Source organism: Anolis carolinensis, chromosome 2 (genome assembly GCF_035594765.1).
Source record: "Anolis carolinensis isolate JA03-04 chromosome 2, rAnoCar3.1.pri, whole genome shotgun sequence".
NCBI classification, from domain to species: domain Eukaryota; kingdom Metazoa; phylum Chordata; class Lepidosauria; order Squamata; family Dactyloidae; genus Anolis; species Anolis carolinensis.
The window spans coordinates 174,811,714-174,955,892 of NC_085842.1; the positions used below are offsets into that span (position 1 = coordinate 174,811,714).

The 144,179-nt window shown below is 40.7% G+C and overlaps 5 protein-coding genes across 20 annotated transcripts in view; 2 read left to right on the forward strand and 3 right to left on the reverse strand.

Moving 5' to 3' along the window:
- Positions 1-1,856: 1,856 nt before the first annotated feature.
- On the reverse strand, positions 1,857-87,136 carry pecam1 (platelet and endothelial cell adhesion molecule 1). Of its 4 annotated transcripts, none has more exons than XM_062971133.1 (18): positions 86,971-87,136; positions 86,370-86,430; positions 84,200-84,258; positions 68,682-68,708; positions 60,894-61,187; positions 57,046-57,351; positions 56,279-56,548; positions 53,436-53,684; positions 52,227-52,508; positions 49,355-49,633; positions 48,259-48,366; positions 46,207-46,234; positions 45,107-45,180; positions 43,970-44,023; positions 41,685-41,753; positions 40,043-40,099; positions 18,846-18,868; positions 1,857-3,143 (listed from the first exon to the last, which is right to left on the reverse strand). In XM_062971133.1, the coding sequence occupies exons 3-18, from the start codon at positions 84,240-84,242 to the stop codon at positions 3,114-3,116; spliced, it is 2,193 nt and encodes a 730-aa protein (XP_062827203.1). In that variant the 5' UTR covers positions 84,243-84,258; positions 86,370-86,430; positions 86,971-87,136; the 3' UTR covers positions 1,857-3,113. The 4 variants fall into 4 exon arrangements, with proteins under 4 accessions (XP_062827203.1, XP_062827202.1, XP_062827205.1 ...); XM_062971132.1 differs by lacking the exon at positions 86,971-87,136 and adding an exon at positions 86,700-86,745; XM_062971135.1 differs by lacking the exons at positions 43,970-44,023; positions 86,971-87,136 and adding an exon at positions 86,700-86,745.
- Positions 78,273-103,768, forward strand: milr1 (mast cell immunoglobulin like receptor 1). Of its 11 annotated transcripts, none has more exons than XM_062971136.1 (10): positions 78,273-79,121; positions 83,942-84,288; positions 92,418-92,462; positions 93,683-93,988; positions 95,780-96,100; positions 96,939-97,058; positions 97,476-97,595; positions 98,395-98,466; positions 100,558-100,618; positions 102,856-103,768. In XM_062971136.1, exons 2-9 carry the CDS (start codon positions 84,270-84,272, stop codon positions 100,611-100,613), a joined length of 1,059 nt encoding a protein of 352 aa, XP_062827206.1. In that variant the 5' UTR covers positions 78,273-79,121; positions 83,942-84,269; the 3' UTR covers positions 100,614-100,618; positions 102,856-103,768. The 11 variants fall into 11 exon arrangements, with proteins under 11 accessions (XP_062827206.1, XP_016851240.1, XP_062827207.1 ...); XM_062971137.1 differs by lacking the exon at positions 78,273-79,121 and adding an exon at positions 79,917-81,417; XM_062971139.1 differs by lacking the exon at positions 78,273-79,121 and adding an exon at positions 86,179-86,296 and having other exon boundaries at positions 79,919-84,288.
- Positions 102,985-113,065, reverse strand: polg2 (DNA polymerase gamma 2, accessory subunit). 2 transcript variants are annotated; one of them, XM_003224433.4, is made up of 8 exons: positions 112,496-113,063; positions 109,631-109,751; positions 109,374-109,479; positions 107,372-107,545; positions 105,977-106,117; positions 105,589-105,669; positions 103,862-103,962; positions 102,985-103,178 (listed from the first exon to the last, which is right to left on the reverse strand). In XM_003224433.4, the coding sequence occupies exons 1-8, from the start codon at positions 113,013-113,015 to the stop codon at positions 103,013-103,015; spliced, it is 1,410 nt and encodes a 469-aa protein (XP_003224481.1). In that variant the 5' UTR covers positions 113,016-113,063; the 3' UTR covers positions 102,985-103,012. The 2 variants fall into 2 exon arrangements, with proteins under 2 accessions (XP_003224481.1, XP_008114596.1); XM_008116389.3 differs by lacking the exon at positions 105,589-105,669 and having other exon boundaries at positions 112,496-113,065.
- A 6,663-nt stretch (positions 113,066-119,728) lies between these two features.
- ddx5 (DEAD-box helicase 5) lies at positions 119,729-128,035 on the reverse strand. Its single transcript, XM_003224441.4, has 13 exons — positions 127,866-128,035; positions 125,126-125,291; positions 124,685-124,781; positions 124,454-124,587; positions 124,276-124,341; positions 123,605-123,746; positions 123,333-123,493; positions 123,028-123,200; positions 122,787-122,897; positions 122,199-122,260; positions 122,036-122,095; positions 120,648-120,872; positions 119,729-120,394 (listed from the first exon to the last, which is right to left on the reverse strand). Exons 1-13 carry the CDS (start codon positions 127,895-127,897, stop codon positions 120,021-120,023), a joined length of 1,803 nt encoding a protein of 600 aa, XP_003224489.1. The 5' UTR covers positions 127,898-128,035; the 3' UTR covers positions 119,729-120,020.
- A 5,394-nt stretch (positions 128,036-133,429) lies between these two features.
- The window catches only part of cep95 (centrosomal protein 95), a 42,459-nt gene continuing 31,709 nt past the window's right edge, over positions 133,430-144,179 (forward strand). Inside the window, exons 1-4 of one of the 2 annotated variants that reach the window (XM_008116382.3) lie at positions 133,430-133,574; positions 139,194-139,322; positions 140,712-140,819; positions 142,584-142,697. In XM_008116382.3, the coding sequence (XP_008114589.1) occupies positions 133,553-133,574; positions 139,194-139,322; positions 140,712-140,819; positions 142,584-142,697 (373 nt within the window). In that variant the 5' untranslated portion in view covers positions 133,430-133,552. The remainder of the gene's footprint in view (positions 133,575-139,193; positions 139,323-140,711; positions 140,820-142,583; positions 142,698-144,179) is intronic. The other variant, XM_008116384.3, reaches the window with a different exon arrangement.

The window sequence follows — 144,179 nt, forward strand, 5'->3', positions numbered from 1 at the left end:
GTGTTTTGGACTCCAACTTCCACAATTCCTAACAGCTGGTTTGCCCATGCCTGAGCTAAGGTGACCCCATTTGGGCTCAGGACCCACGGCATAGAAGCAGTACCCTAGATCACTCTGTGAGCAATAATAATAATGGCCGCATCAGCTTCATTCAGCATTACATTAAAACACGAGAGAAGGCACTACATTAAACTTGTAGCCATTATGTCATAAATTATTATTATTATTACTTAATACATTTATATCCCGCCCCTCTCACCCCAAAGGGGACTCAGAGTGGCTTACAAATTAAATTTACATACAATATTATATTATTAGCATAGCACAATACTGGCAATAAATTACTATATTGTACTATATCAATATATTGTAATATAATTATTAATATTACATGTAATATATAATATATAATTAACATTATTATATTGTATTATTAGTATTATATTGTATTACAAAATAATATTATTAATATTATATGCATATACAATATATTATAATATATATTATTGTAAATTATGTTATATATATGTATATAGGTACATATGTATATATGTATGTGTGTACATATACATACACACACACACACACATATATATATATATATATATATATTAGCATAGCATGTTACTGGTGGGAGGGGCCTTCAGCTGGTGCACGGAGACAAGATGGAACTGTCTTTGCTGGCTCTCTTTGCTCTGGCAGCAGAGCGTCTGTTGGAGATGGTGGGAGAGGCCCCTAGCTGGTGCACAGAGACAAGATGGAACTGTAATGTTATCCATCTTATGTTATGTTATCCAAAACTGGGACCCTGAAAAGTGGAGGTTCACAATAAAACTACACATCGTAATTTGTGCCAATCAAAGCAATGTCTGTTGTTTACCAATGCCTATAAAATGTCCATGTCTGGGTACATAAGCCATTTCAGATCTGGGAAAATTTCCCACAGCCTTCCTTGGCCAACTGAAGAATAAAGCAATCTCTGATTTTGCTCTCTATCTTGTGTGTCTTCATTGGAATCAATAGGAGCTTGAGATGCTGGGTGAACCTTGAGATTTTGGACAGCAGTAGTTATGCTTTAATTCCTTCCAGTCATTTCTTGTAACAAAACTGGCATCACTTAAAAAAATGGAAGGCCCTGTCTGTCTAAAAAACAATTTCTAATTAAGTAGTCGCCTATTCTTCCACAATCCAGAGCCTGGAATGTATTAAAAATAGTAACAGTAATACTATAAGTCATAAGGGGGGGGAAAACAGTTTCATAATGACGTGGAACTGCTGAATATGAGAGTGGGGAGATAATTTCCAAAGGTATTCAGGTTCCCTAGGCTGACTGTGTGAGAAAACATTTCTGATATTTCTAAAGTTTATGTTATCACTGCATACCTTAATATCATGTGCTGTTTTATCTACTTCTGTATCATGGGCTGGGTGCTGTAACATAAAATTAGTACAAATGTATTTCACAAAGATAGGCTGTAGGTCATAAAGATAAGAAGAAAATCGCTGAGTAATGCTAATTGCAATGCATAGCTTCCAAATTCTTCAAATAATAAACAATGTCAATCTGTTATTTTAAGAACATTAAAAAGTAATGAATTACTTTTAATTTTTTTTTATTCCAAGCTCTACATTAATATACAACCTAATGCACTTTTTGATATTGTGGTATTAATGGATATGCCCTTAGATGAGAGTCATGGGGCATTAGAGATTGTGTCATTTATTTTCAGTTAAATATGTCTGGTACCTACATTATTATTATTTTCCCCAACTCTCATGCCTGAGTCCAACACCTCTTTATTTTACAAACATATATTATAAGTAAAGGGGAAAAAAAGAAAGAATATCACCACAAATGACATTTGGATAATTTCTTTAATAAAATACTTCGTCGGATTCAGTGTAATAACATCTGGATACGGAAACATGATCAAAATTATCCTATGTACAATTGCCATCAGACATATTTCAAAGTTCCTGCCATGATTTAGTGTTGCTTTTTTAGTTCAAAGGTACGTTTTTAACATTCCAATGCAGCATTTTGATTTTTTATTATTGAACACCCAAAAAGCTCACTGTTTTGGTGTGTCAGAATAAACAGAGTTTGGCAAATGGACATTTATCCTTCTGGTTTGATATGTGTTACGTAACCACAGAGATAACAACAGTTTTCAAAATATTTGCGTATTTAACTGTTTTAACTCTGGTGCATTTGAATGTGTGGTATAGCTGTCATGATGGATGGAAGAGGAGGACATTGGCCTTTCAAAATAGGAATTCTGTCCAAACAAATTTATTTCAATCTCCACATTTCTAGCATTGCACTAACTTGAACTTGAGTTGAGTATGATAGTACTACAATTTAGATGTCAACAGAAAAGAGGCAGGCAAATTTACCAAGCTTCTTGAAGGATATCTTTATTGTGCACCTTATAAAGATGGGTGTGATAACAGATGGGCATATACATAAACACTTTTTCCTGCCTGCCTCAGAGAAGTAGCTTCAGAGCATTCCATGGAGGCCAAAAAAAGTTATATCAAATGTTAATTGTTAATGGCACTTCACATATTAGATTTTTCCTCTATGGAAAAAAATGTTGTGTGTAAAATCTGGGAATAATAAAGAACTGTTATGTATTGCCACCACCAGCATTTCTGTCACCAATCACTTGCCAGGATGCATCCTACAGTCTCCAAGGAACACAAGAGAGTGAGCGGATGTTGTTTCATATTTTGGCTTATCTTTTCTCTTTGGTTGCTTTAAGGATTAGAACAGAAAACAAGAAAGGTGGTAAATCCTTTGGCAGGCTTATTTTTTCTCTGTAAGTGCTTCTAGGATGAAAACAAGAAAGGTGGCAAACCTTTCATTTTTATGTACATATTTTGCTTTGATTAGCGTGACACTAAATAAAATATAGAACAAAAATTGGGAGTGTACATCACTGTGTTGCAATGGCTGGGCAGCACTAATGCTGTGTTTTAGATTCACCCCACAGGGGCTACCCACAACAGCTCAAGCAAAACATGACTTCTGAAAGCACCTAAATGCTGCAGAATGTGTGGAACATGTGGAACATCTTCCTGCTTGTTTCTACTGACGCTTGTCGAATTTTCTAAGTCCCATCCGGAGAACTTTCTATTCTCTGCAAGCAATAAGATTAAAATATTGTAAGATTCCACAGAAAATACTGCAAAAACTCAATTCCACAAAAAAATCACATGCAAATGCAACCATCCACTAAATTTTAAACCTTCCTCCTCAAAACTATTAAAATATGTTTAATAAAAAATAACACTGACGTTCAAAAGTTCCATAAAAAAGTGATGTACAAAAGTGATGCTAAAGGTAACAAAGGTGATGTACAGTCAGCCTTCTGTATCCAGGGATTTTGCATGCACAGATTGTTGATAATATTTTAAAAATCCCCAAAACAAGTCTTGATTTTGTCATTTTATAGCATATAATGGGACCTGGGCATCTATAGATTTAGGTATCAATGGGACGTCCTGGAACTGAACCCCAGTGAATACCAAGAGTCCACTGTAAAAGAACTCATGCTTTGTTCTGTATCAAAGGGAGAGATTTGCAACATGTAGTCAAATATTATTAAGGTACTTTAAAATCTGAATAAAACAAATAAATTTCTATGGGGAAAAATTATGTCCTAGATGCATAGTCTGCTAGGGAAATGGCATACTGCACATTATATGTTAAATATATACATTGGCTGGCAGGACCGGTCCAACAATGGAGGCCGTTTAAGCGGCCGCTTCGGGCGCACGTCAAGGGGGGCGCTGTTGAGGCTCCCTCTCGCACTCCTCGGCCCACTCGCGCATCTCTCGCACTCGTCCCACTCGCGGCCCTCTCGCACTCTGCTCAATCACGCCCCTCTCGCACTCGGCCCACTCACGCCTCTCTCACACTCGGCCCACTCACGCATCTCTCTCACTCGGCCCACTCGCGCCCCTCTCGCACTCGGCCCACTCACGCATCTCTCTCACTCGGCCCACTCACGCCCCTCTCGCACTTGGCCCACTCACGCCTCTCTCGCACTCGGCCCACTCGCACCTCTCTCTCACTCGGCCCACTCGCGCCTCTCTCTCACTCGGCCCACTCACACCCCTCTTGCACTCGGCCCACTCACGCCTCTCTCTCACTCGACCCACTCATGCCCCTCTCGCACTCGGCCCACTCACGCCTCTCTCTCACTCGGCCCACTCGCGCCTCTCTCTCACTCGGCCCACTCACTCCCCTCTCGCACTCGGCCCACTCACGCATCTCTCTCACTCGGCCCACTCACGCCCCTCTCGCACTCGGCCCACTCACGCCTCTCTCGCACTCGGCCCACTCACGCCCCTCTCGCACTCGGCCCACTCACGCATCTCTCTCACTCGGCCCACTCACGCCCCTCTCTCACTCGGCCCACTCGCGCCTCTCTCTCACTCAGCCCACTCGCGCCTCTCTCTCACTCGGCCCACTCGCACCTCTCTCTCACTCGGCCCACTCGCGCCTCTCTCTCACTCGGCCCACTCACACCCCTCTTGCACTCGGCCCACTCACGCATCTCTCTCACTCGGCCCACTCACGCCCCTCTCGCACTCGGCCCACTCACGCATCTCTCTCACTCGGCCCACTCACGCCCCTCTCGCACTCGGCCCCCTCACGCCTCTCTCGCACTCGGCCCACTCACGCCCCTCTCGCACTCGGCCCACTCACGCCTCTCTCGCACTCGGCCCTCTCACCCTTGCAGCCCTCTTGCCCCTGAACAAGACCTGAGGCCAGGCCTCTGGGCCTGCTGCTCCACCTGCACCCTTCCTGGATTCCTCCCGCAACGCCTGGCAGCCCTCCGAGGCTGGAAGGAGCTCTGGCAGGTCGAGCAGGCCAGTGCCCCTGCCATGCACCTCCTTGGGGACCCTCTCAGCCATGAAGACGGGGCAGGTAGGAACCCGTCCCTGTTCCCAGCATTTCGCCAGGCATGTCTCCAGGGCAGGCCTGGGCCAACTTGGCAACTGAGGGGGGAAATGGAGGGGCCTGAGGCTGGGTTGCTGCAGGTTTTTCAGCTGCCTGGCCATGTTCCAGAAGCTGGAACATGTGGGCCTACTCCTAGGATTTATAGTTTCCTAAGGCCCCTTCTTCACAGCCATAGAAGACAGATTATCAAGGCAGATAATCCACATTTTCTGCTTTGAACCAGATTATATGCATCCACACAGCCATATAATCCAGTTCAGAGCAGATAGTCTGGATTTTATATGGCAGGGTATGGGTTCTTCTACATAACCATATAATTGAGATTATGAAGGCAGATAATCCAGGTCATATGCACTGAACCGGATTACATGCATCCATACAGCCATATAATCCAGTTCAGAGCAGATAGTCTGGATTTTATATGGCAGGGTATGGGTTCTTCTACATAACCATATAATTGAGATTATGAAGGCAGATAATCCAGGTCATATGCACTGAACCGGATTACATGCATCCATACAGCCATATAATCCAGTTCAGAGCAGATAGTCTGGATTTTATATGGCAGGGTATGGGTTCTTCTACATAACCATATAATTGAGATTATGAAGGCAGATAATCCAGGTCATATGTACTGAACCGGATTATATGCATCTACACAGCCATATAATCCAGTTCAGAGCAGATAGTCTGGATCTTATATGGCAGGGTATGGGTTCTTCTACATAACCATATAATTCAGATTATCAATGCAGATAATCCACATTATCTGCCTTGAACTGGGTTATCTGAGTCTACACTCCCATATAATCCAGTTCAAAGCAGATAACCTGCATTTTATATGGCAATACAGAAAGGGCCTAAGGGTATATTGTAGTGTATATTGTAGTGGTGTACTTCAGAGGGATGCATATATCTCACCAAAGGGCAGCTGCACTTTGGAATTAATGCAGTTTGACTCCAATTTCATTGCCATGGCTCAATGCTATGAAACCCTGGGAATTGTAGTTTTATAAGGTCTTTAAACCTTCTCTGCCAAATAGTTTAGATGCCTCACCGAACTATAACTCCCAGGATTCCATAGCATTGAGCCGTGGCAGTGAAAGTGGAGTCAAACTATGTTAATTCCACGGTGCCTCACTTCTTCCAATGGAGAAATAAAGATACAAGTGCCAGTTAAGTCCAGTGGATTTCTTTATTCATACCAGGGGTCCCCAAACTTTTTAAACAGGGGGCCAGTTCACGATCCTTCGGACCGTTGGAGGGCCAGACTATAGTTGGCCACCGAGCAATAATAAATAAATATCTAAATAAATAAATAAATAATAACAATAACAATAAAAAAGAGGGTTGGAAGACACCCTTTGGGCCATTGAGTCCAATCCCCTTCTGCTTTGTGCATCGAAAGCACAAACAAAGCACCCCTGACAGATGACCACCCAGCGTCAATGTGAAGAAGAAGAAGAAGAAGAAGAAAGAGGTTTGGAAGAGACCCCTTGGGCCATTTAGTCCAACCCCCTTCTGCCTGTGTGCACCAAAAGCACAAGCAAAGCATCCCTGATAGATGGCCACCCAGCCTCAATAATAATAATAATAATAATAATAATAATAATAATAATAATAGGATTGGAAGAGACCCCTTGGGCCATTTAGTTCAACCCCCTTCTGCCTGTGTGCACCAAAAGCACAAGCAAAGCATCCCTGATAGATGGCCACCCAGCCTTAATAATAATAATAATAATAATAATAATAATAATAATAATAATAATAATAGGATTGGAAGAGACCCCTTGGGCCATTTAGTCCAACTACCTTCTGTCTCTGTGCACCAAAAGCACAAAGCATCCCTGATAGATGGCCACCCAGCCTCAATATTAATAATAATAATAATAATAATAATAATAATAATAATAATAATAATAATAATAATGGTTGTAAGAGAAGAAGAGACCCCTTGGGTTACTTAGCCCAACCCCCTTCTGCCCTTGTGCCGTGGGGCTGGATAAATGGCTTCGATGGGCCGCATCCGGCCCCCGGGCCTTAGTTTGGGGACCCCTGATTCATACCATATGGAGAGGGGCACATTTCTCGCCCTTTTCATGATATTGTTTAAACTTCCACTCTATGTCTAATTTTTGTTTTGTGTAAGGTAAAGGTAAAGGTTTCCCCTGACGTTAAGTCCAGTCATGTCTGACTCTGGGGGTTGGTGCTCATCTCCATTTCTAAGCCAAAGAGCCAGTGTTGTCCGTAGACACCTCCAAGGTCATGTGGCCAGCATGACTGCATGGAGCACCGTTACCTTCCCGCCGGAAGTGGTACCAATTGATCTACTCACATTGGCATGTTTTCGAACTACTAGGTTGGCAAAAGCTGGAGCTAACAGCGGGCGCTCATTTCGCTCCCGGGATTTGAACCTGGGACCTTTCGGTCTGCAAGTTCAGCAGCTCAGTGCTTTAACACACTTCGCTACCGGGGCTCCTTTTTGTTTTGTGTATTTTATGGAAATATGTTTCCATATGTATATTTTACGGAGTGTTTTTAAATTATTATGTGTTCTAGCAATGTTGTCAACCGTCTTGAGCGGGTAAGAAATAAAATTATCATTATCATTATTGAGTTGCTGTGCATTTTCTGGGCTGTCTGGCCATGCTCCAGAAGCATTCTCTCCTGACATTTCACCCACATCTATGGCAGGCATCCTCAGAGGTTGTGAGGTTGAGGCAAGTGTGAATGTTGCAGTTGATTAGCATTGAATGTCCCTCACATATTCATAGCTGGCTGCTTCCTGCCTGAGGGAATCTTTGTTGGGTGGTGTTAGCTGGCCCTGATTGTTTCATGTCTGGAATTCCCCTGTTTTTGAGTGTTCTTTTTTTACTGTCCTGGTTTTATTTATTTATTTATTTATTTATTTCCCATACTTGTGTCCCGCCCTTCTCACCCTGAAGAGGACTCAGGGTAGCCTCACAACTGCCAACAATTCGATATCCGATTGTTTTGGGGGGGCGCCAAAATTCTGTTCGCTTACACTTGAAAATTACCTTGGGCCGGCCCTGTTGGCTGGCATTTAATTCAATATTTACAATGTTGTAAACTGACTTTCTGACATCATAATATTGCAATTCACATTTATGGTTGCGGCACACTTTCCATGACTGTGAATGACCTCAAACTCACCCAAAAAACTAGGCAGATGAACCAACTATAGGAGATCTGAGTCACTAGAGAGTGGAGTGCTGCACAATGATGCATCCAAACCCTGCAGATGTCTTTGTGATGCTTTTTGCATGATGCTTCACTGGTGGAGGAGCCTGATGCATCATTGTTTATCACCTCACCCTCTAATGCCTGTTAATCCCTTTGATTGGTGCGGCTGCTTGTCTTCTTGGTGGATTGTGTGCAACTGGGATACCCGACACAGGAAAGACAATGGAACCCCATCACTGTAGCTACATCTGATAATCCAGCGTTTGCCATAATGTTGCAAAATATGTATCTACAACTAACAAATAACAATATTCTGGTAAAGGACTATATTTTGGATCTAGAATGTTTGTGGCAGCTGTGTTTTCCTGTTCGTACCCGACCATACATTCAAAGGATAGCGGCAGTTTACACAATTAAAACATTTAGAGACCATTGATGGGGAAAATCTAAAAGTGATTCCCAGGATGCAATTACCTAATTCTGTTGTTCCCAAAACTGCATGCAGGATTCATCATTTATCATGTATTGATTAATAATTTTCCCTGATAAAGGCAAACTCATGACATTTTCAACCCCCCATCCACAGCCATCAAGGAGGAAGATAGATATTAACTTCAATGTAATCTCATTTGAGCAGGACTGGCTTCAAAATGTCACACGAGAGGCATATATTCTGTGGATTTATGGTTTCTATATGTCTCGCAGACTCACTGACCTCAAAATATTGCTTATGACATTTAAAACTACTGTATTATTTACTGAAATATCCTATCCCATCTAAGAGACTGAATTACCAGGAACTAAGGAAAGGCATCCACATCCCCTTCTAAGGGTGCATCTCCACTGCAGAATTAATGCAGCTTGGATATGGAACCCTGGAATTTGTAGTTTGATGAGGCACTAGTGCTCTTTGTCAGAGAAGGCAAAGGGCTTTGTAAAACTACAACACTATAGCATGGAACACAGTCGTCCATGTTCTCGTTACATCCAGGATAGACTACTGCAACGCACTCTACGTGGGGTTGCCTTTGAAGACTGTTCAGAAGCTTAAAATAGTCCAACAAGAGGCAGCCAGGTTAATAACTGGGGCGACCACAGGGAGCACAAAACTCCCATGTTACGTCAGCTCCACTGGCTGCCTGTTTGCTACCAGACACAATTCAAAGTGTTGGCTTTGGCCCATAAAGCCCTAAATGGTACCGCCCCTGTTTACCTGTCCAAACGCATCACCCTTTACAAACCACTATGAAGGGGAGGCCCTGCTCTCAGTCCCGCCACCATCACAGATGTGTTTGGCGGGGACAAGAGAGAGGGCCTTCTCAGTGATTGCCCCCAGCTATGGAACTCCCTTCCTGGTGAGATCAGATCAGCCCCCTCCCTCCTGTCCCTCAGAAAGATGGTGAAGACATGGCCGTGGGACCAAGCCTTTAGAGCAGTGCAATGAGGCAATAATAGGAAACCTCCTCTACTGACCAGAGCCAGTGTGGTGTCTTGAGTTGGTTTAAACAGCTGGTTTTAAAGTAGATATAACTGATTTTCAGCTGTTTATTCGTTCGGTCGCTTCTGACTCTTCGTGACCTCATGGACCAGCCCACGCCAGAGCTTCCTGTTGGCAGTCGCCACCCCCAGGTTCTTCAAGATCAAGCCAGTCACTTCAAGGATACCATCCATCCATCTGGCTCTTGGTCAGCCCCTCTTCTTTTTTCCTTCCATTTTCGCCAACATCATTCTCTTCTCCAAGCTTTCCTGTCTTCTCATTATGTGGCCAAAGTACTTAATCTTTGCCTGTAATATCCTTCCCTCCAGTGAGCACCTGACCATTATTTCCTGGAGTATGGACTGGTTTGATCTTCTTGCGGTCCAAGGCACACTCACAATTGTCCTCCAGCACCAGAGTTCAAAAGCGTCTATCTTCCTTCGCTCAGCCTTCCTTATAGTCCAGCTCTTGCATCCATAGGTTACTATGGGGAATACCATTGCTTTAACTATGCAGACCTTCGTTGCCAGTGTGATGCCTCTATTCTTCACACTATTTTATCGAGGTTGGTCATTGCTCTCTTCCCAAGTAGTAAACATCATCTGATTTCCTGGCTGCAGTCTACGTCTGCAGTAATCCTTTAATTTATCCAGAATAAAATCATATCTGAATAGTTGAATTTATTCTAAAATATGGCATCATTTACTCCTTTATTAACTTGCCATTTAAAATATAACATGTGCACGGCATTGATTAAACTTAAGAGACATTCTTATTAGGCCAACTACATGAAAAGGGCAGTTCAAGATGATGGAGGGGAAAGAGTTGAAGAGGGAATAGCAGATGAAGTCAAGTTATACTGCTGGAGCAAGTCAAACACAATACCAAATTAGTCTTTGGCGAAGTAGTTGTCTCATTGTTGAGATATTTCCTTTTAATATGTTTTCAGAAAATGGTAGTAGCTATTAAATAGCACAGAAAGATTGCCAGCTTTGATTCCAGGAAGGAAACCTCCACCTAGTTCCTCTCTGAGTAATTCAGGGCTTGCTTATGATGGTTTCTAGCTTGAGACAGAATTCTGGATAAGGCAAAGAGTCTAATGAGAGTATTTTAGAGAGAAAGATTACAACATGGTGAAGGTGAACACATCCAATATTCTGCCTAAGGCCCACAGAAATCTGAAATGGACCCTCTTCTTGGTAGCTTTCCAATTGCTGTGGATCATCTTCCCCCTGAAAACAGGTCACACCTAAAATCTTAGCATTTCTTTTAAATTAAAGTCACTAAATGCTGTTTTGTGGTACCTTTGCTATGCTTAACTTTTCTGAGCCCGAGAGGCAAATGTTAATCTACAGTGAATTATGATGAGTTACCTACAGTTCTTTCATACAATCAGATCTGTTTACTGTAACAGACCCATTAACCTTCAGTCCCATGCCAACCAGATATAAACAATATGAAGAATTATTTGCTATCCTCAGGAGGATATTGATGTTGACTATCACAAATCCTTCTCTGGAATGTATGCTCTTCATCTTTCAAAGCTTGCTATTTTGAGCCAGACCTTTGTAGCTCTCATTCTTTCACCCCCAGAAAGGACTTGCATGTCTTATTATGTGCAAGTCACTTTTTGTTACCTATTAAAATTATTTTGAGAATGCACCTACATTTCCTGTATATGACTACATGCTGCTTCATTTCCTGTATCAGGGAAAAATGCAAAAAGGCACTAAAAAGAAGACAAAAGCATCACTGGATGACACATTGAACTCTTCAAGCAGTTAAGGACAGACAAGAAGCAAATGGAAAAGGAGTCAGAAGTAGGGTGAAAATCCTGAGTGCAACAAACTGTTCAGTGTCCTATGCGAAAGGACAAAGAAAGTTACCTATAGTAAATAAGCAATGCAGAGAAACAGAAAAAGACAACAAAAAGGTAGAACAAGAAACCTGTTTCACAAGATCTGAAAAAATTCAAAGGAAAGTTTAAACCAAAAGTGGGGGTGTTATACAGCCACCAGGGGAACACAAAACAGGATCAAGAAGAAATAAATATATGATGAAAAAAGTACATACAAAAGAGATGAAAGGATGATAGCTTAATGAACTGACGATTTTAGAAAGTGAAGTGGAACCTGCACTTAGAGCACTAGGAACAAATGAAATAAAGATGGTAGCACTGGGAACCTCAAGGCTGGACTTTTGCAATGTGCTGTACATTGGGCTACCTCTGTGTCAAGTTCAGAAACTCCAGTTGGTTCAAAATACAGCAGCCAGACTAGTTACAGGAACATCTAAGAGTGAGCATATCACCCCTACACTAAAGTCATTGCCAATTAATTTTTGGGGAAAGTACAAAGAATTGGTTTTGGCATTTAAAACCGTACATGGCTTGGGTCCAGTTTATCTACAGGATCACCTTCTCCCACACAATCTGCCTCTTAAGGCACTGAGGAGGGATGCTTACTTCAACCAGCCAGAACCTCACTACCAACTGTCATCCAAAGCATCCTTTCATCTGATGCTGCAGGAAGACTGAAATTACATCTCCAAAGAGATCAGACAACTAAATCAGCTGTCAGAATTTAAAACACAACTGAAGACCTATCTCTTCCAGCAGGCCTACCCAGTCAGTTTTAACTATGACTTTTAAATCACATTCTATATTTATTGTGTTTGAACTTTTGTCTCAGGTATTTTAATATGTGTATATTTTAATATATGTTTTTATGATTGCATTTAACTGTGTTTTAATGTGTGATTTTATAAATGTATTTGACTGTGATGTGCCTCACTTCGAGCCGAAAGAAGAGGCGGGTAATAAATAAAATTATTATTATTATTATTATTACAATTATTATTATTATTATTATTATTATTATTATTATTATTGTTATTATTATTATTATTTACTAATAGAACTGTTTCAAGCTATAGAGACAGAATCCACTCCTTTCTAACTAACAACAAATGCAGAAGACAAAACAATGGCCCTCAGATTAGAAATGCCCAAGAAAGGGAACACTTGGTTAACTTTTATAGTAAATGTATTTTGCAAAACTCTAGATTAGACTCAGAGGAAGGAGGCATGAAAAATTGAGGACAGAACAAAAATTTAAGATATGCAGATAACATCATTCTACTAGCAGAAAATAGCAAAGACTTAAAAAACTATTGGAGAAAGTCAAGGAAGATAGTGCAAAGACAGGTTTAGAGTTGAAGATTAAGAAGACAAAAACAATGAACAGAGATGACTTTAATGTACATGATGCAATCATCAAGAGAGTAAAAAAATCTTCCATATCTTGACTCATAATGCAAACTGCAGTCAAGAAATCAGAAAAAATATTAGAACTTGGAAGGGTAGCTATGAAGGAAGCAGACAAGATCCTGGAGTGTGAAGGTATATTACTGAATATTGGCCATCTTTGCAATTTCTATGTATAATTCTGAAAGTGTGGTGGTGAACAAAACTGATATGAGATTTGCCTCATTTAAAATATGGCTAGAATAGGAAACTGTGAATACCATGTCAAAAATACAAATAAATGGGTTCTAGAGCAAATCAAGGCTAAACTCTTCCTAGAAACCAGGCAGAGTCTTTGTAAATATCATGGGAAGATTACCTCATTCGAAAAGACAATTACAGTAGAGTCTCACTTATTCAAGACTCGCTTATCCAACGTTCTGGATTATCCAATGCATTTTTGTAGTCAATGTTTTCAATACATCGTGATATTTTGGTGCTAAATTCGTAAATACAGTAATTGCTACATAGCATTACTACGTATTGAACTATTTTTTCTGTCAAATTTGTTGTATAACATGATGTTTTGGTGCTTAATTTGTAAAATCATAACCTAATTTGATATTTAATAAGCTTTTCCTTAATCCCTCCTTATTATCCAACATATTCGCTTATCCAACGTTCTGCCGGCCCGTTTATGTTGGATAAGTGAGACTCTACTGTATGTCGGATAAGGTAGAAGATAGTAGAAAAAAAGAAAGATTGCATTCCAGGTAGATAGACTAAATCAAGAAAGTCACTGTTGCCCTGACTCTGCAAGACCTGGGCAGGGTTGCTGATGACAGAGTGATCTGAAGATCTCTAATTTCTCCGTTCACCATAAGGCGAAGCCATGGAATCATAGAACTGGAAGAGACCACACGGGCCATCTAGTCCAACCTCTGCCTTACAGGAAAAGCACAAAGTAACCCTGACAGATGGCCATCCCGCCTCTGTTTAAAAGCCTCTAAGAAAGGAGCTTCCACCAGACTCTGAGGCAGAGAGTTCCACTGCTGAACAGCTCTTATGGTCAGGAAGTTCTTCCTAATGTTCAGATGGAATCTCTTTTCTTGTCTTTTGAATCCATTGCTCTGAGTCCTAGTCTCCAGGACAGCAGGAAACAACCTTGCTCCCTCCTCCATATGACTTCCTTTCAAATATTTATCCATTGCTGTCATGTTCCTCTCATCCTTCTCTTCTTTAGGCTAAACATACCCAGCTCTTTTAGCCACTTCTAATAGGGATTCATGGTCTCCAGACCTTTGATCATTTTAGTTGCCCTCTGGACATTTTCCAGCTTGTCAATATCTCTCTTGAATTGTGGTGCCCAGAACTGGACACAGTGTTATTCCAGGTAAGGTCTGACCAAAGCAGAATAAAGGGGCACCATGACTTCCCTTGCTCTAGACACTATACTTCTTTTGATACAGCCCAAAATCCCTGGTGCATCACATTGTTGGCTCATGTTTAACTTGTTGTCCACCAAGACTCTAATATCTTTTTCATATGTAGTGTTGTTGAGCAAGGTGTCACCCATCCTGTATATTTACATTTCTTTTCTTTCTTTTTTTTTTTTACCTAAGTACAATATCTTACATTTCTCCTTATTAAAATTCAGTTTGGTAGTTTTTGATCAACTCTCTAATTTGTTAAAGTTGTTTTTAATTTTGATCCTGTCTCCTGGAGTATTAGCTCTCCCTCCCAATTTGGTGTTGCCTGCAAACTTGAAGGCAGTTAACAACAACAAAGGCTTGTGGGGTCAATAAAAACTCAAGAGCTAACTGAGATGAATGTGTTGTGAAAAAGAGAAAAACTCTTCTGTTGAAATTGCATCACCTTTACTATCACTATCAGAGATATATGAATATTCATTTTAGATGGCAGCAGTTATCAGTAGTTATTGCCCTTTTTACAATGCAATATAACTCTCCCTCTACCTTTGGGGGACTCTGATCTGCCTGTAAAAGTCTCCCAAACCAGAGTGCCAAAGGCAGGGTCAGGAATCCTACACAGATATGAACTAGTTCACTGAGATAAGATATTGACTGATTGACTAACAGAGCGGTTGACTGGCTGAATGACTTGAAATATTTATATTTTGCCTTTCTATCTGATTATTGAACTTCATAAATTTAAGATTTGCTTGACCGCTGCAATGAGGACAATGTTTTGAACCCTAATAATCTATATAAATGCCAAGATATGCATTTATTTATCTATTCTCTCATTTTTGTATACAACCAATAGATAAGCACTGATAAGCACATGGGCAGTGGACATCTAGTAGCTTCCTCCAACTCAAGAAAAAAGGAGAAACAAACGTGAAATTCAGAAAAAATATATTTCTGAGAAATAAGAATTTTCTCCAGCAGAAGAGCATGGCTGCATTTATTTCACACTTGCCTAAGCCACACTTTCCAGGCACACTCAGACATTAAATCTTCCTGAAATATTTCATTCATAGATAGATTTGATTCATGGATGATGGAGATTAGGAGCTGTCTTTCATATCAAGCAAAGGAAAAAAGCACAGATGAAAATAGAAAAATCTTATTTCTCAGAAATATTTTTTTTCCAAATTTCACCTTTGTTTATCCTTTTTTCTTGAGTTGGAGGAAGCTACTAGATGTCCACTGCCCATGGATGGAAAGGATAGAATATACACAATGCCCAAAGCATGGCCCAATCCACTAGGCCAGTGGTTCTCAACCAGGGGTCCCCAGATGTTATTGGCCTTCAACTTCCAGAAATCCTAACAGCTAGTAAGCTGGCTGGGATTTCTGGGAGTTGTTGGCCAAAACCATCTGGGAAGCCCAGGTTGAGAACCAATGCACTAGCCCATCATGGCAGTGAATTTGGCAGATGACTGTGGGGGCCTCAGGGGCCAATTTAGAGGGCAGTACTGATCTGTACTGTCTAGATAACTGGGCAGCAGGCCTGTAGCGAGGGGGCGGTTTTAGGGGTTCAACCCCCCCCCCCCGAAATTTTTCAGGTTATAAAAAAGACCTGGTTTACTCATGAATTTTAACTGGTTAACCAAATCCCCATGCTAAGTCTATGAGACACAAAACATTAAGAGTCCCTCCAGGCACTATCTCAAGCAGATATTGACAGGTTTGTAGCGGGGAGGGGTGTGTGCTAGGGGTTAACCCCCCCCCCCCCGAAATTTTCAAAACCCCTCCCGAAATTTTTTTCTGGCTACGGCCCTGCTGGGCAGTATACACTCCCTTTATTGGTTCTTTTGATGTTGCACTTTGACAGCTGCAAAGGGAGTGCATAGTCCTCCTTTATAAAATAAAAGATGGTATATGGTAGCAAACATTTGCTCCTCTCAGAAGTGAAGTGCAGCCAGTCCTCTGTATCCAGAGGAAACATGCAAACTATGGATAGCTCTACTCACTGACCCTTTATCCCAGAGCCAATTGAGGGTGGTGAATCCCAGATTGGTCCTGGGAAGGTTTTCACTGAAAGTCCCCCAGTCACTGTAGATATGGCATCCTGACTATTTAGACGTATCGAACCTGCCAGAGGACCACCCTTACCACCCCCTTCCCATTCTCATCACAGTGGTGTCCAATGCTTGTGACATGGCTAGTGACAGTTGCTCATCACCCAGGGGCCAGAATGACGGGGGAGGGGAGAGAAACTGCCCCCTCCTTTCCTCCTCCTTTCTTTGATTGTCCTGGCACTCTAGCCAATGTCATTCCATGCAGGACCGGCCCGAGGAAATTCAAAGGGGTACGCAAAAAAATTTTGCGCCCCCTCCCCTGCGCTGCAGGAGGCGTGGCCAAGACTGGCCCCGCCTCCCGTGCCCTAACCCTGCCTCCCACGCCGGGCGGCCATGCCTCCTGCGGCGCGGGCAGCGTGGGAGGCGGGGCCAGGGTGCGCGGTGCGAGAGGCGGGGCCAGACGTGCGGCAGGAGTTCTTCCAGGCTGCAGCCTGAAAGGACTCCCGCTGCAGCGGGCACGTGCCGTGGGAGGCGTGGCCGGACCCGCCTCCCGCGGGGTGTGCCCTGGTCTGGCTGCACTATGGCGCGCCCTGCGGGAGGCGGGGCCAGACCTGGCCCCGCCTCCGCATCACACGGCCCCGCCTCCGCCAGGTGTGGCCCCGCCTCCCAGGGGCTCAATAGCGCCCCTGGGAAGGTGGCGCCCAACGCGGGGGCGTGGCCAGCGTGCCGTGTTGGGCCGGGCCTGATTCCATGTGACAAAGGATCAACACTAGGCAGGGCCAGCCCGAGAAAATTTTAAATATTACGCGAGGGGGGAAAATTGCGGGCCCCCCTCCGCGCTGCGGGAGGCGTGGCCATGCGCCACGGGAGGCCAGACCTGGCCCCGCCTCCTGCGCCCTGGCCCCATCTCCCGTGCTGCTCGCCCTGACCCCGCCTCTTGCGCTGCGCGAGAGGCGGGGCCAGGGCGTGTGGGGCGAGAGGTGGGGCTCCGCCTCCCGCCCCGCGCGCCCTGTGCCAGGCCAGCCGGCCAACAAGCGGCGGGAGAGTCTCTCCAGGCCACAGCGACCGTGGCCTAGATGGACTCCCGCTGCAGCTTGGCCAGCTGTGGCCAGCTGGGTGAGGGCGAGCAGCGCGGGAAGCGGGGCCAACCCTGGCCCTGCCTCCCGCGCTGCTCGCCTGACCCCGCCTCTCGCACAGCCTGAGAGGCGGGGCCAGGGCGCGCGGGGCGAGAAGCGGGGCTCTGCCTCCCACCCCACACGCCCTGTGCCAGGCCAGCCAGCCAAGAAGCGGCGGGAGAGTCTCTCCAGGCCACAGCGACCGTGGCCTGGACGGACTCCTGCTGCAGCTTGGCCGGCTATGGCCAGCTGGGCGAGGGCAAGCAGCGTGTGAAGCGGGGCCAACCCTGGCCCCGCCTCTCGCCCCGCGCGCCCTGTCCCGGCTGGCCTCCACGGCGCCCCCGGGGACCGTGCGCCCAAGGCGGGCGCTTCAGTGGCCTTCGTGTTGGGCCGGCCTTGACACTAGGCATATCACAACTGGTAGACACTGTGATGATAAGAACAGCCGGAAAACGGAGAGTGCTATTCTGTATCCCTGAGCTGCTCAAGCCTGGGTAATATGGGATAGCCATATATGCAGTTGCAGATGGTTCCAACTCAGGGGTCTTCAAACTTTTTAAGCCGAGAGCCGGTTCACAGTTATTTGGGGGGGGTGGGGGCGGGAGCAGACTATAGTTAAAAAAAAAAACCAAATTAATTCCCATGCACTTTGCACATATCTTATTTGTAGTGCAAAAAAAAGCATGAAAGAACAATACAATATTTCAAATGAATAACAATTTTAACCGATATAAACTTACCAGTATGTAGCCTGCTTTTGGCTGATGAGATAATCAAGTGAATAAGGATTGTTGTTGATGTGTGCCTTCAAGACATTTCAGATTTAAGACAACCCTAAGTCTATAAAGTTTAGGGCAGGGGACAAGTAAACTACCTCGGAGGGCCACATCCAGTCCATGGGCCTTAGTTTGGTGATCCCTGGTTTATAAAGTTCTGGGTTGTTCTGGGTTCTCAGGGAGAATTCAGAGCAACCAACAGCTTCTGTTATCATGATTCAAGGCTACATTAAACTGAATCAGCTCTGTGTATCATTCTGCCATGGAACAAATTCGCCTGTCCTTCAGGATAATGGATCAGTGTAAATGTGCCCTTTGACAGGATTGAAAGCCAACTGCGAGTCAGCTCTGGTTTTAACCCACAAGTCCAATAATTTTTAAAAAATTATACTTTACCATTTCTCTCTTCCATTATTTTTTATGTGAATTATGCATACTATCAAAAGATACATGTTGTACGAACTGAGATTGGCTATAGATGATACAAATTGAGACAAATTAGACACCCCAAATGACTACTTCTAAAACTATGTCCTCACTTTTTATGACTCAAAAGAAATGCATACTTACAGAATGTCTGTTTTCCCCAGCATCTGAAAATTGTAAAGCAAAGTTTAGAAAATTAAACAAATATCAGTAAAATGTTCCATTTAATATGGAAATACATAAGTATATACACATATTCTTTGGACCATAATAAAATGCTGTTGTTGATATACACATATCAGCAGGTATTTGCAAACTCATGTTACTTAAGTTGCCCTTGGAGTATCACAATTATTTTTCATCCTAACACAATTATAGTGCTATGATTCCATTTTAATTACCATGGAATCATGCAATGAAATCATAGAACCTTGAGCAGAGCCGGCCGTAGGTATTTTTCAACTGTAGGCGAACAGAATTTTGGCGCCCCCCCCCCCCCCCCCCAAACCAATCACTGAAAAATAAAAGCGTTTGATAAGTGAAAATGTTGGATAATAAGGAGGGATTAAGGAAAAGCCTATTAAACATCAAATTACATTAAGATTTTACAAATTAAGTACGAAAACATCATGTTTTACAAGAAATCAACAAAAAAAAGCAGTCTCAACTGCGCCCCCGTATGTTTTGCGCCTCAAGCAACCGCTTAATTCGCCTCATTGTTGGACCGGCTCTGACCTTTAGTTAGAAGGGTCCACATGGGCCCTTTAGTCCAAATTCCCTGCCATGCAGAAATGCACACAACTACAAGGACTATCCAACTTCTTTGAAGACCTCCAAAGAAGAAGAGTTCATCACTTTCTGAAGCTACTCTTATGCAACAGGCAAACAGCTCATTTGATGTATATACAGAGCTTATAGTAAAGTTTATAGCAAACTATAAAACCCTCAGAATGCCACTGGAAACAGTCATTCCAGTTTTCTCATGAAATCATAGCACTATTTGTGTAGTGTGAAAAGGCTCAGCATTTCCATTTTCCCAGTCCTAGATTAAACACACTCATTTCAAAACAATATTTTAACAATTGATTGGTATTTCTTTCCCAGCAGTGCAGAGGTGGCATACTATGTGATGTTTTGTGACTTTGGATGAATCTTTGATTAACTACAGAAGTATGGTAATGAGTTAGTTAGGTGGTCTGTCATTTGGATGACCTTTTGAATCACCTTTTGGAACACTCATTCTGGTCAACACCAGAAAAATCTTGCCAAAGCTGAGACAGTGTGACTTGCCTAAGGTCATTGTATTTTTTTACACTGGAGATTCAAAACCTGATCTCCTGGATCGACATGAAAACCAGCTGGAACACTTGAAAAATGCTGATTGACAAAATGATTCACCAGAACACAAATATAACACATGACATTTCTCTAAAGAAGCATTAACTATATGCAAAACCACATCCTTCACCATGTCATATATTAAAAACTGGGGCACATGTGGTCAAGTAATATCAGAGTATGGTTATAATGGACAAAGTTATTAATGAGAAAGAATACACAAGCGAAGAGAGGCTGCAGTGGTTTGCTTTTGCCTGAGCCCACTGGAAAGGGCAATATTCCATCCCCATCACTCTTCTTCCCACGTCTGAGTTAAGTGAGGGCAAAATACCTTTTTTTAATGATCTTTATTGAGTATTTCACAAAGCATACATAGATATACATACATTGTAGGTAAAAAGAAAAAGAAAAACAAAAACAAAAAAAAACAGAAACAATAATAATATCGGGGGATCTCCCCCTTCACCCCAGATTTCCTATTAATTCTACTTCTTACTTATGAAGTTCTCTACCTACAATCACCTCTTGTGAGGTGATAATTATACTCTGGGCTTTAATATACTATAATGTATCACTGGGTAGAATGGGAGAGATTGGAAAAAAAAGAGAAAAAGCGAGAAAAAAGGGGAGGGTGGGGGGCAAGGGGAGTAAAAAAAAAAAAGACAAGAAGAGGAAAGCAGGGAATTGGGAAGGGGATTTAAAAAGACCTCCGGTCCATTCCGCAGGAGACTAATATTTCCTTAGTTCCTTCCTATTATATGATTAGCTCGTTCTTTATCACTCTCCTGTTCATCTCCTTTACCATTTTTATCATTCCCGAAGAAGACTATTCGAAGCTAGTCTGCCATTTGTCCTGGAGATAGCTTATAAGTGGAGACCAGTCCGTCTTATATCTTTTATTCTGCTCTCGCAGCAGGAAAGTCAGAGAGTCCATATCCATATACTCTCTAAGTTTTATGATCCATTCTTCCACCGTCGGAATGTCTTTGGTGCGCCATTTCTGGGCCACGAGAATCCGCGCAGCTACCGTGATATAAAGTAAGATTATGTCCTCATTTCTTCCTAGTTCAAAATCGGTGATGTTTAGCAGATAATATTCTGGTTTAAAGTCAAATTTAATTCTTAATATTTTTTGGGAGTGCTCATGAATTTTTTTCCAGAAACCTTTCACGCCCTTACAGTCCCACCATGCATGAAAAAAAGTCCCTTCTTTATCATCACATTTCCAACATTTCTTATTTTGGTTCTTGTAGTATTTTGCCAATCATGATGAAGTTAAGTACCAATGAAAAAACATTTTATAACAATTTTCCCTCACCATTATCGATCTTGAATATTTTAACTTTACTCTCCATAATTTCTCCCAGTCCTCAAACCTAATAGAATGACCTATGTCTTGTGCCCATTTAATCATATTATCTTTCATCTCTTCCCTTTCCGTGTCCCATTCCAGAAGTTTTTGATATAATACCTTAATCACTTTTTTGTCACATCTCATTACCTTATCCCATAAAGTCTCTTGCATCATGAAATCTTTTTTTCTGTCTTCTACATAACATTCCCATATCTGTCTGTATTGAAACCAAGTTATTTTCTCCTCTATTTTTCTAAGTTCACTTAATGGTTTTATTTCCTTGTTGAATAATGATTACAAAATCTTTGCAAATATAATTTCTAACAGACGGGTTCAAACGGATTTTTTACCTAATAGATATATGAGAGATAATATAAGAACTGTGTTAAATATAGTCGAATATTATGAAAATAATCCACAAAAAGAAGTAGGCCTTCTCTTTTTAGATGCAGAGAAGGCCTTCGACAACACAAGTTGGGAATTTTTGTTAGAACTTATAAGGCACATGGATATGGGATTTCATTTCAAGAACGCTATAAAGACAGTTTATTCAAAACAAAGAGCCAATATCCTAATTAATGGTCAAGAAACAGGAATGTTACAGCTATATAAAGGAACCAGACAGGGGTGCCCCTTGTCCCCTCTTTTGTTTATTCTTGTGTTGGAAGTCTTAATGGAAGAAATTAGAAAAGATGATGAGCTCAAGGGGACAAAAATAAGAAAGGACGAGTTTAAGGTTAAGGCCTTTGCAGATAACGTGGTTTGTATTATGGAGAGCCCCCTCGAAACGGTACAGAAATGGATGGATAAGTTAGAGGAATTTGGGAAGGTGGCAGGATTTAAAATTAATAAACACAAATCCAAAATATTAGCAAAGAATATAATCAAAAGCAGAAGAGACTTGCTACAAGAACAATCCAACCTGGAAGTAACAAAAAAAATAAGATATCTTGGGATACAATTAACAGCATATAACTCCCAACTACTTAGAAATAATTATGAGATGACCTGGAGAGAGATGAGAAAAAAATTATAAAAAAGGAATTTTTTTAATTTATCTTTACTGGGTAGAATCTCATTGATCAAAATGAGCATATTGCCTAAATTATTATTTCTCTTTCAAATGATACCAATTATAAGGACTAATTACTGGTTTAAGGAGTGGAAAAAGGATATATCAAAATTCATATGGGCTGGGAAAAAGGCCAGAATTAGCTTTCAACTGCTAACAGATTCCAATAAAAGAGGAGGTCTATTCCTCCCGAACTTTCAGTTATATTTCGAGGCATGTGCACTAGGTTGGGTGAAGGATTGGGCTACACTAGCTAGAACAAAAGTGCTCAATCTTGAGGGTTTTAACATAAGGAGGGGTTGGCATGCGTACCTATGGTACAATAAAGCAAAAGTAGAAAAATCTTTTACGAATCACTATGTGAGGGCCGCCCTCCTAAAGGTTTGGAGTAAATATAGAGAAAGACTTTACAAAAAAAACACCTCCAGGGGAGGCATATCAAATAAGAGAAATAGCAGGAGATAACTGGTTAACATACAAGCATTTATGGGAAAAAGGGCAGCACTTGGAGTATAAAACCAAAATATGTTTGTATTTGGACTCAGTTTGCAGTAACTGAAGTACACAGAGGACACAGAGGGAACATGGGAGAGAAGGAGGGAAGAGATACGAGCTGGGATATTACAATATTAGAAAGGAAATGAAGTTGATAGATGATTAATTGGGATTATCTCTGCCAGTTTGGGACAGCTGGAAGGTATGGCCAAACATACACCTCCAACACTCTTGCTAGCTGATAAGCAGAGCTGTACAGCAGTGCCACCTTTGTCATTAAAAGCAAAGTTTCTCTTAGCTGGATCTACACTGCCCTATATCCCAGGATCTGAACTGAGATTGTCTGCTTATCCCAGATTATCTGACAGTGTAGACTCATATAATCCAGTTCAAAGCAGATAATCTGGGATCAGATCTTGGGATATAGGGTGGTGTAGATCAAGCCTCAGTTTTTCTGCTTCTCAGGGCCTACACTTCCCCCTCCATTTAAAAAAAAACTGGGTCAGTTAGTTAGATTATTAGAGAATATTTTTCAACACTCCTCTAAGGCTCTCATCATATTGTCTTCTGGAAGCATCCTAGTACGTTTCCAGGACGCTTCCCCAACAGCGCCTGGCGGAGCCCATCATACAACGGAAGGCTACTTCCAGCAGGGCTCCCTACTGGAAGCATCCTTGCAGAGTCCTATTTGCCCGATTGTCCAAGAAATGTCCCCACTGTTCCCCAGCTTCAGGACCTCAATGTGATGAGGTCCTAAGTGTAATTTCCAGGACTTTCTGATTAAAGCTGCAGACAAAAGTGCAATAATGATCGATCTGCCCATTTTATAATAGCCCCATTCTTGAGGTGTTGCCAATGCTATATTGCACTTTGTCCATTTTAACTGTGAAATTACCTTCCCCATTTCGGCCCATTTCGGCACATGTTGCATGTTGCCTGGGTTCTATGAATTAGTCTCCAGTGTTAATACTGTATGTTTTATGTTGATTTTAACGATTGTTTTTACTGTAATTGATGTTTTTATTGGATAACTGTTTTATTGCTGTGTTTCGATATTTGATTGGTTTATCGGGCAAGGCCCCATGTAAGCCGCCCCGAGTCCCTTCGGGGAGATGGGGCGGGGTATAAAAATAAAGTTATAATAATAATAATAATAATAGTAATAATAATAATTTATTTGTTTGACCAATCATATGACCATTTCAAAGTGCAACATAAATAAAAACAAGACAAAAAGGATGGGAGGACAGGCAGCTGACCATCAGTTTGCTGACAAAATCTTATTTTCCTGATTCTTCTTCTTTCAGGAAATGTGCTCTTTTCTTGATAGCTTTCAGGGTAAAGAGGCTGACTCTAATTATGGTGGATCTTTCTTGTCCTTGCAAGAGGACTGTCAGAAGATCATTTCTGTTGGGAGACCTAAAATTAGATAGTAATGGATGTAAATATCTGTGTCGAAGATCGGCATGTGCTGGGCAGTCAATCAAAAAATGTTCGATGTCTTCCACTTTTTGATCTCCCCAGACACAGAATCTCTCATTTCTTGGGATGTTACAGTAGCGACCAGTTTGCATCATAATACCGAGTTGTTCAAACCTGGCCCTGGTGTATATTCTTCTTAAGGGCAACGGAACTGGAATAGTCAGATAGTGTTCTAAATGAGTATTCATTTTGTGGGAGGCTAAAAACTTTGTGGCAGAAGACCTACCTATACTTACTAGGTCCAATTGAGCATAGATATCATGAGTGCGTTGCATGAGCACTTGTTTTGCCCTAGGTCCTAGATCATTTAAAAATTGTAAAGGAAGGCCAGTTTTAGCCATCTCATTGTTTAAGGCCACTACCCATGATGACTTGTGGGCACGCTGGTCTTGATCCTCTAAACATAGGTGTGGAAGCCTACTGGAATTCATCTGATTTACTTTTGACCAGTAATTGAATTGTCTCATTAAAATTTGAGCTTTTACTGGGAGCATTCCTAGCTCTGCCCTTACAGCAGCCATCAGTGTTGTTCTGGAAAGTCCCAGAAGAGTGCAAAGCTGCTTAACTTGGAAGGCTGCGATCTTGGCCAAATTGGTGTGCCCCCAAATTTCGGCCCCAAATATGAGTGTTGGCATTATTTTTTTCTTAAAGACTTCCAGGGCAGGCCTGATTGTGCCTGGGTATCTATGATGGTACAGCTTGTAAATGGAACCTGCTGCTTTTGTTGCTCTTTGTATACTATGAGTAATATGATTAGACCAAGCACCAGATGATGAAAATGTAATACCTAGATATTTGTAGCTATTAGTTTGTTCCAAATGTACACCATTTAGGGTGCAAGTGTACCGCTTCCTGTTTTTTTCCAATTACCATAATTTTGGATGTATCCTTGTTCAAAATGAGGGAATTTAGCTCACAGTACAAATTGAATTTTGCCAGAGATCTTCTCAGTCCCACTGGAGACATTGCCATGATCACCATATCATCAGCATAAAGTAAGATGTTGATAGTTCTGGTCAGAACTTTAGGGCCATGTAGATTGTCAGAGGATAGTGTTTTCACGATATCATTAATATAGAAATTAAAGAGAAAGGGAAAGCGCAATATTAATTTAGACTGTTGATTAATTTAAACTGTTGTTAGACTCTCTACATTCATGTTCTACTAGTATCATCTATGTACACTCAGTTAAGCAAAATTTAGAAATACAGTAGAGTTTCACTTATCCAACATAAACGGGCCGGCAGAACACTGGATAAGCGAATATGTTGGATAATAAGGGGGGATTAAGGAAAAGCCTATTAAACATCAAATTAGATTATGATTTTACAAATTAAGCACCAAAACATCATGTTATACAACAAGTTTGACAGAAAAAGCAGTTCAATACGTAGTAATGCTATGTAGCAATTACTGTATTTACGAATTTAGCACCAAAATATCACGATGTATTGAAAACATTGACAGCAAAAATGCGTTGGATAATCCAGAACGTTGGATAAGTGAGTGTTGGATAAGTGAGACTCTATGTATATATAAAGCCAATGTGACTTATACATCCTTATAAGGCATCTCTCTCAAATTGCAACAACATCTCAAGGCTACGCTCACACAAAGAGCCACATTTCTGTTTTTCTGCACCTATTTCATGAAATAGTACCGGTAAGTCTCAATGGCTACTACTTCTGCTTTGACATAGGATTGCCTTCCAAGATTAAGAGGAAAGGATCTGAATTTGGAATTCCTTTCTCTTAGGTTCTGCTACATAGTAAAATATGGGACTGGCTTGGTTTTTTGGTGGAAAATAGCAGTCAAATACAGTAAGTCGAATTTGACTCAATTCCTTTATCTGGAACAACAGGATCTAGATAAAGTAAAGCTACCCCTTGACCAAAAGCAGTGGTGCTGAAGGCCTTTAGGGGGGAAACACATTTGAAATAAATTATTTAAAGGCACTTTTTGGTATGTTAAGTATTGTGCTACCAGGAAAGAGGAAATTATAAATTTTGTATATTTCCAAAACATCAAGTGGAGGGATGTTTATTAATTACACAGTGGCTAGTGGGGTGGGTGGGGCTGGAAAAATACCAATGGAAAGCTCATGTCTTTATGAGTCTAAATAAAATTCTACAAGGCCAGCAACAAGTCTAATCCAGCTTTTATCTATAACATAGCCTCTAGGCATTTTTAGCCTTTGACAAAATCTCTGTTTAATTTCTAAGTTGTGCTTGAAAAGAAAAACAATAATAATTTCTGCAGTTCCTATGCTTCATTCTGAACTTGGCAAGCTTCAAAACTTTTGAAAACAAGATGTATGTTATAAACATGCTGCATAGAATGGAAATGCAGCTCCCTGGTTTGCATGAAGTGTCCTTGTCTTGCACCTTCAGGAAGAAGCTCCAGGATATACTTACTGCTCCCACAGAGGATGAGTCATTTTTGGGTTTCTCTGAGGATGATGGGTCTGGGAGTGATGAGAATGAGGAGGGCACATTGGACTGGACTAAGGTACAAGAAATAAGGGATATGTGTGCAGAGCCAACTTCTAGTGATAAGTTTGTGGAGTTTTCAGGACAGAAGGACTGGCAAACTGGTGATACATCTGGGTCATGGGGAAACCTAAGTCTTGATAGGAGATGGAGGAGCTGGAGGAATGGTAACCAGGGTTCACGTGTGACAACAGGATCAGCTGTGGGGGATGACGATGGGGTGGAGTCCAGCTCATCTTCGAATAATGATGTGTAAGTTAAAAGTAGGGTCAGAAATGAGGATTCTTTGCAGAAGGCAAAGTGTCGTTATTGCGTAGGTTTGTCACTGCCTGTTTCCTGTTGGGTTTTGGGTCCGGACTCTACAGCTTGGCATTCCTGGTTCCTGTGAAACTTCGACTTGGATTGGCTTATCGTGAGTGTGTCTTCTCCCTTCCTGGACTTTTGGACTGGCGACTTCGGCTCTGTTTGGCGACCTTGGTAACTATGATTGGATTGGCTTATCGTGGATGCAGCTTTCTCCCTTCCTGGCTTTTGGATTGACTCGACTTCGGCTGTCCAACGACTTCGGAAACTACCCTTGGATAGGCTTATCGTGAGTGCGGCTTTCCCCTTTTCCTGGCTTTTGGATTGACTCGACTGCGGCTTGTGTAAACACTTTGGAGACGACGCTGGTTTGGACCTTCTTCAATGGCTATTTTGGAACTTCGACTGGTTTTGGTTACTCCCGGTGTGCAGCGCTGTCTTCAAGGAAGCGCTGTTTGCTTCCAATTTCATTTGACTGCGTTTTAATCCGGGTTATTCATCCGTTTAACCCGGATTATTTTCCGTTCTTCTTTTTGAGCCCAATTTGGGCTAGAACTTTGAGTTTTGGTCAGAGACACTGCAGTCAAGTGTTTCTGAGCCAGTTTTTGAGTTGCAATAAACCTTTTGTTAAACTAAGTATTGTGTGTGTGGCTCTTTAAGGCGCCTGTGTTCCGACAATATAGGTATTCAGAGTTGACAGTCTTATCATATTAAAGTCTTATTATTATCTTAAATTACAGTTTTATATAAATATTTAAAAACATTTAACCTACTGATGCCTCAAAAACATTTAACCTACTGATGCCTCAAATATTAATATCTATTTTATTTTTTAAATTGACACGTAGCTGCTGCATTTCCCACCCTCGTCTTATACTCGAGTCAATAAGTTTTCCCAGTTTTTGTGGTAAAATTAGGTGCTTTGGCTTATATTCGGGTTTGCTTATACTCGAGTATATACAGTAATTTCAAAATGAGTGGAACCTGACTAGTGCATCCTAACAGTTCGGGCTTCAGTTGTAATCAGTTTTGTAACTGCCAAATAAAACAAAGCTATAACAACAAGAATTCAAGGTGGAGGAAAGGGACTAAATTTCAATATTGATTTGAAATAATTAGCTCTCAGTTTATAATGTTACATATCAAATATCTATGAAAATACCCACACTGTATATTTCATTCTAGGTATTGGGTTTCCAACAATTTATTCAACTAGGAAGTCATATTGTAATCACTGTTGTTATTTTCAAAAGAAAGAAGGTAGGCAGTGATACTGGACTGAAAAACAAAATTCTAAAGGCTGTTTAGCAATGAAAAGAAATGTAATATGGCCAAATATTCGTGCAAGTATAAGCTAAGCATATAGACAGGTTAGATAATCCTCAAAACATGGTAAGTGAAGAGGTTCTTGCAAGATTTGAATTTAGAAAGTGTTGGGAATGAGAACAGAATAGGCATGAGGTGTCTCTTCACATGAGAAACAATTCAATGATTTTATAGACTATTCAGTTTATAAAATATCCACTCCAACCCATAAAACTTCAAACATAAGGTGTTTGTAGGTTTTTGTGTGGAAGAGTCTTTGAGCCCAAAGAAGGGGACCCTCAAGGGGTGTAATGTTTTGAAGTCTGGAAGTTGAAGTTGCTAAAGAAGGTTCCCTGTGATACAGAACCATTTCTACCAACTTATTCCAAAGTGTGAAACAAAGCAGAGTTTTCTCATGCCTCTTTCTGCTGAAGAATATTTGTTTTTCCATAACATATTGTGGTCGACCGTGGGATTCTGAGCATTTCCTCTCTCAACAGGCTGTTTCTTAGCAACTGACTCATTTTTCCATGCAGAGCATGTTGATTAGAACGATTTCCAGAGGTGCAGAACCATAGCCTGCTCCACCAAAATCTGCAAAATGTCTTCATAGGTATTCAAAGACGTGACTACCTAATGTCATAAACTTTCTTGGGCCAGAATCCATTTCATCAGATCCACAAATATAATCCTAAACTGACAGGCATGAATGTAGACATGATTGAAGGATGGCTGGAAATTGTAAAGAAAAAAGATGCGAAATCCACAAATATATCCACAACACCTAAAAATAAGCCCTATTCTAGGTTTCGCAACAGAGAATGGCCCCTTTCACAGACCATATTTTCCATCACTACAAAACTAAGTGGCTAATGAAAGAACTCTTTTAGTAGAGTAAAATTAATAGGAAGCGTTGCATCAGGAGAAGGGATTCTCAAGTTGGATGTGGGAGGTTAGGAAATGTGAGAACAACCCATTTCTCACAGCCTTTGGAAAGGAAGGAAATAACATAGTTCTGGTTCTTATGGCTGGGCTAGAAGACGGGGACACACATACACACATGGTCACTAGGCTGAGTAGGTAGTGCAGCTCTATAGTTTTCCACAGATGGGAATATAACCACTTAATCACATGAGTCCTTTGTAGCGTCGTAGGACACCTTTGTCCCAGTTGAGCCATGGAGTCCCATGACACCCATCAGACAATGCAGGCTCACTTTCAGTGGGGCTCTGTGGCTCAACTGTGGTGCAAGTGTCCTACAACGCTGTGCCAGGAACACAGGAGGCTTCCTATGTTTTGTTGAAAACCACAGGGCCAGTGCAGGGGAAGCTGTGTGACGACGCTTCCCCATATGTAATGGGTAAATGTTGCTGTGTGCGAGGTGGGCTGCGGGGAGCCAGGATTGTCCCACTGCCCGGGGGATTCATCACAGATACTGGCAAATTACTCCACAGGACCTCATCCATGTGATGAGGTCCTTAGTCATTCCTCCATATTTGTGGTTTTGATTTTCATGGATTTGACTCTATAGTCAATTTCCTCGGTCGTGCTGGAGGACCTAGTGATTTCTAGAAACACTGAAGTTGTCCATAGAGTTGTGCTGGAAGACCTAAAGATAACTAGAAAGGTGTTCTCTCAGGTTTTAAAAAGCATAATTTCTTTCTCAGGTTTTCACTTTCACCTATGCAGAACAGAGGATTCTAGGAGTTGCATTGTCAAAAATAGCCTTTCCAATTCTAAATTAAACTGACATTGCTTTTTTTACTTGTAATTTATTATTGGCCATTGCATTTTTATCCACCAGCCCTGTTCTGAAATTCTATTGTACAATTCCCTTCCTCCAGAATTTCAGTACCTATTACTGCTCAGACTATTGGCTATTGATGATGCTGTTTTTATGTTATTGTCTTGTTGTAATGTTGTTGATTCTATTGAGATATGTTTTAATCTATGTTTGGTTTTAATTTTTGTTGGATCAAGCTTGTCCCCATGTAAGCCGCCCTGCGTCCCTTCAGGGAGATGGAGGCAGGATATAAAAATAAAGTTACTATTATATTATTATATAATTAATGACTGCTACAATCTTCAGAAATAAAAATGAAGGAGTGCAGTCAGAGACAGAGAGAACAACCAGTTCTCCTGCTCAATTGTTGCTCCCCAAAGACTTAGCTCTGTTGGGAACTGTGTTACTTGGTTGCCCTGGATTTTCTTCCCAAAATATGACAGAATGATGTTAAGAAATGCTTTTTGAGGATGGAGGCTTGAGGTGTTTGAAAAGTGAACTCAAGGAATTTCATCCACCCTGACATTTGTTGCATTTCCCCTTTCACTCCAAAGCAAGCACCATGTCTCTGTGTGGTTGCTTCAGTATCATTACTATAAAAAACTATCTCCATAAACATCAGCATGGTTACATTTCACTAAGTAATGCAATAAAGCCTCCGAAAGTACTTTGCTGTTGTGTGATGCCCAGTTTATCTCTTTGAAACACTTTTCCTGTGTATTAGTCAGGAAAAGCTGATGCAATTAGAACAATACACTGTTATTACAATTCCAAAAATAACTGAAGCCGTAGTTGGATATATGCACCAACGAAAGGGAAAAATGCAACATTAAGGGGGCTTGTTTATTATCAGTCTAATTCAGTCCATACTTTTAATCGAACCTCATTTCAGTGAACTTCCTGCCCTACAACCATATTGATTAAAACATATTTTAAATAACACATGCCCTTTTCAAACTAAATTGGGCTGATGAAAGTAGATAAAAGGGATAAAAAGGTTTCCCCATAGGTTACCAAAAGTGAAAGCTATCCATGTGAAAACCTAATGCAGAAATGCTTGTTTCCTGAGTTATTTTAATACATTTTGCAAAGTAGGAAATGGTCCCCTAGAATTTGCTACACCAAGATGCATTGCTTTGTAGGGCAGACATTTATTCTGGAGACATGCCTATACCCTTTCCTAAAGAAATAATCTCAATAACCTGAACAATTGTGCCATCCTTTTATGACACTGAAGATCTGCTGCCTAATGGTAGGGCCAACACTTCTGACTTTTATCAACCATGTGGGGTACAAAGGAGGAGAAAATTTCAAAAGTTTCCCCCTAATATAACAGACAAAAAATAGAAGTACAGTAGAGTCTCACTTATCCAAGCTAAACGGGCCAGCAGAAGCTTGGATAAGCGAATATCTTGGATAATAAGGAAGGATTAAGGAAAAGCCTATTAAACATCAAATTAGGTTATGATTTTACAAATTAAGCACCAAATCATCATGTTATACAACAAATTTGACAGAAAAAGTAGTTCAATATTCAGTAATGTTATGTTGTAATTACTGTATTTATGAATTTAGCACCAAAATATCACAAAATATTGAAAACATTGACTACAAAAATGGCTTGGATAATCCAGAAGCTTGGATAAGTGAGGCTTGGATAAGTGAGACTCTAATGTATTACTAAAAAGTGCAACATTCAATAAAGCAGGACTAAAAATTAAGTATCAGCAATTAATTTTTTATTGTAAATGTGATTTTAATATGTTTATTGATTTGTTTTTATTGTTGTGTTTTTCATATTGTTTGTATCCACCTGGGCCTGGCCCCATGTAAGGTATAGGTAAAGCTTTTCCCCTGATGTTAAGTCCAGTCGTAACCAACTCTGGGGGTTGGTGCTCATCTCCATTTCTAAGCCGAAGAGCTGGCGTTGTCCGTAGACACCTCCAAGGTCATGTGGCTGGCATGACTGCATGGAGTGACGTTATCTTCCCGCCAGATTGATCTACTCACATTTGCATGTTTTCGAACTGCTAGGTTGGCAGGAGCTGGGGCTAACAGCGGGCGCTCATTCCGCTCCCGGGATTTGAACCTGGCATCTTTTGGTCTGCAAGTTCAGCAGCTCAGCGCTTTAACATACTGTGCCACCAAGGGGCCCCATGTAAGCCACCCTGAATCCCTTCGGGGAGATGGAGGTGGGGTATAAAAATAAAGTTGTTGTTGTTGTTGTTGTTATTATTATTATTATTATTATTATTATTATTATTATTAGATAGTAATAGAAATTGAAGAACAAGATGTCACTGATTATGTTAATAACACAGAGCTGGGATTACATTCTACAAGCCTTTGTAGCCTTTTCTTCCTTTGCACACTATTCTAAAAGTGTATGCTAGCATCTGAAATCAGAATAAATCATTTCCTTTTCATTGCATTCTTACTTAAGCAAAAAAAAAAAGAGGTTTGTAGATGAATGGGACAAGGCATGTTTGGTTCCCATTAAATGGAAGTGAGAGTACTGCAATCTGAGAGGCACTGAAAGGGGAAGGGGAAGAGGAGAAAGAAAAGGAGAACAAAACAAAAAGAAAAACTGAAAGTATTGCTGGGTCAAAAATAGAGAGGTGGTGTCAGGACCCAGGCTGCAGGGCACCAATAACCATACACAGAGGCCAGAATCTATCTAATATCTTTATTGAAGGAGTATATAAAGTTAATAAAAACAAGTGTAGAAAATAGTCCAGAGTTAGACCTTTCAGGAAAGGTCAAAATTAGTCCAAAGAAACAATGTCCAATATGAAATATTAAGGTCCAAAGTTGTAATCCAATAACCGAAACACTCACTTGCCAAGCAAGTGAGGGGAGATGACAAGGTCCTTTAGTCCATGAACTTGAGCAAGGCTAGGAAATAACTTGATACTTGGAACACAAGGCTTGATTCAAGACAACAAGGTAACGAGGAGCAGGAACAAGATCCGTGGAATTACTTGGTAAAATCCGGGAAGCAAAGCGAGGCTGAATCCTGGAAAACAAGGCAAGGTCCGCGAAGGTAAACAAGGCTGGAAACAGGAGCGAAGGCTTGAAATCAGGGACAAGGCTTGAAACAGGAACGAGGCTTGGAAACGGAGCGCGCTGTCCACACACAACTTACTCCAGTAGCTGACGAATTGACTCCGCAAGATGTCTTTGTGGGTAAAACACCTAAATAGGGTCTAGTTTTCCCACCAAAGAGCAGTTCTCTGGGGAACTAGAAACGAAAGCTAATCTCTGAGTCCAGATGCATGACTCCTTAAGGTTTCCCATGGAAAGCAGGCTTAATCAGCTGAATTCTTAGCAGCTATCCTAGCACTCCTACGAGAGGCCGCTTGAACAGCTCTCTGATGTTTACAAAACTCGTGGCGAGAAAACACAGGAGATTTAGGCTCAGGGTTTGTTTGACAGATTTCTGGAAGACAAATCTCTTGCAGGTGCAAGGTTCCCAAATCTGGCTGGGAAGGTTCCAATTCTGACTGAGACGGTGAAAAACCCAAGTTCTCCTCTTCATCTGGGACTACAGTGCCTTGAACGGGACTACATGGCCCATGACTCATCACACTATCCCCCTCCTCAAGCCCCCTCTCAAACCGGGACTCTCTCCCCGAGGCGCGGGGCCGCGGCTTGGCGGGATAGGTCTGATGGAAGCGGCGGGTTAGATCAGGAGCATGGACTGTGGAAGCGTCTTCCCAAGAGCGTTCCTCGGGGCCAAAACCCACCCAGTCAATGAGATATTGTAGGCGACGGCGGTGAAAGCGAGAATCCAAAATGTCCTCAACCTCGAACTCCTCCTCCCCATTCATCAAAACAGGAGGGGGGGCCGGTCGGTCTGTATCAGGACGCACACCATCCGCCGGAAGGAGTAGGGAGCGGTGGAACACCGGATGAATGCGCATTGAGCGCGGAAGTTGGAGTTTGAAAGTCACGGGGTTAAGTTGCGCCACCACTGGATAGGGGCCAATGAAACGGGCATCTAACTTCCGGCAAGGGCGATGGGAGGGCAAAAAGCGAGTGGACAGAAGAACCCGGTCTCCTACCTTGATTTCGGGGCCCGGTTGGCGATGTTTGTCCGCGTGACGTTTATAGTCCTCCTTGGCTTGGTTTAATTGCTGGAGCAAGAGTTGTTGCACCGCTGCGAGTTCCTGCAGCCAGTCCTCTGCTGCGGGAACTTCTGAGGTTTCAATGACAGGGGGAAAGAAACGTGGATGGAAGCCATAGTTTGCAAAGAACGGCGTTTCTTTAGTAGAAGCCTGGACCCCATTGTTGTAGGCAAACTCTGACAGCGATAACAGGGAAGCCCAATTGTCTTGCTGGTAGTTCACATAACAGCGAAGGTATTGTTCTAAAGTGGCATTGGTGCGCTCAGTTTGCCCATCTGTTTGGGGATGATGAGCCGAAGATAAACGAGAGTCTATGCCCAATAGTTTTTGTAGTGCCTTCCAGAAACGAGAGGTGAATTGGGACCCCCGGTCTGTGACCAAACTCTTGGGCAATCCATGCAATCTGAAAACATGTTGGAGGAATAGATCTGCAGTTTCTTTGGCCGTGGGAAGGCCATCACAGGGAATGAAATGGGCTAACTTGGTGAAAAGGTCCACCACCACTAGGATCGTGGTGAATCCACAGGAAGGTGGTAGATCAGTGATAAAATCCGCAGAGATTATTTCCCATGGGCGGGATGGTGTAGGGTGGGGATGCAGGAGCCCTGAGGGCTTTTCTCTTCTTGTCTTGGAGCGCTGGCATACTGGGCAGGTGTTGACATATTTTTCCACATCCTTGCGGATCTTGGGCCACCAGAAATCTCTTAGGATCAAATGCATGGTTTTAAATAGCCCGAAATGCCCTGCTGGCTTGCAGTCATGACACAGACGAAGTGTTTTTTCCCTGCCCGGTCCTGGGGGGATGTAAACATGATTTCTATAGCAAAGTAGCCCATCCTTAAGCGAAAAGGGAAAACGTAGTCCTTGGCGAAGTTGGTCCTGTGCCCAGGCGTCTGCTTGCTGACTAGCCCTGATTTCCTGAGCACAAAGGGGTCCTGGAGTAGGGGAAGTTGATTCCATGGAAGTGGATTTGGTGTTTCCCACTGTGAGCGTGGCAAAGTTTTCGGGTTGTAGCAGCTGGGACTCAAAGGACTCCTTGCGCCCTGCAGCGTATTCCGGTTTTCGTGACAGAGCATCTGCTTGCTTGGTCTGGGCTGGGGTTACATAATGAATTTGAAAGTTAAAACGTTCAAAGAATAAAGCCCAGCGTTGTTGCCTTTGATTTAGCTTGCGGGCAGTTCTTAGATGCTCTAGATTTCGATGATCAGTATGGACTTCAATGGGAAATTTGGCTCCTTCTAGCCAATGTCTCCAAGTTTCAAAGGCTGCCTTTATGGCCAATAGTTCCTTTTCCCAAATGGTGTAATTTCTCTCTGGCGCGGTCAATTGACGGGAATAAAAGGCACAAGGATGAAGATGGTCTCCCACTGGTTGTAGGAGTACAGCCCCAATTGCCACATCGGAGGCATCCGCCTGCACAACGAAAGGGGTTTCAGGATCTGGATGCTGAAGGATTGGCTGGGACGTGAATAATTTCTTTAGTTGCTGGAACCCTTTCTCTGCTTGATCTGTCCAGCGGAAAGGCTGTTTCCCACGGATGCAGCTGGTGATTGGGTCAGACCAGCGGGCAAAATCTGGAATGAACTTGCGGTAATAGTTCGCGAACCCCAAGAATCGTTGCACCTCTTTCTTGTTGGTTGGCGCCCGCCATTCCAATACTGCTGAAACCTTAGCCGGGTCCATGGAGAGCCCTAGTGGTGAGACGCGGTATCCCAGGAAATCTACCTCTTGTAGATCAAAAGCACATTTTTCCAGCTTGGCATAAAGTCCATGATCCCGCAATCGTTGTAACACCATTCTTACGTGGTTCTCATGCTCTGATTGTGATCTAGAAAACACCAAAAAATCGTCCAGGTAGATGATCAAGAACCGATCTAGATAATCCTGAAAGATGTCATTGACAAAATGCTGGAACGTTGCGGGAGCTCCACATAATCCATAATTCATAACTCGGGACTCGAATAATCCGAATTTAGTCTGGAAGGCGGTCTTCCACTCGTCCCCTTCTCTGATGCGAACTAGATTATAAGCCCCCCGAAGATCCAGCTTGGTGTAGACCTTGGCTCCCCGAAGTCGGTCTAGTAGGTCCGAGATCAAGGGCAGGGGATAGCTGTTCCGCTTAGTGATATTGTTCAATGCTCTATAGTCCACCACCAAGCGTAAGTCCCCTGATTTCTTTTTCACAAACATCACTGGGGAAGCGGCTGGGGATTGAGAGGGTCTGATGAATCCCTTGCGAAGGTTTGACTCTATGAACTCCCTGAGAGCTTCTTGCTCCGGTTCAGTCAGGGAGTAGAGATGTCCTCGCGGGATCGGGGCCCCCTCCACCAAGTCAATGGCACAGTCATAAGGTCTATGTGGGGGTAATCTCTCGGCTTCTTTTTCATTGAATACATCCCAATATTCTGAGTACTTCTTGGGCAAGGTGATAATGGGTTCAGTGTCTGTGGCATGGCAGACCTTGGCTACAAGGCAATGGTTTTGGCAATATTTTGAAGCAAACTGCAGTTCTCTGTTGGACCAGGAGATGCTTGGGTCGTGAAGTGTCAGCCATGGAATTCCCAAAATTACAGGGAAATGGGGAACCTCGGTAACAAAGAAGGAAATTTCTTCCATATGTTCCCTTATCCACATTCTGGTGGGTTCCGACCACTGGCTTACGGGACCCGTCTTGAGGGGGCGGCCATCGATGGCTTGCACCACACGGGCATTCTTGAAGTCATGGTATTGTAATCCCAGAGAGTCGGCATACTCTCTATCAATGAAATTGTTTGTAGCTCCTGAGTCTATCATGGCATGGACCATGACTGGCCCCTTTTTAGCTGACCACAAGGTGACCACTAGAAGAAATAGGACTCCGGTTGGCGGCTCTTGAGTGGGTTTTTTGACCGGGTTGGCGAGCCTCTCTACGCCCGGTCGCTGGCTTCCCCCGCCGGCTGTGTGCCAGCCGCCTCAGACGTCTTCATCTCCGTGGAGGACGCCGCCGCCAGACGGGCGGGGGGCTTCCCTTTGGCTGGGCACTCTCTAGCGAAGTGGCCCCCGTTTCCGCAGTACCAACAGAGATTTAGGCGTTGGCGGCGGGCCTTCTCGGCGGCATCTAACCTGGGACGCACGTTGCCCAACTGCATCGGCACCTCCTCGTTCCCCCTGGGGTATGGGGCTGGTGGCGGGGGTCTCCATACTGGACGCGGCTGGACGCTGGTGGGAGCGGGAGGTTTCACCCCAGCTCTACCGCTCTGGCCTCGGACCCATTGTTTTCTGTTGGCAAGCATGACTTCAGCTCGTAAACATTGATCAATGAGTGCTTCAAGAGAATGGGGGGGATCCACTTTGGAAATTTCTTCCAACATCTCGATGTTGAGACCCTCCCGAAATTGTCCTCTGAGGGCTATATCATTCCATCCGGTGCTGTGGGCCAGCACTCGGAACTCGGCTATGTACTGGGACAAGGGTCTGTCCCCCTGAGAGAGGCGCCGGAGTTTATGGCCGGCTGCCTCCAAATTGTCTTCGATTCCCCAAGTCGCCTTAATGTGATCCAAGAAATGTTGCGCTGATCTTAGGTGTGGGGAACCTTGGTCGAACAGCGCCGTCGCCCAGTTGGCCGCTGGCCCGTCTAAAAGGCTATAGATCCACGCCACTTTGATGTCTTCTTGGGGAAACTCGGCATTGCGGGCCTCTAGATAAGCTTGGCATTGGCGACGGAAAACATGAACCTTAGAAGCTTCTCCAGAAAACTTGGTTGGCAATGCCAAGGCTGGGAGACGGATTCCGCGTTCCTTCAATCCCTTTATTTCTCCCTCCTGCGCATTGAGCTTATCACGGATGCGGTCCACTTCCTCCTTGTCGATGGTGTAGCTAAGTGGCTGGCCACCCGGCACGGTTCCGGTAGACATTCTGGCCTAGGTTAATTGGTGCTTAGGGTGGCGGAGTCAAACTGTCAGGACCCAGGCTGCAGGGCACCAATAACCATACACAGAGGCCAGAATCTATCTAATATCTTTATTGAAGGAGTATATAAAGTTAATAAAAACAAGTGTAGAAAATAGTCCAGAGTTAGACCTTTCAGGAAAGGTCAAAATTAGTCCAAAGAAACAATGTCCAATATGAAATATTAAGGTCCAAAGTTGTAATCCAATAACCGAAACACTCACTTGCCAAGCAAGTAAGGGGAGATGACAAGGTCCTTTAGTCCATGAACTTGAGCAAGGCTAGGAAATAACTTGATACTTGGAACACAAGGCTTGATTCAAGACAACAAGGTAACGAGGAGCAGGAACAAGATCCGTGGAATTACTTGGTAAAATCCGGGAAGCAAAGCGAGGCTGAATCCTGGAAAACAAGGCAAGGTCCGCGAAGGTAAACAAGGCTGGAAACAGGAGCGAAGGCTTGAAATCAGGGACAAGGCTTGAAACAGGAACGAGGCTTGGAAACGGAGCGCGCTGTCCACACACAACTTACTCCAGTAGCTGACGAATTGACTCCGCAAGATGTCTTTGTGGGTAAAACACCTAAATAGGGTCTAGTTTTCCCACCAAAGAGCAGTTCTCTGGGGAACTAGAAACGAAAGCTAATCTCTGAGTCCAGATGCATGACTCCTTAAGGTTTCCCATGGAAAGCAGGCTTAATCAGCTGAATTCTTAGCAGCTATCCTAGCACTCCTACGAGAGGCCGCTTGAACAGCTCTCTGATGTTTACAAAACTCGTGGCGAGAAAACACAGGAGATTTAGGCTCAGGGTTTGTTTGACAGATTTCTGGAAGACAAATCTCTTGCAGGTGCAAGGTTCCCAAATCTGGCTGGGAAGGTTCCAATTCTGACTGAGACGGTGAAAAACCCAAGTTCTCCTCTTCATCTGGGACTACAGTGCCTTGAACGGGACTACATGGCCCATGACTCATCACAGGTGGTGACGGTTTTGTAACTACAAATGATTCCAAAACCAAATTAGACGGAAACGATTTACTCAGGATGGGGACTGTAATCACAGCATAGCATGAAGAAAGGATGGAGTGACTTGTTCAGGGAGAATAAAACTAAAACTAATGTACAGATTATTCTTGCCATCTTACAAAGAAATCTCTTTGTGATGTGGGTCTCCCTTCCAGGTCAGTGTGTACATTATCACAGGCTTTGTTATTTCTGTTCCTTTGGTATTAACCTCTATGCCTCCACTCAAAAACAAACCCCCTTAATTTTTTTATCATGTCCAGAAGCAAATTGAGTCACTTCTGGTATGAGATAATCGTCCGTCTTCAAAGACGTTGCCCAAGGAAAGCCCAAATGTGTTACCATCCTGCAGGGGGCTTCTCTCATGCCCTCGCATGAAGCTAGGGCTGACAGACGGGAGCTCAACCAATCTCGCAGATTCAAACCGCCAACCTTTAGGTCAGCAGTTCAGCCAGCACAAGGGTTTAACCTATTGTGCCACCGCGGCTTCTACCCTCTTAATTTCATGTGGTCTTACTATTAGGAAACTGGTTGTTATGAACAAGTTGTTTCTACTTTTGTCTATTTTTAAAGAAAGTATTTACATATAAAAATGTCACATAGTCGATCCTATTATGTGTTAGACCTTTTTAAAGTTAATGACTTACCATTAACAGCTTTTCTGATTTCCGTATAAACTGTCTCATTCTTCGTTGTCACGGGAGCTGGAAAATGTATATAAATGAAATACATTATTTTCCGGTGTAAGACTAGATGGATCATCGTTACCATTCAGACAATCCCTAAAATCACAACAAATAGGATGTTTTTTACCTGTGTGTCTAAGATGAATTTGAGAGAGTTCTAAAAACCTTAAACCTGGTGAGATGAACTGGATTGTGGTCCTCCCTGGTAAAATAATCTGCCTGGCTGAGATGAGTAGGGCACAAAGCTACATAACAATACTTAATAGCAAATTTGTGGGATTTGGGGACCAAAAACAAAGGATTACCCCAGGCAGGAAGAAGCTAGGCTTTGAAGCTGCAAGGCCATTCAATGCTAATCAAGGTAGCCAACTGCAACATTCATACTAGCCTCAGGCAGACAAGAGTTCTTTCTCCTACCCTGGACTTCCCACAGATATATAAACCCCCCTTGCCTAGTTTCCAACAGGCCTCACAACCGCTGAGGATGCCTGCCATAGATGTGGGTGAAACATCGGGAGAGAATGCTTCTAGAACATGCCCATACAGCCCAGAAAACCCACAGCAACCCAAGACCAAAACTGTCTTCTTTAGGCAGCTGATTGAAAAGGGCTGCAAGTGCTGCATTCTTTTAAATTGTATTGTTACTTGTTTTAAATGCCTTTTAGAGTATTTATGTTTAATATGGTTCTCAGTTTAATTGTGTTTTAATGGGGCTTTTAATGTTTTTAATTGTAATCTTTTAAGTATGTAAGCTGAATTGAGTCCAAATCTTGGAAATAATATCGGATGTACATCAATGTAATTATCATTAGCATCACCATCACACCTCATGAAGATTTCCAGAAGTAGCACTTCACCCCAACTTTCTTTTGGCCATTTTTCCCATTAGGGAGAAGGAGCTACATATGTTTTACACACATATGTTTATTCTCTTCCTGCATCTTTCTAATAAGGAACATAGCTGATAGTTAATCACCTGTCAACACATTGCTCAAAGTATTAGGTAGATTTCACTAATAGATCTATATTAAACGTTTATAGCTACCTAAGACATTAATTTTTATGGTTTTATTGTATGAAACTTTGAGATCAATAGTTTTGGTAGGGCACATGGGATTGTCCGCTAGAGAAATATGGCTACTGTAATACAAGGGAGGGCGGAAAGTATTAATTCTGAGAACCTCGTGATCTACAAATCTCAGGACTCTGTAAAATGAAACAACTGACCATTAAAGCAGTATCGAATTGCTGTATCTCTGTAGTACAGATACACTTTTCAATGGTCCCTTAGGGACTTTCACCAAGTAAAACTCATAATGGCGCAATTGTCATTGAGATAAGTAGTTTTAAAAAATTCAACTAAGTTGATAACTTATAAAACAACTGGAATTTTATAATCTAGGCCCCTTCTACACTGCCATATAATGCAGTCTGAACTACATTATATGGTCAGTATAGACTCATATGATGCAGGCTAACTGCATTGAACTAGATTATATGAGTCTACACTGCCATATAATCCAATGCATTATAATGGCAGTGTAAATAGGGCCCTAGTGTTATTCCTGAGATATACAGTCATATAAGTCAGTTGTTTAATTACCTCTGTGAGGATCAGGAATGGAGACATCCACTTCAGTATATTCCACTTCAGCATTCTCAAGGTCAGCTTCTGGCACACAAATAGCAAGAAGATGGACAGTAATATTTCTTTTCCATGATTGCACAAACTTTCTAAGCAACTAAGGCATTTAATAGACAGTGGCGTCACTAGGATTGGTGTCACCCACTGTGGTGTCTCATGGTGTCACCCCCATGGATTTCCTCTCATGCCAGACCATACCACAATATTGTAGCTAAAATACCAAAAAAAATGGACAAAATTAGCAGCAGCAACAAATCAGCAGTACGTGCTTATAGTATTTGTAATAAAACTCCATGATTGAAAGTGTCCTTGTAATTGAGTAATAATCACAGCTTTGAGCAGAGTGCATGTGCATTAGAAGAGTCAAAAAAGTAAATCAGTGTACGGTTTTAGCCATGTAGGTATATTGATATAGGACATATACGCTGGGTTTAGGAATAATGTTTTTGTGGTGATACCTAACTACAAGGATATTATTATTAAAATTAATATTTTCTGCTGAAACATCTGGATTTATTGTGGTTCTTTTCATTGTCTGCTTAAGAAACACAGAGATTGCCAAGACTTAAGAGCCAGATCTCTTATTTCTAGAGCAGTATAAATGTTGGCATATATATATTATTATTGCTGCAGCAGAGATAAACCACCACATGGAGACTGTATCCAGTGGATTCCATGTGATCTTATAATATACACTTTTATTTATTTTTATTCGTTTCATTTCTTTTTGAACTGTCTGAACTATGACCATAGGTAGCTGACAAGATCATTTAAAAAGTACCAAAAATCACAGCAAAACACAATTAAGCAAATTATAATACAAAGACACAGATTAAAACAGTTTTAAAACACTTAAATGAAAATGTTCAGCAATCCATTACAACCATTGTATTAATCAATTGCCAAGGCATGCCTGAAAGGAATTGTACAAATGAGAGACCATCACTGAAAAGATCTTGTTATTTTTGCCTGCTAAACTGACAACTATTTATTGCAGCTCTTGATTTGAAGGTGCAGTCAGTTTTTAAAATAACTAAATTATTTAGGGCTTCGAAGGCTTAAAATGAAACTTGAAAGTGAACAGGAAACCTTTGTGAACAGAACGTTTGATACAGAATAGGTATAAAATATTCTATATGCCAAGCCCCCAACACAGTCCTTGGTATGTGTAGTCTGTACTAGTTGAATCATCTAGACTATCTTTAAGGGTAAACTAAAGTTCTATGAGTAAATGACTGAAACATATCACCTCACGGCAAGCCCATTGGATAAGTATCTTGGTAAAGTATATCCACACAGAGGAGATTTGTTGCAGTAATTGAATATGGATGGAAACAAAACATAAGTAACTGAAGCAAAATTTGTCACATCCAGAGAGAGTTGACACTTCAGCTGGAAAAAGCACCCCTGTTTACTGCAACTCTACTTTCATACTATCAAGCCCAGGAGGAAGCTCAAAATGTAAACTTTGTATTTCAGTGCAGCCTTAACAAGACTTAGGCTGGATTTACACTGCCCTGTATGCCAGGATCTGATCCCAGATTATCTTCTTATCTCATATTATCTGGCAGTGTAAATTCATATAATCCAGTTCAAAACAGATAATCTGGGATCAGATCCTGGAGTATAGGGCATTGTAAATCTGATCCAGCCTAAGGCCCCTTCTACACTACCATATAAAATCCAGATTATCTGTTTTGAACTGGATTATTTGGCAGTGTAGACTCATAATCCAATTCAAAGCAGATAATGTAGATTATCTGATTTTGATAATATGGATTATATGGCAGTGTACAAGGGGCCTTAGATGAACATCCCAATTCTGATCTGTTGTCTTTTCCACCTGCATTTTATAAATTTTATGTTCATCCTCGGTCACTTTCATTTACTTTAAAAAACAAAAACAAAAACAAGAATTCAAACTTTCTAGACACCTGAACGACAAACTTCAGATGTATGTTTCAGTCTACCCAAAGAATTTTAGCTCAGTCCTTTGGATGACTTCCTCCAGTGCCTTCATTTTGATGTTGAAAAACGTAAACAACAGAAGGGAACCTTTCCTTATGTTCTCCACAGCTCATCTTAAAATCCAAGTTTTGCCATACAGTTAATGATATTGTTTACAAAGCATACAAGTAGAATTAAATCATTCTAAGTTGGAAAAACCAATTTATCTATTTTAATACCACAATCTCTTAATCTCTTGAAAAGGGAGGAATAGGAATGAATATATAAAATGTCACCTTTATTCTCATCTTTTGAGTTTATGTGATTTTTTTCATCATCGTCATTATAACCTGGTCCCAAAAGGGAAAAAAGGAAAACAATGGAAACAAGATAAATTAATTAAAGGATTAACAGCCACATTTGCTTCAAACAGATGAGAATTTGTCTGTTTGGACATTCCACACATATACACACTCCACTTGCCTCATTTCCACCCTTGACATTCCACATATACACCCCAATTGCCTCATTTCCAACAGACCTCTGAACAAGCCTCTGGGTTGCTTGCCACTGATGCAGGTGAAACGTCAGGAGAAAATTCTACTGGAATATAGCCATACATCCTGAAAAACTCACAGCAACCCAGTCACATCTAAAATAGCCCTTTTCCTCTCAAAGTACAATATGTACAATAAGTACAATAAGTACAAATGTGCCCACACATTTGCAGACTTTATATTTCTGGAATCTAAGTTAGTAGGAAAGGCATTAAAAACCTGCATAATCTGCCCCACTCCATCTGGAATACTTTCTCCTTAGACAACCGTTTGTACTCCTACACTAATTCTGTTCTAATTTTTGTATATTCGTATATTTTAAATTCTGTGCTAATGCTTTTATGTGAAGTCGCTTTGAGTCCCCTTTGGGGAGATAAAAAGGGGTAATAATAATAATACAATAATAATAATAATAATAATAATAATAATAATAATAATAATAATAATAGAGTCAAAAACGACGATGGTGATCGGCACATTGGGTGCCGTGCCAAAAGATCTCAGCCGGCATTTGGAAACAATAGACATTGACAAAATCACAATCTGCCAACTGCAAAAGGCCACCCCTACTGGGATCTGCACGCATCATCCAAAAATACATCACACAGTCCTAGACACTGATTTTGTGATACGAAATCCAGCATGTCTATCTTGTTTGCTGTGTCATAATAAAATAATAATATTCAGTATGTTATCCATATCTGTGAAAGCCTATGTTTGAAAAGCCAAATACAACATTCTTTAGATATATCAATTTTAAACATTCATTCAGATCAGGTCTGCATAATATCTTGATTCAAAGACAGAGTTGTTAAGATTCTATTTTTTTTTTAGTGACACAGTCATAAGAACAGAAAGTAATCAACAATAAATTACCATAACAGAATTCCCTTTCATAATTCTGTCCGGATGTGAGCTTCTCACCCACTGAGTTGGTTGCTGGCATGGAACTAAAAAGCAAACAAATCCAAGAATAGAGTTAGGAGAAGGCACTGATACATCATCAGTTCAAGTTCATATCTATACAATTCTATCATATTTCTAACCATAGAGATATATTTTCGATGTGACACTGAAGATATGTGATCTAAAGTATCAGTGAGGCCACTTCTACACGTCCATATAATCCAGAGTATCAAAGCAGATAATCCACATTATCTGCTTTGAACTGGATTATTCAAGTATACACTGCCAGATAATCCAGTTCAAAACAGATAATCTGGAATTAATATGGCATTGTACTAGGGGCCTTTCTCAGAGGAGATATGCCTTCTTCTAAAACCAAGAGAATATGATTTGTTTAAGGTCACCCAGTAAGTACCTTGATTTTAAATCTGCTGTCCCAGAATCCTAGTCCAAATCATTACCCCATACTGCTTATGTTACTTCTGAATGCAATGCAATTTACTGGCAATTTTACCTACAAATCCGCCTTCTCTCGGGTCTTTTGCAAGCATTAAATAGACTGGCTAGACCCAAGTGTCTAAGCTAATTTTGAAGTTATGAATACATATTTTTCATATTTAGGCTCAATACAACCTCCAAATGGTCTCATAAAACACAATAAAAACAAAAGCAAAATACTAAAAAAACGAACTAATTTATTTACTCAGATTCTTAAAATCCAGCCAGTTTGCTTTGATCACTAAAAAGGTTCAGATTCACTCAAATGGTAGTTTGCAACCAAAGTCTGATGGACACAAGACAAATGATGAAGCTAGTTGTTGGAAGTATTCATTAGATGTATAAGAAACTTGACCATATTTCAATGTCAAAAACGTGCTTTTCCTAGACTTATCTAATATTTGTAGTTTAATATCAATGTATCTTTTGAGGGTTAGCAGAAATTTCTCAAATCTTCTCAGTATGAAATCTGTGTCAATTAGCTGTTGAATCTACTTGTGCAGGTAAATGACACTTTATTTTATCGTATTTGTTGAAAATATCTTACAGTTAAAAGTGAGAATCCAACCTACCTAGCCAGCTCCAAAGAACTCCCTTTGGCTGGACAAAAGAAAAAAATATATAAAAGTAAGTTACTTCACTATACTTCAGACATAGAAAGATAACTTGGGTTAATAAAATGAACAAGTAAGAATATTTCCCCATTACAACCTGATGTAGGCATTCACTTACTCTTCTCAATACATGACTGGTAAAGTGCCTGGTCAATCTTTATGACTCAAAAGGATAGAATCATAGAGTTGGAAGAGATCTCATGCACCATCCATTCCAACCCCCTGCCAAGAAGCAAGAAATTCACATTCAAAGTACCCCTGACAGATGGCCATCCAGCCTCTGCTTAAAAGCCTCCAAAGAAGGAACCTCCACCACACTCCGAGGCAGAGAGTTCCACAGCTAAACAGCTCTCACAGTTAGGAAGTTCAGGTGGAATCTCCTTTCCTGGAGTCTGAAGCCATTGTTCCACGTCCTAGTCTCCAGGGCAGCAGAAAACAAGCTTGCTCCCTCCTCCCTATGACTTCCCTCACATATTATACATGGCTATCATGTCTCCTCTCAGCCTTCTCTTCTTCAAACTAAACATGCCCAGCTCTTTAAGCCGCTCCTCATAGGGCTTGTTCTCCAGACCCTTGATCATTTTAGCCACCTCTGGACATATTCCAGCTTGTCAAGGTCTCCCTTCAATTGCCCAGAATTGGACACAGTATTCCAAGTGTGGTCTGACCAAGGCAAAACAGAGGGGTAGCATGACTTCCCTGGATCTAGACACTATACTCCTACTGATGCAGGCCAAAATCCCATTGGCTTTTTTAGCTGCCGCGTCACATTGTTGGCTCATATTTATTTTGTTGTTTACAAGGACTCCAAGATCCTTTTCACACATACTGCTGTCGAGCCAGGCGTCCCCCATTCTGTATATTTGCATTTCATTTTTTCTGCCTAAGTGGAGTATCTTGCATTTGTCCCCATTAAATTTCATTTTGTTAGTTTTGGCCCATCTCTCTAATCTGTTAAGATCGTTTTGAATTCTGCTCCTGTCTTCTGGAGTATTGGCTACCTCTCCCAATTCGGTGTTGTCTGCAAACTTGATGATCATGCCTTCTAACCCTTCATCTAAGTCATTAATAAAGATGTTGACTATGGAGTGAACGCTGTTGTAAATAAACAAAGTGGGTCATGTCTAATACAGAGAAGCTACATGACAAACTCTGGATTCAAACTATGGTATTTCTCTCCCGCAGTGGCCAAATGCTAAGCATTTGTTTGTGGTTGCTGCCAAATAGTTTGTACCAAAACTAGGTTTAAAAGGTTCAGAAATGAGTTCATATTACAACGGCAGTTTTATTTTTTCAAAACCTATTTGTTTATGTTCACAATAGAAAGTAATTTATAATATCATCCAAACTGATAAAGAGGATGAAAGACCAGCTGAGCCTACACTAGGTAGACTGAACTTGTATCGATTCTAAACCTTTCTCACACTAAGGATGTTGCAAATAACTTAGGGACACAGCTCATGAAAAATACTCATTGTTTTCTTCTGTCGCAAATGACTCAAAAGATGTTGGTTAATACTGTTTTTAAAAAATGCAATTAAAAAATAAGAAAACAACAAGATTGCTTGCCCTCTTGTCTAACTATGTCACAGGGCATAAGGAGAGGGTATAAGTTCATTTAATTAATTTATTTATTTACAACATTTCTACCCCGCCCTTGCTCCCAAATAGAAAACGTGAATCAATTTGACATATTTGTTCAGAATCACATACTTTTATGCAAATATTGTGGTCCCTATTTACATAGATGCAACATACTACTGGTGGAGAAAACTACTGTGTTAGCAGATCTCCACTGCCTCCTAGCATTGTGTCAAAGCAGTAGTGCTGATCTAACTGGAACAATTGTGAAGCACAACAATTGCATAAGGAAAGACATATTTTGGGTACTCTCCTGCATATAGCCTAGAATTGGACTAATGTAGTTTATGTAATAGCCTGCTTTTCTATGTGACATAGAAAGTTCAATCCCAATAATCAGACAATAGAAAATTAAAGAAAATATTTTACCCTTTGCTTTCTTAGAACAGTACCACAAGACAGCTGCAATGGCAATCCCAAGAAAAATCAGTATAGCAAATGCTACGATGAGCCCTTTCTTCCATGAAGCCAGAACAACTAAAATAGGAGAAAAATATGCCATGATTTAGGCATGATATAACTCCAGTTTCAGCCACTGCAATACTAATCTTCATTGAAATATATATTGATCTCTTTATATGTTCATGGATTACAAATCCACATAGCATGAAGGAATTGCACATACATTAAGAACACCCAAAGATCACCACTATTCCTAGATTTCATGGATGACACATGAAATCTGTATTTCCCATTCCATTCTGATTCTGCTTTCACTTTGGACCTCATCACACTAGAACATGGATCCACTTTAAATCCACTTTAGGGAGGGGCTTTAAACTATGCCAGACAAGTCCTGGGCCTTACCAAACTACAAACCCCAGAATTCTACAGGCGGCAGAAACCAGATTTAAAGTGGATTCATGCTCAAGTGTGATGAGGCACTTTATCATGATATCTATCTACTAAATAGGGTAGAGATACACCCTTGATGTGCAATGAAAAGCCATTTCCTTTTAAGAAAAAAAGAAAGCATTTCTTTCCTCCCATTATTGTCCATAATACTCATTTGGCTTATTTCCCAGTATACCTCCATCCATAGCAAATTGGTTTTCAGGGTGATCATCCCTTAAAACTACATATAGTCGACCCACTGAATCTAAGGATTCTGTATCCATGGATTCAACCATCCATGGCTGGAAATTTGGGGTTCTTAAAAATCCAAACAGCAAAGCTTAATTTTGCCATTTTATACGAGGAGATCATTTTACTATGCCTCTGTATATAATGGGACTTCAGTGTCCATAGGTTTTGGTATCCAGGGGCCCACTGCATAATACCAGTTGAAATCTCAAATGTTTCCTTCTTCTTTAGACCACAACAGGTAATTTCCCTGACAAATTGCACCTTCTGATCTTAAATGGTTCTCTAAGCATCTCTAAAAACACATCTAAAAACAGCCCCTGAAGACCTTATACGGAAAGATGCACAATTCTTTTTCTTCGTGCTTCCCAGCAGAACTTACCACTGACAACAATCCTCTTGCTCTCTACAGGTGATTGTGCTTGATTGTCAGCTCTGCAAAAGTACCTCCCTGCATCTTGACTTGTGATTCCAGTCCTATGCCAAAGAGCTGTGAGTTTGTTCCGTGTTACCCAATATAAGGGTTTTGTATTATTTTCTAGAAGAAAGCTGAAACTGATAGGAAAAGATCCAAAGTGAACACTGCAAAAAAGTGTAAGATCTTGGCCATCTTCCACATCCCCTTCTGGGAGTTGTTTAATGATCACGCGATCAACTGGAGCTGTGGATTACAGTACAAAAGAAAGGCTTGAGAGACAGTGCAGTGGCAATAGAAAATGTTTATTATATATTGTCAGCTCGCCAGACTTGCTGTGGTTAGGAGTGCGCCCACACAGACACAAAAACACACACAAAAGTGGGAAAATTGCAAATAAAAAACTATTTTTCACCTGAGAGAACACATCCCTTGGAATCTCTATCCTCCAATGCAACTCTCTATAGCCAACTTCTTTAAGAGGGTGGCCACAGATTCATGCTGGAGGACCTACTAGTGCATAGAGAAGGATGTCTTTGGAAATATCTAGGTCAGGCATCTTCAAAATGTGTCCCTCGAACTGTTTGGATCTTCAACTCCCAGAATTCCTGACCATTTAGCAAGCTAGCTAGGGCTTCTGGGAGTTGGAGGCTCAAACAGCCAGAGGGCCACGGTTTGAAGATGCCTGACCTAGGTCCTCCAGTGCATTACTATAAAAAAAGGAGAGAGGGAAAAATGCCCTTCAAACAACAGGGCCATCTCTGAAAACCACATTCCAGCTATAAAAACCAGAGGAATTCTGATGCAGATCTGAAAAAACAAAACTCACAACTCCAAACATTCTATAAAATGAATGGAATGAATGGGTGTGGAGTTTGCAACAAGAAAACCCCAACCGAGAAAAAAAACCCTCATACTTTTCATAACCAACCTGGGGTGAAGCCACACCTGTAATATAATTCAGCACCAGTGGGCAGTATTTCCTCCCTGTTTGGCCTTGTGTTAATGACACACTCAAATTAGCAAAAGATTTCCTCACCCAAAGTCACAATGACCCAAAAGGGCATTTTTAATCCTTCTCCATGTTTTCATTAAATCATATCCATCTGAACCAATAGCTTTTATTGTTTGCCTGCCATTATTATTGCACATCTGCACTCCTACTGGATGGCCCCAAATGATTTTCGGGGTGGGGGAATGAGTACTAAGAATGCACCCCTATACCAAAAACAGCAAACCAAAACAGGAATAATCAAAATCTAAAAATAAATCCATGTAAATGCAGGGGAAATGATACCAGTGCAAGGAGGCTCTGTGACCTATTTAAGAGAGGAAGTGCTATTCCTGGAGTGGCCAGGTGTGCATCTACACCAGACATGGGGAAATTTAGGCCCTCCAGGTGTTTTTGACTTTAACTCCCACAATTTCTAATAGACAATAAGCTGACTAGGATTTCTGGGAATTCAAGTCCAAAGCAGGAGGCAGGAGGGCCAAAGTTTGCCCATGCCTGCTGTAGAATGGCTATTTGACACTTTTAACTGTTGTGGCTCAATGCTAGGGAATCATCGGAGCTGTAGTTTGACAAGGTCTTAACTTTCTCTGCCAAAGATCTCTCCAAACTACAACTTCTAGGACCCCATAGAATCGAGCCATGGTAGTTGAGTGGTTTCAAACTGCATTCATTCTACAGTGTAGATGCATGCCAAAACAGTGGAGGGTCTGAGGGCTGGAAAGACTTCCCAGGAATGGGCATCTACCGTATTTCCCTGGAAATAAGATAGTGTCTTATATTAAATTTTGCTCCCAAAGATGCGCTAGGTCTTATTTTCAGGGGATGTCTTAGTTTTCCATGAAGACGAATTCACATTTATTGTTGAACAAAAACTGAACATTTATTATATACTGTACAGTAGTTGTCATCACAAACCAGCATAACCAGACAAACTGAATCCTATCAAGAATTTCTTGTTACTACCATTATTTCCATGTACAACACTCTATGATATGTACATTTACCCATCCTGCATGCTCTGGTGTTCAGTTCGGCGGGCATGCTTCCAAACAGAAACTTTACTAGGTCTTACTTTCGGGGGAGGCCTTATATTTAGCAATTCAGCAAAACCTCTACTAGGTCTTATTTTCTGGGGATGTCTTATTTTAGGGGAAACAGGGTATGCCCTCAGAGGGGCATTCAACCCACCTCAGATTAAGGGAAGGCTGAACAACTGACAACTCATCTGCAAATAGGCAGTTGTCAACCAAGGGCAGCTAGGTTCACAGCTAACTGGAAAGGGCCAGATTTGCCTTGGTGTTCAAAGTCAGGCTCCAAGAACTGTATTGGAAGTGGGCAAACACAGTGGGTACTGGAGCTAATTTCTACCCCTAGAACAAGCCAGTCTGCATTATTTTAAATGAAACTCATCATGACCAGCTTTCTTTGACATTTTTCTGGGGTTGTGGTAGCATGTACCTTTAAGCACAATCTTCACTCTTGGATTGAGTTAGAAACTGATCATTTGAATGTGACAAATACCTGGAAAAAATAACATTGAAGTGGGTGGGTGGGTGGTGGCTGTGACATAAGCTCTGGAAGCTGGAAAAAAATCTGATGGGTGTGTGTTTGGATGAACCCACGGACTACAACAATTCTTATCCAGGGTTTGAGAGAAAATGGTGACATACACAACAACAATAAGTTTCAGGCACACCTCATATTACACAGATTTGATAGAAAACATCTGGGGACTACATTGATCTAGTGGTAGATTCATACATTTAATCCTTTAAACCCCCAAGCCACTCACTCTCTTTAAACAGTACCCTGACCCCAAACACTTACCTATCACTGTAATGTTTAACCCAGTGCTTTTCTCAGTATGAGAATGACCATTTTGAGCATGGCACGTGTATTCCCCTAGATGCATATCCATTGCTTGGACTTCAAACATGGCTGCTTCACTTTTGGCTACTATAGTCTTGTTCTGAAGAAACACGTTTCCTCTGTAGAGAGTATACGTTATAGGCAGAGTTCCTTGTGAGGAATTGCAGTATAAAGCAAAATTCTTCCTTAGCACTGCTACTTGGTAAGCTGGTTGGAAAAGGACTGGCTGGGAAACTGGAGCTGGAAAGAAACCAAAAAGTGATTCATAACTAACATGATTTAGTGTTGTTTCATTTAAAGCTTTAGAAAGCATACAGTAAGAAGTGAGGGTGTACAAAGTTGACAGGAAATACTCTCTACACTGGAAGATTGCCCATCCAAAATGCAAAGGGGGGCTGGCTGCGATGACACAATAGTGGGTTAAAGATACTCTCAACACACACAAAACCACACTCTTCTCTAGGCTACAACTGTGAAATGGGATGCAGCTCCAAGCACTCCTATCCTGGCTAGTGCTGTTAGGACATGCAATGCCACAACATCTAGAGAAGGTTGGTGTAAGGGTTCAAGACTCCCCAGATTAATGCAGGATACATAGGATCTCTAGATCCTTTTACTGAAAATGGATTCTCAGGCCCCATCTACACTGCCATATAATCCAGTTTCTGAATCCAGATTATCTGCTTTGAATTGGATTATATGGCAGTGTAGATTTATATAATCCAGTTCAAGGCAGATAATCTGGATTCAGAAACTAGATTATATGGCTATGTAGATCCAGCCTCAAGGTTCATCCCCTGGCTCCCTCCCCTGTCTCTCAAGGATTGCTATTAACTGTCAATACAAAATTATCAAGACCATCTTGTTTCTGTCAGTCAACAAAATGGACAATGGTGTCCTGTCCTTTTCTATCCCCATTTAGTACATCTAGTAATGCACCAGCCATACACCTCCCATATGCATGCTCCAGTCATTCAATTTGATCCTCCACAATGGGAGTTTGGCTGTACCATGTAGACGTGTTTCAGACTCTCTCATCACTCCTTTAATCCTTTCCCACTCCCATTTGGTGAAATGTGGGATCAAACACCCACCCACTATATGTGGACAGATATGAACTGAATGTTAATCATTGCTTATGTATCAAAGAAGGCCAGACCCACTTACCATAAACACGTAACAATACTGGGTCACTCTCCTTGACAATCCCCTTCACCTCAGCCCTACAGATGTAGACACCACTGTCAGATACCTGGGCTATACGACTATAGATTCTGGAGTATCCCAATACTATGTTGTTCTTCAGGAGAGTGAAGTTTATTGATGGGTGGCCATCAGCATGACATTGAACTATTAAGAGGCCATGTTCATCCAAGTTTGGTTTGGGAAGAATCAATTTTGGTTTGGAAAACAGTTCTGCAATATATACGGAAGAGAGATACAGACAGTCAAGGCAGATAAAAACTTTCCACATGGTCCATGTATAATGCAACAACAAGAATATCAATCTAATGATGGCAAAGGATCCAGCTATCTTTCAGAAGACCATAGCATTTTTATTGTGATAATAGAGCCAGACTTTTGTATTTGCACATTTTACTTTGGCAGATTTGATCGTTCATGCATTTAATTTTTTTAAAAAAATTCTATGACCTCCAGTGTGCCTCTATGGTCAACTTAATTATAACAATTATGCTGAGGGACCTAGAGATTTCTAGAGAGAACACATCTCTATGAATCTCTGGGTACTCCAGAAGGATCTATTTGAAGCTGACTATAATAGTCATGCCTTATGGAGAAATAAGAGTGCTTACAATGGCGCTCTCTTTGAAAAAATAGCAATGTTATTATTTGCTGTTTTTCACCTTTGCAGAGATCTTGTACTCCTAACCCCAGTGAATATGGAGGGCTGACTATATATAATGGAAAAATTAACAGCCGGGGGGGGGGGGGGGACCTATTCTAGCCTATTCAACCTGTCCTTTCCCACAGCACTGAATGAGTGTTCTGAGCAAGTACCTCAAATAATGATTGAGTTGTGTATGTTTTAGACCTATCATAGTGGATTATTTTAATATTAACCTTGACTGTGGATAAAAAATATCATTATTACTATGACCAATCTTTTAAAATTGTAGCTCTCTATAATGAAAGTACATCTTACAAAACATACATTGGTTTACACTGAAAGTGATTATTTGGGGAACCCAAAGGGACAACTTTAACTAGGGAGAGCTTGGAGTTAGCATACTTCTTTGTCTTTGCAGTTTGTTTCTATAATAAGGAATGCAAATATTAAACCATTCAGCATGGAACAAAACTATTAAAGACAGTCTTTACTAGATAGGGTTGTCAGTGTTAAAGAATCTAATCAGAACATTTTAGATTCAGCTGCTGGAGGAGAGTCATTTAAGTGTTAGAGTACTGTAGCCATCTAAGGCTACATCAGCACTATAGAATTAATGCAGTTTGATACCACTTTCAATGTTATGGAATCATGGGATTTGTAATTTGGTGAAGCATGAGAACTCCTTCACAGAGAACGTCATGATTCCATAGCACTGGGCCATAGCAGTTAAAGTGGTGTCAAACTGCATTCTACAGTGTAGATGCACCCTGTCTTTGAAGCTTGATGTTAGCTCCTGCTGTTAGCCCCAGCTTCTGCCAACCCAGCAGTTTGAAAACATGCAAATGTGAGTAAATCAATAGGTACAGCTCCGGCGGAAAGGTAAAAGCGTTCCATGCAGTCATGCCGGCCACATGACCTTGGAGATGTCTACAGACAACGCCGGCTTTTCGGCTTAGAAATGGAGATGACCACCAATCCCCAGAGTCAGACACGACTAGACTTAATGTCAGGGGAAAATCTTTACCTTTGCCTGTGCAATAGTGTTAAGTGCAAAATCTTGCAATTCTGGAAAAACGTGACCTAGCAAGTTCTCATGGCTTTTTTCTGGGGTTGTATGATTCTCAGTTTCTTCCATTGCTTTGGTTTATTGTTGTGATAACTTTTAATAATGAAAATGGTTTTATTTGTACTGCTAGCCACCAAGTATCTGTCCTTGCGGAGTAATGACGGCAAGAGTAGAATTGAGGAGGAAAACTTTAGACACCCACAAGTAAACATCATAAAGCAATACTATGTACACAGAAAAATCCAACAGTTGTCATCACACCTTAAAGTACATGTCTTTTACCGCTTCTAAGAGCATAAAGATTTCTGGAGTCAATTGCTACCTGGCTCCAAAAACAGACCATTTCTAAAAACTTTAAAAACGGAGTCCCACAGGCAACACCCAGAAATAGTCTTGCATTTTTTGATGGCATCTGTGTAGGAAGTTGCATAAGGTGAGGTCCTAAGCTTCAAGTTTCCCTTGCTTCTAGAACTAGTTCTGAGCTTGAGGAAGAATGGTATAATTGCCCTTGATGGACACCTTTTGGAGTCAATGTTGGCCATGCCTAAAATAAACCAGCCAGCATGACAAGCAACAAGAATAATACATGCAGCAATAAGAACACGTGATAGCAGTACTGAGTGAAATATCATGTAGCTGCAACAAATGAGGTGCCCTTTAATTTTTTCCTGGACCCTTAATTAAATGTCCCAGGTGGGCACTTTCAAAGAAACATTTCTGGACTTACTGCAGTTAGGGAAAATCTTTAATAGTAGCATACATTATTGAATGACTAATTTTTGATGGAAGCATACTATACTCAAGCTGAAAGATGTAGGAAATACCTAGAGAGGAGACCTCTAGGCATTGCAACATCCTCCAGTCCAATTCTATGGCTGTCGTCTGGTAAAAGTATGGCTTAGCATGGCATGGCAGCTCTTGGAGGTCTTAGGAAATGCCTAGAGAACTTTTTTTTTTTCAAATGAGACTGCAGGTACCCATTCTCCAGATATGAGGATCATGCTGTATTACTTCCATCAAATTAATTCAAAAGGAAAAAGAAAAAAAAGTGCCTATCCCACAAATTAGCAGAAGTAAAACAGAGAAAGCTCTTACCAGTCACCACCACATTTGCTACGCTGGTCTTGGACACACTCCCCAGTTCCACTTTGCACGTGTAACTTCCATTGTCTTCCATGGTGGCTATTTTGGAGTATGTCACACTCTCTCTGCCCTTCATGCTGTTAAGGATGGTTCTGTTCTTCTGGATTAGGATCTCTGTTTGTTCTGGACGGCCCAAGATAGTTGTACATTCAATGTCAATTTTATCTCCCTCTGTAATGTTTTGTAGTGGGTGGATAGTTATTTTGGGATTGGAAAATGGTTCTAGAAGAGAAAGAGAATGAAAATAAAACATACAGAAATATATATCATAGGACTTCAAGAATTGTAATCATTCAGTGAATCATGGATGTAGAATTAACATAGATTTTTCTATGAACCTATTTGGACTCAAAGTGCAACTGTGTGTATCTAGGATGAAGGGGACATATGGATCCAACTTGGAACTCAATGTACATTTGCCATTTAGATATTGCTAGATATGGCCTTCAAACTATAAGATTGTTTGGGCAAACAATGTCCAAATGCCGACATAAGAAATCTCTCAAATAAGAATAGAATAAGTGGAAACAAAGGCAACAACAGTCAGATCAATTTGGAAGAGTCTTATAACTGCAATGTACATAAGTAACATTATGATGAAAGTACAGTAGAAGACAGAAGCTATACATTTTAGGAAAAAAAATGCCATGGATGTGAAAACCAATAAATTTAAAAATTAGTGAAATGTCTAGAAATGATTCGAAAGTTAACCAACCTACCGATTACAGTAACTATTGTTCTGTTACTTGGCTCTGACACTTCATTGCCTGTCATTGAACTCATTCTGACAGTACATTCAAATCGCAAAATCTTGTCTCCCACATCAATGGGAAATTCAAACTCAGCAAAGTTTTCATTCACCGGTCCCCGGGTCCTGCTCTTTCTCAATGGGTCTGGAGCCTGACGGGTTTTATAAAATGTGAAATAAAACGGAGGCTTTTCTTCTGGTATTTCACAGCGTAAAGACACTTTCTCTCCTTCCATCACTTCTTCTTGCAGGACAATCAGTTTTGGTTTTGTTATTCCTGTTGGAAAGGAAACCATCCCAGAAATTAACCGGATGTGCAGATTTGAGGGACCAACTAGACTTTTTATAACCATGTTGGAACAACTCTTGGGACTCTGATCTACTTTTGTAAAATATATGATACATCTGTTATAACATATCATATATTTTGTGACTTCTTGTTTAAATAACCACAGGCTCTCCCTTCCTGACTATAGTTGAAATAACACATTTGCAGGTTTGATTTTTGCAATTTAATTATTGGTGGATTTGTTTTAAATGTCCTCTCTAGGAATATCTAGGTCCTCAAGTGCAGCTACATGGTCAACTCACTCAAAAAGAATCCTGTTGGAAGACACCTCTCTAGAAAGAACATTTTTCTAGTTCCTCCAATGCAATTTTACTGTCTGCTTTGGTGGATGTTGACCAAAAGGTCATGCTGGAGGGTTCCTAAGGAGATGTTATCTCACATAAATTTAAAAACTATTCTCCATCATTTTACATTTATGGGAGCCTTTTGCCCCTAACAGCAGTGAATGTGGAGGGTTTATTTTATTCTATTTGAAATCAGTGAAAAGGATGGGGAGAGGCTGTGAGGAGGCAAACATGTGTGAGAGCTTGAAAGCAACTAATGCCTTCAGCACACAAGGAAATATTGGAAGTAAGAAGGCTAATTTTGACCAAGGTTTACAAAAGTTAGTTTATGCCAGAGTTTGAAAGAACATTACATGTAATGCATTATGCCATGCATCACCGAGAATCACCGTCCACTACTATGAATACGACAGTTCCCAAAGTTATGTTGAAACTCAAACACATCCTGCAAAAACTTGTAGTCCTCAACAAGGACTTAGATAGACAGATAAGATAGTTGGCAAGAAAAGCCCTTCACTCATTGGCCTCTCTGCCTGTCTGTCTTCCTTTGTGATGGCATGCCCGAGCCTTTGGGGAAACTATGGTGTCTGGCTTTACTCGGGGGGCTATCTGTATACCTTCTGTTAAGATCAAGACCCTTAACATACAGAGGCACTTTAGGCAAGGTGAAAAGATAACCAAAATGAGTTCACTGAAAACAGAAAGAACAAAGGGCTAACTCCACCCGGGACTATTGTAAGATAGCTTAAAGCAATACATTACGAAAGGAGATTTTGTTGGTTTCAGTCATCTCTCTGGAATTCTTGAAAGTCTTTTGCCTCTGATGAAAGCGATGGATTACAAGCTGATGCTTATAAGCTGTCTTGATCTTCTACTTTGTGAAACGTGGGCTGACCACAAGCTTCTGTTGTCTCTGGGACTGATGGTATATAAATACTGCTAAATTCAGGTGCTAAGGATGCCTGTTTTGGATTGCTGGGCCTAAGATTACCAGGCAATGATCAGGCCTCTAATCACTGGAGCTCTACTGTAGAAAAAGGAGGAGTCTGGCAAGAAAGCTCTGAACAGGTAAATGGCACAGATCAACTAAGGCTGGCATGTAGGAGAATTTTATGCTCCACCCAAAAACTAATGCAAATGGAGGTATCTACACTATTGGGAAAACCTAAACAGAGGAACTGAAGCAAAGCAGAGTAAATGGCAGAGCCAAGACTTCACATTCTTTCTCTCCTCCTATCACCTATTTTATTAGACAAAGGACCTCATTACATTTAAACTTAAAAGCACTTAATCAGTATGCATCCCACATTTTTTTACAACACGAATTTCTTACTGTTTAAAGCAGAGGTCCTCAAACTTTTTAAGTCAAGGGCCGGTTCACAGTCCCTCAGATTGTTGGGGGGGTGGGGTGGGGGGGAGACTATGATGAAATTGTCCAAAATTAGGATTGTTGTTGTTGTGTGTCTTCAAGTCATTTCAAACATAGGTTAACCCTAAGTCTAAAATTTAGGACAGGGGCCATGTAAATTATCTTGGAGGGCCACATCCGGCCCACAGGCCTTAGTTTGAGGACCCCTGGTTTAAAGTAATACGTCTTTACTCATCACACCACAGAAGCTTTACTCCTCCCAATTTATTGTAGTTTCTGCATATGTCACTCCCCTCTCCTACTTTTTAAAGGGTTTTTTTAAACAAAATTGTGCAGATGGAAGTCTCACAAGATTGAAGGCTTCGCTCATCATGTAGTTAGAGACAAATGGTGACAGCTCCCTTCATGACAAGTCTGCAAGGACCACCCACAGACACGACTCCAAAGGAGACATCACAGCACAGGACGGGAATGCTTACTTTTTCACTAATCACACATAAAAGTAATGCATTTCATATGATTTATATTTTACAACACGATATGAAACCCGTGTCTAAATGCTGTTTCTGACACCTTTTGCACACTGTTCCCAATGGGTTGATGGTGACAGGGGACAGATGTTATTTAATGGGACCTGTCGAGATTGGTATGCAAACGAACTCAGAAACAGACTGTCGGTCGATGTGATCAGGTCCCAGTACTTCTCAGGGACAGGCCTCTTTTTTTGAACACATTGCAAACCCCTGAGTCTCACATTGTTTATTCTTCTCCTTTGAGCAGAGAGAAAAGAAGTCTGCTGCTAGTTAGTTACGGTAATATGTTTATTTTAATTGTAAATTGTTTTTAAGGCATCTAATAGTTGCCTATATGTAAAGCCGCCTTGAGTCCCCTTCAGGATTGAGAAAGGCAGAGTATAAATATGGCAAATAAATAAGTAAATTTAGGTCAGAATAACTGTCACATGTATGATGGTAAGCCCCACTGAACACAGTGGGTGCTATACACATAATTGAAATTTGGGTCCAACCCAAGTAGCAAATTATCTGGTGAACAATTAATAGTTTTTATTGAAAAGTTCTTGCTGAGAAAAAAACTTGTAATTGTTGATAGGAACTTGGAAATGTTTTCATAGTACAGGGGGAAGTGTTTTAGGGGTACTTTAAATTAACAAATGAGGGAGAAAGAGCTTTGTTGTCAAGGCTGAAAATCCTGGAATTGAAAATGCAATCAGGCAAGAAACAATAGTGAAGAAAATAAATAAATTGAGCTGATGTTTCATCTGTGTAAAAACAAAAGCAGATGAAGGTACAGTACTAAAGACCAGAAGACCAAAGTGACAATTGCCTGGGACACCAATACACAGCAGGAAAACAAAGGGAAAAAAGAAGGGGGAAAGTAAAAACAAAACTCACATTAATAGTAGGGGAATGTTGTGATTAACATTTCACATATTGAAATGAGAACTTAAAATATCATTACAAAGCACCAATGGATGAAGTTGCATTGTATAAATAACGTATTACATCATACTGCCTATGAGTTATCACACACACACACATACACATATATATAGGTCAAAGACAAAATCAATCAAAAACAGCTTAAAGTATGAAGCAAATGTTTGTTGTTAAACCAAAAGTACATTAGCAGTCCTCACACTGCTTTGCAAAAATACTGTTGTTGCCAATCCATTGCTTTGAAACATCATGCATTGCAGGTAATGTTGTTCTTTTAAGCTCTGGCATAAAAAACAATACTGTTTTATCATTATGACCTATTTCTGACTGGAGATCATCCAGAAAATGAAGAAAGCCTACCTTTCACATTCACAGTCACTGGTTCACTGAACTTTGTCTTCCCCTCTGCTCTCACTGTACAGTAATAGTCTCCTGAATCAGAAAACCGAGCCTTGGAGAGTGTATACTGTGCCCAGGATTGTTCTGAGGTGCCGTTGTACAGAACTTTGCCATTCTTGGAAAATGAAAAGATGTAATTCAGCCTGAAGTGTTCGCTCTTAATGATGTCTGCAGAACAATTGAGAGTAAGCGGTTTCCCATTCGGCACTTCATCAGGAGGATCAGCCCGGAGTGTAACTTTATTGATGGTAAACACTAGAAAGAAAAACAGATCATAGAATCAAAGAATCATAGAGTTGGAAGAGACCTCACGGGCCATCCAGTCCAACCCCCTGCCAAGAAGCAGGAAAATCACATTCAAAGCACCCTCAACAGATGGCCATCCAGACTCTACTTAAAAGCCTCCAAAGAAGGAGCCTCCACCACACTCCAGGGCAGAGAGTTCCACTGCTGAAAAGCTCTCACAGTGAGGAAGTTCTCCCTAATGTTCAGGTGGAATCTCCTTTCCTGTAGTTTGAAGCCATTGTTCCATGTCCTAGTCTCCAGGGTAGCAGAAAACAAGCTTGCTCCCTCCAGAGCAGGTCCAAAGTAATTTTCAAGTATAGACTAACAGAAATTTTGGCGCCCCCCCTCCCCCAAAACCAATCACTGAAAAATGAAAGCATTGGATAAGCAAAAATGTTGGATAATAAGGAGGGATTAAGGAAAAGCCTAAACACTCAGGGGAAATCCAGATAGGAAGCAATCAGGGACATCTAACACCTCCCAAAAAAAGATTCTCCCAGGCAAGAGGAAGCCAGGCCTTGAAGCCACAGGGCCATTAAATGCTAATCAAGCTGATTAATTACAACATCCACACCTGCCTCCCAACAGACAAGATCTCTTTCTCCCACCCTGGACATTATTCCACAGACAAATAAACCCCACTTGCCTTGCTTCCAACAGATGGCAGCGGGCTCTGGAGTACCCAACACGAGCTCTGGAAGGCCCAGCGCGGGCTCCAGAAGGCCCAGCGCAGGCTAGGGAAGGCCCGCCCGGCCCACTGAAAGGTCCGACGCGGGCTTCCGGAGCCTGTGCTGGGCCTTCTGGAGCCCATGTTGGGCCTTCCGGTGGACCGGGCGGCCCAAAGAAGGCCCAAAGAAGGCCTGTAAGGCCCGAAGAAGGAGGCAGGGGTGGCGCCATCCTCCCGGGGGCATCACTGCGCCCCCAGAATGATTGCACCACAGGCGACCGCCTAAATGGCCTCGCTGGCGGACCGCCTCTGGCTCCCTCCTCCCTATGACTTCCCCTCATTTATACATGGCTATCATGTCTCCTCTCAGCCTTCTTTTCTGCAGGCTAAACATGCCCAGCTCTTTAAGCTGCTTCTCATAGAACTTGTTCTCCAGACCCTTAATCATTTTAGTTGCCCGCCTCTGGACACTTTCCAGCTTGTCAACATCTCCCTTCAACTGTGGTGCCCAGAATTGGACACAGTATTCCAGGTGTGGTCTGACCAAGGCAGAATAGAGGGGTAGCATGACTTCCCTGGATCTAGACACTATAGTCCTATTTATGCAGGCCAAAATTCCACTGGACTTTTTTGCCGCCACATCACATTGTAGGCTCATGTTTAACTTGTCCACGAGGACTCCAAGATCTTTTTCATACGTACTGCTGTTGAGCCAGGTGTCCCCCATTCTGTAGGGAGGGGATACTGAGGTTCACAACAGCATAGAGCTCCTGTTCATTCATAGCACTTCATTAATGTCAACCAATTCAAAACACCCATGTTGCTTAATGCAATATATTTTACTTGGTTAAGCAATGAAAGTTACATTCATTGGGGTACAAGTAAAACCATTCCTCCAAATCACAGTACAGCAAAAACAATTCTGGTGTCTAGGTTTTTCAACCTATTCCTGGGGTTACTTGGGACTCTGATTCAGAAAATTGCATTGGATAAATCTCATCAGCTCCAGTTTTTAAGATATGGTTATCATGGTTGTTTATGGGTACAACCAATTCTAAAGAAGGCTTCCCTGGACTCCTCTATATTAAATAACTACTGGCCCATTTCAAATCTCCCTTTTTTGGGCAAGGTTTTGGAGTGGGTGGTGGCTTCTCATCTCCGGGAATTCTTGGATGACACTAATTATCTTGATCCGTTGCTTTAAACGCTAACCAGAATAGCCAGTTGTGAAGAATACTGACAACTGCAGTGCAGTGACCCTTGGGGTACTGCACAATTCCCATCCCTGATTTATCAGATGGCCATACACCTACATTACACGAACTGCTGTAGTTAGCAGTTTGTTTTTGGACACAACCCAAAGGCTCGAAGGCAGGCATGGGCAAACTTCAGCCCTCCGGGTGATTGGACTTCAACTCCCAGAAATCCCAGCCAGCTTACTGGTTGTTAGGAATTGTGGGAGTTGAAGTCCAAAACACCAGGAGAGCCAAAGTTTGCCCATGCCTTAAAGACATCTTGGAGCAAGTCCAGGAATGGTGTCCTTCCTTATCAGCTGGTTTGTGCTCTAGCATTGGATGAATAGGCCCTTTCCATTATCTTGGTTATGAGATGGGATTGGGCAGAAGGAACATTTTTATGGCTGCACTGAAATTGTAGAATTCTTTTTCCCAAGCGAGATCATCAAACAACTTCTAGTTAGTTCAGCCATATAACCAAAACAAGGATACCTTCTTGATAAGGCAGATATTTTATGATGGGTAACTCTGAGAGTTAGCATGGTATCAGAAGTTTGAGTGTTAGACTGGGATACCAGGGTTTTAATCCCCATCTAACCATTGAAACTCACTGGGCAACCTTAAATAAATCTCACTCCTAGGCCTCATCTATATTACCATACAATGCAGTTTGAAACTGCATTATATGGTCAGTGTAAACTCATATATGGCAGTGTAGATAGGGTCTTAGTTAGCCAGAGGAAGGCAATAGCAGACATTGGGCAAGGCCATAGTAAACATCCTCTGAATAAATCTTGTCGATTAAAACCCGCAATACGTTTGAATAAGTCAGTATATAGGTAAAGGTAAAGGTTTTGCCCTGACGTTAAGTCCAGTCATGTCTGACTCTGAGGGTTGGTACTCATCTCCATTTCTAAGCCAAAGAGCTGGCATTGTCCATAGACATCTCCAAGGTCATGTGGCCGGCATGACTGCATGGAGCGCCGTTACTTTCCCGCCGGAGCGGTACCTATTGATCTACTCACATTTGCATGTTTTCGTACTGCTAGGTTGGCAGGAGCTGGGGCTAACAGCGGGCGCTCATTCCGCTCCCGGGATTTTAACCTGGGACCTTTCGGTCCGCAAGTTCAGCAGCTCAGCACTTTAACACACTGTGCCATCAGAGGCCCCAAGTCAGTATATACTGGAAGGGATATAATAACAAACAAGTCTCATCTACTGCAGTGCAGCAATGTGAATTCATATAATCAAGTTCAAAGCAGATAATCTGGATTCAGAAACTGGATTATATGGCAGTGTAGATCCATCCTAAGAGAACAGTCACTGACTGAATTTTGCAATCCTCATTTTCCGCATGTCTCTGTGTTGTGTGTACACATATGTGCACTGTAGCAACCAGCTCTCACCAGATATTCTTAAATTTCCAAATGCCCAACCTACTTCTCAGGAAGTTAGTATAAAGTGGCTGAACAATGTATTATACTGGTAGGGGATGTGTTCCCTATCCAAGGGACTATTTCCATGTTGTGTTCCGCTGGCTGCAGCAGCTGCATGGGAAATCCTGCCCCCAAGAGTCATTTCCCAGAATCGCAGAGGAATGAAGAGATGTTTTTAAACTAGTGTGGTCTGAGCCTTTCTAGCCAGGACAAAAGGACCATAGCTCATTCTCCCTAATAAAGGGAATGACAGAAGTAGTTGGAAAAACTAGATGCTACACTGCACATCCCTTTACCAGAGTACCTGGTATTTTCGCAGTATATAGAGAATTGAAGAACTAGCCAAGTCGGTGTAGAACTGGGATGTATCACTATAGAATTAATGCTGTTTGACACCACTTTAATTGCCATGGTTCAATCTTTAGGAATCATGGAGGTTATCATTTACAAGCTATTTAGCTTTCTCTGCCAAAAAGTGTCAATGGCTCAGCAACCAACAACTCCCATGATTCCTTAGCGCTGAGCAATGGCAGTTCAAATGGTGTCAAACTTCCAAACAGTTCCAGGGAGGAGGCTTTCACTTAGCATCACTGATTTTCTGTCGCTCCACCCTTTGCCACCTCACTTTCCTTGGAAATCATGGGGAGGTGGTGGAGCTTCTTTCACTGCAGTGCTTCCTAGAAGGGCCTGAGAAAACAGGTGCAGTTTCCTGACATTGGGGAATTCCTACCTTCCTTTCTTCTATCAATTCCTCCTTTTTATAAATGAAAGATTCTGACATTGTTACCCAAAGATAACAATGTGTCTCTCCTTGATCAAGAACACCCAGAGGTATTTCAGCTATATTGTTTTGGTGACTCACTGCCATACTGTTTTCCATCAAATGGTGAGAGTTTTTTTTCAAATCATATGAGAAGGCAATGACTAATCAGCTCCTAATCTTGCCAGAAAATGTTGACTATTATTTAGCATCCCTGAAAGGTTTTAAAACTCTGAAATAGAAATGAGCTGCTGCTTTCCTTCTTCTCCCTCACCACATTCCCATAATGCACTGGTATGTTTGGCTCAAAAGGTATGGTAACTTCCCTAAAGCAAGATCATAGTGTAACACTGGCCAACACACATTTTGGGGTTAGCCCTGTTTCTAGGTTTATTTGCTCTGAGTGTCATACCAAAAGCACAGATTTATGAAACAAACTTTGAAGTCCATATCTACGAAACTAGAGCTGATATCGTCTATCCCGTGCAATTTTCTGAGTCAGTGCTCCCAATAATCTAAGAAACAGGCCTGGATTATGCAATTAATCATTTGGTATAATTGTGATCTTCCTTTTCCTATCCTAAGTACTGAAATCTTAACAGTAAAAATTCAGCCTTAAGTGCTTTACAATAAGAGTATGTGTGTGCCTTCAAGTTGCTTTATCAACTAATGGCAACTTCATGAATTTCACAAAGTTTTTTGGGCAAGGAATATTCCAGTTCCTTCCTGTAAAATATAGCCAGCATCATCTCATATTTGTTGGTGAAATCCATCTCTGTTGAATGTGTTGTCGAAGGATTTCATGGCCAGATAATAGGGTTCTTGTATGTTTTCCGGGCTGTATGGCCATGTGGGCGAAACATCAGGAGAGAATACTTCTGGAACATGGCCATACAGCCCAGAAAACGTACAACAACCCCCTCTCTCTTGATGTTTATAGTTTCTTGTATTAGCAGTTTTGTGTACTATCTAGTGGAAGGTCTAAATATCCTAAAGGCACCAAATCCTGGTTGATCTTGTAAGCTAAGCAGACCAGGCTAGTGCTTGAATGTTATTTCATGTACAGTACATGGTATTTATGCCTAATCAAGTTGTACTAGCATCTGAAACATAAAATCCCGCATGCATCTCTCTTTGACCTCAGCAAGAAAACTATAGGGAAGTGAGCACTGGTCCTTTCTTACTCATGCAATTGTTTATCAGGTCTCCCATACTTCCAGATCAGATTTTCCCTGTCCTCTGTTCTCTCACCTCCTCATCCAAACTGTAACAGCACAGTTTAAAATTCACTCCAAAATTCATTTGAGGAAATCATATTTATATAGAAGATGTTAATTTAAAAGATCAAGATCTTAATTCAGGGTGGTTTTGGCTGTGAAAAGAAATCAAATCTGCATAAAAACCTATGTAGTAAAGCAGATTGCTGTGTTGGTGTGCAAAGGGATTTGTAATGTTGCCTCTGGCAGCTGCTGGTATTAAGCAACAACAGCTCCAACTATAAAGATATTGGGGACAGAGGGTTAAATCCAGTCACCAAATGCAACTAGAGCAAACCTGCTAATTCAGTGGTTTTTACAGAAGTAGAAACTGGGACTAACAATTGGATTTAGCACAAAATCCTTGCTTCTATTTTATTTGAGAGACAGGGAAATGAGAAGTTCACCTTGGAGTTAAACCTCATAGGACAGAAGGACAGGAAATATAATTTAATCTGAAGGCTTGGAAGGTAGAGAGGAAATGGTCTGGGGAGGCAGGAAAGATACGAAGGAATGAGTGTGGAAGCAGGACAGCTAAAGGAAGGGGGTGGAGTGGTTAGCATTTTAAGATATGGAACCCACAGAGAGGATAGGTTCTATGCTAGTGGAAAGAGACCAGAGCTTAGAAATTTTTTATCTCCAGCTAAGCTGCATTTTATTGAGCATTTTAGAGACTTTTATACTGTTTAAAGAATTCTGTTTTATGTTTATTATTTATTTATTTCAATTATTTATACCCTGCCCTTCTCACACGAGGGGACTCAGGGCAGCTTACAAGTGGCAGTTGATGCCGTTACACCGTTATAAAATGTTATTGATAGTGTTATTGTTTACAACCGTTATGTGTTTTACTGCAGTTTGTTATTATGTTACAGTATTATGTGTTTTATGGTGTTTTTACTGTATTATATATTTCATTGCACTACCATGTGCTTGTAAGCCATCCCGAGTCCCTTTTGGGAGATGCTGGCTGGATATAAATAAAACTATTATTATTATTATTATTATTATTATTATTATTATTATTATTATTATTATTATTAAAATTACATTTTTCAGACAATAACTCCCAGGATCTCCAGCTTGCATAGCCAGTAGCCTTGCTGGCTGGAGCATTCTGAGGCATCATTCTAAAATGTAAATTTTCTTAGTGTTGGCGTCCTAAAAGGTAAAATTTCTGAGCTATGCAGAAGACAGGGCACAGGCTTAGGGTCATTAGCAGAGCCAGAAAAGTTACTTCTACAAAGTAATGAAATGAAATGGGTCCCCAGTAAGTTTGCAATCTATATAGTTATGCTTTTATGTTGTATTGTTTTATCTGTTGATTGGGCTTGGTCCCCATGTGAACCGCTCCAAGTCCCCTTGGGGAGATAGAAGCAGGTCATAAACAAAGTATTATTATTATTATTATTATTATTATTATTATTATTATTATTATTAAAAAGTAACTCTTTGATTGCCTGTTTCTAAAAAAAACCCACCCTAATATAGCTACTTTTTAGCTAGTTCGAAAAGAGGCAGCAGGAGACACAACTCAGACAAACCATGAGCCGTCAATATTACTTCTCCGCTATTTCTTGGGACCATACCCCAGTAGCTATAATATAACTAAAGGTTATACTGCCCTTGTTGGGGCTAATGAAAAAGGTGGCAGCCAATATCTAACAGTCCACCGATTTTACAAAATCTGTTTGACAGTCACATTTTGCTTTAAAATGAAACCAAAGAATTCTGAAAATATTGGACTTTAAACATCTATTACAAGTTTGGTGGTATCTCAGTATAGTTTCTGAGTACTGAACTAAATATGTAGTGCAACGGAACTATAAATAACACCTACAGCAAGTATGAGGGAAGGGGGATATAGATCAATCATTTTTTAAAAAAATTAATAGTATTGCTGTCTCCCAGAAAAATAAGCATAAGCATAGATCATTCTATTCAACCTGTTAAAAGGTTAACAGAAATGCAACATTTACATTTTTACAATGTGTCAAAGCCTTCCCTTTGTGAATTAATAATTTCTCCCTACCATACCCATCCCACCACCCCAACAAGCCTGAAAGTCTTCAGTTTACAAAGCCACACATTTTAAAAGTTACAAACTCACCACCATCTTGACCTTTCAGCCTGCAACCTAGGGGGGATTAAACAAAACAAAGTCAACATTGTCAAAGGAATCACCATGAGAAAAAATACTTGATGACAATGACGTTTTGTTCAGAACTTACACTGTAAAACGATCAACAGCAAAACACAATACATCTCGTCATTGGAATCAAAGAGTAAAAGTCCACAATGACAAAAAGTTCATTAGCACTGATAGCTCCTCCTGATGATGGACCTTCAACCATGCAGGACTTTCAGTTCCTTTCTCAGAAATGAAAATATTGGCAGCGTGGCTTTGCTGTAGAAGACACAAAGTGGGTATGTTGTTTCAGGAGCCTGTGCTACCGGGTGGCTTGATACTGGTCAAGTAATCATTCCCATTACTGGAAACTGGAAGTGGCAAACAATGAGGATCTATCTGCTGCAAACAGGCAGATTGCTGCTCAGGAAGTTACTAGTCAGTCACTTCCTGAGAGAGTCAGTGGACGCATTTGCTTTGTTCAGTTTCTTAAGGTACATTTGAAAACAAGACGTACCAGTGATACTTTTCCAGTGGTTTGATTCATTGTTTTCAAACCAGCCGTTAGCTGTTACATTTCCAAATAATAATACAATTTTTTTCTGTAATTAACTTGATGTTTTCATAGCGCTCAATGAGATATACTTTTCCTTACTAGATTGTCTGATAGTGAATGAAGCACAGTTGTAGTGTCTCCCCAAGTAAGGCAAAAAACAGTCTTTTCCCTGATTTTATTATTAAAAGTTACTTAATAAGTGTAGAGAGGTCAGAAGCAGCCATTTTTGATGAAAATTCCCATAAATGCATAATTTGAATCTTTTGTTCTTGTAGACAAAAACACCACCACCTTGCTTCCTCTTCTTCTCTCATTTTCTGTCCTAGCCATGATTCAAGATGATTTACAACAATTTAAAATTGCTGTATCATAAAATACATTACTATAAACTTAAAATACACAGAAATTCATTTGAAGTACAGCAAAAGGAGGGATCGCATATAAATCTTGTTGTTTATAAAGTAACAGATTTCTATCAGAATATATGTAGAAATCTACCAGAAAAGATCTCTTAATCTATTGACAATTGGATCTGCATGTGCCCTCCAACATTTCGCAGATGGAAAATGAGGGCGTGTGTGTGGCCAAGCTTTATTTGAGCCTGGTCAAGATTATGGAAGTTACCGAAGGGGAAAAAACACACAAGCTAGTTGCTTCAACAGCAGTTTGCTCTTGCCTGAGCTAATTGAGAAGGACTTGGGTTGCATCGACACTGTAGAAACAATGCAGCTTGACACCACTTGAACTTTTTTTTTTCATGTCAGGAGCAACTGGAGTCGCTTCTGGAGTGAGGGAATTGGCCGTGTGCAAGGACATTGCCCAGGGGATGCCCAGATGTTTTGATGTTTTTACCATCCTTGTGGAAGGCTTCTCTCATGTCCCCGCATGGAGCTGGAGCTGATAGAGGGAGCTCATCCGTGCTCTCCCCGGGTGGGATTTGAACCTGACAGCCTTCAGGTCAGCAACCCAACCTTCAAGTCACAAGGCTTTTATCCCCTAGGCCACCGGAAGCCTAGGGGATAAAATTTGTAGTTTGTTGTGACACCAGTTCTCTTTGGCAGAAAAGGCTAAAGACCTTGTAAAACTATAGCTCCCATGATTCCATAGCATTGAGCCATGGCAGTCTAAGTGGTATCAAACTCCATTAATCCTACAGTGTAGATGTGCTCAAGGATTTGCCACCTCTTCTTCCTCTCACTGAATAAATTGAGCCCAAACTACCCCTGCACTTTTAACTCCTGCCTGAAAACATGGAGAGACACTGCTACCACCAATAGAATCATAGAATCATAGAATAGTAGAGTTGGAAGAGACCTCATGGGCCATCCAGTCCAACCCCCTGCCAAGAAGCAGGAAATCGCATTCAAAGCACCCCAACAGATGGCCATCCAGCATCTGCTTGAAAGGCTCCAAAGAAAGAGCCTCCACCACAGTCCGGGGAGAGAGAAAGTTGCACTGCCGAACAGCTCTCACAGTAAGGAAGTTCTTCCTAATATTCAGGTGGAATCTCCTTTCCTGTAGTTTGAAGCCATTGTTCCGTGTCCTAGTCTCCAGGGCAGCAGAAAACAAGCTTGCTCCCTCCTCCCTATGACTTCCCCTCACATATTTATATATGGCTGTTATGTCTCCTCTCAGCCTTCTCTTCAAAGTAGATAGTAGATACTAATACCCTAGACCATAGCTTCTTAAATGGTTCTCATTTGTAAGGCGGAACTGTTTCCACCCAAGAAAAACATTTGCTAAACAGGCTGATTTTCCTTCTTGTGAAATACAGCTGAAGTATCTTCTGCAGAATCCACTGTAAGCTATGCATGTTGTTGCTAATAGATTTGTGTAAATGTCTAGGTGACATTCAGAAACCTGTTCCTGTTACCAAATTTTTCTGAACCCCAACACTGAACTGAGGGGATCCCATTTGGGATTGGGGCCCACCATTTTTGAAGCAGTGCCCTAGATGATTCAGTGGGATGGCTTAGTATAAGGCAGACTCTAGTGTTCCTTTCTCTCACCATTGTCAGAGCTGACGAAGTCTGATAGAAGTTGGAGTCTAACTCTAACAAGAAAAACCCTAGTTTCCCCAACCCAGCTAGAGAGAGTATCATCTCATGCATACTAGAAAGCAACAAGTGTACTATTTCTAAGAACTCCTGAACATTGGCATCTAGATATATAAGTGCACGGTGCCATACTATAGATAGCAAAGGATGTACACAGAGTAACATCTCATGTGAACGCAGAGCAAAGATGCTGGAGCATGACCCCATTTCTCCAGAGTGATTGTTGCATTCCTATATTCCAGCCCACAGTGCAATATCTATACAGATGCAGCTTTTCATAGACTGAACGGCTGGTGCTATAGCTTGCAGGATCTCACCATGATTCACTCCCTGAAAAACAGAACACTGATATCAAATATCTGGGGGCTTTTTTGTGTTTATTGCTGTGGATCCATATCAGTGAACACCAACGTTTGAGTTCATCAAATGGAGAACAGAGTTTCAAAAACTTTATGCAAGTGACACCTTTTGTTCCACTGCAGCCTTTCCCACACCCACCGTTTGGGCGGGAACCGCAGTGTTTATTTTAGCTGAAGTAATGTTTTCCACAGGCCCTGTCCACAAGGGTCTGCACACTATCATTCTCCAGCCGATCCACAACCTTTTGTGAAGACCAATGACATATACCTATTCCCAAGTGGCACTGACTTGAATGCACAAGCAGAATACAACAAATAACTAATGATAAAAAGCAAATAAAGAGACAGTCAGATCAAAAAGAAATGAAAGATCAAACAAGGAACTGTAGCTCTCTATGTACAAAATTGGCAGTAATAATTCAAAATGTGCTTTATATTCTTTGAATTTTGTTCCTTGCCAACAGGATACACAGAAGGGAAACTAGACAACCCTTCAAATGCTGTCACTTGTCAAATGTACTTCTCCGCTTTTTAAATTCCCTAATGATATGAGTTTACTTTGTATAGAAAAGGGGGGATAAAAACAATATGGGGTTTATTAGGATGAATCAAATGGCCATGCATTTAGATAGAACAGACAGGTGACTGTGGAGGTTGTCTTCAACATTCAGCAACACTGGGCATAATATGTTTTATAAACAACAATTTAAGAACAAAACAAACAACAGCAAACCATTATGTTTAGTGGTCAGCCCTCCACATTCACTGGGATTGGGAGTACAAGACCAAATGAAAGTAGAAAAACCACAGATTAAACTAAATCCATCATTTTATTTTACTTGAGAGAACATCTCTCTAGAAATCCCTAGGTCCTCCAGCACAACTATATGGTCAATAGCTCATGGAGGTGATTATAGAGTCACACTGGAAGATCTGGAGATTGTTAAAAGAGAACATTTTAATTAAATCCTAGAATAATAAAATCCACAAAAGTCAGACTTGCAAATGACACTAGCAGAATAACTCAACTGCCTACCTTAACTGTCAATTACCCCTTTTCCTTAACCCCCCCCCCCAAAAAAAAAACAGCAACAGGACCAGAAAAAAAAATCTATTCCACTGTTTTCTTCTTTGTTTTCCTTTTCTGCACAGTGAGCGCTGGGAAATTGATTTTAGGAAAAATGACTTTTATAAATGACTGTACTTATTTTAATTTCTGTTTTAAAATGACTAACTTTAAAAATGGCACACAGTAGAACATACCCTTAGTCTAGGATTTCCCATGGGCAGGCTGACACATTGAAAAGTGGTTAAAGCATTACAACAGCAACTTGGTGGGAGGAGTGTGGACAGTGGGCATCCATCTCCGATTCGGTACCCTACAACTTTTTCTACACATTTTCAGTGGTTTTATTAATATTTATCCTCATGTCCATTTCTTAGGATTGGTTAGCAGAAAATTGGAAATATGTGCATTCAGGTGGCAAATCCATCAACTCCTCCTCCATTTAATTTTTTTACTAAAAGGGGACATATTTTCTGCATTATGATGCTCCGGAACAATTTAATGTTATCTGCTCTAGTCTAGTACTATCAGAAACTGCATATAAAATGTGCAATAAATCCCAATTTATTGAATGGATATGACCAACTGGAAACAGATCAATTCCCTAACCTTGCAGTTGATTTTTTTAAAAGGGAATTAAGGGAATGTTGGAGAATGATAGAAGTATGATTTGCAAACACAAATATACTTCTTTTATAGTATTCTTTGAAATGGGTGACATTTTAAGCTGTAATGTACATTAATCTTTGGCAGTATAAATTGAGGAAGTGTCACTAGGCCTGGTCTTTGTTCTCATAGCTTTCTGTATTTACATAAAGCCTCTTTTGTTTCTCCTTGGATTGGGAAGTGTCCTTCCCAAGCCTAGAACTTCAGGTGGAGTCTGTGCCATAGTGTTTCTTTTGCGTACATGAGCCTGGTTGTATTGCAGCAGGAAGCAGGAAGGAAACATTCTTCTCTGTAACAAGGTTTAACAACAAGTCACCATTTAACAAGCTGGCCTGGGGAAAAATAACATGGTAGTCATGACAATAAATGACTGGGAAGTAACTTGTAGGCTTGTTAGCATGGTGTTTATGTTCCTTATCCTGCTTTTTAAAATATATTTATCACAAAGCTTTGAAACGCTGGCCAGATGCCATTTGGCTTCTGTAAGGCAGGGTAAATGGGGCAGGAAAAAGGGGGTGCAGGCACACAACACAGACATGCCCCAATGCAAACGGAGCAGAGGCCTAAGGTGAAGTACAATTTGGAAAGGAGAGGTTTGACTCTTTGAGACGGAGGATGTAAATCTCCCACACAATTATAAAGATCAACATGTAGCCTTAGACCAGTCACCACATTTCAGTTGACTGCACACAAGTGGAAGAGGAAACAGAAGAGGAAAAACATATACACATTTGAGCAATTTGGAGAAAGAATGGGTTACAGAAAGTAGAGCTGCATTTATTTGTTAGCTCCATTCAATGGAACCATTGAATCAATGTATCGTTTTTGGTTGATATGCCAACCGCATCCCTTCCTAGAATGGGAAGACCTAAAGAAGTTAGCACATGCACTGATCACCTTGTAGTGATTTGAGCTAGGACCGCAATTAAAAGGGTCTGTGCCTGGTGAGTGTACGCTAAACCAGATCAACCAGGACAGAGAAACATGCTCACCTGGTTGAAAACAAGCCACAGAAGTTTATTATGATTCAGCCAAAAAGGATGCAAGTACAAACAATTTGCTTCAAAGGGTACAAGCATAAACATACAGAGACATGCAGGACATCTTGTACAGTTCTGACAGCTATTCTGACTTCCTCCCCTAATTGGCTGAAAAAGAGACAGGCTAGGATTTGCACCACGATTGGCTGAGGTTTCCCTTGACATCACAGCCTAAAGGATTCCCGTGACAGCAAGAATGGCAGCTGGGAATTTTCAACCAAGGAACAGTGACACCACTTGGGAGGGCACAATCCATGAGGAAACATTGGTGTAGATATGCTGATGACTTTCTGATAAACTCAAGTGTCCAGTTCTGTGTGAGATGAAGGTCCAAGATTCAAAAGCCAAAGGTGTTGTTTCCAGACAAGAACTTGGCTACCAACACTGAGAAGTAAATGGATCTTCATGTACTAAACCCGCCCTTCTGCAGGAGAGTCAGACTCTCAGCCTCAAGTTAAATGGACAAACATCCTGAACTTATTTTGGTGGTAAAGAAGATGATCTATCTACATAAATACAATGGTCCTAATATCCATGTGGCTTGGGAAATGGCTAGAAAGATCTTGGTCATAGCCCCCTTTCCCAAGGGATTATGCAAACTGGGTCATGGAGAGGTGGCTGCCTTCAAGTTACATTTTGATACATATATTAGAAACAGTTTATACCCTTCCTATAAGGAATTGACACAGTACACAGTATATAAAAGATACAAGTTAAACAAAATAATCAAATTGATACACTTTATTAAAAGGTTTAGAATTGATAACGTTTGTAGGATACAGCTACTACTAGGTCCATTCTGGAACTTCTAACACTTCGGAATTTCAGAATTCCAGATCTCCAAAAAAGGTTTTAATTTTTTTAAAAATCATATATTTGCTTGTAGTCTCCTGATAAACTATAAATATTTTTTGGGAGTGGGGGTGGGTATTGATAACAACCTCAAGGATGGGCTCCTAAAATGAGCCTATTTAACACGCCTTACAAATACTGATTTGTTATCCGTGTCTAATTTTATACTTATACACCTGGGATCATATAAAAATTTCTTGGGCCAACAGGGGTTGTGAGTGGAAAAGTCACTCAATTGGTGACTGTCACCCAGAGGTCATTTTCTGCCCTAAATCTGGGAACGATCTACTGGAAGAAATCTGACAGTTTAATCAGCTATTAGAATTTAAGACACAGCTTAAGACCTATCTCTTCTGGCAAGCTTACCTAGTCAATTTTTAAATCTGAATTTTACTTGGTGTTTTATTGATATAAATCAATTTGTGTTTTGTTCTTATGCGTCTCTTAATGTATATGTTTTACTAGTTTATGTTTTTATTTATGTATTTTAACTATGTTATATTCCACCTTAAGCATTGAGAAAAAGTGAGTAAATAAAACTATTGTTATTTGGAATAGTCAGCCCCAAAATGTGTGGGTCTAAATTTCATAGATTTGATTATTCGTGGATTTGATTTTATGTTCTCTCTGGGCCTTTTAGCTCCCCTAGTGTGATTCTATGAACAGCTTCTGCTGGAAATTGACCATAGAGTCATGCTGGAGTACCAAGAAATTCCTAAAAAGATATTTTCTCAGATTAAGAAAATATTGGGCTTTTTTAATTACTTTAACATTTAAAAAACGTTCATGGGAGTCCTGTGTCCCTAATCCCCATAAAAATGGAGTGTCTGGTGTATTTGGGACTCTTCACTACCTGTTTGTCTGGGAAGAAGTCCATAGCGAGAAAACAATTATTTTGCCTTGTTAGGCTTGGCCTGTGTACAACTCTGCGCCCAAGATTATCCAATGCTTTACAGGTCTGTGGAGTAGGTCGCAAAAGTAGAGTTACGAGCAAGCTCTATTCTAAATTATTCCACCCCAAATCATTGTAAAGTCCTAGTTTTGGCTTGTAGATGCCACAGTTACCTCTTGGAGCTGTAAGACTAAAGCCAATGTTTCAGGTTTTCCATTGAGCCAAGGTCACAGTGCAGTCACTGGGAAAATTGCTTCCAGTAGCGCATATGTTTTTCTTTATCTAACTGGCTCCTTTCCAAAATGCTAACCAGACCCTTAGACAAAATATGTTGAGTACAAATTTCTCAGCATTGTGTATAAGTCTGTGCAAAGAAGCCAGGCCCCACACAGTCAATGCCAATCCTTTTCTTGTTTTCCCCTGTGTTATACTTAAATGGAGCCCTGGTGGCAAATTGTGTTAAAGCACTGAGTTGCTGAACTTGCAGACCGAAAGGTCCCAGGTTCAAATCCCGGGAGCAGAGTGAGCGCCCGCTATTAGCTCCAGCTTCTGCCAACCTAGCAGTTCGAAAACATGCCAATGTGAGTAGATCAATAGGTACTGCTCCGGCGGGAAGGTAACCGTGCTCCATGCAATCATGCCGGCCACATGACCTTGGAGGTGTCTACGGACAATGCCAGCTCTTCGGCTTAGAAATGGAGATGAGCACCAACCCCCAGAGTCAGACATGACTGAACTTAATGTCAGGGGAAACCTTTACTTTTACTATACTTAAATGTATGTTGTCATGGAGTGACCCTGGAACCATAGGATTACCTTCTCTGGGTGCATCTACACTGTAGAATGAATGTTGTTTGATGCCTCTTTAAATGCCATGGTTCAATGCTGTAGTACCATGGGAGTTGTAATTTTACAAGGTCTTTAACCTTCTTTGGTGGTACCCCATCAAACTACAAATCCATAGCACTGAACACTGTTAAATTAGCATCAAATGACACTAATTTGACAGTGTAAATGAATCCTCCATTTCAGATCCAGCAAAGTTTAGATACTAGCATATCAAGTGTGTTCTGTTTCAACAGGAAACATTTGAGCTTTTCTTGATTTTTGTGTTTTAAATGGACTGATATCAAGGAGTGACACTTCAAAATGCTTAATTTTTCCTGGATCAAGCCCTAAACCTCTCCTTGTGTATTTCATGTGGGATTATTTAAACAAACATCTTAGGGCTCAAAAGTCACAAGTCAATCTGAAAATCAGTAAGGTCAAGGGCAAGCTTTAAAATAACTGGGCAGGGCAGTTTACATTTGCTGACATTTGTTTGGCAAGGCATGCAACTGGACAACAATGGATTGTTTTCTTTCAAAACGATCCCAGCTAAATACAAGCCACAGTATTCGCCTTTAAATAGTTCATCTAAAATCTTAAAGTTCACTGTAAAATCATGATACTTCCCATGCATTATTTTCTTCTTTTCCTTAAAGAATCCAAGACAAAACTGTACAACCCACTAACAGAATAATCTAGTAACATAGTAGTACAGTAGAGTCTCACTTATCCAACATTCGCTTATCCAACGTTCTGGATTACCCAACGCATTTTTGTAGTCAATGTTTTCAAAACATCGTGATATTTTGGTGCTAAATTCGTAAATACAGTAATTACTACATAGCATTACTGTGTATTGAACTACTTTTCTGTCAAATTTGTTGTATAACATGTTTTGGTGCTTAATTTGTAAAATCATAACCTAATTTGATGTTTAATAGGCTTTTCCTTAATCCCTCCTTATTATCCAACATATTCGCTTATCCAACGTTCTGCCAGCCCGTTTATGTTGGATAAGTGAGACTCTACTGCACCTAGTAACATTTGGTAATATCAATTCAGAAAGAGTTGGGGCATTGCTTCATTTTTAAAAAGACAATTTTAAAGAAGGATTGATGACTTTTGTAAACTCTTTTCAATAATGCAAGATAAAAGTTGAACAACATGTCTTTTCTTCCACTAGATTATAACATTAGCAGATATTTTAAAAAATTCTTTTTGTTGTTATTTTTAATTGTCATTTCCATGCATTATTTGTTTGCTATTATTGTGTGTGTTTGGGATGGATAGATACATAGACACGGGATTGTCACTGAAATTTGATTTAACATATTATAATATTTTATCTGGTTAACTCTTGAGGTTTCATCTAGCTCTATAATTTCACAAGTCTATCTTTTATCTTTCCGCTGGGTAGGAACATAAACAGATAAAAGCAGTATAGAATAGATTTGCATTTCATCTCTGCTCAATCCCAAACCGAACGTCCTATCGCTCAGCCAGTCCTTGACTTGGCTGCTGACTTACTGTCTTTCAGTCACATTAAACATGTACCATAGTCTGAACCACAGCCAATTTCATGACGTGAGGAAGTACTCAAAGGCTTGCCAGAGAACCCTCAAGAGAAACAATGGACAGAGAACGACAACGGATGCCCCTTGTTTCAGAACATAGGAAGTCTAGACTTCATGGCTATGGCTGCAAATTTGTCATAGTTCATCCAAATAGCAAACTTGGATGATGGAACGCTTCTCTGTCTGGAAGAGAAAGAGGCCCATCCCAATATAAAAGTACTGGTTTCCATACACTAGGGGTGACTGTCAGTTTCGTACATATGCAGACTTTTTAGGGGGAGAGATACTGTTAAATAGATGCTTTGAACCTGGACGATGTACAGAATACACTGAGATGGCAGCCGTTGGCGGATGCAGGTGAATGAGAAGAAGATGAACCTGGCTGCTCATGCTTTTGGCAGCTGGGTGCAGTCCATTAAATATAACTAGACTACAACTCCCAGCATCCTGTATCATTGGCTACACTGGTTAGGGATTATGGGAGATGAGATCCAAGGACATTTGGAGGGCCACACTATGCCCCTGCTTTAAAGTAAGTATCTTAGAAGAGGGTTTGGGTTATGGAGAATGTATGTGTGAAGCAATCTTTAATCTTGTACTAGTAAGGCAATATTGTGGGAGAAGGGGAAGGTGTAGCAGTTCCATTTAAGCTTTCTTCTCACCAGATGCTTTCCCATTTAATAAAGATCCAAGATCTTTATTAAAGTCTTGTTTGCTCTATAGGGACATAGATTGTTGCTCTAGTTCTGTATTGCTAACTCTGATGGGTAGTGGATGTAAAGGATCTCAGGTAGAAGTATTTCACATCATCAACCACCTGAGCCTTTCAGCATACCAAGGGGGGGTCTTAGGCCCCATTTACACTGCCATATAATAGTGTTTCATAATGCAATTTAACTGAATTGAACTGCATTTTATGGCAGTTTCGTTCGGACAATTGGGGTTGGGCTAAGTAATAAATCTTTCCCACCTTTTTGTCCTGTGAAACTGCTTCTTCTGAACAAGACTATATTCTTTCGTACAGATTGGAACCCTGAGAGGGAAAACTTAGGCTGGATCTATACTGCCCTATATCCCAGAATATGTAGATTCATATAATCCAGTTCAAGGCAGATAATCTGGGATCGGATCCTGGGATATAGAACAGTGTAGATCTAAAATTGTGATTAAGCACCAATTCCACATACAAATCAGTTATATCTAGGTTACAGTTTCATATTCTCTATTGCTACTTAGGGTGGATCTTCACTGCCATATACAATAATGCAGTTTCAGAATACAGATCAATTGAATTGAAATTGATTACATGCAGTGTAGACTCATATAATCCAACTCAATGCAGTTAATCAGCATTCTGAAACTGCATTATATGTCAGTGTAGATCCAGCCAAAGTCACAATTCTAACATTATTGCCATGCCCACGATTCTTACTTCAATCTATGTTGCCAGGCATCAGCTTCATGGAAAGGAGGAGGACCAATCTCTTGATGAACAAAGCATTAGTTTGTGGGTGTTCTGGCCAAGAGAGGTTACTTAGTTAAATACTTAGTGAAGTATCAGCTAGTACAGTATTTCAGCAAATGTCTGGATCAAAGAAAAATGTTAGGAAATTGAAGCTGGTTTAAGAGGATGATTGAAAACAGACATTTATAAAAAGTGTCAGCTATCTGAGTTCCCCCTTCCTGGAATCATATATAAAGTAAGGTGGCCTTTTGCAGTTGACAGATCATGATTTTGTCAATGTTTATTGTTTTCAAATGCCGACTGAGATCTTTTGGCACAGCACCGAGTGTGCCAATTACCACTGGGACTACCTATACTGGTTTATGCCAGAGCCTGTTCAGTTCGATTTTGAGGTTCTGATAATGGCTGAGTTTTTCTTGTTATTTTTTTGTCAATTTGACTGTCACCTGGTATGGCAACATCAATAATCCAAACTTTTTTCTTTTCCACAATCATAAGATCTGGTCTCATAGAGTCTCAACCAATTCAACATGGTTTGTGGCACCATTTTCAAATCAGGAACAGATTTTTTTTTTCAAATTTTATTACATAGTGTAATGGTTGGTGCTGGCACCTGCATCCTGTTTGGGATCTCATACAAAGGGGTTGCAAATTAAAAATGATCTCCTACAGCCCATGTCTTTAAATTAGGTGGAAGTGTGTGCTTCTTGATGCTCATTGCTGTGTACATAAGATTAAATTTTAACAATGTAAGTCTAATTAGCCTTACTAGAGGAGAGGAGCTCATAACTGAAAGAACCAGGCATTACTCTGCTGCTGCTATGGAGGCCCCATCTACACTTCCAAGTAATCCATTTTGAACTACATTTATAATGGTTAGTGTAGGCTCATATAATTCAAACTGAACTGTGGGTTATATAAGTCTACACTGCCATATAATTCAGTTCAATGCAGCATTCTGAAACTGCATTATGTGGCAGTGTAGACAGGACCTTAAAATGCTGTTGTAGAAGCTCCAGAGTACTCATTCACCTTTAGAAAATGAATAAATATGGTCTTGCTTACTTGTCTTAAAATAATGTATGTGCCATCAAGTTTGCTTCTTGACCTACCATGTTTCCCCGAAAATAAGACAGTGTCTTATATTATTTTTTACTCCCAAAGATGTTCTAGGTCATATTTTCAGGGGATGTCTTATTTTTCCATGAAGAAGAATTCACATTTATTGTTGAACAAAAAAATATATGAACATTTATTATATACTGAACAGTAGTTGTCATCACAAACCAACATAACTAAACCAGACAAACTGTGACTCCTGTCAAGAATTTCTTGTTACTACCATTATTTCCATATACAACTGGTATGTACATTTACCAATCCTGCATGCTATGATGTTTTGTTTGACGGGTGCCGGGCATGCTTCCAAACTAAAGCTTTGCTAGGTCTTATTTTCAGGGGAGGCCTTATATTTAGCAATTCAGCAAAACCTCTTCTACGTCTTATTTTCTGGGGATGTCTTATTTTAGGGGAAACAGGGTATGTCGTCTCTGTGGATTTCATTGGGTTTAATTAGGCAAAGAATACTCAAAGTTCATTTGTGTCAGATCCTTCCCCTGAAATAGAGCCCACAGCACCGGGTATTTGTGCTAGAGGTAGACTGTGAAGCTAATCAGAGCTTAAGGATAGAAAAAGATGCATACATCCTTTGGTGTATGTATGTACATAATGCAATTCTGTTACATTATGCAATGCCACCATCTAGTGGGAAATGGCCAGTCATAACATAGCAATAAGCTGATCTGCTCTTGTTACTTAGGCCAGAAGCAGATACCTGAATGGGAGTCCATGGCCAATTTTCATCCCTTTCTACATTGCCATATGATCCAGATTATCTGCTTTGAACTCAATTATATGAGTCTACACTGCCATATAATCTAGTTCAAAGCAGTTAGTCTAGATTTTACATGGCAGTGTAGAAGAAACCTGCATCTCCAGTCTTCCTCTCAGGCCAAATCCATCTGTCTCATCCCCCAAATCCAGCATCTGGTATTCACTGATGGTCACCCATCAGAATACAAACCTGAGCTGGCTCTGCTTACTTTCTAAGATCAAATAGGACCTTGTGCCTTAAGGCGCATGTGTCAAACTCATGGCCTACAGACCCGATCCAGCTCGCCATGTCATTTTATGTGGCCCTATAACTATAACTCCTGTATTTCTCATCACTAGACCTCCTGACTAGAGCTGATGGGAACTGTGATACAGGAACATCCAGAAGGCTGCATTTTGTTCTGTTTAGTCAGGAGAGCTGGGTCTGAATTTAGATTCAAGGCCTGTGAATATGATGTCTGGATAAAATGCCCTTAACCTTTCCCCTTCCCTCAGCACCACAAGTACTGTTGGGTTCAACCCCCATTATCCCTAGTCCAAAAGGGATGGGTTGTTCAGTAACATCTGGGGACTCACACTGGGTAAAAGCTAAAAGAGCACTGACCACTATGTAGAAAAATTATAGTCTAACCTCTCTTTCCACAGATTCAACAGCCATTTGCATCCATAAGGTTAATGTGGCCCCCTATAAAAATGAGTTTGACAGCCCTGCCCTAGAGTATTTCGGACTTAAAATGCTCTTTTTTGTAAAACTATCACCAGATAAACAGAACAAAAATATATTACGTCCTGCTTGCTGCTTGGATGCTGAAGTCCAGAAGGAAAGTAGTGACCAAAGCTATTGGCAATTATGTCAAATCCATTGAGGGCCATTTTATTAAACATCACAAGCATCTCTTTTTGTTTGAGCTCACTATTCTAGGCAGACAGGATGGATCTGTCAGAATAAGGTCAGGACATGTGGCTTCACTCAATGATTCTTGTTTGCATTTTTACTAGATTGATGGGAGCCAGAAAGGAAAGACCATCTCTTTGAACATACGGCTAGATAAAACTGGTGGGATAGTCACATGATTATCCAATATATTAGAGTTTCTTTAAAGGACCTTGGGTTGAGGATCTAAGCTTGCAAGGTTAGGGGCTAGTGGGGAGGAAGTTTATTGGCAGACAGATAGGTCACTCAATCTATGGGTCAGTTTCCTATGCCCAAGCCAAACATTTCAGCTGTAATACAGGCAATACAGGCTAATTTACCCTGCATAAAGTCTCTGAGGCCCCTTCTACACTGCCTTAGAAATCCAGATTATCTGCCTTGAACTGGATTATATGGCAGTGCATCTAGACTGTAAGGAGCCTCGGTGACGCAGTGGGTTAAACGCTTGTGCCGGCTGGACTACTGATCTGAAGGTTGGGTTGCTGACCTGAAGGTTGCCAGTTCGAATCTGTGAGGTGGCATGAGCTCCCGTCTGTCATCTCTAGCTTGCGGTGACATGAGAGAAGCCTCCCACAGGATGGTAAAACATCAAAACATCCAGGTGCCCCCTGGGCAACATCCTTGCAGACGGCCAATTCTCTCACACCAGAATTACTTGCAGTTTCTCAAGTCACTCCTGACATGAAAAAAAACTGCTGTGGCTCAATGCTATGAAAGCATGGGAGTTGTGGTTTCAGAAGGTATTTAGCCTTTTCTGTTGGTGCCTTGCCAAACTACAAATCCCAGGGCTTCACAGTATTGAGCTATGGCAATTAAAGTGGTGTCAAATTACAGTAATTCTGTGCACCCAGAACCATGAATTTGCTGCTGTTTGCATCTAGATGCTTTAGGGTACAGCTCCCCAAATGTGTAACTATTGGCCATGCAGACTGTGGGTGGTGGGAGCTGTAATCCAAACCATCTAGAACAACATCCTGGCATTGAACTTCGTGATTTATAATACCTCATTCACAATAGTTCTTGCTTGTTTTTTCTCCTGATATTAAAACTCACTCTGCAGAGAAAGCTCATTTCCACCAGATGGCATCCTTACAAGCTCCGAACAGACTTGGTGTATGTCTCCACTGATCAAATGTTAACATCTTCCAATTACATACACTGCTTGACGTTTCTTCACTACCATTGCATATTCAGAGCTGTTAAGTGACTGTTTGGCCCTGATTTAAAGTTCAAAGTCCTCCACAAAAATGCACTGTATAGATGCCAGGAGATTATGCAATTGCATTTGATATTTGAATGACAAAGAAGGTAAACATACCCTCCAGTATTTGACAGATGGGGGTAGAGTGGCCAAGCAACATCAGAAAGTGATCCAAGCTGGCAAGAGAATGAAGAAAAACACACAAGGTAAGACTGACTGCCGCAGTTTGCTTTTGCTGAGCGTACAGAGAAGGGCAAGATTCTGCCCTCTCTTCCCTCTTGCTGAGTGAATTGAATGCAAACTACCATACATTTGCTCTTTGCACTCACTTTTTAGCATGTGGCATAAGCTGAGGACATAGAAAAAAACTGGGTGGAGGAGAGAGAAACCAGGACATTTTAAAAGCAGCTGGAAAAGTGGGATGGCAGAGGATTTACTGGGGACTGTCCCTGCCAAATTGAGACAGTTGAAGGGTATTCAAAGTATTGAATACCAGCGCAGAAGCATCCCTTCCTCCACACTAGCATGTCTTATGGCTGCTCTGTTGCAATAATTATATTACCAAATGAATCACGGATTATTGCAGCAAAATGTGAATACAGTAGAGTCTCACTTATCCAACACTCGCTTATCCAACATTCTGGATTATCCAACACATTTTTGTAGTCAATGTTTTCAATACATCGTGATATTTTGGTGCTAAATTCGTAAATACAGTAATTACTACATAGCATTACTGCATATTGAACTACTTTTTCTGTCAAATTTGTTGTACAACATGATGTTTTGGTGCTTAATTTATAAAATCATAACCTAATTTGATGTTTAATAGGCTTTTCCGTAGTCCCTCCTTATTATCCAACATATTCGCTTATCCAACATTCTGCCTGCCAGTTTATATTGGATAAGTGAGACTCTACTGTATTTCTTTATTTTCTGTGTGGTTGTGAGGTGTCTGACTAAGCACTTCTGAGCAACTTGTTTCCAAATACACTGACAAAGGATTGTGCAATGGAAACTTTCTTACTCTTATATGATTGAGCTTAGAAAAGTGATCCTTAGAAGTACAACCCTCCAAATCCCTCATCAGCGTGTCACTGGCCTGCTGTCTGGGGATGCTGGGAGTTGTACTCTGAAAAGTTACTTTTCCAAACTGCCTGTGTGTTGGATAATGAGTGGCAGTATTGATAAGACATGAAGAAATCTTGGGCATCTTCCTGTGACTAGTTCCACAAAAAGCACACATCTTGCCGTTAACAAGAAACTGTGTGTAAAGCACAGAAAAAGAGAAGCAAGTGTGCATTCCTATTTATGTTACATTTCATATTGTAGTCAGAACAACCATTTCCAAAACAAACAACTTGGGAGTGAATTTCGTTTTGGTTGCTTAATCTGCCATCTTCAGTTAATGGTTGTTTGTCAGGGTATGGAGAACAACAAGGGGCACTACATTTTCAAACATTTGAAAAAAGTTTCTATGTTTTAAAATTCATCGTTAATTTCATTCATGCAAATCACTTTCTGGGGTACAACTACACTTTAGAATTAGTACAGTTTGACATTGCTTTAACTGGCAAGACTCCATGCAATGGAATCATGGGAGTTGTAGTTTTACAAGGTCCTTTAGCCTTCTCTGCCAAAGAGAGCTGGTGCCTCACTAAACAATAGCTCCCATGACTCATAAAGTAAATAAGCTACTGTAACTTTACTTGTAAAAAAAATAAAACATAAAAGTCAATTTCCAGTAAATTTATAGAGATGGCCAGGGAAAGAGCTTGTGTTCCTGGATTATAAATGTCATTTCCCAATTTGTTTTATCATAAGAAATGGGGAAAATATTTGTTGTAATGTTTCACTATTGTCTGATGTTGTTATCTAATATGTTACTTTATTTATTGTTTGTTTATTTGCCTTTTTGGTCACACTTTATGTCATTGAATGTTTTTCGCTGTATGTTGTGAACTGCCCTGAGACCCCATTGGGGAGATAGGGCAGGATAGAATAAAATATATATTATTCTTATTTTTTGTTATTGTTATTACTATTATTATTATAAAAGTTGATTCAAGTGCAATAACTTTGTTTTTGTGGCACAGCCTGTAGTACATTTTGCTGTAGTTTTTCAATGAATATCTCACAGAGTCTCAACCAATTCAACATAGCTTGTGGCAACCACCAAAGCAAAGTTTCTGGAGTATAACAACTCCTTTCAAAGTAAGTACCGCACAATTATTTTATTATTTATTTATTATTATTATTTACTGCATTTATATACTGCGTTTCTCACCTCGTGGGAACTCAAGCGGTTTTCAACATAATAATGGCAAAATTCAATGCCAACCATATATCTGAAAACATAACAAACAGATCAAATCGTAAACAATAAAATAAACATCATCATGTGTACTTGTAGAACTCAAAAATAACAAATTTAGAAATTTAAATATATAAATCAAACATTTAGGACATGTTTACTAATAGATCTAATATTAGTAAACAGTTAAATCATTAAACGTAAAAGGCAGTTTGCGACAAGCCAATTTAACAGGAAATAACACTTTTAAACCAGGAACCTATTTTTTTTCACATTTTGTTAGATAGTGTAATAAATCCATACCGTTTTGTAGAACTAAAGGATCAATAGATGCGAAGGACCATTGAATAGGAATTTATTTCCTGGAGGAATATTAATAACCATTGATGTAAATGAATCAATACTATAACAAAGACCAGTTGCATTTCAACTCTACTTAATTCATTGGGGCCAATATTGAAATCTAGGCCATTTTCCATCTAATTCATCCTGCAAGTCAGAGCCAGAAAATATCTACAAATGCTCACATAATAAGAACAGAAATGCTTCTTGCATTTTATCATCGGTAGCTTACCTACATTCACAGATATTTAGGCAAAAGATTCTGTCTGTTACAAGGCTACAGTGCAACTTCCTTATATTTCTGCATTTGCTGGCAACCTTCTCTCCTTCCTGACACTTTTTCGTTTGAGAGGTGGAAGTCTGAACTCCTGTGTTCCTAATCCTGAATGTCGTCTTTGGAGCAGTGGTTGCCAACCTTTGGGCCTCCAGGTGTTTTGGACTTCAGCTCACACAGTTCCTAACAGCTGGTAAGCTGGCTGGGATTTCTGGGAGCTGAAGTCCAAAACATCTGGAGGCCCAAAAGTTGGGAACCACTGATTTGGAATCTCTTCCCAATTCGGGGAAATCACTTCTCCCACCTTTAAACTCTCTTCACTTGTTGTCTCTCCTCCTCTCCATTGTGCCTTTGCTTCTGTCTCTCATCTTTCTCTTTTATTTGCTTTCAATCAATTTAGAAAATGGTTCTGCTCTGGCCAACAGCCACACTTCCTTGTAGTTATAGCTAGCTAAGTGCCAAGCAAATATTGCTCATGTAAGGTGTCATTACTGGGCAGCATTACTCACCACTGGTTTGATGCGCACAACACAATTACAGTACTGCGTTCCACATTTTAACTGCCATAACAATGTCCCACTGAAATGATACGGACTTCTGGACTGGTGATTGAGGGAGGAGCATGTTGAATCAGCCAGGCATCTGATCAAACTACAAATCCCAGATTTCTACAGGATGTAGCCATGGTACTTAAAGTGGGATCAGAGTGATTGATATACATCCATCCATTTATACATATATACATGTGTGTGTGTTTGTATGCCACAAAAATCTTTAAAAATAGCAAACTAATAACCTTGATACTTAGTTGGGGAATCACTATAATCTCCCTTCACCTCCTCCTTTTTTAAATTAGTTTAATTAGTGTAGGGTGGAATGATTGCAGATGAGGTCCCTGCCCCAATCAAGAAAAAGAAGCTTGCAGCTTGCCACGGGGTTTATGCTTATATTATAAAGGTATGCTTTTAATAATTATTAATTAATTATGATCTCAACAAAATGTTAATCCCAAACAAAGGGGACCCATTAAATTGATGGAAGCATTGACTTACCAGGTTTGCATGGATTTAGTAGATGAACTTGAGTTGGGACTAATCATTGGATGCAGGTGTCAGTAGTCAAAGGTGGTTGGGATGGATTGCAAATAAAAGTACAATACACTACAATGTAGTATCAAAATACAACTGAAAAAGCCCAAACGCAAAGATAGATAGATAGATAGATAGATAGATAGATAGATAGATAGATAGATAGATAGACAGACAGACAGACAGACAGACAGACAGACAGATATTTGAACTGCAACAATAATCTAAAAAATAGCAAACTAGTCATCTTGGCTTTGATTCTCAGCTGAAGAATCACCTCTATCACCCTTCACTTCCTCTTCTCTAATTTAAGTAGTGCAGGATTTCTGTTTTGAGCAAACTGCAGGCATAAAACATGTAACACAGAAGAATTAATGCAATTTAACACCCCCTTTACAGTCACAGTTCAGTGCTGTGAGAATTTTCTCAATTTTTGAGAGCTGTTGTTTGGTGAGGCACTAGCATTCTCTGGCAGAGAAAAGTAAAGTGCTTATAAAACTACAGCTCCCATGATTCCATAGCATTGAGCCATGGCAATTAAAGTGGGTTCAAGCTGCATCAATTCCACCATGTAGGTGCACCCTGAGTCTATTCTCTTTGGAGTAATGCCTCCCCTTCCTATCTAATCTCCCTGGCAGGCCTGTAGCGAGGGGGCGGTTTTAGGGGTCCAACCCCCCCCCCCCCAAATTTTTCAGGTTATAAAAAAACCTGGTTTACTCATGAATTTTAACTGGTTAACCAAATCCCCATGCTAAGTCTATGAGACGCAAAACATTAAGAGTCCCTCCAGGCACTATTTCAAGCAGATATTGACAGGTTTGTAGCAGGGAGAGGTGTGTGCTAGGGGTTCAACACCCCCCCCCCCGAAATTTTCAAAACCCCTCCCGAAATTTTTTTCTGGCTACGGCCCTGCTCTCTGGCAGAGGCGGTTCAACCACCAGGCCAACTAGGCAGTTGCCTGTGGCGCCATCTTGTTGGGGGCGCCATCAAGGCAACTCCTGTCTCTTGCGGCCTGCCTCCGCAAGGTATTGAACTGTTTTTTCTGTTGATTTGTTCTAAAACATGATGTTTTAGTGCTTAATTTGTAAAATCTTAATGTAATTTGATGTTTAATAGGCTTTTCCTTGATCCCTCCTTATTATCAAACATTTTCGCTTATCCAACACTTTTATTTTTCAGTGATTTGGTTTGGGGGGGGGGGGGGCAAAATTCTGTTCGCCTACACTTGAAAAATACCTAGGGCCGGCTCTGCTCCCTGGTGACCACCAACTTGCATTTGAGAAACAGCATCCAAGATTGTCTGATTTAGACAGCAGCAACGAATGGGACCTTTGAGCAAGGCAAAGCAAAACACTGCGATCAAACACAGTGGTGGTCTTTTGAGATCTTTGAAAGGCCAGGGAGGTGAGCTCGATGAGTCAACAAACACTGTCATTCTTCATAGGTTATAACTATACTACAAGAACTGAAGCTACAAATGTGCACATACTTTGATAATAGCACTGTTATGAAAGGGTGATCTGTGTCCTTTATCAGGTGGAAGTACTGTTCTGACTCTCAATTCAAAGCATTTCGCCCATCCACGGGCCTTTACTTTCAGTGATTTCCCTACTCCTATTTTTTGTTTTTGTTGCCATTATCTCAGGGCCTTTCAAAGATCGAAATAGTTTGCAAACCAATGTGTTGTCGAAGGCTTTCATGGCCGGAATCACTGAGTTGCTGTGAGTTTTCCAGGCTGTATGGCCATGTTCCAACAGCATTATCTCCTGACATTTCGCCCACATCTATAGCAGAGATTGTGAGGTCCGTTGGAAACTAGGCAAGTGGGGTTTAGATATCTGTGGAATGTGCAGGGTGGGAGAAAGGACTCTTGTCTGTTTGAGACAAACCACTTTACATCATTCCTGCCATTCTTTAAGTGTTAACCTGCTCAGGCCAAGTAATAGCCAAAAGGCTACCTTGCAGAAAGTTTTTGTCCCCCTTCTGTAATAGGCAAAAGGTCAAAGCAGGATTCACAGCATTGAGCCATGGCAGTAAAAGTGGCATCAAACTACATTCATTCTGCAGTGTAGATGCACCCCCACACAGATGCCAATGGAAGCCCGGGGGGGGGGGGTTATACATAGGTGAGTCCCCCTCCTCGCATGGATATAGAAGCAGAACTAGTTCATTTATTTTAAGTTATGTTTTACTCTGCTTTCCAAAAGGATTTGTAACTGTAGGCTAAGAACGAAGTTGGGGATGATTTGGTGGACATGAGAGATGATGTAAAAGGGGAACAACGAATCACAGAGAAGTTGCTGTGGCTATGCTGACACCATTTGGCAATCATAAATCTAAATAAATGAACTAGTTCTGCTTCTATATCCATAAGAGGATGTATGATCCCCCCCCCAAAAATGTTGTTGGTCAGCCCTAATTAGCATAGCCAACAATGAGTGATGGTGAGAGCAGCACTCCAACAACATGGGAATACAGTATACTGTAGTGTCTCACTTATCCAACATAAACGGGCCGGCAGACTGTTGGATAACCAAAAATGTTGGATAATGAGGGATTAAGGAAAAGCCTATTAAACGTCAAATTACATTATGATTTTACAAATTAAGCACCAAAACATCATGTTTTAAACAAATTGACAGAAAAAAACAGTTCAATACAGGGTAACGTTATGTAGTAGTTACTGTATTTACAAATTTAGCACCAAAACATTGCAATGTATTGAAAACATCGGCTACAAAAATATTGACTACTAAAAGGCAGACTGTGTTGAATAATACAGAACGTTGGATAAGTGAAGGTTGGATAAACGAGACTCTACTGTATGTGATTCCCACATCTGCTGTCCACAGAACTCACATTATCTATGATCACACTTGAAATTTGCTTCCATTGGCATCTGTGTTTGGGTTCATCTTCACTGCAGAATAAATGTAGTTTGATGCCACATTTGTTGCCATGGCTCAATGCTGTGAAATCCTGGGATCTGTGGTTTGGTGGGGCACCAGCATTCTTTAGCAGAGAAGGTTAAAGATCTTGCAAAACTACAACGCACATGATTCCACAGCATTGAGGCATGACTTTTAAAGTGATGTCAAACTGCACTAATTCTATAAGGTAAAGGTAAAGGTTTCCCGTGACGTTAAGTCCAGTCATGTCTGACTCTGGGGGTTGGTGCTCATCTCCATTTCTAAGCAGAAGAACCAGCGTTGTCCGTAGACACCTCCAAGGTCATGTGGCCGGCATGACTGCATGGAGCGCCGTTTCCTTCCTGCCGGAGCGGTACCTATTGATGTACTCACATTGGCATGTTTTCGAACTGCTAGGTTGGCAGAAGCTGGAGCTAACAGCGGCTGCTCACGCCTCTCCCAGGGTTTGAACCTGGGACCTTTTGGTCTGCAAGTTCAGCAGCTCAGTGCTTTAACACACTTTGCCACCAGGGTTTCTATAGAGGATGGCAAAAACAGAAAATTGACCTATTTGTTGCCCATTCCTGCTAAGTGACAGCCTAGTTCAATGATAATCTTACACCTGATATCCCAAGTAAAAGGATACAAAGGTATCAAACATACATCAGAGGATACGTATTGAGGTTTAGATGTTGGGAACCACTGCTATAGGTGAACCCTTGGTCTCTTTTCTCACTGTTGCAAAAGAGGGAAAGGGGTAGAGGAGAAGGAGTAGATCTGATTTCCACAACTAATGTTGAGAGTTGGGTCACTGTTAGAACGCCATGTGCATTGTGCTGTCCTCTGAAGTCTCAGCTACTTCCTCCTTTTGCCTTTCTTCCCCCTTTTCTTACCAGATACCGCCTCCTCTTTCCTGGTTTCACCCATTTTCCAGCTTCCTCCTTCCCCACATTTGTAAAAGAAACTAAAAACTCAAGCTGCAGAATCTGTGCCTTGGGAGGAACAACAGGGTTGCCTGCGTGGCAACGCTCCCTCAAAGTAAAAGTGTTAATCATTTGCACTACGAACTTGCCCAAAGCTCACTTTCCAAGTCTAATCTATGCTATTAGCAGGATGATGACAGCTGAGCATCTGTGCAGGAGAAACATCATACAAATTTCTCAGCAAACATCCGCTACATTTCACTGAGACAGCTTCCCCACATTGGTTATATTGCCTCTCAAGAACGACTTCTTTGGTAGAACACTCCCAGTTTGGCAAGAAACAACTTCCCCATTCTTACTAAGATGCCCAAGTGCCTGAGCATTGTGTGTCTCCTCTTAGCATCTTGTAAGGATTGCTTTTTGTCTTTAACGATTTCTGTCTTTAAAACATTTCCATGTCATTAACTTTTGTTTTCTTCTTTCAGTTCACTCATGTCTACAGAACATGCAGAGTCATGATGGTGAAAAAGGTATGATTCTTCTTTAACGTATACTGCTAAGAGCTGTTCTCTGTTCAGTCTATAGCAAAGAATCTTGGGGTGTATCTACATTGCAGAATTAATGTGGTTTGACACCACTAACTATTATAGCTTAATGCTATAGAATCCTTGGAGTGTAGTTTTACAAGGCTTTACCTGCTGTTAGCCCCAGCTTCAACTCTACTATTCTATGATTCTATGATTCTCTGCCTCACCAAACCACAAATTGCTGGATTCTATAACATTGAGCCATGATAGTTAAAGTGGTATCAAACTGTGCTAATTTTATGGTGAAGATGCAGCCGTAGTGTATAAGAGAACTTTTCAATTTGTCTTTATGTGAGAAATTATGTTGTGTGTATGCCAAGAGAGCAGGACTGTCTTGCCAAACTTGATCTAAAATATTTCGTGAGAAGTAAAGAAAGTTAAGATGGGCATATAAGATAATCTATCTGTATTGAGATTTTAAGAAATTTTTATTTAACTGCTGTTTTTTTAAACACCAGTGGTGCAGCGGGTTAAAGCGCTGAGCTGCTGAGCTTGGTGACCGAAAGGTCAGCAGTTCAAATCCAGGGAGCTGGGTGAGCTCCTGCTGTTAGCCCCAGCTTCTGCCAAACTAGCAGTTTGAAAACATGCAAATGTGAGCAATAGGTACCACTCCAGCGGGAAGGTAACAGCGCTCCATGCAGTCATGCTGGCCATATGACCTTCGAAGCGTCTACAGACAACGCTGGCTCTTCGACTTAGAAATGGAGATGAGCACCAAGCCCCAGAGTCGGACATGACTAGACTTAATGTCAGGGGAAAACCTTTACCTTACATAAGTTGGAAATGTCTTGCCGGCACAATACAACAATACTTCAAGAAAAACATGGATGGGGATCAAATGTTCCTCCAGGTGTTGTTGAACTGCAGCTTCCAGCATTCCTCACCATTTGTTATGGTGGCTAAGACTACTGGAACTTGCGGTCCGGCAGCATCCGGAGAGTCACCTGAATCCCACCATTGGGAGCTTAGTACTGATCATTTCCTTTCTAGTTCTCAAATCTAGTGCTAAGAGTTTGAAAATTCAGACTGAAGTTGTTTGAAAATGAATATTAGATTTCTCTTACAGAAGTGCCTGAAAATTTCACTTCTTGCTCAGAGGCCATAGGTGATGTGACAATCCATGACGCCTCATCAGAAAATGGCATGTTAAATTCTTATTGCAGGTACATCTGAGATTGCCATTTCTTGCTTGAAAGATCTTCAAGATCTAGAAATCTACAGTCCCTTCTCAGAAATCGCCATTGGCAAAAATGTGACACTGGAGTGCAGATCACAGAAGGGTTGCCTGCCAATTAACTACACATTATATTTAAACACAACGAAAATGCAACATACCATCCAAAGAAAGGCTGAAGAAAAGGTTGTGTTTAATATCACTATCAATTCTATCAGTGATGTAGGTGAATATAAATGCAAAGCTCAAAACAATGGATCTAAGTACAGTCCTGGTTTTACCTTCACATTGAGAGGTAGGTATGTTTTCTAGTATGGCAAAAGAAAGAGGATGCATAAGTCATGTATCGATATCTTCATGTGTTTTTTGAGAGAAAAAGGTCTGCCCTTGAGTCAGTAAAATAACCAGCATACTCAGTTCTTCTTTGGGCCTCAGAAATGAATGTATAAAACAAAATACTTTTTAAATAGGTACAACTGCAATCTAGGGAATTTTGCCTCTGGTTAAAAGATACCACAGTCTGTTTTGTGAATGGAAAATAGTTTTGTTCACGCTCTCATAGAGCGAATTAGGCTGCCAAGTAGTGTTATAATCACAGCACAATACCCAACATTTCCCAGGTGAATATTGGGACACATGTGGCCTAGCAAGATTAAACTGTGGTTAAGATGGCAAATGTTATTAATGAGGGGAGGGGGGGGCTGCAGCTAAGGACAATGGAGAGAAATGGGAAGAGTGAAAAACTGTGATGTATTATAAACAGCTAAAAAAACCTGAGATGGCAGTGAAATAACTGGGACAGTTGACGAGCATGTCATAGATATTGATGACATAAAATTGCTCAGAGAGAGGAAGGATTTACTTGAATGAAAACAACAAATGATCTAGCTCTTGAAGACATGGAATCAAGAGGGGATAGAAGGACTTGCTGAAGGCAGCCATCTGAATCCTATTGGTTACTCCCAACTGGAGCAGAGACATTGAAACAATGACTAATGGTAGGTCAACACACATGTAAATGTCTTTAACGCAATGGATCTATTCTAATTGGGATTAAGGGCCCATCTACACTGTAGAATTAATGCAGTTTGACACCATTTTAACTGTCATATCTGAGTGCTATGACATCCTGGGATCTGTAATTTGATGAGAACATTATTATTTGGCAGAGAAGGCTAAACACCTTATGAAACTACAGTTCCCATTATATCATTGCATTGAACCATAGCTGTTGAAGTGCTTCCAAACAGCTATTCTGATTCATGGTGATGCTTCCAAACAGCTATTCTGATTCATGGCTTTCTCAGCAAGATTTGCCTTTGACTTTCTCTGAAGCTGCAAAAGTGTGACTTGTCCAAGGTCACCTAATGGGTTTTTATGGCCCTGCAGGGATTTGAATCCTGGTCTCCAAAATTCAGCACTCAAACCACTATACCATATTGGGTGACATGAATCCCAGTGCAAGTTGAATGTACTCCATGCAGGATGAATCCTAGTAAACCATGGGATTCTAAGAAGGCAGGCATTACTCATAAAATGTCTTGATATCAGTTCTTAAGGAAACCACTTACTTAGTTTCCAACAGACCCCTCAACATCTGAGGATGTCTGCCATAGATGTGGATGAAACGTCAGGAGAGAATGCTTCTGGAACATGGCCATACAGCCCGGAAAACTCACAGCAACCCAGTGATTCCAGCCATGAAAGCCTTCAACAACACATGTTGACTTGCTTAAGATGATTGCCAAATCTGAAGCCTGCTTTGATTTGTTTTGTGAGTGCTAAATATCATGGTCCTGATTACTGTGGCACATTAGCTTTCTCAGGTCAACAATTACCTATGCCTCAATAAAGAATTCCCATCCCATCATTTATTAAGTGCTTGAATGTTCAGGAGACATCCAGAAACAAGAGGAGTGTGAGGATCCTGTGATTCTAAAGCACAGAGAATGGTTAGGGATGGTGGCAATTGTAGTTCAATAACATAAAAGAGAATCCAGATTCTGAGTTAAAGCATAATATTTTCCTGTCTAGAGCTCAGCATAACGCAATTTGATGTAAAGCTAATGGTACACTTCTGTTGCAGATGAGCCCAAGGATGTCCTTTCTTGCTCGGATCCTGTAAACAAAGTTGAAATCTCCAGCCCTGTTTCAGAAATTGTACTAGGTGGGAATGTAACACTAGAGTGCAAATCAGTTGCCAGGTGTCTGCCAATTTACTACTCACTGTTTCTTAATAAAGACAAAGCATTATATAATGCTATCAAGAGCGAAGAAGAAAAGATTGTGTTTAATTTCACTATCACGTCCATCAGTCAACTGGGTGATTACAAGTGCAAAGCTCAAAGCAGGCAGAATGATTCATCCACAAACAAATACAGTCATGCATTCAAATTTGTATTAAAAGGTATATTCATTTTTCTAATTAGAACAAACAGAATTGTGAATTCGGGGTGTTGGGAGATGCTGGTGGCTGGAACATCTCTTTCAGATCAGATATTTGACAGCCTAAAGTGTAACAAGCTAATAGTTCGCCATAGCAGATATTTTAACTTTAAAACCAGGGTCTCAGTTTCTCCAAACATTCAGAGTTTTTGCAAATAGACTAAATGAATATCCTTATTCATTTAAAAAATATAGAGAGACAGGTCCAGATATATCTCTTTAATGATGTGGTGCTAGTTGTTTGGGACTGTAGTTGGTCAGAGCCAGAGTCAACATTTGCAAGATCAAGGATGGGAATTGTGTAGATCTCCTGATTTTGTTGAACTGTGACTCCTATCAACCCATCAGCAAAGTTGTGAGAAATACTGGAAACTGTAGCTCAGCAGCATCTAAAGCAGTGGTTCTCAACCTGTGGGTCCCCAGATATTTTGGCCTCCAACTCCCAGAAATCCTAACAACTGGTAAACTGGCTGGGATTTCTGGGAGTTGTAGGCCAAAACACCTGGGGACCCATAGGTCGAGAACCACTGATCTAAAGGATCATACAATCCCCATCTCTGCGCTGAAGAACATCTGAGGTAGAAAGGCATATAAATGTATTGGGAGTGGGGGACAGAAATGTTGGAAGATTCAGGCAAGAGATCCTAGAGGGCATGTTAGTGGATACGCCTATGAAGAGCAGTGTGGTTTCCTTAGGAGACACCATTGTGTTTTTAAGGTTTATTTGAAAGAGCATCACATTGGATAAGAAATGTATCCCTGTGCACCTAACATGCTTATTAAACCTTTTCTCCTCAAAGCCCCAGAAGAGGAAAAGAACAAATTGATTGTGTACATTATTGCTCCTTTGCTCCTGCTGTTCTTGCTGACGGTGATTGCTGTAGCAATTCCTCTGATTATCCTTCCTTGGTGTAAAGCGAGTAAGCATGGCTTTTATTTATTGTCTCTCCCTACCTCCTTCAAACCCATTTTGCATCCTATGAATTCTGGAAAACACAATGTATTACTTTGAACTTTCTCTTCACTAACATATCCGTTTCTTTCATCAATAGTTAGGATGCATGCATTTTCAGGCCTTGGTCTGAGAAGAACAACAATGTCTCCTCTTTAGTAGGGCTGAAGAAATGTTCACACAGAATTATGGCGCTTGATAATGTCATCACTAATATTCTAACTTCAGTGAAGTGGCATAGCCTATACCACTTCATTAAAGTTAAGCAAACCGAGGAACTCATTCCTCTGTTTAGAGCCAAGAGACAGATCTTTAGAGTGGATAATAAGACACTATTTTCAATGATGAACTTTCCCCATTACGTTTTGTGTTTTGGTTTTTACAGAAAATCAGAAGTCAGCCAGAACATCCACTCATTTCACTCCTGTTGGATACTTCAACTCAGAAACAGCAACTTATGATGCTGTTGGTAAAGTTGGAACAATTTATTCGTTCGTTATAAAATGTGTGTGTATATTTGTTGTTGTGTGCTTTGTAGTCCAGAATCATCCAGTGGGTTTCCATGGTTTAGTGAGAATTTGAACCCTGATCTCCAAAATCGCTCAAACCACTATACTACACTGGATCGTGTGAGAAAGAGTACACACACATAGAGGGAGAAACATGCTTGCAGAACAAATACATGTGTGATATTTTTGAGTTTAAAAAGAGGAAGTATGAAACCTCAAGCCTTATTCTATCATGAATGAAACATTTCTCTTCACATAGCAATAGATATTGGTATTTTAAGACTTGACTGAAACATTATTAAAATGCATCAATGTGGATACAACTTAAAGAAACCAAAAATGTACTTTGTGATCGAAATAGACCTGTCCTGTGAGTAAGCTGAACTGACATCTGCCTTGAATCCTGGTAGATCTTTTGGACAGTTATTGTTTGTCTTCCTGCTCAGTTTCAAAGCTCATCCAAGCTCCATGTCCCATCTGGAGGATATAATAAGGCTGATATTTTAGTCCTACACAACAATATTAACCCCATAAATCAAGGATAGAGGTCTTTAAGTCCTCCAGAGGTTGTTCCACTACACATCCATCCCATCACACAACGGTGAGGAATAATGGTAAATGCAACCCAACAACTTCTGGAGGGACACATGATTCCCAATCCTGATAACAGTGGTCTGGAGTGATAGGATTTGGCAGTTCTGCATTCAGATGCTGTTTCTGTAGTACAACCTAAGGCATTGTTGTTTTTGCAGACTAGAAATACTCTTTATCTTATATTTCTTGTATTCCATATAGCAGATGGAAAAGGAGAGGAGGTTGTGTATTGCAACGTGAAAACTGAAACCATGGAGAGAGAATGCAGAAAAGGTAAATTTTATCGGTGGTGAAGTGTGTTAAAGCACTGAGCTGCTGAACTTGCAGACCGAAAGGTCCCAGGTTCAAATCCCAGGAGCGGAGTGAGCACCCACTGTTGCTCCAGCTTCTGCCAACCTAGCAGTTCGAAAACATGCCAATGTGAGTAGATCAATAGGTACCTCTCTGGCGGGAAGGTAACGGTGCTCCATGCAGTCATGCCGGCCACATGACCTTGGAGGTGTCTATGAACAACACCGGCTCTTCGGTTTAGAAATGGAGATGAGCACCAACCCCCAGAGTCAGACATGACTGGACTTAACGTCAGGGGAAACCTTTACCTTTTATAGAAAATGAAATTTAATATAAACTAAATCAGGGCTTAATTTTTTACCACTTGTGACCCCTTTCCACCCAAGAAATGTTTATGTGAGCCCAGGTATATAGGTATATCAAATAAATATAAAAATCAAACATTTACTGATAATACACCAGCTTTTGAAAGACTTGCTAAACAGGCGGATTTTCCTTTTTGTAGAGTACAGCTGAAACATTTTCTGCAGAAACACCACTGAAAACACCACACGTTGTTGCTAACAGATTTGTGTAAAAGGATGGCAATTGGAAACCTTCATTGTTCCCAAATTTTTAGTGACCCTGACATTGAGCTAATGGGATCCCTTTTGGCTTCAAGAGTCACAGTTTAAGAAATGGTGGACTAAACCTACATTGAATATAAATGTATTTACAAAATGGATTACAGATTGGCTTTTGAAAAGCAAGAGATCCATCACAGTAAAAAATGTAAATATTTAAGTCAGCAACACTAGCCAGTAATCCAACAGATAGTCACACTAAAATTCTGCAGTAAACAGAATTTGTATAATTAAGTGTCATGTACTGTCAGCCTTGTATACATTCAACTATCCTTGCTTGAAAATATTCCAATAAAATAAAATCCAAAAAAACAACTGCCATAGTATAGAAATGATTGTTACTACACTATTGTATATAATGGGATGTGAGCATCCACCGATTTTGGTATCCACAGTGCATCCTGGATCTAAACTCCAGTAGATACAAATGACCCACTTTAGTAAAATGTGTGAATTTTATATTTGTGTGTTGTCCTGAAAAATTCTCTATTGCTGACAGGGCCCCCATGACAGATGGCAAATAAAAACAGATTTGTATGAGTCATTTTAATATGACTCTGTAACACAGAGAACTGAAACTGAAATATATTATCCATTTTCTTTAGAGCATTGTAGATTGAAAACAAACTTTGTAGCTGAAATTCTTGTAGCTTAATCCTAAACATACTGGCCAAGCAATGAGTGCTGTTGTTTTCCAGAGAGGGCTTTTTAAGGACATTGCTTCAATTTTGCTGTTGGATCAGGAGCAAGTTGTCTGCCTGGCAGGACTTGGGTGTATGTTTCTAGGGCAGTAGGGTCAACCTTGTGGCCCTCCAAGTGTTTTGCACTACAGCTCCCAGAATTCCTTGCTATTGGACAGGATGGCTAGGGCTTCTGGGAGTTGGAGGCCCAAACATCTGGAGGGCCACATGCTTGACACCTCTGTTCTAGGAACTCCTGGCCATATTGCACTGTCCCTCACTAAAAACACTTTAAAAGGCCATCAGTGGGGTTATTTATGAGTAGAAACTGTCACCAGAAGTTGGGTGAGAAATATACGTATGTAAAATAGTTCTACACGAAGAATTTGGGATTTTTAAAATGTAGCATAAATATTAATGACACTTTATCCATATTAAGTTATCAATTAAACATGTTTTATAATATGAATCAGTAAGAAGCTCCTGACATTTGACACTGAAGGGAAGCATAAATATAACCAACGCTGCTGTTTGCATCTTTTGGAAGAGTGGAATTTTAAAAAGCTCCTGCCCAAAGCAACAAGGCACAGGATTTTGTTACTAACCAGTCCCAAGCTTGCATTGCTGCATGAATAAAAGTTGCTACTCCAGCAACAATCGTTTTGGAATGAGATTAATATATTATAAGGATTCAGGTGTCATTTGTAGTCTTGTTTTTATGTAGTGCATTCCCGGACTTTCCTATTTACCATGATGTTTCATTGCCCTAGGGACCCTCAAGGAGGATTCTACAGTGAATTATGCTGAAATCGTCATCAGAAGATAAACAAGGTACAATTTCTTGCTCAGGATGTGTGTGCCAAGTTACTTTGTCTTATGGTTCTTCTCATTTTCTTCCTGAATACTATGGAAAGGGCACAAATCTGATATCATTTATTGTCTAGGATTGCATTATTGTCATTGCCTCTTTAAAGGAAACATGTTTTGTATAACCAGCAACTGGGATCTCTGATGTTCAGATCATAGAATCATATAATAACATAATCATAGATTTGAAAGAGACCACATGGGCCATCTAGTCCACAAAGCACCTCCGACAGATGGCCATCCAGCCTCTGTTTAAAAGCCTCCAAGGAAGGAACTTCCACCACACTCCAAGACAAAGAGTTCCATTGCCGAATAGTTCTTATGGTCAGGAAGTTTTTTCCTAATGTTCAGGTGAAATCTCCTTTCCTGTCATTTGAACCCACTTCTCCATTGAGTCCTAGTCTCCAGGGCAGCAGAAAACAAGCTTGCTCCCTCCTCCTCATGACATCCTTTCATATATTTATGCATTGCTATCATGTCTCCGCTCACCCTTCTCTTCTGCAGGCTAAACATGTCCAGCTCTTAAAGCCACTCCCAATAAGGATTCATGGTCTCCGGACCTTTGATAGTTTTAATCGCCCTCCTCTGAACACCTTTCAGCTTGTCAATCTCTTTCTTAAATTGTACTGCCCAGATATCTGACAGTCTGCAAAATAAAACCAAAATGGAGAAATACCCAAAAGAGATGACCAGGCACACATCATTTCAATGCACAAAGTCATTAGGCAAAGGAGCTTCTGCTCACACAAGTGATGGGTCAGATCCCCTTTCCTATTTTTCCTCCTATGAGAGAGCACGTTATGTCAGTGGTTTTATTTCCATTTCTGCGGCTCGCTTAAGATTGTTTGTAGATCTCCAGTTGCCCTTGAGAAACAAAAAATTGCCTCATTTTCAGCCCCATATCCAGCACGACAAGTACAGTGATAGAAAGTCTTGCTGTTATCCTGGAAAGACCTCTGTAGGCAGACATCTCTATCCACCCAGAGAAAACACTGCCATCCTATGGCTCCCTAGAGGTTATTCCACTTGGAAGACTTATAGAATTGGAAGAGACCACAAAGGCCATCAAGTCTAACCCCCTTCCATGCAGAAAAACACAATCAAAGCACCCCAACAAATAGCCAGCCATCCAACCTCTACTTAAAAGTCACCAAAGGAAACTTCACCGTGCTTCAAGGTAATAATAAATAATAACAATACCTTATTTGTATTGCGCTCTATCTCCCCAAGGGGATTCGGGACGGATTCCAATAAACAAAAAACATAGAGGCAAGCATTAATGGCCCACCCAATCCCAAAGCAAACCAACATCAAGTAGAAGCTTATCCCACTGCTGAACAGCTCATACTTGCAGGAAATTCTTCCTAATTTTCAAGTGGAACCCCCCCCCCCCCCCATTTGAATCAATTTCCCTCTCCATAGTAAGCATGGCTTTCACGTCCTCTTTCAGCCTTCTTTTCTGCATTATGAAACCCACAAATCCAGTATCTTCAACACCAGTTTCTAAGATGGTGTGACTTCTTTAGTAGCAAGCTTGTGCTATTTTGTGTAGCATACATGGAGAAACCAAGAAAGTGCATAGGGGTTTATAATTCCATCATTTGTGAAAGCAAACCTGAGAAAATGAATTTTCCCACAAGCTTTTCAAATATAATATCCTGCCTCATCACTAACCTAACCTTATTTATGTAAATATATTGTATTTCAGCTTTCAAATGCCAATTAAATTACATACAGCTGGAGAGTGCCAATTGCTCATGTGATTCTGAGTCATAGGAAACTGGCACACATCATAGTTTCATCACAGTCATTTTTAAACAAAAATCCATGCCCCTGATTTGTTTTTGTTGGTCTTTTTGATGCATGTCTTTAAAGAATTCTAGCTGATATAATTGCTGGTGAAAGAATGTGTCCTATGTGTCTCTATCATAAAGTTCATTTCTGCTATTTGCACTTCCAAAGCCTGTCTCCAACCTGATATATTGATGTCACGTTGGATGAAAACTGCTTTTGAACAACAGCGCACTAATATCTTTCTTATGAAGATAGCAGTAAGTTGTGATGGAATGTAGTTCCTCTTTAAGTTCAATAAGTCCAAACGGGCAGCTTCTGAAAATTATTATAAGATTCCTTTTCCACTTCTGTTCCACATGACATATTGCATTATGGAAAAACCTAAACCTGTTTCCTTTAATTTGCAGAGCTTGTCTCTCCGAACAATCCTTTCGTTGCCTTTTGGAGTGTGCTCCATAATGAAGAGAGCAATATATCAGAAATGAAGCCTTGTAGCTTTCATTGTGCGAAATATCGGAGAAGAATTGTGTTGAAAGGAAGATACAAAATGGTCTTTATTATTGCTCAGACATTTTTAGCTGCTGATATGTACTTGGTTAAGAAGTCCTTTAATCTAGATATATGCATCATTTCTTTCATGGTAGTGTTCCTGTTCCTCAGTTGGACAACACCATTCTCTAGTGTGGCTTCACTGACCAGGATGGTGAAGAGAATACTCATTTCATCGTATCTGCAAGGAAGAAAAAGAAAAATAGCATGGAGCTTCTGCTATGATATCATAGCAGTATCAGATGCATGGATTAAGAAAGTGTACTTCAGAAATCTAATAGCCAACTGTAGTGGTGCTGTGTTAAAAAATTCTGGTCCATTTCTTTCTAGTTTTCTTCATTAACTTTTAGTTTAGGGGCGACAGGGGATGGGGACTATTAAGAAATGAGCTTCTTTTCTGGAAAACAGAGGATGTCTATTTAATAAACCACTGTATTAGGATGCTTTTTAGGACCAATGTTACCACTGCTAACTCCAAATTAGTGTTACATCTGCTGTATTTCTTGGCTAAAAACAGCCAATTCCAACTAGCATACTTGCAGAGCAACAATACAATGATTTGGAGCAGTGGCGGCATATTAATGGGAAATGTGGTGAAGGAATGTGCAAAACTCTTGCCATGTACTACAAATTGTTCTAAAAGTGGATTTTTCCCCCAGAGCAGTCCTGATAATTTTCAGAAGGTGGGTGAGTCAACGCATCAAGCTTACTGTAATGAAGCAAATGTCAGCCAACTATGCACAATAAATTATTTTGATACGTCAAGGTTAATTTGGTGAAAAGGCTGCCTTCCACCTGAAAACTCAGTTAGCTTATGGTTCTTTGCACTCCGTTCTAAATTTAATTGCTCCTCCATCTCCTTACTTTGTATAAAGCTGCTCCAATGTCAACGGCATTGTTTCCAGATATCCAGGCCAAACAGAAATCCCATTTTCTAACAGTTCACTGAACAATCCCTGGCACACCTATGAGAGGACAGTACTGTCAGTTGTTTGAAGCATGAATTGGGAAAGCAAAACTATACTTTTACAGTACATTGACTGCCAGCATCATTTTCTTTCTTTCTTTCTTTCTTTCTTTCTTTCTTTCTTTCTTTCTTTCGTTCGTTCGTTCGTTCGTTTTGTTAGTTACTTCCTTGCTTTTTATCTCGTCTTTCTCCCAACATAGGGAATCAAAGTGGCTAACAACAAATATGGCACAATACAAATTAAAATAGAACAAATGTTTTAAAATATTAATATACAATTTTTAAAAATTAATCCCTTTGTATTATTAAGTATAACAATATTAAAACACATTTTAAAATATTAAAGTGCATTCAAAAACCCATCCAGTTAATGAGAATTAATGAGGAATTACTCCATATAAATAAATATAGAGCTCACTTTTTAAAAAAAAAATCCCCCAACAAACAGAACTAGTAAAAACAGAAAGTCAATGGCAATTGTTTTTTGAAAAACAGAACACTGTTTTTTTAAATGGTAATAATAGATAACACATTGCAAGAACCATGGCTCATTAAAATTAATCAGATACAAACTGGATTAAAGTCTTTAAAAAATGAGCTCAAGACAGAAATAAGCATTGAAGAAACATCCCATGGAGGGAGAAGGGACACTGACAATGTTATATAGATTGGAGGGTTGTTGTATGTCTTTCGGGCTCTGAGGATGTCTGCCATAGATGTGGGCAAAACGTCAGGAGAGGATACTTCTGGAACATGGCCACACAGCCCGAAAGACATACAACCACCCTGTGATCCCGGCCATGAAAGCCTTCGATAACACATTATATAGATTGGTTTCTCTCAAATATATTGTTTTGAGGAAGGAGACTTTGAATGAAATTTTATTTATTATTTTGTACGCTTCCTTTCTTACTTTATTCATTTGCATTCTTCTGTAAGATCATGAGTTTGGATATGTTTCTTCTAATTGTAAGTCCTTCAGTAGAAGCTTATAAAGTAGGCCAAGGACTTTTTGCTCCCAGCAGCCCCCATCTATCACAATGGGGTTCACAGAGAAATTCCCACTGAGGAGCGCCCTACATACAAGATCCAGTGGCATGCACCTACTGATGCTATGGCTTCTACTGCAGAAATCCCTATTCCCAATCCCACATACATTTCACCCAAAACATGCTGCTCAGGGCTGGGAAGCTGGTTTCCAAGCAAAAGGGGCTATAGAGGAAAGAAGGGAAGAGAGTTTTGCACAGTGCTACATGTAGTCCTATACTTCCTGCCATGCAGAATCTTGCGTATCAAACATCCATTTGAGAACTACTAATTTGAACCCCAAACCTTCTAGGAGTATGGTATTGCTCTGTTAAAAAACCACACTGTTATTAACTGTGCACATTTTACCTTGTAATTTTTATTAAAACAAATGTCACAAGTTAGTCTTTTTTTCAGTCAACATAGTATTAAATAGCACTTAGAACTCATTAAATTAGATATACAGTTTACTACCACAGGTTAAGGATGCTCCTTAAAAGAGATGAATCACTTGATCCTCATGTACTAAAGCTGCGGTTACCTGCAGCCCAAAGGCTGCCCTAAAATGCAAATCCAAGTTCTTACTTCTATAGCCCACCTGTCTCAACTCTGTTGTTGGGCCTCTTGCCACATCCAGAGCTACTTTGATGGGTGTCAAAGATGGATGGAGCTTAAGGACCTAGGGTACAACATTTCAAAAATAAAAACAGAAGTTTAAAAACTATTTGTGAATATTTCTAGTACGAGAAAAAGTAATGGCTTGGGTGCAACATGAACTGAACTCTGCTCTGAACAGTCAAATCATTTCTGGGTACCATTTCTAGAAATCCAATACAAGAGGTGCATGCCTGTAAGTGCCTTGAGTCACATAGGAGTGTGTCCAATCCCGGCCCAAACCCCCATGTTATAGTTAGACTACACTCATATATCATCCTTCAATTTCTCATCCACTCCTGACAGATATTAATTTAATGGAAGATGATCACCTTTCTCTGCTGCGTTTTCTTTCGGGTCACAGCATTTTCACCCAACTGGAAGCCATCAAAAAGATAGGCTAACACTCCACTGTCCAAATTGCCACTCACAGACAGGATATGGGGGACCATACTCTTCCTCCCATCTCGACCCTGGTGGAAAGAGATCAAATGTGCATCCAGAAACTTATCACAAGCCAGGGAAATTCAGGTTGCTTTCAACAGGAAAGAAACTGCTTGCTTCCAGGTCCTGGACATACCAAAGAGCCATGAAAACCAAAGGGTAACCTTGAGCAAGTTACACAATCTTGGCCTCAGATGAAGGTAAAAACAAACCACTTCTGAACAAATCTTTGTAAGAAAACCCCATGAGAGGTTCATCTTAGGGTGGCCATAAGTTTGGACAACTGGACATGCTGACTCAATTTGAATTGTTCACAGAAGATTAAATACTTAACAAGTGTTTCTAGAAAAGCTAGAGCATTCAAAGAACAGAGATGGGGGACTGAGAAGTGCCCCTCTCAACTTACTGCCCATCAAACAAAGTAACAACATGAAAATGATCCCTGGTAAATAATTCAACTATTATTTATACTTCTACTTTAGAAATTGTCTTGTTTTATTCATTCTCAAACAGGAAAGTCTCCCTCCATCTGTATGCAATATGAGGCAGTTACATTAATTCTCTGGTATGGGAGGATGCCTGCAAGGTACTGCAATGAGGCCTGTTGTTTGACACTACTGCTCACCTTCTGTTAGTAGATGTCACTGCCTCCATTTTTGAAGTTGCCAAAGTATTTAATGAGGTCTACGTGAAGCAAGTTACGCAACAGATCCTTCAGGTCTATGCTGAAGTGAGAAGGGAAGCAAACTTGGATGCAAAGCAGAGTTCACTTGACAAACACCATAATTCTCAGCATTTAGTCTGACTTCAGATCCTAAGCAGGGCTTAGGTGGTTAGTTCTGGGCTGTGGAACTAAGTGTTTGGGCTGTAGCACAACCACAGTGCAATATACATCCACGCAGTCGATATAAACGATGCAGCTTGGATGATGATTGCAGGATTAGGTGCTATGTTTTTAACAGTTTTTAATTGTATTTATTTTTATTTTAAAGTTTAATGTGTTGTGCATTTGTATGCTTTCATGTTTCAATGTGGCGTTGAATAACTGCCAAAACTGGAAGCCCCTCCGGGGTGAGATAAGAGCGGGGTAGAAATACAGTGAATAAATGAATAAATGTATAGCTGAGATCTCCAGATAGGGCAGGAAAGAATCCTAACTGCAGGCCTAAAAAACTCCACTGCTGTCAGACAGTATCAAGATGGCCTGATATCTTGATATCTGCATTATTTAGGATAAAGCAGATTCCTATCTATATTAGTTAAGTAAATTCACAAAAACTCACATGCAGTTGTGATCCTTTTCCTGGATACATTTTTAACAGCTCATTATCTCCTAAGCTCCGCAGAGTTTCTATCAGTTCCTTTCCCCATGGAAAGCTGTAATACAGATTGCTTCCTCTCCTTCCTTCTTCATCATGATGATGACTACTGCTGAAATTGGAGGGACATATTGCAAACTAAGAAAAAAATGACAGAAGTGATATTGAAAATACAGAACTAAACTGGCCAGATCACAAATATGCAGATTAAGATTTAATATTTACACTAGTGATTCCTAAATTCTAGTCCTTCAGGTGATTTGGACTTCATCTCCCAGAAAGCTCAGCTGGCTTGGCCAACAATTAGGGACTCTGTGAGCTGAAGTCCCAAATACCTGGAAGACCACAGTTTCAGAAACACTGATCTACACAAATGATAAAAGCTTGTCTTTACACTCTGAGAAGGCAATGCATACTCATTCACCAAGAGAAGCACAAACAGAAAAAGACATGCCTGAGTGTAGGCTGCACCTCGAGGCCCAACTAGAGATAACATTAATTCTTCTCTGTGCAGATGGGGAATTTTAGTTCCCCAAAGGGGCGTTTTGTTGCAGAATTATCAAAGAACAAGAACTGCTAGGTAGCATAGCACTGCTTACAACTCTGCAAGTTACAGCACCCCTAGTTTCAGACACTGGCAACTAGAGGTTTCTTTTTTAAAAACGAAAAAATAGCAGTACATCAAAGTCAACGAAATTGATTACATTACTTTTTCTAAAAAAGGAAGGCTGAGAGATACAGAAACATTTTTATTACCACATGTGCCTTCTAACTTTGGATATGTCAGTAGTATGGAATATTTTTGATTCCCTATTCACACATTTTTGTGGGCATGGGGCATTTTTATGCTTTGGAATGCATCAAAATTCATAATGAGATCAAAAAATACTTCAGGTTAAGATACTCTAAAAGTTCACCTTGCTATAATTTCTCCCATTGTGTACAATCAAACTATGGCTTTCTGCACCATAAGATCTAACAACTGAGAAGCTTTATAAGATTAAAACAAATAATGGCAAATCATGCTTTTCATGGCTATTAAACTGTCTCTAAAACCAAATGCTGGGGAAAGCAAATGGGAGGATGATATCACATTTATGTTAAGATTTTGCAAATTGTCACATAACTGGGTTGTTGTATGTCTTTCAGGCTGTGTGGCCATGTTCCAGAAGTATTCTCTCCTGATGTTTCGCCCACATCTATGGCAGGCATCCTCAGAGGTTGTGAGGTATGGATAAACTAAGTAAGGAAAGAATATACATCTATGTAGAGTCCAGGGTGTGGTAAGAGTCCTTTGTCACTGGGAGCCAGCATTAATGTTTCAGTTAATCACCCTAATTAGCATTAGAAATGTTTTGTCTCTTGCCTGGGGGCATCCTTTGTTCAGTCAAGCCCTCAGAGTTTTGGTTCCCAGTGACAAAGGACTCTTGCCACACCCTGGACTCTACACAGATATATATTCTTTCCTTTCCTTACTTAGTTTATCCATACCTCACAAGCTCTGAGGATGCCTGCCATAGATGTGGGCGAAACGTCAGGAGAGAATACTTCTGGAACATGGCCACACAGCCCGAAAGACATACAACAACCCTGTGATCCCGGCCATGAAAGCCTTCTATGTCACATAACTGTTCCAAAAACATTTACTAATTGTGGCTGCATCTTCTGTACTGCTTTGAAAGAATAACCTTCCTGTGACCAACTATGCTCATGGAAGTGCAGTTACCTGAAAGTCATTTTTACTTGCTAATGGGTGATAATTCATTTGCAATTCTAGATTAAAGATGTTGTTGCTTGTATTTCTCTTCTGTTAACTAAATGGCTGCTAATCAAACTACCATTGCATTTTTAAAAACAGATTTCAGAATGAGAACATTTTTTATTTTAAAGTGTTTTTGCATTGCCATCCAACCTTCCTAAAGCAAAACACAACTTGGAATGAAGGTACAATAACCAAAGTCAATACCTTTCTCCACCATTGAAGGCGCTGCCGTAACCAGTAGTCAAGCCACTGTCCAGCAGTTCTGCCAGAGCTGTACCACACCAGGATGGACATCATCCTTTCACCTGTTCTTTACAAAACAAAAAAAGCAAATGACTAGCAAATTATGATTTAAAACACAAGCTCAAGGTATTATTTTTCTACCAAATCATTTTATTTTGTTATTTTTTCAGCTATTTAATACTTTATGAAAAAAGGTGTAGGAATCTATAACATTGTACCTCACATTATTCTCTTTTTCATTTGTTGCTACTGCATGGAAACACGTTCCTATTTGCGCAGCCCCAAAAGGCAGTCTCTTGTTTACCAATTCCAAGCATTCGACATAATGTTCTAGGACACCTAGAAAATATTAAACAGAATAAGTATAGAAAGTATTAAACACAAGACTGAAAAAACAATCCAGGATACAGGCAGTTTTAAGTGTAAAGCTTAGCAGCTACAGTGGGGACTGAAATAACTACATACTTGGCATTTTCCATATAACTATGTGTTTGTACAGAGTATAAAGTCCCAAGTACCATTAAAGGCAGTCCCCAAAATCCAGACAAGATTGGTTCTGTGAGTCTGTTCTTAAACTAAAATTATTTGTAAGTCGAAACAGGTACATTTTGAAATTGTAACTACAGCCAAATTGTGTGTGTGTACATAAGCTTTGGTTGTCACAGGGAGGGTTAACACCCTGTGGTGTTTGTTTTGTTGCCCTTGCCCCTGTTCAGAATATTTCACCTTCCTTTCTGTTCCTGTGAGAATTGGATTTTGAAAATGTTGTTGTGGAAACAAGGATTGGCGAGAAAGCTTCATTAGAACCACTTTTCCCCATGATAATAACTCTTTCAGGAGTGAATTTCCCTTCCTAGGGATAGATTTCTCTCACTTCCTGTTGTCTCATCCCCATTTTTAACTACGAGTTATTTGTAAGTCGGATGTTTGTCATTTGGGGATTGCCCGTATATGTTACTTCTAGATTTTTCAAGATCTGTTGTATCTACATTTTCAAAGAATGTTAACAAAACATCAAATAACGTGTACATCTGTCACAATTCAAGTTCTGAAATACAGAAATAGCCATTCAATCCATAATTCACACATATTAGCCATCCCAGAAACCGTAGCCACAAGCTTCAACTGAAGAAAAAGTACACTTATATTGACTATCCTAAGATGTCAATTAACAGTTCGTATTCCTTGGAAGCCTAGCAGAACACACATACCCAAATTGGTAAAGGTTTCCCCTTGACATTAAGTCTAGTCATGTCCGACTCTGGGGGTTGGTTCTCATCTCCATTTCTAAGCCAGAGCAGGCATTGTCCATAGACACCTCCAATGTTATGCACTATTACCTTCCCTCCAAAGCGGTACCTATTGATCTACTCACATGTGAATGGTTTCAATCTACTAGGTTGACAGAAGCTGTGGGTAATCCCGCTCCTCGGATTTGAACCAGCGAACCTTTCAGTCAGCAAGTTCAGCAGCTCAGCAATTTATCCACATATGTAAACAAGCGTCTAGAACAGTGGGTCCCAACCTGTGGTCCGCTCCAGTCTGCGAACCTCCTTCCTCTTTATTTTATTTCCACTCCTTTCCACAGAGCTGACCATTGCATTGGATAGACCACATCAGTTCTATTTTATGAAATACGGTGTTCTATAGGCAAGCAGATGGTGACTACTGGATGGCATATGTTCTGTATCAGAAACTAGCACTGATGTGGTCTACCCAATGCAATTTTCTGAATCAGCACCCCAGATAACCAAACCAAATCTAAAGTTGACCAAAAACTGATTCATAACCTTTTTGGAACTAATGTTGGAGAGTGGTCCCTGGTCAAGCAGTCCCTGGCCAAAGTGGTCATAGAATCATAGAATCCTCGAGTTGGAAGAGACCTCGTGGGCCATCCAGTCCAACCCCCTGCCAAGATGCAGGAAATCACATTCAAAGCACCCCCGGCAGATGGCCATCCAGCCTCTGCTTAAAAGCCTCAGAAGGAGTCTCTACCACACTCCACTACAGAGTTCCACTGCTTAATGGCTCTCATTCTTCCTGATGTTCAGGTGGAATCTCCATTCCTGTAGTTTAAAGCCATTGTCCCGTATCTTAGTCTCCAGGGCAGCAGAAAACAAGCTTGCTTCCTCCTCTGTATGACTTCCCCTCATATATTTATACACGGCCCTCATGTCTCCTCTCAGCCTTCTCTTCTGCAGGCTAAACATGCCCAGCACTTTAAGCCGCTCCTCATAGGGCTTGTTTTCCAGACCCACTATCATTTTAATCGCCCTCCTTTGGACACATTCCAGCTTGTTAAAATCTCCCTTCAATTGTGGTGCCCAGAATTGGACACAGTATTCCAAGTGTGGTCTGACCAAGGCAGAATAGAGGGGGAGCATGACTTCCCTGGACCTAGACACTATACTATTTATACAGGCCAAAATCCCATTGGATTTTTTTAGCCACCGTATGACATTGTTGACTCATGTTTAACTTGTTGTCCACAAGGCCTCCCAAGATCCTTTTCACACATACTGCTGTCAAGCCAGGCATCGTCCCCCATTCTGTATCTTTGCATTTCATTTTTTCTGCCAAAGTGGAGTATCTTGCATTTTCCCCTGTTGAACTTCATTTTGTTACAGGGTTGTTGTGAGTTTTCCAGGCTGTATTCTCTCCTGACGCCCACATCTATGGTAGGCATACCTCACAACCTCTGAGGATGCCTGCCATAGATGTGGGTGAAACGTCAGGCGAGAATGCTTCTGGAACATGGCCATACAGCCCGGAAAACTCACAACAACCCTGTGATTCTGGGCATGAAAGCCTTCAACAACACATTCATTTTGTTAGTTTCGGCACATCTCTCTAATCTGTTAAGATCGTTTTGATCCCTGGTCAAAAAAAGGTTGTTGAGGTCAGAAGTGCAATTTTACTTAAAACTAAAGAAGACTTTAGGGTTCCTCCTACACTACCACATACATAATTCGCTTCAAAGCAGGAGGCCATTGGCCAAGGCAGTGGAGGCTTCTGGGAAATGAAGTCCAAAACACCCGAGGGAACAAGAGTGTGTGCTTCTTGCTGAGGGAAAGGAGCCCCACCGTGGAGGAGGTCCTCGCGCAGAGTGTCCGAGGCGGCCAGCGTCTTCTGGAGGGCGGGGCCTCCCTCCGCGGCCTGGCGAAGGGCTGCGGGGGCCACCGCTCGGAGGGCCTGGCTTGGAGTCCCCGGCGAAGCGGCGACACTTGGAGGGCGCGAGGCCCTGGCGCCGAGGCCTAGCACGCGCTCCCTGGAGGCGGCTTCCGAGCCCCACCACTGCGCCGCCAGGTTCTGCCTCAGAGCCACCCCGAGGGGCCCGAAGCCGCGGTGGTTTCCCCTCAGGTAAGAACCCCAGGTGGTGGGCCCCTGGTCCTGGTCCCGGAGGAAGTGCCTCCTCCGACACAGGGACAGAAGGGCTTCGGACACCTCCCCGGTACTGCTGCTGCCCTCGCCATCTTCCAGGGAGAGGGCTCGCTTTGGGACCCCACGGAATCCTCCTATTTCTCCTCCTCGGCGCCGCGCGCGTCGGCAGCCTCTCAGGAGCAGTAGCAAGAATCCCGCGAGCCGGGAGCCTGTGAGCCTCATGGCTACGGGGCGCGTGGCCCCGCCCCCGCCGAAGAGTGAGGCGGAACGAGGTGCGCCTGCGTCGAAAAGCACAACGTTACGGCACCGAAAAAGAGCCGAGTTTTACAGCTGGAACGCATGCGCCAAACAGCGGAAGGATGTGGGAAACCAGCCCTGCTACAGAAACGCGGTGTTATTTTTTCCTTCAGGCCCCTTCCACACAGCCATATAACCCAGAATATCAAAGCAGAAAATCCCACAATATCTGCTTTGAACTGGGCGCATTTCCACACAGTCCTATATCTCAGAATATCGAGGCAGAAAATCCCACATTATCTGAGTGTGGATTCAGATATCTCAGTTCAAAGCAGATACAGTGGGATTTTCTGCCTTGATATTCTGGGATATAGGGCTGTGTGGAAGGACCCATAGCTGAATAAAATCCCACATTTGAACTGCTTTGAACTAGGATATATGGCAGTATGGACTCGGGGCCCTTTCACACAGCCATATAATCCAGAATATCAAGGCAGATAATCTACTCCGAGAGCCCCGGTGGCGAAGTGTGTTAAAGCGTTGAGCTGCTGAACTTGCAGACTGAAAGGTCCCAGGTTCAAATCCTGGGAGCGGAGTGAGCGCCCGCTGTTGCTCCAGCTTCTGCCAACCTAGCAGTTCGAAAGCATGCCAATGTGAGTAGATCAATAGGTACCACTCCGGCGGGAAGGTAACGGTGCTCCATGCAGTCATGCTGGCCACATGACCTTGGAGGTGTCTACGGACAACGCCGGCTCTTCGGCTTAGAAATGGAGATGAGCACCTCTTTATAAGCTTATGATAGAGTAATCCTTAGAGCAGTAATAAGTTCTGGGCTCCATCCATCACTTTCCCCTGATCCAAATTTGGGGAAGAGTGTGATAACTCTTTATGCCTTTGGGAGGCACCAGGCCTTTAATGCCAAACCCTAGTTTTCGTTATTCCAGAGTATTGGGCCATGTTGGTTAAAAATCCATGTCAAACTCCACTAGTTCTAGCTGTACCCCTACTGTCTTGGTCCAAGATTTACCAAATTCTCGTCTTCCATGTGTTTTGTATGCTAATTCCCAGAATCCCTGGTCAAACTGCCTGGGGCTTCTGGAAGTCTAAATGGGAGGTCCACAATTGTCAGTTTAACTCTCAAACTGGTACACCAGGCTGGCTCTGTATGGGAGAAGAGCTGGGATGATGGAGATGTAATCGTATCATGTGGAGGGTATGGCATCGTGCCTATGTCCCCATTTTACAGAGTTTGATAGATTTGATTTACCATTTTGCCCCACTGACCAGTTCTAGGGCCACGGAATCTTTATTCCAGAACCAGAAATGGAAGAAGCCTGCCATAGGAAAGAAGCCATGTCTATGGAAAATGAGGTAAAGAATGAAATGGCACACTCCCAAAGGCACAAAGGGCTGCCACTCTTCCCCAAATTTGGATCAGGGAAAAGTAAAGGATGGAGTCCAGGAGCTATCACTGCTCTAAGGATTACTGCTTTTATCATAACCAGAAGGGCTACAGTATGTTCAGTTAGCCCATGATTAAAACCGACCTATTTGGCTGCTTTGAGTGGTATTTTATCTTTTCATTTCTGCTTCTGGCAACAGAAGTGAAGGCTGCCCATAAAAATCAGCTGGTTTCATTTCAGAGTTGGACATGCAGAGTTGTGGGGCTTTCTAAATGTGTACCTTCATAATTTTAAGACTTCAAATAGAATGAAGGGATGAAAAGGATAACCCTCTAATCTCCATTTCTACACTTTCTGATATCACAGTAAAAAGAACACTGTGTCTGCATTTAAGTGAATAGCGGGGATCATTCCACAAAACGCCGGCTTGGGATTACATTTGAATTCATGATTTATCTACATTTTACTTTACTTACCAAGCACATTATTTGTCCGTGGTCTTTTGTTATACACTCTGAATTTTGATACACAGAATCATACCAGTAATTTCAAATAATTTACAGAACTCCCAACTCTCAAACAAATCTTTGTTTTCAGTATTACAGTAGAGTCTCACTTATCCAACATAAACGAGCTGGCAGAATGTTGGATAAGCAAATATGTTGGATAATAAGGAGGCATTAAGGAAAAGCCTATTAAACATCAAATTAGGTTATGATTTTACAAATTAAGCACCTAAAGATCATGTTATACAACAAATTTGACAGAAAAAGTAGTTCAATACGCAGTAATGCTATGTAGTAATTACTGTATTTACTAATTTAGCATCAAAATATCTTTGTATTAAAAACATTGACTACAAAAATGCGTTGGATAATCCAGAACATTGGATAAGCGAGTGTTGGATAAGTGAGACTCTACTGTACCTCAATTTTATAAGTGACATCACAGATACACGTTATCGCCCTCTTGAAGATTCTGAGCTGCAGCTCCCCTCATCCAGTCTGTGGATGTGCCTGGCAGAGCTGATAAAAGATGTAGTCCAACACATCATCAGGAGGGTTACATGTTCCCCAAACAGGATATCATAGAGAGGTCATCTGGAATTATGGGCTAAAATTCAGCTGAAGTGTCCTTAGTATGTAGATGACACACAATGCTGAGTAAATCACACCGAACTCAAAATAATGTATCCTGTAATCTGGATAGACTTGCATTGCTGGATATATAATATGTTTTTTTTTTTCCTATTTGCAGGAATGCCTTATATAGCTCTCTCTAATAAAGGTATATGTAGCTAACTCCCCACTCAGAATGCAGATACTAAACTAGGTGATCATTTCTGCTGCATTATTAACAGACAGTATTATTATAACTTTATCTAAATCTAACTGCTACATATCCCATAATCTAGTCATAGAGCCCTCCAGGTGTTTTGGACTTCAAATCCCAGAAATCCCACCCAGTTTACCGGCTGTTAGGAATTTTGGGAGTTGAAGCCCAAAACACCCGGAGAGCCAAAGTTTACCCTTGCCTGCCATAATCTGAAGATGTTTCACAATAGATTATTTTATGTTGTCAAGACTCTTAGTTTTAGCTGTTGTGAAAGGACAGCAAATTACGAAATTGTTAACATGCAGATGGGAAGGAGAAAGTACATTTAGGGTTATTGCTTCACGGAGAAGAGGCATCACTTCTGCTAGCACAGTATCTTGTATCTTCTGAATTTCCTAGTACCTTGGAATAAGAATGTAGATTTTAACTTTGACACCTTCCTCTCCATATTTAAAAAATAATGGCCATTGTTGGGCAAGTAGGAAACGAACACTTAAATTGTGAAAAAGGGTTTGGTTTTGGTCATACTTGGCCAGAGGGAAGAGATGTTGTCAAGTGAGCATTCTAAGGTTGATTGAATCATCGCCTTGTATTTGAATAGCAGGAACATTTCTCATTCCGTTGTCTAAGGCTTTCATGGCCAGAATCACTGGGTTGTTGTGCATTTTCTGAGCTGTATGGCCATGTTCCAGAAACATTCTCTCCTGACGTTTCACCCACATCTATGGCAGGCATCCTCAGAGGTTGTGAGGTACCTCACAATTCCAGAATGCTTCTGGAACATGACCACACAGCCCAGAAAATGCACAACAGCCCATTTCTCATTCTACCAAGAGGGTAATAAAAATATCAATGAAATTCAGATAAAATGTCTGTACAGTTCTTTTGTGTTCAAGAATACAACTACTGACCTAGAGGGATGCTGGGTAAATGTTGAGATATACAATAGGTGTTTGATAACTGAAAACTTTCTGAAATGTGCAAGTTGTACAAAATAGACATACCTGAACATAGTATGCACATACAGCAATTCCACCTGATCTCCAAAACAGACATCAGGATACTTCCAGTTTGTTTCTAGAAAAATCTTATAAATTTTCCACCCCTGAAGTATTTGTAGGTTTCTCTAGGTCCTCCAGTATGTATCCAGTCCAGGTATAATCAAATTATATATCACTGCTTTCAGATATTGGGAGAATGTATCCCCACTGACTGTAGTATGGACCAACTTGGACACTGCAGTCATTGGAGGAGGCCCTGCTCTCGGTCCCACCCCCATCTCAAGCAGGGGTGGTGGGAATGAAAGGGCCTTCTTCTCAGTGATCACCCCCCACCTCTGGACCTCACTTCCAAAGGAAATAAAGATATTCCCCCTCCCTCCTTGCTTTCAAAAAACTGAAAACATACTTCTACTCATTGGCTTATGAAGAGGATTAGAAAATGATACTGCAACTATACCTCTGATTAAAATCAGTTACCCGTATCCAGGCTGTTTACCATGCTAGCCCAGCTAACATCTTTGGCATTACATCTTTTATATATCTCTGTTCTGTTGGCTCTGGGAAATTGATGCTTTTTTGATGTTTGTTTTGTTTTTATGTTGATATAATTTATTTTATAGGTTATGTCTTATTTTAATTTTAGATGTTAAGTTATAATCTGTTTTTATATGTTGGATAACTATTTACTATTTTGTGTATTGGTTGTCTTATTCAGGCATTGAACATTTGCCTTTTTGTGATTGCCCCGAGTCCCTTCAGGGAGATAGGGCGGAAAGCAAATAAAGTTTATTTATTTATTATTTATTTTTTAAGTACTGCAAATTTAACACTTGACAAAGTTATATATGGAAAGCAAAAGGGGGAAATAAAAAACAAACTGACCCTAGTGTGTGTTGTTGATATAGAATGAACAATCATATCTAACTGTTAAAAAAGGCTAAATAGAGATGGTAAAAAAACATCCAGTGCATCTGAGAGTGCAGGAGAAATGCCACGTTTAAGGAAGGGGTGAGCTGGTCTCAAGTAAAATAGCCAAGAGTTGCCAGGACAGAGGTAATACTAAAAAGCCTGTAAAACACAATAAATCTCAAGAATGTGTATACTGACTCCAGTACACACAAAACCGCAAAAAAACTGAGGTGCCTCATATTCATGTTGATGAAAACAATCATTACCATTATTGAATACAGAACAATCTTCCAAATGGGGATAATGATGCAACATCCTTCTAGTTTCTCTATCCAATCATGCACCCATTTCAGCAATAAAATTCTTTCAGATTACTTAGTACCAAAAATGCACCCTAGTTGCATGAATTCTTGTCTAATTAAATTTCATATACTTTTCTATACATTTTTCAGTTATCTTTGGATAACTGTAGTTTCCAGTGCTGAAAACACAAGCACACTACCGTGAAATATCTTCAAATGCACTAAAAAGTATGTTTTATTCACTAGGATTCTCAGTCCCAATGCTGAATACAAGATTTAAATATCTGTGTGGTTTTAGAAGTGCACTTTGCCAACATTGCCAATGGCATTCAGGACTGGCACGGTCATTCTGGTTCAGCAGGCCAGTGGAAATTTCCATCATGCCACATTTGTTAAATCAGTTATAACCTACTTCCATTAGGTGGAGCTTACAAGGAAGCAGCATTAAACTCACTGAGCCTGTTACCAAGGAGGATGGGAGTCAGCCATGTTCAAGTTCCAGTGAGTCAGAATAATCCTATTATAGGTGATTTGAAGTACTTCAGAGCCCTCAGAATAAATCTAAGAGGTAGTTGGGTTACTGGGTCAAAATTACATATTTATCTTTGCTAAGTAAATGAAATCCACAGAAATTAGGATTACCAATTCTACCCGCCCTTTTAACAAAATAAAAATCAATTTAATATCTACAAATTTCTGCAAGTTGCAAGGGAAGGCATTTTTAAATGTTTTCTGATTAAAACATTTTCATGGTTGGAGTGACACCAAACAGATGCTAATGTCATTTTACATAACTGAAATGTTGCATATTTATTCAGACTTGCCTTTAAACTGGAAATAGGTCCAAATTTGTAAAGCTGTTTTATTTCTTATGTTTTATTTTGTTTATTGTATTTACCTGAGTTTCACCCCATGTAAGCTGCCCCAAGTCCCTTCGGGGAGATGGAGGCGCGGGGTATAAAAATAAAGTTATTTTATCCTTTTTTACTTTCTTAAGAACAGTCTTTTGATTTGGGAAACCTAACTCTGAGTCTGCTCTGAAGCAGCTACTGTAGGTGATTGCAAAGTTGACGCATGTTTGATTCAAGTGTTGAATCACCAGTAAACTGAATACTTGTTTTACATATACACCCCCCCCCCCCAAGATTTATGCAGACCTGCAATTCACAAGAGAAATCCCAAATGTGGTAATTCTTAAAGCTCACATCCTGGAAGCCACCTGTCCACACCAGTAAACCATTTCAAATGCATAGCTGGGGTAGCTTTCATGTTATCTTAGAATGAAAGGAGGAACAGGTGTTTTCTAAAACCATAGGTATCAACCATCTCCAGTATAACAAGGATCCCTGATGCCTTTCCAATTTCAATAGGAAGCCTGGTGTTTATTTTAATACACAATTCAAAATGCACTATTTAGGATAGGAGGAAGCTACCCTAAATCAGATAATTAAAACCCTGGACTAACCTCATAAGGTAAACATATTAGTCTACTAACAAGATTTTACTGAACTGTCTTCCAGTGAATTTCCCATAACAAGTTATGTCTCTTTTAGACACCTTTTACTTTTAGACGGTAAGATTCCTCTCCCTCCTTAAATCAACCTCAAGAGATCGTGAATTCCAACAGACTTCAGTCAGAAAAATAAGATTCTCTATTGATGCTAAAGGCGCTTATATTATAGCCAGTCTAGTGAGAATGGAAGAGATAACTTCTGATAAGTCGATCATTCAAACACTGAACAAATAACTTCTGTTTTCAAATATCTTTATTGGAAGGCCATGCATTGCCCCCAGTTGTTGTATTTCAAATCACTGTACATTTACTTTGTGAAAACACAGTCTGCATTTTCTAGTACAAAAAACTAAAAATTGTTCAGGAATGTAGAGAATATTCAACTTAAATAGCGGAAAAGTGCACCAGGTACTGTTGCACTGCAGACGTTTCTGCATGTTCCATAAGATTTTAAATAACTATGTTGTCAACACACAATATAAAGAGCAAATATGAAAAAAAAAAACAAGACACTTAAATAGACTAGGTTATTGGGTATAGTTTGCTGGCATTGGATAACCTATCATTGGTGTACCGCCAGTTGCAGGGTATGTATACTGCTGTTGGTTCATTGCACCGTGCATGTTTGCCATGTTATTTCCATACTGCTGGTCATAGCCATTCTGGAAAGCTGTGGTGCCAGCCCTAAATCCACTCTGCATGCCACTTGCTCCAAAGTTGCTTCCAAAGCCAGTTCCATTACCAAAACCTTGAGCACCATAGCCACCATTCTGAGTTTTTGCACCAAAGTCTCTCTTGCCCACTGCACCATAGGTTCTTTCAAAGTTTTCCCTCTCTCTAAAACCAAATCCACCTCTTTTGCCCGCAGAGTATCTGTCACGTCGGTCACCTCTGGAACGACCTAGAACAATTAAAAGTTGAAACAGGCTTAATAGGGGCAAACACTCTTGTTGCAAATAGGAGCAATAAACAAAGTCAGATTTTTCTTCCTGCAACATCTCTTCTTGCCAAAGTTTAAGTTCTGCATAACTGTTACTATTTATAGCAGTATTTCAAAGGTCATAAAGGAATTGTGATGTCAGAGCACACATCACAGTGCACGCTCTTGTTAAGTATCAAACATGTATTTGAATAAGATGAAATAAAATATTTACCTGAACCTCTGTCTTCAACCAACTGGAGCAATTTTGGGTTGATCGCCTGATTAGCTTCACGAAGTACAGAGATGAGGTCGCTTACTTGCTTTATATTGTTAGGTGTAAAGAATGTATATGCTGTGCCTGTTTTGGTACTGCGGGCAGTTCGTCCAATTCGGTGGATATAGTCCTCAGAGGAGTTAGGGTAGTCATAATTGATGACAAATTTCACATCTTCCACATCTGTAAAGTGTTGCAGTGCAGCAAAAGGCAATGCACAAAAATTTGCACACCACAACAGCCAGATGAAAAAGCAAGTTAGATAGAAATAGACTGTATGACGCTAACTGCTGTAAAGAATGTTAATTATCTATTTCCTGCAAAAAAGAGGAACATTGAACATTGCTGCAACTCTTCCCTCTGAATCTTTCTCTGCAATTAACCCTGCAACCTAACATCCTTACCAGAGCACCCCTACAAGTCAAGTGACATCTGAATGCTTCTTGCAGTAGGACCAATAAGTTCACATTAGCCTCTTTGAGTGCTCCCAAGGACCTCAAAATAAAAATGAGGCCTTGTCGCACATCAGAAGCTTAAAAAGAGGGCCACACTGCTTGTCTTGCCAAGACCTTTCAACCGCAGCTGCAAGAAAAACATACCTGTCCCCGAAAGGTCATCAAGTTGTTTTCATGCACTGTGTCTCGTCTAGGCAAGCGCTTCCAAGAAGCCAGCGTTCACTTGAGTGGGTCACTCTCTGGCAGGTCTCGACATGACGCTTAGGGTATAGGTGACGGAGGAACTCCAGGTTTGAAAAGCCACTGCTTTCCCACCCCAACTTGGATATGAGAGGTGGACTTTCAAATTTCATGTGCCAGTACTCACCAATTTGTACAAGGCTCAGTACATTTTAAGGCTGCTCTCTCCATTTCAAAGGTTGGCAAAAACCAGAGACCACAGAAGTTTAATTATTCTTCGACATTTCAGCAAACTCACTGAAATCCAAAGACTCACGGACCACAGCAAACAGTATGCACACAGACTAAACAGCAGTGCACTAGGGCAGTGTCATGCAAAGCATGGTACAGTAGAAATAACCGGGCAAAAGTGAACCGTGAATGAAGCAACCATTTGAGAGAACAGTTTATGGGGTCGTAGTTTTTGTCTTTGCCTTTTGAAGATTACTGGCACACAATGTTCAACTTTCACCTCTCTATCGGACTGGAAGCGTCCAGACGATCACTTCCATTAGTCCTCCATCCCCCTCGAGTCCTCCGATTGTCATGCCTAGGCCTTGCCACAAAGACTGCACCTTTATGTGAAAAAACTTAGAAAAATGCAGAGGTTAAAGAAAGCAATGAACTTTCTTTAAAAAATAGTGCGGCACCCAAAAATAGAATTGTACTAACCTAGACCTCTGGAGGCAACATCTGTAGCAATCAGGATAGGAGCCTTCCCATGTTTGAATTCTGCACCAAAGAAAAGCGGATTTATTTGTATTTAACAATAAACACCTGGTAGCAGTATCACCAGTCTGAATTAATGAATTAAAACATAATCAGAATCACTCACCATTTAAAACCCAGTCTCTCTCCTGCTGGCTTTTGTCACCATGAATACCCATTGCCGGCCACCTGCAAGTATATTCACAACCTCACATAAACATTCAAACATTTATTCCCAAATCTAGGAGCGACTCGCTAGTAATTTATAATTATAATTTATAATTATAATTTATTTATAATAATTTATTACCAGTATTGTACTATGCTAATATATTGAATGTAAATTTAATTTGTAAGCCGCTCTGAGTCCCCTTCGGGGTGAGAAGGGCGGCATATAAATGCAGCAAATAAATAAATAATTGCCTTTTGTCACACATGGCTTGGGAGATTATATCATGGCATCTTTTTGCTAAGTAACTGCTCTAGCTACAAAAGCAAGCCCCAACTACAACTGTTCTGCTGATATAACCATTGGTTTATATAATTTCATTAAAAATAGCAACAGAAGATAATTAGTCATGTCTAGTCAGGATCAGAAATTAAAGCAAACTGAGGCAGAATAAAAAGTAAAATAATGAGCCATTGTAACTACATTAGGGTTGTACCAAAATAGCACAATAACAGGCTAACCAGGAAGGTTTGTTGAAATGCTTACCCATCTCGTCTCATTTTTCTAGTAAGGTCATCACATCTTCTTTTGGTCTCCACAAACACAATTGTCTTGTTTTCTTTCTCACTCATAATTTCTTCCATCAACCGTATAAGCCTGCATAATAAAGAGATCCTCTTTGAGCAGTGATATTATACAAAAAGACTCTGAAGGGTCTACCATCATGTTTACAGCTGTACATAACTTTCTTTACGCCTTCAAGCAGATGACTTTCCATTTCACTTACTTGTCATCTTTCTCTACATCATGACATACATCCACTATCTGCAGAATGTTGTGATTTGCACTAAGCTCCAGTGCGCCAATGTTGATGTGTACATATTCTTTTAAGAAGTCTTCTGCAAGTTGTCTCACTTCCTTAGGCCATGTTGCACTCCACATGAGTGTCTGCCTATCAGGCTGGAAATAAATGGATTGCCCTTAACATCAAATGGTTTGCTTAGCACCCCACACATACAATCAAGAAACTAAATTAAATTCTAGCACTAGTGAACTCAAACAGAGCTTCCAGTGTAAAACTTTGACACTTACTCTTATCTGGTCTACAATCTTTCGGATCTGAGGTTCAAAGCCCATATCCAACATCCTGTCAGCTTCATCAAGAACAAGGTAAGTACACCTCCGGAGATTGGTCTTTCCGGCTTCCAAAAAGTCTATGAGTCTACCAGGCGTTGCAATGCAAATTTCCACCCCTGGAAGAAAGGATAGATAGGATATCTGGCTTGTAATCTCTGCAGTATAAAATTGTAATGTTCTGGGTTATTAGTCCCCCCCCCCCTCCCACAAAAATATCATTCTCATACCTCTTTCCAGATCACGTATTTGTGGTCCCTTAGGAGCACCTCCATAAATACAAGTGGACTTTAAGCGGCAGGCTCTACCATATTCTGCAGCCACTTGCTGCACTTGCTGAGCCAATTCTCGAGTTGGTGCCAGCACCAGACACTATGGAGAGAAGTGCAAAGGAAGACTTCGTGATGTTCTGAATTAAATCCAGTACCACATTAAAAGAATGGCATTATTCTGAAAATTATTTTTATACATGCCAAGACCACTTTGATACACTCTTTGCATGTGTTCTTAATTCCTTTAAATTATTATTTTTCTGACTTCTAAACAAGCTTGCTATGTATAAAATAATCCCAAAGCTCCAGTAACTGCTATAATTAGAGGTTACAATTAGCCAATGCCCTCTACCCACAGAATGATGTTATCATTCTGCTGTAAGTAGTAAAACTACTGAGGAGCTCCAGCACAAGAGCTAGTATTACACAGAAATTAAACCAGTAGGATCACACACTCAACTACTTGTACAGCTTCAAGCACAATACTGAAGTCCTGCCTTGGTTTCAATATTAACTATGATTCTCCATTGTTCAGTTTTAGCCCTGAAATTTAAGGATTATGTTAGGAGTGACAAGTCAGTGTTAAATTAACCCCACCCCAACTAAAATGTGCATGGCTCAGTACTTACAATAGGCCCATCTCCTCTCTCAAGAAATGGCTGATGATTTATATGCACTATGGCAGGCAACAAATACTGTTAAAAGACAAGAATAAGAATATCCTTTATCTCTCCAAATACAAAGCATTTCTTAATTTTAAATATTCAGAACAAATTACTCTCAGAAGATACAGAACAAGTCACTCACAGACAGTGTTTTCCCTGATCCAGTTTGTGCTACTCCAACCATATCCAGGCCACTCAAGGCAACAGGCCAGCCTTGTGCCTGAATAGCAGTTGGATCAGTAAAGTTCTGTCGCTGGATTACTTCCATAACGTTTGCTGAAAGACATGAAAGTGAACTGGTTAAGGGCCTGGCATTCCATGAAACAAGCATGTATACAAATATCCACATGTCAACAGCAGTATTGCTACTTACCAGGAAAATTAGCTTCATAGAAGTTCATAACAGGTTTTGGACAGTTATGGCCTTTAACTGTAATTTCCTTGCTTCCTCTATATTGTTCAATCTCTTGCTGTAAACAAAGCAAAGGCAAAGTCACTCTTCAGCCATATTATTCTCAAGGGAAATAAAAACCAACAGATCCAGAGATTATCTGCTCCCAAAATATTCCAGGGGTCACATCATATAGATGTGAGAAAACATTAGAAGTCCTCCAATGAAGCTGAAAAACTGAACGGTATAAGAGGCAAGGCTAAAGCTTAGCCGTTTCAAAAAAATACATTTACTTTTTTTATAAGGATAAGATACTAGTGTCATAAAACTGTTTTGGGACTTTATTTTCCTGGCCTACAGTAAAAGATTCACATATATTCTAATAAAAGGCACATTTCTGGGACAGCAAGGCAGTTCTCATACCATAGGACGCCTGGCAACATCAGGATGTTCTTGGTAAAAGTTCTTCTCAAACTTGGGAAGCTCATCTAGGTTCCATTTCTTCTTTGTCAGCTTTTCTCCAGGATTTCCAAACTTCTTTCCACCTAAAGACCCCCCTCTGCTTCCTCCAAAACGAGGGCTACCAAACCTTTTGAAACAAATGTATTTCAAATCATTTAACACACCCTAGCAATTCATAGATAGCATATTTTATACACATTCTTTACACTGGATACTCATCCTAGCCTGCTGACGCAATGTATTATATTGTTTTTAATATTATTGTGTTTTATTTTAATTGGTTTGATTCCCTGCACTTTTTATGTTTATTTAGCTTAATGCTTGGTTTTAGCTGTTTATAAGTTATATTATTTTATTTCATGTTTAGACTTGTTTATTTGTTATCTGTTTTGGGGCACTGTTATTTTTGTAAACTGCCCTGAGTCCATTCAGGGAGAAGACTGCAGGTTATAAGGTATTACCGTTATTATATTATTCTATAATGCCTTGTTGCTATATATATCCCCATTTCCATAAATCTCAAATATTAAAACAGAGGACAAACAAATGGAATGGGAATGCCCATAAATCTTGTACTGCAAAAGCCTCTCTCCCTATTGGCTTCTAATATTTGTACAACTCAATCCAGCCTGAAGGCAACTGACCCAAAATGATGCTATGTTAGCAAAAATTATTTTCTCAAAGACTGGATAAATCTTTGGTCTACCATATTAGATGATAAAGTAAGACTATTGGACTTGTTTTATCTCCAAGGTTTGTAACTTTTTGAATGTTTTATGATGTAAAATTTTAAATGTTGTATAATTTTACCGCTTTCCTAATTTTACCACACTTTAATGCAGCCATGGGCAAACTGTTAGGAATTGTGGGAGTTTAAGTCCAAAACACCTGGAAAACCGAGGTTTGCCCATGGCTGCTTTAATGTCTTACTGCTACTTATATCTACCTTAATACTATTGCTCTAATTGTATAATTGCCATTAATACTATTGTGATAATGATAACATTAATACATCACTATGACTATCCAAATATCAAAGTAGCAGAGATTGAGAGGACAAGCAAAGCAGCTGCTGTGATAGAAGACACAAAGCTTGATCTGCTATGGATGCATGTGTTGTTGTTTTTTAAAAAAATTGTTCAATTATTGTTGAGTCTTGACGCAGGGAGGGAGTGCCCCAAAGTGGGCGGGGAGGATTGTGAAACTGACACAATTCCGGTAAGTAGCTTGCTTAAAAAAAAACAAAAAAAACCCCAAAAAACAAAAGGGATTAGGTTTGGGTTGCTGTGAGTTTTCCGGGTTGTATGGCCATGCTCCAGAAGCCTTCTCTCCTGACGTTTTGCCCACATCTATGGTAGGCATCCTCAGAGATTTGAAGTCTGCTGGAAACTAGGCAAGGGGGGTTTATATATACAGTAGAGTCTCACTTATCCAACATAAACGGGCCGGCAGAATGTTGGATAAGCGAATATGTTGGATAATAAGGAGGCATTAAGGAAAAGCCTATTAAACATCAAATTAGGTTATGATTTTACAAATTAAGCACCAAAACATGTTAGACAACAAATTTGGCAAAAAAGTAGTTCTATGCGCAGTAATGCTATGTAGTAATTACTGTATTTATGAATTTAGCACCAAAATATCACGATATATTGAAAACATTGACTCCAAAAATGCGTTGGATAATCCAGAACGTTGGATAAGTGAAACTCTACTGTATGTAGAATATTGTCCAAGGTGGGAGAAATAACTATTGTCTGCCTGAGGCAAGTGTGATTGTTGCAATTGACCGCCTTGGTTAGCATTGAATGGCCTTGGGGAAAATGATTAAGTTTCTATTTTTTTTAAAGAAGCATGGTGGTGTTTCCTTCTCGAGAGGTTTGGAAAGCAGAGGCTGGATGGGCTATCTGTCGGGAGTGATTGGATGGTGTATCCTATCCCCGCGTGGCAGGCAGAACTGGGTTGAACTGGATTGGCCCTTCCACTCTAGGATTCGATAAGAGGGAGAAAAACGCCATGGCGCCACTGCGCATGCGCAACGTCCCCCCCTTTCCATCGAGGGCCAAAAAACTCCTACTAAAATCCAACCGAGGGCTAAATCCGTCCGCGCTCAGCTTTTGTCTGGAATGAAGTGCAAAAGAGGGACACAAAGGGAGCCCCGGTGGGCGGGTGGCTGGACAAAGAGGAGCTCCCCCTCCTTTTGGGGGCCTTTTCCCTCCGTCTACGCCACATTTTCTAAGCCGGCGCGCGTCCATTTTAAGAGGGAGAGAAAGAGAGAGGGAGGAGGAAGAACAAAGGAGGCAGCCGCCGCCGGCATTTTGATTTCCCCTCAGTCACCGCATGGCGGGGCCAGCATCCGCTTGGCTCGAGACAAAGAGGAAAAAGAGCTGCTTCCACGCCGAAGAGGCCATTTCCCTGCCAACGCCATCCTTCCCCATCACAATCCTTTCCAATAATAGCCTTTTTATTTCCTTTCTTCCTGCTTCCCAGACCCTTCGATGTTAAAACCACCCGTTTCCGAAGGGAACTGATACACCCGCCTCTCCTTTTTCCTCCCCGTTGATTCAAACGCCCACACCGCCATTTTGGCCATCCTCGGCTCCCCCCGCCGCCATTTTAAATACCCCCGGCTCCCCCCGCCGCCATTTTAGCGCCCCCCCTCCCCCCCGTCAGACTTAATCCTTCTCTCCCAAGGTCTCACCCGCGGTCCCTGTCGCTGGAATAGCCAGGCATGCTGACGACGAAGAGGCGGCCTTGAACGACGGAACGGCGAGGGAGAGAACAAGGCTGGAACCAAACCAAAGCCGATGGCGGGGGGAGACTGAATGGGGAGTGTCTCGCCGGGCGGATGCCGGTTATATAGCCGACGCCGCCGCGAATGCCGGGAAGCCGGCTCGTGACGTCATTAAAGGACCCCGCCCTCTACCCCCCTCCCTCCAGATTCCAGTTCCAACGGGCTTAAAGGTTCTTTCTGGAGGCCTTGGGGCGGGTCTACGATTATGGGCATCTGTTTCGGCCTATGGGAAGCGCAGGCGCTAGAGCCGGCCGGCTTTTTGGCTCCTTCAGACAAAAAGGGGCGGTGCTTCCCACTCGCCCTAGTAGCCGCTGGAGCCCAGGGCGCCTTGTGACGCTTGGTTCTCCCTCCACGACTGACGCCCACGCGGGTCTGAGCGCGCATGCGCAAAACAGGCTCATTCGCCTCTGGGCACTGACCATTCTTGCTTCCTGTATGTGAGGATGTTTGTCATGCATCCTCTCCTCTTGGCTAGGGGGAAAGGCCACACAGCTTCTAGGGATCCTTCTACATTGCCCTATATCCTAGGATCTGGTCCCAGAATATCTGCATATCCCATATTATCTGCCAGTGAGGACTCGCATAATCCAGTTCAAAGCGGATAATCTGGGATCAAAAAGAATTTGGTAATAATAATATTAATAATAATTCCTTATTTATATCCCGCTTTTCTCCCTCACTGGACCCAAAGCGGCTTACAAGTTATCAAAACCACATAAACAACAATCAAAGTACATCACAATAATATAAGCATAATGAAATAATCAGATTAAGGGGAAAAAAACTACAGAATATATTTAAGGGATAAGGTTTGGGTTGCTGTGAGTTTTCCAGGTTGTATATCCATGTTCCAGAAGCATTCTCTCCTGACGCTTCGCCCACTTCTATGGCAGCCATCCTCAGAGGTTGTTAGGTCTGTTGGAAACTAGGCAAGTAGGGTTTATATATCTGTGGGAGAAAGAACTCTTGTTTGTTGAAGGCAAGTGTGAATGTTGCAATTCATCACCTTGATTAGCATTGAAAAGCTTCCCAACAAAGGATTCCCTCAGGCAGGAATCAGCCAGGCTTTGAAGCCCAAAGCTTTTCAATGCAAATCAAGGTGATTTCACACTTGCCTCTTGGGCAGACAAAAGCTTTTTCTCCCACCCTGGACCTTCCACAGATATATAAACCCCACTTGCCTAGTTTCCAACACAGAAATCCACAATATTTGCTTTAAACTGGGTTATCTGAGTCCACACTACCATATATTCCAGTTCAAAGCAGATGTGGAATTTTATTTAGCTGTGTGGAAAGGGCCTAGAGGGAGAGGCCACACAGCTTCTAGGGGCCCTTCTACATTGCCATATAATCCAGTTTGAACCACAGTTAATGTGCATTCTGAAAATTGATTACATGGCAGTGTAGGTGGGGCCTATTGCCTTATCTACACTGTCATTTCATACAGTTAGAACTGCATTATATGGTCAGTGCAGACTCAGGCCAGATCTACACTGCCTTACATCCCAGGATCTGATCCCAAATTATCTGTTTATTGGGATTGTTGTATGTCTTTCGGGCTGTGTGGCCATGTTCCAGAAGTATTCTCTCCTGACGTTTCACCCAGGAGAGAATACTTCTGGAACAGGGCCACACAGCCCGAAAGACATACAACAACCCTGTGATCCCGGCCATGAAAGCTTTCGACAACATATCTGTTTATCCCAGATTATTTGACAATGGGGACTCATATAATCCAATTCGAAGGAGATATTGTGGGCCTGATTGTTTCCTGGCTGGAATTCTCCTGTGTTTTTTTTTTTAAGTGTTGCTCTTTATTTACAGTCCGGGGTCAGTTAACACTTCCCAACAAAGGATTCCCCCAGGCAAGAAGCAGCCAGGCTTTGAAGCTGCAAGGCCACTCAGTGCTAATCAAAGTGGCCAATTGCAACATTCACACTTGCCTCAGGCAGACAACAGTTCTTTCTCCCACCCTGGACATTATTCCACAGATATATAAACCCCACTTGCCTAGTTTCCAGCAGACCTCACAACCTCTGAGGATGCCTGCCAGAGATGTGGGTGAAATATCAGGAGATAATACTTCTGGAACATGGCCAAACAACCCGGAAAATCACCACAACCTGATATTGTTAAGGGCAGGAAGGCTATTAATAGCAAAAAAAAAATTGGAAAGGAGGAGGAGAAATTAAGATAGAAGAATGATATAAGGACATATGGTAATTAGCAATAAATGATAAATTAACAGGTAAAAGAAAGGTTTAAAAAAAGCCTAAGGAAAAATGACAATTTTTAAAAGCATATGGAAAAATTTATTGAAGAAACATTGAGAAAAGATAAGCAACCCTCGCCAGAAGAAATGAAGTTCTGGTGCGACCACGAAGAAAAGAAGGACTCTGAAGATAGGGAGCACAACGTGGCAAATTAGAAGAAATCAATACAGTAGAGTCTCACTTATCCAACACTCGCTTATCCAACGTTCTGGATTATCCAATGCATTTTTGTAGTCAATGTTTTCAATACATTGTGATATTTTGGTGCTAAATTTGTAAATACAGTAATTACTACATAGAATTACTGTGTATTGAACTACTTTTTCTGTCAAATCTGTTGTATAACATGATGTTTTGGTGCTTAATTTGTAAAATCATAACCTAATTTGATGTTTAATAGGCTTTTCCTTAATCCCTCCTTATTATCCAACATATTTGCTTATCCAACATTCTGCCGGCCCGTTTATGTTGGATAAGTGAGACTCTACTGTATATTAATTATAGAGATTGTATTTTGTAATGCAATTGAATTGTAATAAAATAATTATTCATTAGGAAAAGATCATCTGGGATCAGATCCTGGGGTATAGGCCAGTGTGGATCCAGCCTAGGTGCTTCTGGTAGCGAGCCTATTGACCCAGTTTCCTTTCAGCAGATAAGAAGTGCGCTCGCATTGTAGTGGATGACCACAAGACCAAATATTATTATTATATGTCACCACATGCCTGTGGTGTTTGTTTTGCTGACTGTGGCCCTGTTCAGGAGATTTCACCTCACTTTCTGTCCCTGTGATAACTGGATTTTGAAAAAATTAAATTTGTTGTGGAAACAAAGATTAGTGAGAAAGCTTCAGTGGAAACACCTTTTCCCCATGATATCTCTTCCAGGAGTACATTTCTTCCAAGGGGTAGATTTCTCTCACTTCCTGTTGTCTCACCCTTGTCCTTAACTATGAGTAGTTTGTAAGTTGGATGTTTGTAACTTGGGGATTCCCTGTAGTGATTTTCTGCATTATCATGTCAAACTATGTCAATTGAATCTGCAAAGCAAAGTTTTGGCAAAAATAGCAATTTATCCACTGATCATCACCATCAGTTACATTGACTGCAGCATAGTTAAAACATACAAAAGATCAAAATGAAAATAGAAACAATAATAAAAAGGCACAGTTCGAATGGGTTAAAAAGTCCAAATGGTGCAAAGTACTGTATGGTAAAAGTTTGCTCTGGTTGAGTTTCAAAATTTAAAACAAAACAATGTCCTCTTAAAAGCTCTTTTCTTAGGCTACCATATAATCCAGTTTCTGAATCTAGATGATCTGCTTTGAAATGGATTATCGATAGAAGCTGGATCTACACTGCCATATAATCCGCTTCAAAGCAGATCATTTGTATTCAGAAAATGGATTACATGGCAGTGTAGATGGGGCCTTGAAAACCTTTAGTACTCAAAGCTTGCAAAAAAAAAAAAAAATACAGAGCTTTGCCTGCCAATACAAAGACAGCCAGGAGGGGTTAACACGTTGCCTGTTTATATGCCGGAAGGGAAGAGCACAATGGAAAAGGTGTAGCAGTAATTCAAATAAGTTATTTTATATTGCTCGCAAGTGAAAACATGAAACTGGAGGAAGAGCACCCACAATACTGATGGAACACAGTAGGTACCAGCTGGAAAGAAAGTGCAACCCTGTTTAGACAATGGATGAGAAGGGGCTCTTGCAGTAATAGGCAGTCATTGCATCGCCACCTTTCTCAAGGGAAGATAGTACAACAGCCACAGAGCCTAGATCCGCATCAAATTATAAGTGCATCTACACTGTAAAATTAACGCAGTTTGACACCACTTTCATTGCCATGGCTTAGTGCTATGGAATCATAAGGGTTGTTTTTTTTAAAAAAGGTCTTTAGCCTTCCCTGCCAGAGTGCTAGGCCCTCACCAAACTACAAATCCTAGGATCGCAAAGCATTGAGCCAGGGGAGTTAAAGTGGTATCATGCAGCACTTATTCCATAGTGTAGATGCACTAAAATGTAAGCACTTGCCTCTCACCCCATTCAGTTTAGCTTTCAATGGGAAAGCTTGGCCCAACCACCACCTTTTCCTGCCAAGGATGGCTGCTACGGTATGTAGTTTAGGCCCCATCTACACCACCTTATAATCCAGTTTCTGAATCCAGATTATCTGCTTTGAATTGGATTATATGGCAGTGTAGATCCAGACTCTATTGATGATCAAGTAGATCCATCCTCAGGCACTAGGCTCGGTAGAGGGAAAATCTAGGGCCCCTTCCACAAAATTGAACAAAATGCATATTGAACTGGATTATATGGCAGTGTGGTTTAGGGCCCTTCCACACAGCCATATAACCCAGACTATCAGGGCAGAAGGAGCCCCGGTGGCGAAGTGTGTTAAAGCGCTGAGCTGCTGAATTTGCAGACCGAAAGGTCCCAGGTTCAAACCCCAGGAGCAGCGGGAGCGGCCGCTGTTAGCTCCAGTTCCTGCCAACCTAGCAGTTCCAAAACATGCTAATGTGAGTAGATCAATAGGTACCGCTCCTGCGGGAAGGTAACGGCACTCCATGCAGTCATGCCGGCCACATTACCTTGGAGGTGTCTACGGACAACACTGGCTCTTTGGCTTAGAAATGGAGATGAGCACCACCCCCCAAAGTCAGAAATGACTGGACTTAATGTCAGGGAAAACCTTTACCAGGGCAGAAAAATCCACAATATCTGCTTTGAACTGAGTTATGAGTCCACATTGCCATATATCCCAATTCAAAGCAGATAGTGTGGAATTTTATTCGGCTGTGTGGAAGGGGCCTCAGATATTGTGGATTATCTGCCTTGTGTGGAAGGGCCCTGGGTCTATATTATAACCGTGCGGTTTCCAAGAGGAAAGAAAGGATTGTAATCAAGTAAAACAGTCTAACATCGAAGGCTAAGGTAAGGTAAGAACAGCAATCATCATTATATCTTCATCACAGGCGCCCACTTCCCGCCCCAACGCCCTGGATTGCGCGCGCCGCCTTTTCTCAGAAGCGCGCGCCGCATTGCCACGGCAACGAGACCAGGCCGGAAAAATAAACAGCTTGGCCGGCTGTCTCTTTTATCATTGGAACATTAGGCCGGAAGTAAGTCCAACGACTCGGGTGATTTCGAATCTACGAAGGCGACCACAGGAAGTCCCGCCTCTTCCGCTCCAAGCCATCCAATGCCTGCGGAGAAAGCCGTGGGGCGGTCAAGGGTTTAAATCTCTTCAGAGGAGGGTCGGGGGTGGCTGGATATCGGTTGAAGAAGGAAGTCTTGGGCGGAACCGTGACATGGGCCCCGATGAGGAAAAAGGTGGGCGTTCTCAGAGAAGGGAGGGTCACTCTCCTTGTGCAGGAGGGCTCCTTGGGGTGTGTTTTCTCCCTGAGGTAGAGCAAGGACGTCATAGAGTTGGAGGGGGAATCCCAGGGCTACTCAGGGTGCACCTACACTGTGGAATTAATGCAGTTTGACCCCACTTTATAACTGCCATTGCTGAGTGCTGTGGACTTATGTCATTTATACCTTTGAGCTTTAGGGACTTAGGACCCTTATAACCCAGAATATCAAGGCAGGGAGCCTGCGGTGGCGCAACAGATTAAACCGCTGAGCTGCTGAACTTGCAGTCCGAAAGGTTGGTGGTTCAAATCCGGAGAATGTGGTGAGCTCCCGCTGTTAGCCCCAGCGTATACCAGCCTAGGAATTCGAAAACATACAAATGTGAGTAGATCAATAGGTATCTGCGGGAAGGTAATGGCACTCCAAGCAATCATGACCACATGACCTTGGAGGTGTCTATGGACAACGCCGTCTCTTCGGCTTAGAAATTGAGGTGAGCACCAACCCCCAGGGTCAGACACAACTAGACTTAATATCAGGGGAAAAGCTTTACTTTATGAGAGCCGAAAATCCCACAATATCTGCTTTGAACTGAGTCCACACTGCCATATATCCGAGTTTGATGCAGATAATGTGGGATTTTATTCAGCTGTGTGGGAAGTGTCCCTAGATTCAGACATAAGTTAAATATCCCTTTTCCTAATTGCTTGGAACCAGAAGTGTTTTGGATTTTTGAATATGCATAACGAGATATTCTGTAGATGGGGCTCATATGTCTCTCATACGCCATATTTATATAGCATGTATATAATTTTATACACAGCATTTTAAGTACGGGTTGCATGATCCATCAATAAGCAAAGATCTTACCATCTTAGCCACCGATCTGGATAATTTTGGAGCATTCTGGATTTGTGGATAAAGGATACACAACCTATATTTTATGTTGCTAGACATAGAGGAAAAAAAATAGTCTTCCATTTTTCCATTTCTACTTGAATAATAATTCAAATTAATGGACAAACACTAAAGAAGGCCACCCAATTTAAATACAATCACTGGTCTCCATATTTATTTATTTATTTATTTACAGTATTTGTATTCCGCCCTTCTCACCCCGAAGGGGACTCAGGGCAGATCACAATGTGCATATATATGGCAAACATTCAATATCCATAGATGGTGACGCAATGCCAGATGCACGGTCACATAGAATCATAGAGTTGGAAGATACCTCATTGACCATCCAGTCCGACCCCCTGCCAAGAAGCAGGAAAATCGCATTCAAAGCACCCCCAACAGATGGCTATCCAGCCTTTGCTTAAAAGCCTCCAAAGAAAGAGCCTCCACCACATCACAAATAAATGCAGCCTGGATGAAATGGCAGCAAACTACTATCATTCTGTGTGACTCAAAAATGCCTCAACACCTCAAGGCTGAGATCTACACTACAGACAAGAGTTCTTTTTCCCACCCTGGACCTTCCACAGATATATAAATCTCCCTTGTCTAGTTTCCAGTATACCTCACAACCTTTGAGGATGCCTGCCATAGATGTGGGCAAATCATCAGGAGAGAGTGCTTCTGTAACATGGCCATACAGCCCGAAAAACTCACAGCAATGAAATCCTGGCCATGAAAGCCTTTGACAACACATTTACACTACAGTTGTTCTCCTAGTAGCCCTCTATGGGGCAGAGTGCTGGCTAGCAAGAAGCCCTTAACACAATGGAAATGAAAATGCTGAGCAAGAAAATGCAGGAAGCAAGACTATGGTGGCACGGCCATGTCTGCATGGACTGGATGGCCCGTGAGGTCTCTTCCAACTCTATGATTATATGTCCATGAGGAGAATTAACATCTGTAGCACAAACAGCACTGCATTTGGAGATTGCAGGATGACAGCCACGTGGACAGCCAATGAAAATATGTGGTTCTTTATAAATTAAGAGGTGTTAAAAGCTTGCGAAAGGACCTTTTTCTTTTTTCTGGCTAGGTAAGTACACTTGGCCGGGAGGTTGTCAATGAATGCCAAGTGCTGTATTTCAGAACTGAGAGCAACTGGTAAAATCACATCTAAGGATTCCTTGCTAAGAAAACTGAAATTCACGGAGTCCCCATGAATCAACAGCCAACTTGAAGGGACACACAAACACGGCCTCTGACTTCATACGAACTGAAGAGCGAAACCAACAAGATTCTGGACATCATAAAGAGCAAGAGATCTCTTTACGGCATTCTGATTTTGTGGACTTTGTTGAAAGGCTTTGTTAAAAAGAATTTCTGATTAAAACACTGCTACTCAGAGATGATCTATGAACCAGTAATGGTTCATGAGCCATCAGATTCTGATTCTTTGTGAGTTTCCAGGAAAGCAACAGTTTCAACAATGGTCATAAATATGGTACTAGTCCCTGGCATATCAAGGACAAAAACCGTATGGCTGTCCCTCGTATCACCTAGATGAAACCCACCCTACTTTATGGGCTACATGACAATAGGAAATTTGATTAAATATTTTGCTATTATAATGCTAAGGTGTATAGTTTCCATTCTTTTGAATGAAACTTTGAGCTTCTATTTCTGAATATTTTACAAAAACATAATTTTGATTTCTGTTACGGACTTCTGGCTGTATTTTGCACTTTGCTGCAGTCCCAGATTCTCTTTATCCTCACCCATTTCCCAAATCCCAGACTTTCCAGCTTCTTGATAGATTTGACCTTGCATGTTTTATGTTAGACTTAACACAATTTGAGGTCATTTCCCCAAATTAAGAATGCACATTGTCTCTCAATGAATGATATGTTATCTGATAAAGACAGTGCTGGACAGGGTAGTGTTGAGTATTGTTAACTTCTGGGTATGGAAGATAAGGGAAAGCTGCAGTAAATAGCATAGTGGATGACTTGGGAAAGCTCCAATTCATAATTTTCCCCTTTTATGAAAACATTTAGTTATAATACTGTCACAATGTTAGTTTAATATTACCTTTACAGTTTTGTACATCCAGATTAGATGCATTTGGAGAGTTTGTTTGTTATTTGTACTATATTTTTAAATTTGTAGTAATTCCTTTCTTCTTCAGCATATATTTCTTTCTTTTTTGTTAAATTGAAATTGGTAGTGTGCCTTTGATTGCTTAGTTTTTGTATAGCATGGTATTCATTTAACAGCACTGTATCATCATCATTATTAATAACAAATGAACAACAATAGTAGTATTGTACATTGTTGAACATTCTAAATTAATACATACCGTATATACTCGAAGACAAGCTGAGTTTTTCAGCCCTTATTTATGAGTTGAAAAAGCCTCCCCCGGCTTATAATCGGGTCAAGGCCAGCAACAGAGCCTTCAGGCTATTGCTTGCAATATTTTTCTCTTCTCCCTTATCAGTGTTTTTTTTTTTTTTTTTTTTTTTTTTTGCAAAGCCTCCCTTGCTCTTAATCAAGGGAATGTTTTGAAAAGAGAAAGACGCCCTTGCAAGTCAGGAAGAAGAAAAATATATGTTCATTAATATATGTGGCGCAGGCTGGTGAGCCGCCAGCTGCAACAAATCACTCTGACTAAGAGGTCATGAGTTCGAGGCCAGCTCGGAGCCTGCGTTTGCCTCTGTCTCTGTTCTATGTTAAGGCATTGAATGTTTGCCTTATATGTGTGCAATGTGATCCGCCCTGAGTCCCCTTCAGGGTGAGAAGGGCAGAATATAAATACTGTAAATAAATAAATTAATTAATCTTATGAAAGCATTTCCCCTGAAATATTTGTTAAACTCTCCTACAGATATATAGGCATTAACACCTTGCAAGCTTTTGCCATCTCTATGTAGCTTTATATGTGTATCTATCTATATACATTAATTTTATATATGAATTTCCCCTCATATGTTTGCAGGTCTTTGCAAATCCTTTATACATATAGATCCATGTACCTGTGTATCTGTAGCCATACATATACATTATTTTTATATATGAATTTACCCTCATATGTTTGCAAGTCTCTGCAAATATCTGTATAAAGAGAGATGTCTGGATAGATATGAATATATTCTTACCTACCTATATATAGGGTTTGCAAATATTACAGGAGGGAAATGCGCATGCACACACACACACACACACACACAGAGGGGATTTGCAAACATTTCAGGGGGAAATGCATATGTGAAATTAGTATCTATAATTATAGATCTATATCTAGCTCTGCATTGTTTATATAAGCATTGAATGTTTGCCTGTTACTATGTTGGAAGCTGGCCTGAGTCCCCATGGGGAGATAGGGTGGGATCCAAATGAAGTTTTTTTTAAAATTATTATTATTATTATTATTATTATTAGGTTATTGTTGATACCATATTGTTTTTGTTGCCCCTACTTTTCCACTTATAGAGCTAGTTTATTGTTTTTCTTTGAAATACAGTAAATATTCAAAAACATTTAACCTACTGATGCCTTGATTAATGAAATTTTATTGGTATCTATTTTTGTTTTGAAATTTATCCGTAGCTGCTGCGTTTCCCACCCTTGGCTTATACTCAAGTCAATAAGTTATCCCAGTTTTTTGTGGTAAAATTTGGTACCTTGGCTTATATTCAGGTCAGCTTATACTTGAGTATATACTGTAAATGCTGTTTATTACAGAATATTTTAATTCTGTAATACATGTGATGTATTGGGATTTAGAATTTAGAGAGAATGAGAGAGAGTGTGTGTATGTCAAGCTGTGGATGGCTGAATCCATGGATCCAGAATATGTGAATACAAATGGCCAAGTGTAGATAGAGAAATTCAGCCCAAATTAGATTTTGGATCCTCTTTAAGAGCCATTAATTTTTTGAAGTTACTTCTGAGTTGTCTTGTATGTGATGTTAATGTAAAAAAGTACTGTTCTTGGAAAACAGAACCTATAGTCTGTTTATAGTTTTTATGTCTTCGCCTGTTCATTTGACACTAGAATATATTAATATTTGGGCATAGATAGATGTGTTGCTTGGATCACCTTCCAAACAGAAGGGAAAATCTGCAACATTTGACTTAAGAACTGCCTCATGATCTTTGAAGAGGTTTTGTTTATATACTTTCTGCTTTTGAAACATGACTCTGCCAAGTTCTCCTGTCTAGTTGATTTCCAAATATTTTATAATAAAATGCAGAAAATTTTGTCCAAATGTCTTTTTTTAGTGTTTTCTTGGTACATAAATGATAAATAGATTAAAAGTGCCTTGTAAATATGAAGCCCAAACTGCCTCTATTATTAAGTTAAATTAGTAGTAAATTAATATGTTAAAGGTTTTGAATAGTCTTGACTAAAATGTTTCAAGTGGCATTATAGGCCTTTTAAGTCATCAGAATGTGTTTCTACCCTTTGTTTAGCATTATTCCTCCAAGTACCAGAACAAAAAGTTTGTACACATTAAATTTAATGAGTATTGCCATTAATTGCTATGACATCATAGAGTTAATGTGACTTTTTAACTCCTCCTGCTAATCACACCCAGCTATCACATATAATATGTGTTAAAAGTCTTTTATACAAATTAATTTTGTATATTCTGCAAAGCTGTAACATTTCATCTTTTTGTTTTAATATAGAATGGGTCAATGTTGCCAATGATCTTCTCACAAAATGCAATCTAAATCTGCATGTTAACAGTCTCTCTGATTGTGTAGCTGAAGTGTTTACTCGTCTTTATGAATCAATACTGGGAGAGAGTGTTCCAGGTAAGAATAAGTGCATCTTACCATCTTTTATTCCTAGGGCGCTATTTTCTCAGGTATCCCAACTTCCACCCCAGAGGTGCATTCGCTGACTTTGTTATACCGGCCCTCCTATCTGTGCTTCACTTTCCCTTATTCAAACATTTCCATTCTCTTCCTGCATCCCACACCCCAATTTAATATCTGGGAAAGACAACAGAATGTTGATCCTCACAGTGTCTTCCATGCAAGTAAATCCACCATTTTTTAAAAATGTCAGGAGCGACTTGAGAAACTGCAAGTCGCTTCTGGTGTGAAAGAATTGGCTGTCTGCAAGGACGTTGCCCAGGGGATGCCCGGATGTTTTGATGTTTTTACCATCTGTGGGAGGCTTCTCTCATGTTCCCCCCATGGAGCTGGAGCTGATAGAGGGAGCTTATCCGCAGTCTCCCCCGGTTGGATTCAAACCGGCAACCTTCAGGTCAGCAACCCAGCCTTCAAGTCATCAGTCCTGCCAGCACAAGGGTTTAATCCACTGTGCCACTAGGGACTCCATCTTTTTTTTCTGGTCAAAATCCCCTATTTGTAAAAGACCTGAAATGTTACACTCTGTTGTACTGTAATGTTAGACCATCTCTAGATATCCTTCTTGACTACCCAGCAATATCCTTCTCTTAAGTGGTTGGTTTCTTCTTTTACCCACATCATGTGTTTGAAACTATTGAAGCTGCTTTTGTGATAACACTGGGTTTCTGCTGAATGACAGCTGCAAAATGCAGTCCTATTCGTGTCTGGGAGTAAATCCCATTGAGTTCAGTGGCATTTACTCCTGAATAGAGTTATATTGGCTGACATGTTGGTTAATTCTAATTAGGGTAAATCCATTCAATCAAAATATAGGTAAAATGTATTAATCCAGTGGAGGTGCTCTAGTTAGGACTAACAACAGAATTTAAACATTGAATTGCAGCTGTAGTTATTTACAAATCTATTTAGTTAACATCAGTTTTAACAAAGGGTGTTTTATCCCAAGCATGATATAACTGAAAATCTAAGGCCCCTTCTACACTGCCATATAAAATCCAGATTATCTACTTTGGATTATATGGCAGTGTAGATTCATATAATCCAGTTCAATGCAGATAATATAGATTATCTGCTTTGATAATCTGGATTATATGACAGTGTAGATAGGTCCTAAGATTTTTTTCCCTGAGGATTTTTTCCGGCACTGAATGTAATAACAGTTTGATGTTCTCATATGTTAATCTGTTGTTATATGACCTACAATCTTCTGTGAAACGATCGCTGTGGACTTGCACTTAGATTACATGAGAAGTAGATTGCTTTTCAAGTTCATTCAGTATCTTATTCTGTGTGGTAACAGTATGATGCAATTCCATTATTTTATAGATTTCATTGCTGTACCAAGTTGTCAAGAAGATGATGCACATAATGTCCAGGCAGTAATTGATTCTTTGGCATTGGATTACTTGCAGGTCAGCTTATCACATATAACTGGTAGGTACCCATATCTTAATAGACAGGGTCTTGTTGGAAAACACACAGAAAGTAATCTTGCAACCCAGTCTGCCAGACAGTTGCCATTTAAGAGTAAAATGACATATATGTGAGTGCTTGTCTGCTTGGAGCCAGCAATAATTTATTTTATCTTGGAGATGTAAGTCTGAATGTATAATATGGAAAATTTATGAGTCAGTATTAAAGACGGTGATCTTGTTTTTGTTTGCTTGGAAGTGAGGTCTATTTGAGTGTTTTATAAGTAAAGCAGGAGACAGTTTGTACCACACAACACTTATTTCCATCAAAAACAGTGAAAAATAGCCAATGCAGTTATTTTGGAATAAGTAGCCTTGTAGTGCAATCAGTTTTGGGTTTGTTCAGAAGTAGGTGCCATTAGTTCAATGGTATTGCTCCCAGGTAATCAGGTAGAAAATTGATACATTTCAGAACAGTGGATCTGTAAACTAAGGTACCTGCTAGAAGATTTTTGGTTGGGAAAAATTAACAACAACCCTATTACAACTGCTAACACTACCTACATACAAGTATGGGAAAAAGAGTCACGCTTCATTTTAATAAGCTTTCAACTCTATAACAGAACTTACAGCAGCCTCTGTTGTATTGTACTCAGTCAAAACTAGATCATGCTCTAGGATCTTGGTTTATAATGGCAGCAGGGAAGAATGTTCAATGCTGTGTTCCGTGTGAATATGACCTTCAGTAACATGGAGAAAACTGTATTAATAAATACTGACAACTTGTATATCACGCCATAATGACCTTGCACCTAACTGTATATTATTATGTATCATCATCATCATTATTATTACTAGCACAGAGATGGGAAATAGTAGCCTGCAATATGTTTTTGGCCCACAGATCGTATCAGCCCCAGCCATCATAGTCAGAAGGTATCTTAGGGAAGTTGCAGACAAAAAACATCTATGTTGCCTATGTCTGAGGTAGCTAGTAAAGTGAGATGGAGAATAAACTAAATTGTACTTACAAGTGAGGGCGATTTTGGGGGGGGGGGGGGGGCAGAATAGATTAATAGCATTTAAATGCATTTCAGTGGGATCATTTGTTTTGAGATGAGAGCATTTTGAGTTAAGAGCTCTGTCACGGAACAAATTAAATACTTAAGCTAAAATATCACTCTAGCTGTAATAGCGGAGCCATAGGGATCAGAGTACTCTATCCGTCCTCCTGAGGGCGGCATTTTGTTTTCACCTCCTGTATTTGTGTCCTTTAACATTTTACACAAAAACGCCATCCTCTCTTCCCCCCCCCCCCTCCCCGGCAACAAACACACACATAAAACATCCTGAAAAATCAACTTTTTTGCTTAAGGCCTTTCTGCTGCTCCAGAATTATTTGTAGGATTCCATGGAAGCTTTTTTTCAAAAAAGGAAATGACTGGACAGTTATGAAAACCAGGCATCCCAGTGGAATCAATCTAAAGCATTAGGCTTCCACCAACCTAGTGCAATGTGATGAACTATATAGCACTCTCATTCCCAGCTACCAGTGGTTGCCCATGTTGACTGCGGATGGTGGGAATTCTCATTGAACCCATTTGGAGGGCTTCAGATTGGGAAATGATGTGCTTCATAATGCAGTTCCCACATTGAGTGAACTCCTGTATTAATAGCAATACTAGTTTAAAATATATTATTGTGCCCTGGTCCAGTGCATTCTATTCCCACTGTACCTTCAATGGTTTTTCCTTCTTTCATACAAGATTAACCAATTTCTGTTCAGGAGAAAATATTGTGAAGGGTGACAAAGAATCCATTAGAAATCTCTTGGAAATATTTGATGGCCTACTTGAATATCTTACTGAAGAAATAAGTGAGACTGCTTCTCAGAATGGCGGTGAGCAAAAGAGCATAGCATTTTCTATGTAGATATACTATTTTGAATATTTGTATGTACTTGCATTTTTGTTCCTATGTGGGTGTTGGTAGGAAAGAGGATTAAACTAAAGTGTACCAACCTTTCACTTTAATCACAGCTACTAACTTCTGAACCCAGATATTGTCCATGCACACACTTATTCCTTGCAGTGTATTGCTACAGTTTACTAGTGATAAGTAATTTCTGTATTTTCTATAAGCAAATGTTATTAAACATGTTGCTGAAATATTGTCCGTTTTAAATAACTGCTTGTAATATAATGTCAGATATCAAAGAAGAGAGTGGCCGGCAGAGGATAGGCAATCATGAATTAATGTTCAAGACAGTGCCAGCACACCTTCCATCAGGAGATGATGGGCTTACATAAATAAGAGATATTGAAAGTAGCCCCAAAGGTCATTTTTGTGGGCCAAAACAGGGCTTTTTTCCACTCTCAACCTCTTTCCACCTGAGAAATTTTTACATGACACCACGTATATCTATATATATAAAAGGATAAAGTTGCGGGCGCAGTGACTATAACAACAAAACTAAACATCCCAGAAATACGAAACTTGGCAACACAATGCAAAAGCCTTGCCTCCCGGTTACAACAACACAACCACACCACAAAACCACAATCCGGACCCACAAAACTCACAACAACGCATCTTGACTATAATAACACAACTAAACGCCCCAGAAATACGAAACTTGGCAAAACAACGCAAAAGCCTTGCCTCCCGGTTGTAACAACACAATCACACCACAAAACACAATCCGGACCCAGAAAACTCACAACAAAGCATCGTGACTATAACACCACAACTAAACGCCCCAGAAATACAAAACTTGGCACACAACTAAACGCCCCAGAAATACAAAACTTGACAACACAACGCAAAAGCCTTGCCTCCCGGTTGTAACAACACAACCAAACCACAAAACCACAACCTGGACCCACAAAACTCACAACAACGCATCGTGACTATAACAACACAACTAAACGCCCAAGAAATACAAAATTTGACAACACAATGCAAAAGCCTTGCCTCCCAGTTGTAAGAACACAACCACACCACAAAACCACAATCCGGACCCAGAAAACTCACAACAAAGCATCGTGACTATAACAACACAACTAAACTGGATGGCCATCTGTCTGAGAGGTTTGGGTGGGTTCTTCCTCCATGACAAAAAGAAAGAAAGGGGTTGGACTGGATGCAAACTACAAATCCCAGCACCCCATGGCATGGAGTCCATGCATTTCAATTAGAGGCCTCTTCCTTCTCCCTGTCCCTGCCATCCAACCCACTGACCCAGTTCCATAGCTCCGCAGGCAGGAAAGGCTGGGACGGATAGAACAAAGGAAGGAGGGAGGGAAGGGAAGCGAAGGAACGCCAAGGACAAGAGCCCTCCCTCTCTGCCCGGAAGGCCAAGAGCAAAAGGGAGAGAAAGATC

Bases quoted from the DNA above. Each gene is read 5' to 3' on its own strand.
- pecam1 (XM_062971133.1), bottom strand. From the start codon at position 84,242: ATGTTGCTTGGCCACTCTACCCCCATCTGTCAAATACTGGAGG. The intron at 46,235-48,258 runs GTAAAATATTTT...TCTTTTGTCCAG, and splicing joins CTGTTCTAAGAAAGCAAAGG to CCAAAGGGAGTTCTTTGGAG. The intron at 3,144-18,845 runs GTAAGTATGCAT...TATTGCTTGCAG, and splicing joins CTGGGGAAAACAGACATTCT to AGAATAGAAAGTTCTCCGGA.
- milr1 (XM_016995748.2), top strand. From the start codon at position 92,296: ATGCCCAAGTGCCTGAGCATTGTGTGTCTCCTCTTAGCATCTT. The intron at 93,989-95,779 runs GTAGGTATGTTT...CTTCTGTTGCAG, and splicing joins TTTTACCTTCACATTGAGAG to ATGAGCCCAAGGATGTCCTT. The intron at 97,059-97,475 runs GTAAGCATGGCT...TGGTTTTTACAG, and splicing joins CCTTCCTTGGTGTAAAGCGA to AAAATCAGAAGTCAGCCAGA.
- polg2 (XM_003224433.4), bottom strand. From the start codon at position 113,015: ATGAGGCTCACAGGCTCCCGGCTCGCGGGATTCTTGCTACTGCTCCTG. The intron at 109,480-109,630 runs GTACAATGTTAT...TGTTTTGTAAAG, and splicing joins GAAAAAGAGAATAATGTGAG to AACAGGTGAAAGGATGATGT. The intron at 105,670-105,976 runs GTGATCATCTTC...GTTGTACCCTAG, and splicing joins AGAAAACGCAGCAGAGAAAG to GTCCTTAAGCTCCATCCATC.
- ddx5 (XM_003224441.4), bottom strand. From the start codon at position 127,897: ATGCCTGGCTATTCCAGCGACAGGGACCGCGG. The intron at 124,782-125,125 runs GTATGAGAACTG...CTTTGTTTACAG, and splicing joins ATGTTGCCAGGCGTCCTATG to CAAGAGATTGAACAATATAG. The intron at 122,898-123,027 runs GTAAGTGAAATG...TTTATTATGCAG, and splicing joins GATGTAGAGAAAGATGACAA to GCTTATACGGTTGATGGAAG.